Consider the following 116,304-nt stretch of genomic DNA (forward strand, 5'->3'; position numbering starts at 1 on the left):
AAGCTATCTATTTATCTCTACAGCAGAGGCCCTGGGTATTATATACCTAATGAGTTAGACCATTTGAGCAACCTTCTTTCAGGTTAAAAAGGTATTTTAACTTTTTCCTTTACCACATTAACTGTTCAATCCATTTCTGACAGATGAGATCAGCTATATAGAATTTTAATATTGTGAGCTTTTAAAAATGCATCTCGATTTATTTCCTTATGCCCGAGTGGAAGTTTTAAGACTGTGTAAGTCCAAGAATAGGTTGTATCGTATCACTGTTACTGTTTTGGGGTGTTTTTCGGGAACTAATGTCACCTACACACTCTTGTTTGTGGACATAATGCCCACAAAAATATGTAGAAATAAAGACACAATCTTGTTCCTGAAGAATTTACAGCTAACGTCCTGATCTGATAAAAGGGTCATATATTTAACTGTATGTGATATGTGTGACTCCATTGATCTCAATGGGAGTATTCACAGTATTCACAGGGATTAAGCGTGTGTATAAATCTTTGCAAAGTTGGGAGGTAAATTACACTACATTTGTTAGAATTTACTTTGCCTTAATGAACTGATGTTTCTTTTTTTATTCAAAACCATATACAGTATTTTAATTAAGTACCTACATTTCATTAGAAAATGAACAAATTATAACATGACGCTCCACATTAAGTTGTTGTTTCTAAAACCAGGAAGGTAAGATGAAGATCAAAGTTTCAAAATGACTTTGATATTCTTAAAGCTTTAATGTACAAAAGCAACATTCTACCAAAAAAGCAAACACTCTTACCCAATGTGCACTTAAATAAAATAGGAATATTTCAAGTCAGTGTAAATGTTAACTTCACTGGAACACTGGAACAAGGTATACAGCCAAATATGCACAAAACCACAGAGGTTTATTATGCCAATTACATTTTCAGGACCATATTACTTTGGACCAAGCTGTGAACCTCTTCTTTCTATTGGCAAGAAGTTACCTATGCAAATGTCTGTGAAATAAGGTGTTTGTGGAGTGAGGAGTGAGTCTTTATTTACTCTAAAGATGGCAGAATCAAAGCATATGAAAATTATCTTAGCACACAGCAATGTTAAATTTGCATGTCAGAATTGTCTTCAGTGAATTTCAGACTAAACTTGTCAGTGTGATCTGTAAAGACATTATTGGAATTTTATTGTGTGTGCTTACTTTGCTTTTGAGAATGCAAAGTAGAAATAAGTAATTTTAGGAATTATATCTGAAAGTATCTAATTTAAATGTAAATTCTCTGCTTCATTAAACACATACTTTTAAAAAATATCTCCATATTGTTATTTCTGAATCTTAAAAAAGCAAAGGCATTTGGCTCTAGATTTACTCAAATACTATTGCCCTAGTCTCCTTAGCTGTCCATTTTGTTAATATCTTATATATACTTTCATTGTAAATCCAGCACCGAGGACAGTGACTTAAACTGTATATTCTTTTAATTAGAAATACGTATCCAGACTGCAATAAAAACCCCATTTATAATAGAACAATATTAACAAAGTATGAACGAATGCTGACCACAGTGTAAGTGGGAAGGACTCGCTCACCTACAGCTAAGACAGAACGGAAGAGAACTGAACCGAGAGCCGAGCGCCAAGTAACAGCGGAAGAGACCCTGCTTCCGTGGAGCAAATAGGAAGAGTAACTGCAGCTCGGTAAGCTGCAGCTTGCCGTGGAAAGGCACAGTTTTGAAGCTCAGCCTCGGCAGAGCCGAAACGCGCGCGGCACGTGCCGGCGCGCCGTGGGCCATGCCTGCGTTCCCCCTTCCTGCCACCCGATCTCCCGTGGGCAGCGCACGGTAAGGAACTGCGCTTGGTAACAGCGGTCGCAAAGGTTATTTCACGAAGCTTTCTTCGGAATCGGTTAATGTGAATTACAATTCCTCCGGGTGTGGCACTGCCCCAGCGTTCGGGGTCTCAGGCCTCGCAGCCCTCGAAGCTCGGGCTCCTCACAGGGAGGAAACCCTCGTTGCCGGTTCCGGGTGTAACAAGGTTATTTTGTTTGTACGGTTTGTGAACAAACACTCAAAATACACGCACATATGCCCACTTCCCCGACACCTCACGCCGGAACCACTCCCGGACCCCAGCACAGTGCATTAACCGACTCTAAGCTGTCTTTCCCCGCGCCCCGCAGCCTGGACAGCGGCACCGTGCGGCACCTCGGCCCGGGCGCGCCGCAGCGGGCGGCCGGGACCCCCCGGCTTGGCCGGCCGGGACCGCCCGGCTCGGGCGGCCGCAGCAGGCCCCTTCCAGCCTCAGCGCAGGCTCCTGCTGCTGGTTCCGCGCCGGGCCGTACGGCCGGGCCGAAGGGCGCCTCCAGCCTGCCCCGGCCGCGGCGGGGCCCGCCGGGGGCCGAGCCGAGCCGCGCCGCGCCGGGCCGGGGCCTCCAGCCTGCCCCGGCCGCGGCGGGGCCCGCCGGGGGCCGCGCCGAGCCGCGCCGCGCCGCGCCGGGCCGGGCCGGGGGCGGAACGCGTGCGCCGGGCCGCGTTGCGCGGGGAAGGCTGGGCGGAGGCACCGCCGGCGGCCGGCAGGGCGCTGCCGGGGGAGGGGGGAGCGCGGCGCCATGGCCGTCGACATCACGCTGCTGTTCAAGGCCAGCGTGAAGACGGTGAAGACCCGCAACAAGGCGCTGGGGGTGGCGGCCGGCGACAGCGCCAGGGATGAGCTGCTCAAGCGCGGCGCCGCCGCCCGACCCAAGAGCGACTTCTCCAGCCGGGCCCGAGAGGTGGTGAGTGCGGCGGCGGCGGCGCCCTGCGCCTCCCCTCCCCTCCCCTCCCCTTCCCTCCCCGGGGGGACGCGGCGGGCAGCGGCGGCCCCGCGGGCGCTGGGGGGGCCCCGGCAGCGGCCAGGCCCGGCGCGGCCCGGCCCGGCCCGGCGCGGCCCGGCCGGGCACCGCTCACACGGGCAGGTGCCCGGGCGGAGAGCCACGCCGGAGGCCGCTTCCACGAGCAGAAGTAGCCGCTGCCTGCGGGTGTCTCTCCGCGGTGCGCGGTACGGCCGCGCCGGGCCGCGCCCCCGAGGGCAGCGGGCGGGAAGCGCGGCGGAGCCAGGGAGCCGCAGGGTGAGGCTGCCCGCGGGTGCTGACGCCCTGCGTCCGCGGAGGTGCTCGGACAGTGAGCTTGTCGCGGGCTGCTCTGCCCCGCGTCCGCGGAGGCGCTGGCCGCGCCGCGAGCGCGCTCTCCGCGGGGACGCGGCGCGAGGGGCGCGCGCGGGGCGGCCGCGCCGGGAGCGCGCCCGTCAGCGCGGCCCCGCGAGGGCTCGTTTCCGAGGAGAGAGAACGGGGCTCAATTTAGGTCTTAATCGTAGTTTTGCAATTTCTGAGAGAAAGTATCTAAACTAATATGTTTTGTAACACTTAACGTTTCGTTGTAAGTAGTTAAGTGATTGCTTTGAGGGTTAAGCAAGGGTGTCAAGTTGCGTATGTGTTAAATGAATACACAATTATTAACCCCCTATTTAAAGTTGATTTAAGTGACTTGCTTAGTATCGACTGTGAATCCTGTGGTAAAGCTCTATCTGCAGTGATAAGACCAGTCCATCAAACGACATTCAAGGTTTTTTAACGTGAGATTTACATTTCCCCCCCCCCCCCCGATTTAACGGTATTCCAAGTTCTAGCGCCTTACAGTGAACAGACTCCTTCAGTCTTGCACTAGGACAGGACAGGCTTTATAATTTTTGACACAACTTGCGTGTGTGTGAATTCCTAGAAATTTAAAAAAGGATTGAAATCCAATCCCATGCCGTCATATCGGCATTTATCTACGTCATCAACAGGGTTACAACTTTTACATCTACTATTCAGAACTCCAGCACTTGGACTAATGTGGGGAGCAGGTTGTTGTCCTCTAAGGATTTAGCAGTAGATGGTGTCCCGATACTTTGCCAAAGTGTTTCATAGTTACTTGCTGAGGCAGAGGAAGCGAGAAATTTGAGACTTTCAGGTTCCATTCTAGATACTCTTACAGCCACAAACTTCTGTTCATTTCCTCCAAAGCTTTAACTTTCAGCCCCATTGCCTCCAGTACTGGCTTTGGCTGCACTTTGGCTCCTCATTCTCAGTTCTATTAACTTCAGCCCATCTCTGTATTTTTAGGCTTCTGATCACAGAAATAGCCTGTATTCTGAATAATTTATAGCCTCAGACTACACCCACACCCACTTCTTCTTCCCTTCCTACCACCAGTGCTCCCTCGGCCTTGCAGCCTCCCAGTTTTGGTAGTCTTTCTCAAGTTCTGTTCGTCCACAGGCCTGGCGTCACCTTCATCCTCTCCTCGTTGCCTAGCCGTAGTCCTATGCTGTGATGACGTGCTGTATGCTTAAGCTTTTCCTCTTACCTTATTCCTTCTTTTCCCTCTATTTACATCTGTTGGTCCCAGTCTTTCCCTATCTGTGATTCTCATTCTTTCTTAGTTTCCTAGGAGCACTGTCCAGCACTAGAAAGGACAAAGATGTGGCTGAAATCGATTACAACGGTGTTGTATATATAACAGCTTGTTATAACAGCTTGTTAGGGTGAAGTAAACAGTTAATGCCACAGTGGATAAGCTGAACTATCTTTTTTTGAGGGAAAGAGGAAGAATGGGTTTAAGTGATGGTATACACATAAACAGTGACTTGAAGAAAAAGAGAAGGCTAAATATCTGTTGCTGAGCATATTTGGACGTGATGAGTGAGTGAAATAGATTGGGCCTGGTCTCTCTCTGCTCCTGTTTGTGACAGTGAAGCCATCTCTTCCAGACCACAGGAGGATTTATAACAGTTTTCGGGCCTTCTCTAAGGTCTGATTCTAATGGGGAAACAAAGCATACAAACTGCGGTTAAAGGGTAGACTTTGTAGTAAAATTAATGATAATTTTGTTTGCTTCCTTCAGCAAAATACAATTTGACTTGATTATATATATGTGTGAAATTCTCTTTCAAGTATTTTGTTGTAGCCTTGCTGTTAAACGTTTACCTGTTTCTGCCAAGACTAAGCAATTTAACTTGCAAGTGTGGTCTTTGTATACAAATTCTTTCATATGTTTCTATTTTTAAAGCAATCAAAAAAATCCAGCAAATCCTTCTCTGTCTACATACATTTTTTTTTAACCTGAAGAACATATCAAACTGTTATTTTAACTACTGTTGTCTTTAAAACTTCTCTCAAAAGATGATGGTCAGAATCCATACAGAGTAACAAGAGAAACCATGAGTAATTTATACCTGGTCAGAACTTCTACAATGCTACATTTCGTTGAGTAATAATTGAAGATCTCTGACACTCAAATATGGAAATGTTGAAATACTTATGCAAAGTCAGCACACAGACATACTCTTTTTATGTTATATTCTGGGTAGAGTTTTGCATGGCAGAGACACCTGTGCAGCAGTAAGCTGCAAGAACACCAGCCAGCTCTGGTGATGCTACTTCAGCTCTAGCTGGGTAGCTCTAGCTCTAGGTGCACAGCCCTGCTGAAAGCAGCTGCCTGCCTGTAAGGTCAGAACGTTTTATTTAGCCTGTTCCATGAAGGTGTTGTATCTCATTATTAATATACTTGAGCACCTGTCAGAAGTGATGAAGCTATCTTTATCATATATAGCATGTTTTCTTTCTCCATGTTTTTCCCCAAAGAGTATGGGTTTTGGTAGAGCCTGAGGATTGACGGAATGTTTGTTTATTTATTTATTTATTCTTTTTTTTTTTCCTTGACTCAGGCTCTAATTGATGTTTAAGAAGGTAGATCAAAACAGAAGCTGGCAAAGTTGTAGTAGTTTCTTATTTTTTGTGGAATTTTGTTTCTCAGTTTTGCATCTTTCTTAAGATAGCTCTGTGTCTGCCCAGTGGACTTCTGTCTTTATGGTAACATTTCACTGCACCTGGGAAAGTTATAAAGTCCTGTTTTATGTTGTCAGACTTAGTGAGTGTGTGTGTGTGTATATATGTATATAGATGAATTGAACTAAGCATGAAGAATGTGGAACATAAGAGCTTTGACTTGAATGACTATTGTGTAGAAAACGTGTGCAGATGGGAAGGCTACATCTTACATACTTTTGGTATCCTGCGTTACTCACAGTAACCCTGAATTAATTTGCAATTTGAAAGGGTTAATGGTTTTATACTCAGATATACTGCCTTGCTGCAGTTGGGGGCAACTTAACAAAGGTTTATATGTTTGAGACCAACTTGATATCACAAGGATATGAAGTTATCTAGAGACAGTGTAAAAAATGTTAGTTGCGAGACTGCTATTGCTAATGGTGTCATTAAGCTATGACAAAACTGACCAGTTTGCATATGGGTGCTCTTCAAAACCAAAAAAGACTGTGCTATGGCCACCAACTTTTCAAAGTATTTTTCTTTGCGTCTCACATTACCCTGTCACTGCTTTTTTATCCGTTAGCTGAATTCATCAAATATTGATCTGTCTTGTGTATGATGAACAATGAATAAAGCTGTATATGTAATGTAAGTTTTTGGAATCTCTTTTATTTGCCATTTAGATATTGCCTAGGACCATGATAAAAATGCTATGGGATTCCCTACAGGAAAGCTATGATAAATATAATGGAGTTCCCAATACTTGTAATTTATAGAAGGCTCTTAGAATTTGTTATGAATGTGTTAGTATTTGTTGGTTAACTAACATGAAAGCAGCAAATGTCTTTTTGTCACTACTTTTACTGTGGCACAGTTATTTAAAATGCATTATGTGAAGACACTAAAGTTTGTTTCTCATCATACTTTTACATAATAAAATCATCATACTTGATTACCTGGTATGGTATCAGATCTGAGATAAAACTGAGTTACTTGCTAAGTGACTGAAGAGCTGTGAGGGTTAGAGCAAAAGTACTTAAAATGATTGGGCTTGAATTAAATGTTTAGTAACAAATACAGAGAGTTCAGATGGAACAAAGGACTAATTTACGTAACACTTGTTTACTGCTTTACTGTAGTCTTAAACCTGCCATTTTGGATATTTTAAAAGACTGTCAATTTTGAAAATATTTGGGACTTGAACTTGTGTCTTAAGACAATCTTAGGAAATCATATTATTTAAGCCTTTCCTGTTACTTTTTATGGCAAGTATGAGCTGTTAGGAAGATCTGTCAAATACAGTTGAAAATACTAAAAGAACGATAACATTTAATTTTTTTTAATTTAACATGGCTGACTTCTATATGCCTTACAAAAATGGAATATGGGCTGATACAGCCTATTAACATAAGTAAAGACAAATTAATGGTCAAACAGAATTTCATGATAGGCTTGTTTACAACTGTGAATGAAGCTCACTGTTTGGCAAGGGAGATTAAGAAGGTACTTCTTGCTTAAGGTTTTATGAAAAGTTTAAAAAAAAGATGTGCTAGAGCATAAATTCTTCAAAAGTAATACCAGGTATATATGAAAATATGTCTGTGAGAAAGGAAAAAGTGAAAGTTAAATGTTTCTAGGCCTTTAAATGCAAAATTTCAGAATGATCAAATATGTATGTTTGAAGCTGTTGAACACATAAGGATGCCAGATTCATGAGGCTACATCTGCTGTTCATATAACTTCTGTGTATGGATTCTATGGGATGATTAACGGATTAAAAAAGAATTGGTATGATAGAGCAATATTCACATCAAGAATATGTTTGGCTGCTCTGTACAAATATTTAATGAGGAGGGAAAAAAAACATATGGCAGCGAACAGACGCAGCAGTTTGTGCAGCTTTGTCCCAGCTCTGCCTTGAACTTCTGGGGCCCATGTTGGACACTGGTCTGCTGACCCTTGTGGAACGAAGGGACTGGAGAGTGACTCTGCTAACAGGTAAGAGGAGCTGGGCAAGGGCAACTGCAAGAAGCCTTAAGCTCTCCTGGAAGAAGCCCTGGTACTAATCACCCACGGTAGCTGGGTGTAGCTACTGCTAACGAGCAGTCTCCCTTGCCCCTGAATAGAGGGAGTTGGGGCTTTTGACACAGGTAGCCCTTGTTTAGGGTGGATCAAGTACCCTGTGAGTCGGTAGTAGGGAGAGGTCTATTTAAGAGCAAGGCCTGGAGTGCAGCTCCCAGCGAACAGACACAGCAGTTCGCACAGGAGGAGCACAGTTAGGTGCAAGAGGACATCTTTCTTTTTCCAGCACTAGTAGTGCCCACTCTTGCTAACATGGTTGTAACTCACCGTAAAGCGTATTTGCCAGTGGCTGTGGGAATTGCTGCCTCAGCTGTGTCGGAAGCGTCAACCTAGGCAGAGCCTCTTGCAGCAGATGCTGCCCTACAGGTCTCAGGCTGCAGGGAGTGCCTAGAGCCTCTCCAGAAGGTGTGGACTGATGGTCAGCCCTCCTGCAAGAGGTGTTCTGTTGCTGACAATTTGTGTTGTCAAGTCAAAGAGTTGCAGGATGAAGTCAGTAGACTATGAAACACACGAGAAAGTGAGCAGGAGATAGACAAGACTTTCTCAGAGACCGTACTGCTCCTGGAGTCCCAATCCCCTGCAGCAGTGGAGTTGCTTGAGGACTCTATGAAGAGTGAAATAGTTCAGCACAGCACTGTTGAAGAAGGCTGGAAGCTAGTTGCTTCTCGAACAAAAAGAAGAAGGGCCCCTAATCCTCCTGCAGACCTGGAGTTACAGTTGAAGAACAGGTTTAGTGCACTTCAGGATGAGGAGAACCCAGATCTGGCCTCAAGGGAAGGACCTGGGCTGTCTGACCCTGTGCCTTGCATGACCACTTGGAAGAGGTGACGAGTGGTTGTAGTAGGTGATTCCATGGTGAGGGAGACAGAGGTGCCTGTCTGCTGACCTGAGCCCTCCTCCAGAGAGGCTTGCTGCCTGCCGGGGGCAAGGATATGAGATGTGTCTGAAAGGCTACCAAGGCTTGTCCGCTCATCAGACTACTACCCTCTGCTGCTCTCTCATGTGGGTGCTAACAATACAGAGAACAAACTAGAGACAATCAAAGAAGATTTCAAGGCCTTGGACATGACGGTCAAGGGTCTGGGAGCCCAGGCAGTCTTCTCATCGGTCCTGCTGATAAGGGGGAGGCATGGGAGGAGGAGCAGGAAGATTTCCCAAATCAACAACTGGCTACGCTGCTGGTGTTGGCAACAGGGTTTTGGATTCTATGACCATGGAACACGATCTGAAGACCAACAACTGGTGGGGAGAGATGGGATTCACCTCACCAAGCGGGGCACATTTGCCTTTGCAAACAGGTTGGCCAGCCTAGTAAAGAGGGCTAGTTAAGAGACTTTAAAATAGGTAGGAGGGGGGTGTCATAGAGACAGGGTAGACAACAAAACACAAGTTGTGCTGGGAGGCCTCCAACGGCTGCATGCAGCTGGGGATGTGTGTTTGGGACATGGCTATGGGCAACCCCTGTACACCCTTCCTGGGAAACCTGCAGGCATGACCACCTCTTTAAAATGTATGTATACCAACGCACGCAGCATGGGGAACAAACGGGAGGAGCTGGTGATCTGTGTGCGATCACAGGGCCATGATCTCATTGCAGTCACGGAGACATGGTGGGATAGCTCGCATGACTGGAATGCTGTCATGGATGGCTATGTGCTTTGTAGGAGAGACAGCCCAGGAAGGTGAGGTGGTGGAGTTGCTCTTTAGGTGAGAGAGCAACTGGAATGTATCAAGCTCTGCTGGGGGGGGGGGAGGAGGAGGCAGTTGAGAGCTTATGGGTAAAGATCAAAGGGCAGGCTAGCATGGGGGACACTGTTGTGAGTGTCTACTACAAGGGTACCTGACCAGGAAGAGAAAGTTAATGAGGCCTTCTATAGACAGCTGGAGGTAGCCTCACGATCACAGGCCCTGGTTCTCATGGGGGACTTCAACCACCCTGACATCTGCTGGAGGGACAACACAGCAAGGCACAAACAGTCCAGGAGGCTCCAGCAATGCATCAATGATAACCTCTTGTCACAAGCGGTGGAGGAGCCTACGAGGAAGGGTGTCCTGCTGGACCTTGTCCTTACCGACAGAGAGGGACTGGTTAGAGATGTGAAGGTTGGGGGCAGCCTTGGCTGCAGTGACCACGAGATGGTGGAGTTCAGGATCCTGCAGGAAAGAACTAAGGCAACAAGCAGGATTGCAACCCTGGACTTCACGAGAGCGGACTTTGGCCTCTTCAGGGACCTAATTGGCAGAATTGCATGGATTAAGGCCCTAGAAGGAAGGGGGGGTCTGTGAGAGCTGGCTAGTATTCAAACATCACTTCCTCCAAGCTCAAGAGCGGTGCATCCCTGTGAGTAAGAAATGCAGCAAAAGAGGCAGGAGACCTGCATGGGTAAGCAAGGAGCTCTTGGCCAAATTCAGACAGAAGAAGAAAATACATAGACTGTGGAAGAGGGAACAGGCTGCTTGGGAGAATTATAGGAATGCAGTCAGAGTATGCAGCGATGCTGCGAGGAAGGCTAAGGCCCAGCTGGAATTGAGTCTAGCAAGGGATGTCAAGGACAACAGGAAGGGCTTCTTCAAATACATCAGCAGCAAGAGGAGGACTCGGGAAGATGTGGGCCCACTACTGAATGGGGCGGGGGGCCTGGTGACAAGGGATACAGAGAAGGCAGAATTACTGAATGCCGCCTTTGCTTCAATCTTCACTGCTAAGGGCAGCCCCCAGGAATCTCAGAGCCTGGATGTGAGGGAGAAAGTCTGGAGAAGGGAAGACTTTCCTTTGGTTGAGGAGGAAAGGATTAAAGACCTCTGGGCAGGCTAGACATCCACAAATCCATGGGCCCAGATGGGATGCACCCACAGGTACTGAGGGAGCTGGCAGATGTTGTTGCCAGGCCACTCTCCATCATCTTTGAAAGGTCCTGGGGATCTGGAGAGGTGCCTGAGGACTGGAAGAAAGCCAATGTCACTCCAGTCTTCAAGAAGGGCAAGAAGGAGGACCCAGGCAACTATAGGCCGGTCAGCCTCACCTCCATCCCTGGAAAGGTGATGGAACAGCTCATTCTGGATGTCATCTCCAGACATATGGTGGCAAAGAAGGTGATCAGGAGTAGCCAGCATGGATTCAGCAAGGGGAAATCCTGCTTAACCAGTCTGATAGCCTTCTATGATGGAGTGACTGGCTGGGTAGATGAGGGGAGAGCAGTGGACGTTGTGTACCTTGACTTCAGCAAGGCTTTTGACACTGTCTCCCGTAACAGCCTTCTAGATAAGCTCAGGAAATGTGGGTGAGACGAGTGGACAGTGAGGTGGATTGAGAACTGGCTGAAAGGCAGAGCTCAGAGGGTTGTCATCAGTGGCATGGAGTCTAGTTGGAGGCCTGTGGCTAGTGACGTCCCCCAGGGCTCAGTACTGGGTCTCATCCTGTTCAACTTCTTCATCAGTGACCTGGATGAGGGGATGGAGGGCTGTGCTGCCATTCAGAGAGACCTGTACAGGCTGGAGAGCTGGGCAGAGAGGAACCTCCTGAGGTTCAACAAGGGCAAGTGCAGAGTCCTACCCCTTGGGAAAAATAACCCTAGGCACCAGTACAGGCTGGGGGCTGACCTTCTGGAGAGCAGCTCTGCAGAGAAGGACCTGGGAGTGCTGGTGGATGACAAGTTGACCATGAGCCAGCAATGTGCCCTTGTGGCCAGGAAGGCCAATGGTCTCCTGGGGTGCATTGGGCAGAGTGTTGCCAGCAGATCAAGGGAGGTGATCATGCCCCTCTCCTCAGCCCTGGGGAGGCCTCATCTTGAGTACTGTGTCCTGTTCTGGGCTCCCCAGTCCAAGAGAGACATGGAGCTACTGGAGAGAGTCCAGCATAGGGCTACGAAGATGATCAAAGGGCTGGAGCATCTGCCCCATGAGGAACGCTGCGAGAGCTGGGCCTCTCTGAGGGGGGATCTTATCAATGTGTACAAGTGCCTGAAGGAAGGGTGTCAAGGGGATGGGGACAAACTCTTTTCAGTTGCCCCATGTGACAGGACAAGAGGCAATGAGCAGAAATTGAAGCACAGGAAGTTCCGCCTGACCGTGAGGGGGAATTTCTTCCCTGTGAGAGTGGCAGAGCACTGGAACAGGTTGCCCAGAGAGGCTGTGGAGTCTCCTTCTCTGGAGATCATCAAGGCCCACCTGGATGCAACCCTGTCTACCATGCTCTAGGTGACCCTGCTGAGCAGGGGGGTTGGACTAGATGATCTCCAGAGGTCCCTTCCAACCTTACTGATTCTGTGATTCTATATGACTTGCCTCCTAGTTCTTGCAAAAGCCACAACAAATGACATTGAATATGAATTCTGACCACAGATTTTAATTACAAGGCCACCTGTCTTTCACTGTATATTGCTGTGGCTACCGATAGGTTCTGATTGTCCTTTGTAGAGGTGGCTTTTTTTTTTTTCTTTTTTGATTTGCCCTGAGTAAAACAGCCTTTTTGTATCTGCAGAAGTCCAGCTGGCGTCTCATTGTTTGAATTCAGCCCAAAGGATAATTCAAAAGAGCATTGCTATTAGAAGTGTTCCTATTAGATGAGATAGAGCACTGATGGAGCACAGTTCCAAACATGGGTTTTCCCCATGTACGTTTTGCAGTCTAGTATTTTCAGTATCACTGTAGGAGAAGGAGGAGGTAGGTCTGATGTCTTGTATGTGATATTTGCAGTGGCTAAGTATTTACCGTTATTACTGCATTAATACAGGCTAGAAGACTGGGGAATCCCAAAACTGGTCACTGATCCCTCAAACTGGCAATGTTGGACTGCCTTGAATAGCATGATTGAATAGCGTGATAGTTATTGATGTAGCACTACTAAAAGTGAATAGCTTTAAACACAGGTTCTTTCTGATTCCTTTTGGACTATCTTGAATTATTTAAAGAGAAATGATGAACAAAATTTAGACACAGTAATTATGTAGTGTATTTGATCAGAATATATAATCAGCAGCCAGTGTAAGACATAGATACAAAAACAGTCTGCACTTTCACTGGAAAATTTCTAGAGATTTACCAATCAAAAGTTTAGAAAACATTAGCTAATTAAATCTAAATTTCAAACAAAGAATTCCTCATGCTAGTATCATTTTAGTATCATAAGAAAGAGTTGTCTTGCAGATTGGGAAGCCCAATGCTTTTCCACTGCTTAACTTTGGGTATAGCAGCTACAGTGGTAAGCAGGAAGCTTCAGTGTTCCACCTCTGCTACCCAGTCCGTTGATGCAGGTAGTAACACCATCCGTTTCGTATCACAGGATCATGGCGAGGGGCAGTTAGTGCTTGGACACTGTTCTAAAAGATATTTGAAAATACTTATGCTAAGTATTAAACATTTTATTGGAATATGAAATTAATTATTACAACGTCTGTTCTGAGTCCGTTTCAGGTTAGTGGTTGTAGAACGAATCAAATTACATCCAAGTTTTTTAAAAGGCTGAGAAATATCCAAAATACTAAAAACAGAGGAGAAAATCTAGTGTCAGCTAGCTGGAAACAGCAAATAACACACACAAATGTTTGTAGACAGCTGCAGCTATATCAATATTTAATTTCAATTTACGTTTGAGAAGGAGATTGCCAAGTGAAACTCAGAACTACTGTGTTCTCTTGCCAGGGGAACCAAAATCTCAGGATTAGTTACCTGCATGTAATTACTCAGAATTTTTTGATTACATAGGCGTGTTTAATAACACGTTAGTATTTATCAGAAAACATTATCAACTTCCAATTAACTTCTGCAGTGTATTTTTCAGTTAAAAATAAAAATGTTAATAAAGTGAGCTGATTATAGGATGGGACTTACATTTGCCATATCTAGACTAGATCTGAATGGGACCCAATCCTGAAAACTTCCATGTCTGAAAGTAGTAACGCTGGAGTACAAGGCAGAACAAAGCCTGCCGGTCAAAGACTGCAAGGTCGTGCAGTGAATTGCTTCTGTTGTGATTGAATGGGTGATACTGAACAGTGCTGTGAGGGAAATGACCAAAGATGGTTAAAAAAGGGTGCTTCAATTTTTTTTGGTACTCAAGCAGATTAAATAATTCTAAACTAATTTGCTAATGTTAGCTTATATGGTATTTTTAACTCTAATGATTACATAAGAACAACTCTCATAAGACAGTGTTTGGATGCAAGGGAGATATATAGTGCTCTTGGTATAGGCAATCATAGTCTTTATTAGAAATTAACGACTGCCAAATTTTGGACAGGCAGTGACTTTTCAGTTCATTTAACTTTTAATGAAAGGTAAGTTCCAGTAAACTTGGCCCATTACTGAGGTCATTAGACCTAATTCCGATTTCCCCCCTCATACAATTATGAGCAGTCACTTTTTATTCTCAAAGTTTACTGCATTTATGTGCTTCATTTACATGCATACACGTTTCCCCCCGCTCTATTTGTGAGTAGGGTGTATTATTCTGAATTGTGTTTTTTCAAATGGGAAGATATGGTGTAGTGTTTTCTAATATTTCAGGTTTATCTCTTTCCCTTTGCAAATCATGGTTAATGTTAATTTTGTGTTATGAACATTTATTGGTTTTACCTCTCACTTCATTCATCTCAGAGAAGAAATTTAGCTGGAGATATAGAAAAGAAGTAAGTTGATAATTTTAATTAGGAGAGGAGAACAATAAAAAGCAGAGTAAGGAAATTGCAGATTTTTTTTTTTTTTAAGGTTTTTGGAGAGGAATGGAAAGCTAACCTTGTGTAATGCTATAGGATTAAATGCCAAGTCACTAATGTTCACCATGTGATGCTTCTGGTTTTAGCAAAACTTACATCGGTAACAGTGGTGAGGATATAGGTTGGCCTTGGAGAAGGAGTAATGAACCCTCCAAAGCTCTGGGAACTTCTGAAATGTCTGTACAAATTCAGCTCTCCCCTCTAACCCCTCAGTTGTTTGTTTTAAGTAAATTCTTAACTCCATGGGAATTATTTTTGGAATAGATTGAATGACAGGATTGAAAGCCAGCTTGGGAGACAATTTTCCTTAGTTGCACGTTATTTTTGTTATTTTGACTGGCTGGACCTCATGCAGTGCTGAGGAGTCCAAAAGTACTCTGAGGCTGCGGTTTGTGTTTGGAGGGCAAGAGCTCCATTGCCTTCGCCCTCTCCTCGCCCCCTGACGGGGCCTGGGCGGCTGCAGCGGTTCTCCCCTGACATGCCGTTGTTGGAGGAACTGGTACTGCGTGGAGCTGCTATAAACTTTTTCCAGCCTGTAGTTGTCAGTTAGGTTGATGCCTCCTGTGAGCTGCTGATTTCACCTCTTGTCGCAGGTAAGGAGGAGTTCAACAGACATTTGCAGTGCATATGGAAGTAGAAGAAATCTGAAGTTTGTCGTATGTGGCCTCCTCGTTTTCTCAAACATCTGATGCACTTGCATGACATCCGAAGAAGGAAAAGGAGGGATGGGGCAGGGCGGCAAGTTCTTGGGGATCTGAAATGCTGAAACGATACAGCAGAAAGGTGACAAAGACAACAGAAAAGGAGCAGGCTGAGTATGAAGAAAATAGATTGACAAAGAGACAATGTAACACGCGAGGTTATAAATATGAATGCAAAAAGAAGAGTGGAAAAAAAAGGAAAAATATAGAGAATGATAGAATACATCTAAAATAGAGAAAGCAGGAAGGGATATGGAAGAAGGAGGAGCAAGAATGAAACGGTACTCGTAGGTTAGTGAATTTAATTGATGCAGTTACCTTTTTACTGCTTCTCTGAGTTCTTTATCAAAGTTTGTGAGTTTGTGGAACAAAGAGCTTGTTATTTTGACATACACTAATGTTGCTGGAAGTCTCAGGCTCTTTGTTTATTTATTTATTTTTTAAACTATGATCTTGTGTTTGGGACAGAAGTAAATTTAAATTTAAGCAGACCCAAAAGAATACCAGTGCGGTTCCATAGAGAGGTGACTTCAATATTTTTTTCTATATATTAACAATGAGGACACAGCGAGGGCACATTTCCCTGGAAGTTAGTAATTTTAAGGTTCTCATTCCCCTCCTCCTTCTCTTCTTCTAAATGGGACAAATTTAGTGGATAGTAGCACACAGAAGAACTTGCTGTGACTTTTCTTAATATACTGCATTTGTCATTTTTCTGTGTGCACAGTGTATCCTGCTTGTTACATTAAGTAGAGAAGGATGATGGTTTTTATTTAGGATGTCTGAAGAATACAAATTCTGTTTGTATCTGCTAAATCCAGACTTGGATTGGAGTTTTCCCCTCTATGACAGTTAGCTAACATAATTTCTGAGCCACCAGAGGTTAACTTTTTTGAACTCTGTGATGCATTAAAATATTAACAAAATGGGCAGATACTGTAATTTAGGATACTATCTATGGTTTATACTTTTGTCGTCAGCAAAAGAAAGGTGTTTAAGCTTTCTTAATCTTAAGTAGCGAGTGTTTCAAAGCTTAAACCATTTCAGACTGCATGTAAAAATTGGTGACAAGCGTTGCTTTCAACAAGTAGTACTGAGGCTGTTGTATTTTTAGTGCTAATTTGGACTGGTTTTTGGTCATCAAGATGAGTTACTGCTGTAATGCTGAGCTGCTTCCTTGTCATTTTTGATAATGGGTGGATTAATGATTTAGGTATTTCATCATAGCTGAAAGGATGTAAATTTTCAATAAAAGGGTCATGTAATTGTATGTTCTGCCTTAGAAACTTCAGACCATTAATAATTGAAAATATTCTTCAGGCTGGAGAGTATTAAAGCCTGGAATGATAGCTTCAGCAGTTAAAGCAATTAAAGGGTGAAAATTGGGGGTAGGAATTATTGGCAACAATTTGGGGGAAATGTTCTTTAATGTCTAAAATATTACAGTTTAATGTAATTGCATAGAATTCTAAGTTATGGATACTTTATTGAAAACGTAAATTTTCAATAGCTTCAGGGTGGTGTGGCAGAGCTTTCTGTCTGTCAAAAATGACACTTTATAGCTGTCAGATGGCAACTTTGTGGTGTCCATGTTGTCCCTTTTTGTCCTTCTTTCCCCTTGACAGAGGGCAGCGAGAGCAATATAGAAATATGGACATACTGGATCTGCTCAAATTTAAACCTGATCCATTTTTGCAGATACTATCTTGTACCTTTTTTTTTTTTTTAATGGATGCAGTTAAATCTAATTCATCTTCCACCTGCCTTCCCTTTCCTGTTATTAATAGATTACTTGCTTGACATTTTCCACCAAGTATTTCCTTTTTGGTTGACTTTTAAACTGTTTTGAATGTGGACGTAATCTCACTGATTTTCAGTGGAATATTTCATTTCTGTAGTACAGAATGTAGCTGACCATTGCTTCCTGCTTTGCTGGACTGTGCATCAGACAGACAGCTTTCCAGTGAAGGCAGTAGTGGTTCTGTAAGGAAATCCAGAAGGCTGAAGGATATGTTGGTCTGTGATTGAAAATAAGAGAAAGGATCTTGTTTTGTGACTTGCTAAAAATGAAATTCTAATATGATTACCAGAATTCTAATCTAGAGTACTATTCTAATTAGAATTTGAATGTGTCCTCTAACTTCTTTTTATGGCAAAGTCTTTGAAAAATTTTTAAGTCTTCAGATATTTAGTACAGGAGAAATTGAATGATATCCTATTTTAGAAAATAAGAAATAATCTAATGCTGGACTTCTTGTGACTTCTGTGCATGTAATAGTGGGGCTTAGAGCTGAGAAGCCTGTTTTTATGGCAGAGCACCATGCGTGCTGTGAGCGCCCACATATCTGGCTTCGTGGGAGCACGTGGCACGGAGCTGCGAGGAACTGGGAGTCCTTGGACAGTCTCCGGAGGAGAGGAGAGCTGATCAGAGGGACAGGAGCAATGGGAGTTTCTCAGGAACTTGTTAAAAGAAAGGTGTTCTACAAGACGTTGGTATTTTGGTCAGGAAAAACACACTCTTGAAATATTTCTGAGTAGTTCTGGTAGTATTGTATCATCTGCAGTTTTCAGGTAGCACATATAAATTGTAAACAGCTGCATCGTGGATTTAGTATTTTTCTTTTTTTCAGGTGGCATGGGTGGTCTTACAAAGCAGAAACGTTTTTGAAATTCCTGGCTTTTTGATAGTTTTCTTTTTTAAGGAGATTCAAACTTTACCTCAGCCAAAAATTCCAAAAAGAATGTTGTCATTTTTCCCCCAACATTAACTCCTGCTTAGCAATTTTTTTTCATGCCTTTACTCTTGCTCTTTCCTGAAGAAGAAACAAAACAGTGTGAGCTGCTGAGCCTTATGAAACTTTGTTATAACGTAAGGGATGTTATATGTTTTATCTGTCTTTTATGTAACTAATTCACTTATATTAAAAATAAACCGTAATAGCAAGCTGATATGTGAAAGACAAACATGTAATGGTGATGAAAACCATTTAATGATTAGTGGGGAAACAAATATTTATTGAAAATAAAAACCATGTCTAAAGGCTCTAATGCTGACTTTTGCAAACATTACTGTGTTGCGGTATTTGCAATGCCCTATGTCCTGTACAGTAGATACTGTTTAAAATTGCTTGGGAACTGGAGCTTGCAATTGTGAGCTTGGAATGTCCTGCAGATAATTAAGTTGTGGTCAGGCTTTAGAAAAATAAAAAGTTCTCGAACTATGATTTTATAAACATGCTACAATAACATTTCTTTATATTTAACAGTTTCTTATAGAAAGTTGATACTCTCACGAGGCATTGATTAAAGGTAAAACATCAAGAAAGAAAAAATATTAAATTAAAACTTCACTTAGGATGTTGACAGTTGGCTTGTAATATTAAACAGATGTGCGTGTTCTTGAGATAGTCTTCTTTCAGAACTTAGTTGTATACCAGTTTTCAAATAACAGCTACAAATTTTTGATTAATTTAAAACTCTCCTTTCTTCAGTTATCTTTATTATATATATATGTGTGTGCATATATATATATATATATATATATATATATATATATATATTTGTCCAGGTCAATTCAGTTGGATAGTGTGATGCATACTGCATTTTCTGTTCTGTTATTCAAGGGAAAGCATTTCTTTATCTAGATTTAAACTGAAGCACAGCTAATTCAACGATATAAAAAATTTATTATATATATGTGAAGATTCTTGGGCTTCGTATTACTTATGCATGTATGAGAAGGGAATTTATTGGTTCTGGTCATGGGTAGGATGACCAGAACCAATGCCAACCTTTTCCAAAACTCTGATATTTTTTTCAAAGAGCTACAAAAATGATATGAAGTCTGGAAATTCATCTTTGCGGTGAGAACTATAAGCTCATTCTATTTAGTTAGGAGGGATGATCACAAGAGAAAATCTCTGACTGTCTGTGGATTTTTATAGAAAAACAAAAACAAGTCACAGTGCTGAAAAAAGTGTGAATTTGTTGTGGTATGATTTAATTGACCCTTGATTTGGTAGATTCTTCATCGCTTGAAATCTCAAGGTCAAATGCAAATATTCTGAAAGTATTCAATTCTACAAGTAATGCAGGAGTTAATGCTTAGGGATGGCTTAGGAATTCCTTTTCACATGTGGGACACTACTCCGTAGAAAAGCAAAGAGTTGGATACTGGTTTTCCAAATCCTTGACTATTGCTCTGGTGACCTATTACTCTGATCAGTCTGACATTAGACTCTATGAATGTATGAATATTCTCTCTTTATTTTTAATAATAAATGAACTTAGGGGAAACATTGTGTTGAAATATTTCTAAAACAAAATAGCCATATTGAATTTAATAGGGCACTTAACATCTGTAGTAGATAATAATCTTATTATGAAATAAGCAACATCTTTTTGTATGTTTTTTCCTTCTGATTTATTTATTCTTCACAAATTTCAGAGGCTATATGGATGTGTAAATATTATTAAAGGAATTTGTTTTTAAAAGAATCAAGGAAGCATTAACTTATGTGAGGTGTTAAGTGATTAAGTAATCCCCCCTCATTGCTGTACGTCATGTACGAAAAAATTCCAACTATATTGGATATCTGCTTTCCTTGTTCTACATGCTTTCTAATTTGCGTAAAGACCATAATATGCCATAAAGTAAGTGAGACTGGCTTATTGTAAGAATACACTTTATTTCTCTGAATGATATTGTTTCCACTTCCTAAGATTTTTAGCTCACTGTGAAACTCATTAGAGTTTAGATCGGAAGATGATTCTCACCTTAGGAGAACTCAGGTGCTGTATTCTGTGTTTTGAATATAGCCATCATATGTAAAAGAGCATACAGAAAATATAGGAAAGTGCATCTAAGAGAGATTATGGGAAGGGAAGGAAAAAAGAAAAAAGTATGGAGGAGTTAATCAGTTTGACTAAAATTTGGCCTAGCATAAATATCATACTTGCATATTTCTGTGTTATGGTGTACAGAATGCATGGTCAAACTATGACTTTAGCATTGTTTGGCAATTTATTGTCCCTGTCCTAGAAAACTACAGTAGTTTTATGAGTGATTTGTGGATTCACACAATACCCTTGAAATACTTAGTATAATTTTCTTTAGTAGGTAAAATAAAACAAGTAATTTTTAACAGTTTTTTTTTTAAACTTAAAATGAATGAGTGAAACATGGCCCTTTTAATATAGCTCTTAAAATAAGAGACTGTCTTCATATATTAAGTACTATATGTAGAACTATAGTGTACTATAGATAAATTGTAATCCTGAACATTTTCCTAAATATGAAGAAATACATGTAAAAGCCTCCATTACAGACACAGGAAGAATATAATACAAATATTACATGGAATATAACTTTTAAGTATATTTGCCTGCTTGTTTTTGATGCTAACAAGAGTCTACTACTCTTGTTTAAAAAGAGAGTTTACTACAAGGACCAACTTTTGATTTGGCTAGAAGTGATTGTTACTGACATTTTTGTGCTTAAAAAAAGAGCAATTATTACCCCCCAAAATCATTATCATTCTTTTGCAGGCATTTTATGGATTGAATTATTTTGAACAAGTTGATTTGTATCAATTTTTAAAATATAGCAGTAAATTTTCTTTATTCAATGAGGCTTGTAAGTTGTGAGAATTCCATACAGTCTTCTGGTGATAGGCAAAAATCTTCTGTCAGTGCACATATATGAATAACTATGTTTTTACATTATGAAGCATCTTTCTGCGAGAACTTTTATGGTAATTGGCCCTGACTTCAGGACTTGGGCCTTACTGGGAAGACTTTGAAATATAACAAACAAAATGGTAATCATGTGAAATTATATGAGATGAACTGTCACGCTTTTAAGCCGTTTTCATTTGCAAACTTGGAGACAGAGGGGGATTACATTAACATATTTGTTATTATCCTCATTACCAGTGCTTAAATTCTAAATCTGATGGAACAGCTCTATGGGTGTCTAATCCTACAAAGATGGCAGTTTGACTGAGGATGTTCCCAGTGAGGTATTGTCATTGATGAAACACAGATTTATCTTTTCACAAAGATACTCTTGTTCGAATTCAACCTTCTGAATAGCAAGTTGTTTGGAATAATAATAATAATAAAAAATGTGTCCTGTGTCTTTTGAGGCTATGAGCTGAACTGTTATTCTGATTCTGAACCGTCTTCTGATTGAACAGTACGCTTTCTGCTTTAAACTGCTATTCCAGTAGCTCTGAGAGTCTCTAGCTGAGAGCGGAGCTAGGTCATCTTTGCTGAGCACTTAAACTGAGCGAGACATTCAAAGAGGTAGGAGAAGATGTGGGATGAAGTCCTGGTTGCCCTGAAATAGGTTGCAAAGTTATGGTTGATTTGACTGAAGACAAGATTTCACAAAAAATTCTTAGTAGATTAAAAGTTTAATGTTCATTGTTTATTCCACATTTTGTCTTGTGAGCAAGAGTGAGGATAAAGGCTCCAAAAAGATACTACCAGGAGGCTTCTAAAGTTCTTTTTCTAGGTCTTTCTTTTAAGTCAGGTGCTATAAAGTTGAGGCAGGGACACTGCCTGGACCCTGACAAGGACAGATGCACAAACACAAGGCACACTGTGGTCGACTGCCTCTGTGTCTAAGCAGGGGGGTCCCGGGAAGTGTCCCGATCAAGGCAGTAAAGGCATGGGGGAATCCAAGGCACTACTGAGCGTCGGTCCGGGGTGAGGAACGCTGTGGGGAGCACTACAGGAGGTTTTCATGTACTGTACACATGCGCAGTACACATACTGAGTTCAGGGCTAATCTCAATTCAAAGCCCAGGTGTGGTGCGACCCTGGCAGGAGCCCGGCCGGAGGACCATGGCTGTGGGTCAGCATGCCCTGTTGATGCTCCTTTGCTGGCTGCCTTCCATCGCCTATCTCCTCGAAACTCTTCCGCGTTTTCCCATACAGGTGCATGCTTCACTTTTAGATTTGTAAAAAAAAGTGAACTGAAATCATTGGGACTATTCATACATTAATGAATTGAGTCCTAAGAGAGAGTTCTCATACGTTTCTGACAAGTGGGACAGAATTGTGAGTAATTTACTATTATTAAATTAAATAATGCTATAATATTATTAATTATTAACTAATAATATAAATATTACGAATTTGAGTTATTTATTCATACTTTCAAAGATATTCTTCACCTAAAACAAAACAATTCTAAGAATATTTATGTATAATAAACTTGGATAAAACTTGCAGTTTTTCAAAAAAGTGTCTTTTTGAAAATATGTAAGAGTTGTAGCAATTAACCTACATGCACATTTATAATTCTAGAAAATGGACAGCTTATTACATTCAAAGACTGGATCTGATAGACCCAAATTGCTTAAAACATCAGTTATTGAAGATATCCCCCTGGGAATTTGAGAAACCATTTAACAGATGAAAGTACATTTTGAAAAGTTTGACCTTACAGGCAATCATAAAATGAAGCAAAACAGCCCTTTCCTCCCCTGAAATGTACAGAGCCCATCTGTATCTAATCCAGTAATTATAGACCGAGTTCAATTACCTTTTCAAACTTGGAGCAGACTGGAGACTAGGCAGTGAACAAACATAGGGTTTTGTCTAGACCTCAATTGACCACAGTCTAAAACTTGGATTTATATCTAATTTTATTTTTAGTTTATTTTGATAGTTCTTAAAGGATTTATTTTGCTACCTAGTTGCCAGATCATTAAGTTCTTGCTTCTTGACCTAGTGTTTACCGCTACATTTTTAGCTCAGAGAAGTTAATAGATGACACCAAGTCCTAAGAGTTTATTGAATAAAGCATTTTAAATATAACAAAAACTTGGTTAATCAGCTATTTTGATTCTTTAGCTTTAATATCACTTCAATCAAATTATGAAAGAGTCTGAACAAAATTATATAATTTATAGTTTGTGCTCACATCAATATATTTGATGCCTAAGTAAAAAAAAAAAGAAAAAACCGTTGGTGGTGGTTTTTGCTCTTTAGAAAAATGAACCCCAAACCTACCAGGTTGTAATTTTGCCAGTAGTTGACACTGATTAGAAACTGGTGAAAATACATTTTCAGCTAATTTATTTATTTATTTATTTCAATCGAAGCAAAAGAACTATCCGTTCAGTCCCATATGTTTGTCAAAGAATACATACATAGCTATGAGAGGTGTATGTGTGTGTGTATGTGTGTGTATATACACAATCCCCCAAAATATGCAAACATTCTATAATATATGTGTCTTTGAGAAATATGCTCACTTTATTCACTTTAATTATAATTCACTTTATATACAGTAATATTGCCAACATGACCTCCTGATTCCTTACAGGACAGTTTTCATGCAACCTTAACTTGAAAAGCATTCCTTGCAATAGGCTGTATTGTTTGCAGAGAAAATTGTTGAGCTGCACAGAAACCAACCATAGTGAATAAGACTTCTGTTGCTGAAATAGGAAATGTGCTATTTCTTCGGCGGCAGCAGTAGAGGAACAGTGATTAGGGGCAGAATAAATGTTGTATGTTTAACATACAGTTGTGCAGTATGCTTTTGCTGGAATTATGTCTCTTGGCAAATAAACGCTATGATAACTGATGCATCTAATTTAACTTACTGATTCATAATAGTAATCAGTATTGTGTAGCAGTTGCTGCAATTAGTTAAGAATGCAGCTGAGGATGACTTCCAAGTCAAGACATATTTAGCAAATAAGACATACTGTTTGAGTGAATAATAAGCTTGATGTGACAAGCTTTTGATGTTTAATTAGCTTTCCTTGTAATACTTCAGAAAAAAAATGATAGAATGAAATGTTACATAACTGTGAAACTGAGATGCCTAAGAGATTGCATGTGATTATCCTGAATGTATTTTTGTCTCTATATTTTATAAGCATGAGAAGTTCTCTAATACTTTTCTTCTGTGGTATATGGTAGTTTTCTGTGTAAATGACAATATTCTGATAAGATAATAAGAGATATATCACAGTATTAATATTAATAATTGCTATTAAGTAATAAAAAGCTGCATGCCTTTTGTTAAAGTTTTTTTTGTTTTGTTTTGTCAAATGCAAATTCCTTAAATCAGTTTAAGTGTGGGAAGTTAGAGTTAGCAAAACTTCATAGTCAGGATTAGGCTAAGCTGATACAGTGCAGCTACACTATTGAAAAAAGGTGCATGTTATAACTTTCAATATAGACAAGATTTGTTTCAGATTTTCCCCCCTTCTCTGCCTTTACTCTCTCTAATCATTTTTGTCTGTGTTTCTGTTCCATGCTTATTGCTGCTCTAGTCCTGTCAGACAAACACTTGAGTTGCTTATTGCAGAAATAGTGTTTGAATCATTATTAAATGGACTGAAAAACATTCAGGACAAATAAAAAAATGAATGGTATCTTCAAACTGCTTTGGTATCATAGCTTTTTCAATATCCATGCTATCGCTATGCAAGATGCAGCTACGTAGTGCATTCAAATTTGTAATGCTTTTCTATTGGTATAATATTAGAGATGAAGGCATTTGAAATTTGGTGGTTTTATTTCAGTGTGTGTTTCTGGCCTAGGGGAAGGATAAATTTAGGGTGCTTTGATTCTAGTGCTGATCAGCTGGGGAGTAAAACATGCCATTAAAGACTTCAGGTCATGTGAACCTTTTCTCTGCTAGTGTGTATATGTGCACATGTTGAGAGAGAGCGTTATTTGGCTGTTTTTAAAACTTTCACTTACTGATCCTTCTTAAAATATTTTACATCTTAATAAATTCCATTATCAATTTTTGAGTTTCGTTTCTTCCCTTCTATTATTTGATTTTTGCTTTATTGCCCTAAAAGATCTTCTAAGCACATGATACTCTTCGTGTCCTGCATTTGCACTGAAAACATAACTATTTATTTTAGTCAAGATATATCTTGCACTTTTTTGCTTTTTCCTTGCTTCTTTTATCTTGGTCTGTGCCCTTCTGCTGTGTATTTTTAATCTCTCTCCCATTGTCCCTTCAATTCTTCCCCTTTCTTCCCTACCTTCAATTTTCATTATTGCCCCTTTTCACCTCTATGCCACAGTAAACTCACCAACTGTCTTTCCATCTACTCTTATTATTATACCTCTGCAGGCCTTTACCATACCTTATCTTGACCAATCTGCTTATGTTAAGTTCTCCTCCTACTGTTCAGCTCTATTGTTTTTAATTTTGATTCACATTATTTTGGATTTCAATAGCACTTAAATTTTTCATCTTAAATTTGCTATTGAGGTAGATCTGCGATACACAGGTAAATTATATTTGCTTTTCTCTCCAGCTAAATGCATCATACATGTGCATGGGCAGAATGCTGAGATACCAATTAAATGTATGTCAATAATGTACAGTAAAACTATGGAGGAGTGGAGTGATAGCTGTAAATCAGGTGTTTGTAACCAAATTAAAAGCTGGCAAATAATAGCATCACCACTGTCCTTGACACACAAGACTGCCCACAGAATTTGTGTAAAAACTGTAAAACATTGATGTCACAAAATACAATAGCATTTTACACTACCTTTTAGTGAAATTGTATATGAAGCACTATTCATCTTTACAATAGATACTCCCATTTCTACACAGTCATATCTGTTGAGATACAAGTATTTTTCTATCCAGTTGTTCTTGTTACTTTTTTTCCTCCAAAAGCATATGTCAACTGTAACAAAACCTCGACAATCTAGTTGTTGTGACAGAATGATATAGAAAAATATTGATTTCTTTACTACATAGAAGTTGGCAAGTGATGATGAAATTGCTTGATGGCCATTTAATCGTACAAAAATCCTTTCAGTAATCTTATGGCCTCACCTGTAAACTCTTGCACAGTTGGTACATACTCGCTTGTTGGCATGTTATTGTGCTGGTTACTTGATGGTTTCTCCTTGCCCTACACCATGCAACAATGATCATATGTAGATTAGCATAAAGTTGTGGAAAGTAAGGCCTCTATGAAAACTATAACACAGTCTTGAAATACTGGTTGTGCCACAAGCTGTTGTTTAAAAACTCTGATGTTGCTCACAAAGCATATCTTTAAAAATTGGGGGGGGGAGTAATTGCTTTTTCGTTTTTTTCCAGCAGATCTCTAAGTAAATCAAAACACAAATTCATTTTGTAGCACAGTGTTTTAGTAGGTCTTTTCCTCTGAAGGTCTTCTGATTAGTCAGGAATTATCCCTTTCCTCTGGCTGTGGGTTAACATGCCCTTACCTCAGCGTGCGTAGTTAGGTGCTGAATACCTAGAGTGGGCACCCGCTGCAGAGTGCTCATAAACACTTATTTGTCAATATATATGTGTGAGTATGTGTATAGCCATCCTGTTTCCTAAGGTTATTTCACAACAGACTGCATGCTTGTGGGGTTTCTTGTTTGTTTGTATTTATAGTCACTTAGTAATTTCAGAATGAAGATTGTGTTGCTCTTTTAGTAGCCATAAAGATAACTTAGAAGCTTATGTAGCCCTTTCTTCTTGGAAGCGTCTTTGCAATTATTATTGATTAAAACCTTAGACTCAACACCACAGTATAAGGTTGTGGTATGTCTTAGTACAGATGTTGCTTACTTTTATTTCAGCCAACCCCCTTTTTTTCTCCTCGTGTTCCTCTGTGCCAAGTTTTTTGTCTTTGTTTTTTTTTTGGATTTTTTCTGTTTTCTCTCCTTATTTGTACTTTGCATGTGTTTTTTTTTTTTTTTTTTTTTTTCCCTGTGGATTCGTAACATTAAAAAGCTACCTGCTAGTACAAATTATGAGTTCCTATGAGTTTAGAGGCTCTGTAAAGATAGACATGGTGTTTTCCTAGTTGAATACAGTTTTGCAAGTAGTGGCATCTTGTTAAACAGGTGAGTTAGCTTGGAGACAGAAGTGGACTGTTGAATTTTCATATTTTGAGGTGTGTTACTGGTTTGCTCTATGGCCTTAAAATGTTCACTACTTTGAGTCTCTTCATTCCCCTTTGTCTAACATCCAAGCTTTTGTATGTCCATGCAGGGCGTAGGATGAGCTTTGAGTCTGGCCGAGTCTCCCAGATCGTTCCCTTATAGATCGGGGGAAAGGGGGCAGGGGAGAAGCTTTTTATCACCCATATTAACGTTGGTTAGGATAATGCATCCTAACCATAATTCATGTGTTGCATTACACAGTTGCTTAGCTCCCCCCAATTAGATCAGATCAGATCGTCTACTCCTGACTAATAATAATGATTTTGCAAGAGTAAGCATCAACTTGGGCCAGTGTGCTACAGGCCCTAAATGTGTGTAATTCTGACAGGTTTCTGGCATTGCTGCTAAGGAGCGTTGCTAGATAAAGAGAGATTTATGAAAACCTCTGTGAGATGCTGATAAGAGGAGCATGTGATAAGTTACGGGTGGGTTATTGGGTTGTGGGTGCAGCTGGAAGAAGGGGAGGATAAGAAGAATGTGTAATTTTACTTTTTCTGCGGGACAGGAGAAAGTTACTTTGCCAGGAAAAGTCACATGCATTACTGTTCGAGATTTTGGAGGGGGCTCTTGTTAAAATATTGGCAATGTGTCATTGCATTACCTTTTGTTTTCTTGACAGTAAAAGTTAAAACTGCTGTGAGTAATACTTTGGTTTCTGGCTGTGAATTAAGAGCCAGGTTCCAGTTTTGTTTAAATGAGGTGCTACAGGGGATCTGTGGGCAAAAGTATTTGGAGGAAACCAGTAACACTGCAGATTATAGTCTGGCTAGATTGGTAGGTGCATCCAAGAACCAGTCATACATTTGGTTAGAGAACGGCATTATTTTATGTTTTGTTAATAAGATACTACTCTTCAAAATCAAAACTTCTGTAAGTGTTGCCCTTTCACGTTCAGTTATATACTTCCTTCAAAAAGGACCTTGAGGCAAGGAGTAATGCTGTTCCGGAAAACCTTTTCTTTATCGTAGACGATGAAAAAAGTTCTAAAGTTAAAGTTTTTTAAATTATAAGAAATTTATTTTTAAGCAGCAGGTATCGAAACAGCTTGCTTAAAAAAAAAAAAAAAAAAAAACTGGAAAGCTAGAAAGTAGTAGAGCCAGTGTAAAGGGGGTTTCTGATGACTTCAGAATTGTTAACTTTAATTTATGGGCAGTTACTATGCTTTCAGAAATTTCAAGCTTTTAAAAAGCTTAATTGTCTCTCTTTCTATTTTTCATTTATATCTCCATTCATTGTGTAATAGGGAACAGTTGGTTTTAGAATATAGTAAGTTTTCTAGTCACAAATAAGGCAGAAATTATTTTTTTCTCGTATGTTCTGACAATTTCTTAGTAATGAGATTAAGGTAGGCTCAGAAAAAACTAGCATATGCAAGTAATATGCTAGCTAGAAGTGCCACATAGTCGACTATCATAGTGTCTGCAGAAATTAGACACAGAAGTGGTCTATTAAACCTTTTGATGAGGATTGCCTTCTATTGTATATTTTTCACAATTTTATTAGATATGTTGGGCTGTTACTGCTTCCTAGAGGAAATAATTTCAATCTATTGTGATACGAATTTTTTTCTAGGCTTTGGGCTATGGTATTTTTTTCTTCTTTTTTTCAAATTTTATATTTTGAAGTATATCTATATTGCCTCTTGTGAACCTGGTCAGTTGTTTTTCCTACTTATTGGGAGCACAATAGATACTAATGCTCCCTTAGTTCTTATTTAACTGAGCTATAAATATTTAATTATTTTAACTTCAACATCCTTTGTGAGTCTGCAGATTGCTGCAATGTTTCATGCAACCTTGTGAATACTCCTATTCCATAGTGAGTACTCTATTTTGTTTGTTTTTTGTTTTTTTTTTTGACTGTATTGTGATTTCAGAGCTATGCTGAAATAAAAATGTTTTTCACTTTGTGATTATTTCTTCTGTTGTCATTCCTAAGCTCTTGTTATATGAAAACTCATTAAAAAAAAATGTTGGTGCTGTCTCCGTATTGGCCTCACAATGTTGTAGTAGTTTCTCATGATTATTTATATCATTAAAAATGTTTCTTGCATTTAATTTCAGCTTCTTTTAATGACTTTTCTCTTACTGATTGATACATCTTGAGTAAAATTAAAATACACAGGAATATGAATGCTTTGTTCAAATTGGTTAAGTGAGTATGATTAAGCTGAAAGAAGTAGCCCATCAAGTAAACTCTAATGACTGCCTACAAAGCTGTCTGTTGAATTAAAAAAACAGAAACCCAACTTTCATTTGCAATAGCAGTGTTCTGATTTTCATTAAATAAATTATGTTTTACTCTATTTTGTTTAAACTCGAGATTAATTTCTATGGTTACAGGGGATATAAATCTCTAGATTGCTTTTAAAAGGGATTGTTTATTCAGAACGGGGTTGACAGCCTCTCCATAAGAGAAGCTATTACTTATTTTCTGAAGTTTAAATGCTTAAAAATATTTGTAATGATACCCCAAAGGCATCATAAAAATGTAAAATAATTATACTTGAAAATAACTAAAATTACAGGAAATAGATTTAAAAAAAACTTACTGAGACTCATAGCTTAGAGGGAGAAGAAAATAGTGTCTTAATTCACAGCTGAATTCTTGTCAAGAGTTCCTGCTTTCACTGATTAAAAATACACTTTTGAATTGACAGCATTACTCACATGTGAAAGAATAACATTGATTTCCCATTTTAATTATAGCTAGAACTGATCTTACTGCCCCTGAATTTTGAAAGTACTTCCTTGGGAGATATTTCTGCATGACTATCTACTGTAATTTCCTCAAGGAGAAATTGCTGTCACCCCTTCTCCCTCTTCTTCCCCTTGCTTTTTTTTTTCTTTTTTCTTTTTTTTTTTTTAAGGCTGATATCCCTGGTCAGAACTCATTTTTAAAACAAAAAGGAACAAAGTAAGGTGCCTTCGTGCTCAGCGAGGATTTCAAACCACCTTGTGCTCCGATAAGCTTTTGGCCCTTGCTGTAGAGTTAAGAACCTGTCACAATTTGCCTTAATCACTGTTTAAAAGGCACTTCTGCTACCTAAGATGGGGGTGGCTGGAGGGAACAGTAATATCAACAAACTTGATGGTTTCCATCAGACTCTCTCTTACTATCCCTGTTTGGTATGTTTGTATGTTTATTTATGGTTTTGCTGTTGCTGTTTTCCTCACCTCAGTTTAGCCAAAGTTGTCGCCGTTGCAGGGAATGGTGGAAAGGAGTTATTTTCCCCAGGGTTGAAGAAGGGATTTTGTTTGTTTCTTTGTTTTTTTTTCCTTCATTTGATAAGAGACGATGTCATTGCCTGATGTAGAGACTTTGTGTACATTTCCCGAAGATCTGAATAGCCTCTGGAAGTGCTTCTCTCGTTGTCTACTTAAGGAATTGGGGTGACTAGGCAGCCTGGTAGGTTCCTAAGGTTTAGGATAGATTAATCCAGGTCCTGGAATTTCCTGTTGCATTGTGCAGGGGGAATTTTAAAACCTTTTTCTTAACTTTTCTGCTGATACCGTAAAGAACTTGCTAGGATAAAAATCTTTAGACAAAGATCTGTATACAATCTTTTTCATGTACAGAATTACCTCCTTTTCTAGCACATCTGTTTACTCACTGTTGCCCTTGATCTGTGCATGTTTTTTAGGTAAGGCATCATAATCTCTTCATCTCAGACTGCACGTTTTCTTTGTCTAGTCCTTTTTGTGATTTCGTGGAGAAGAAATTGATTATCTGACACAAATGATAAAGCAAAAGCATCAAAAATATTACGTCTGCATAACAAATGGAAGGTATTGAAATGCAATGAAAGGATTTTTGTACTAAGAACAGTATTGTATTGATGATGGAAATCCAGAAAAATACTTGAACATTGACACAAAATGCTGCTGAAACCCCAGAGCTGCGTTTGACAAATTGGTAGGATTTTGAGACAGAGTGAAGTGCTGTGTCAGTTAGGTGCTGTGACACTATGTAGGTGTTTTGCTTTAAATACACTGAAAGTGTAGTACTCAAATGGAGACGGCCTGAAAGAAGTGTGGCACTGAAGAAAGATACTAAGTAATATCACTGGTATCCTATGAACAGCTGCACCACAGGTTAATATTTCTGGAAGAGTGATGCGTAGCATGCAGTAACGTATTTGGTTTGTACCTGGGTTGTTATCGTGTGGTTTTAAAAAGCTAAAATACTTCCATGATTCAGAATGAGGAAGCTAATGGTGAAAATCTTGCAGGACAGTATAAATGAGAGAAATTGCAGTTATAGGTACTTCTGATGTACTTCTGGACAGACTGTTACAGGTAGTGTAACAGTTAAGAGTTTCGGTGGCCCACTGGTCTTTCTGCAGTAGCGTGAAGACTGACCATTTCGAGTTGGTGATGGTGGTGGTTGTTTTCTTTTTTAACATACACTGAGGACTACATTGTAGAAGTCTTATATCCCAGAGATGCCTTACAGTTGGATTTGTTTCGATATAAAATGCCACGGGCTAAAAGCCATTCGCTTAATGCTTTCGTTAATGTTCTTCCTTCGGGTGGTATTGTCGTCTCACGGCCGCGCGCTCCTGTTGGACACCGCGTGTGCGTTCATGCCCCCCCGTAACCACCTGCTCCTACGGTTTGGAGTTACAGCTCTACTTTTACTGAAATTAGCGCTCTAAACGTGCAGCAAATTCCATGGGAACTAATGGCCGCCTCGGTGTTTTCGTAGTGAGGATCTGCCTCTGCCGCGACTCGGGCAGAGGGAGTAAGCCTGCACGGCTGATGCCAAACGCTTAGCTGCTTCTGTGCCCTGTGGTGACTTGTGCCGAAGCTGATTCAATTCGGTGCCTGGGTTAAGCATGTGCACGTGTAAGTCTCTATGAATTGTACTGTAAAAACTTGCATTCTGAATTTCGTAATGATATTCAGGTAGAGTAACCTTTTATTACCGTATGTGTACTAAATGAGACTGGGAACATTTTTATATTGTAAAACGTACTTGAGTCAAGAATACTTAACACTAAATGGGTTTAGATTGTGAGATCAAGTGATGAGAAAAAATTTCAGAAAGACACTAGCAAAGTTGAAGGCAGCTACTGAAATGTAACTGGAATGTTTTGAACAGCAATAGTAAAGGCCAATTGTTACAAATATGCATTTTGACCAGTTTACTTTTATCTCTCAACCAAAACATTCCTCACAATTGTTGTGGGGTTTATATTTTAGTCAATGAGGTTTTGGATGACTGTGTGAAAATATAAACGTTAAGGAAAGTTATGATTAGAGTTGGACAATAAACAAGAAAAAGGGAAATGGTAAGTTTTATTAAGATCAGATGTTGCTTTTTTATTGAAAGTGTTTGTTGCCATAGGGAGAATAAATGAAGACTAGCTAAATAAAAACATGTAGCATGATTTTACCGTTTAGAAAATCTACTTTTATTTTTTTTTTCTATAGGTCATCTTTTGTTCCTTTTGATCCTTTACAGATCTCTTTCAGAATATTTACATTCACTTCTACAGAGGCAGATATCAAACCAGTGTATTCCTGCAAGGCTTAAGAAAACAATAACAAAATTAATATAGCCCTCTTTATCTGAAATTACACATGTATTGCAGTTTTGTGATTCAGAGTAGAAACTTTAATGGTTCTAAGTACTTATCCTATTAAATGTCTATGAAATTATACACTGTGATAATTCCAATCTTTAAAAAATTCAGTAGCTTCAAAATAGTTTTCTGTACAGTTGGAGTTTGCTGTAAATAATACACACATTTTAAAAAAATGCAGCAATCCCACCTCCAAATAACACCCCAATAAAACCAAAATCTAGTGATAATACTGAGTGATTTCAGTGTTTATTATGGTCAGTGGGGAACTGGAGCTTTCCAGCTGTTAGGTTTTAGTTTTGCTTTACGCTTATTAAAAAGTTTTAAAATCTTTGGCATAGAAATGGTATGTGATTGTGCCAGAAAATTCCAGAAATAGTCTTTTCATCATGTACTGGGCCAAATCTTACCCATGCATCAATAAGCTATCCTTAAGAAATATATAGCCAGATAAAATTTGAAACTTTGGTCTGATAGTGAGTTGTTTATCACCATTTTTTTCAGTTTATATAATAAACAATGAATAAAAATCAAAATGGTCAAGTCCACATTGGAAATGTTCTTTAAAGGTTGAGTATTTAAAATGTGAACTGAGAGAAGTAAAAACCAAGATGAGTTAGAATTTTCAAACTGCAGGCAGTACGTATAAATAAATGCATAGTAAAACAGGAATTAAAGTATGAAAAATGTTTCCAGTAAAACTAAGCCTTTTTTTTTCTTGCTGTGCAAGACTGCTTTTTTAATCATTCATTTTTGCCAGTTTGATATTAAACAAAATGCAGCATTTTCTACTGTTGATCAGACATTAGGAAATGGAGTTTGCTGCTTAATGCAGCTGAGAAATACTGTATTTCTTAATGGTGGCTGAATGCTGTTTGTGAAATTCTGCAAATAGGTGCTGTCTTCTACTATCTGACGGTGGCTAATGCAAATTTGGTAGTGATTGCCTTAAATCTTATTTGTCTTACCCAAGCAGAAAATAATGTATTATTTTAAATTAGAAAAACATTTCAATATTAAACACCTGAAAAATATTTCTAATCTTTTCAAAGTTATGTACCATCTCTACCTTCGAAGAGTCAAAATGCCTTGAGCTTTGTTTTCATGACTTTCAGAAAAATTCATTTGATTCTGAACATCTCTACACCTACATACCATGCACTTACTAATTTAATGCATGCCTTGGTTATTGTAATTGCTTTGCTTTGAAAGCAAGGTAACTAATAAAATGCAACTTAAACTTTTCCCTGCACATTGCTGCTGCTGTAACTTATGTGCAGAGGTAAAGCAGCAGCTGGACTAAGTAGCAGTTTTCCGGAGAGGCGAGGTAGCCAGGCTGGCTGTCTCTGGCCCTCCGCTCGCCCGGCTGAGGGCCCGGCCACCCCCGTGCCGTTGTTTAGATATTATTTGCGCTTTTGGGTTTCAGATTGCAGGAGCAATTGATCTGCGTGACCTGTTCTAGTGGCTGTAACAGTCACAGTGGAAACTTAACCCAAATGTATACCCTCCAGAGACAGATCATCTGAGAACTGGCCAGTTGTCATTTGGAGGCTATGTAATACTCCTCTGCAAGTAAATCCAAATAGGACAGCACCACCTAACGGACTAGAAATAAGTAACCGTCAAAAACTTCCTGTTTTCACACTACTAAGGAAATTTGGAGCTGAAGCTGAACATTTGAGTTTAATCTTTGTTGCATGTCGTTGTAGCGGGGAATTATATCGTTTAGTCTTTTGACGGTTCTAATTTCTGAAATGTGTATGTAGAAGTCCAGCTAATAGTACGGACAAAGTTTTGTTTGCGCTTAGGCACCAATCCTGCAGAAACCTATGTGAATTCGTTAGGCCTGTAGTGCTCAAAATAAAACACAAATGGAAGCTGTGTGGAATCTGGGCTTTCATATGTAAATTTTTTTAAAAGTTCATAATTCCTATTAAATCCGAGGTAGTTCTTAGTGAGAAAGTTCTCCATGTGAGTCACTTCCATATCAAACCCTTCCAAATTAGTCTGTCTTGACTCTAATAATCTAGGTAAGAGCCCACATTTATTTTAAAATATATTTGATATAAACTGGTTTTGTATTTATAGTATCCTGTTCACTAGATTTCATTGCAGATTTCAAGAAACACTTGCCTTTGTTGCATGCACTAACCGTGGAAAAGTTCAGCTAGAAAATGAGAATTTTTATGCTAGATGCTTAGAAACAGGCTTTTTGCAATTAAAAAAAATAGTTTTTTATTATGTCAGTTGCCACATCTCCTAGTACTACTGAGACTAAGGGGTTTTTAAGTTTGAAACGTACAGTCCCTGTACATCTGGTAATTTCATCTGAAATATGCAGTGGGTATGTTAAGATGCACTGTGCATATAGGATTTAAAAACAGTGATAACTACATTGATATTAATATTACAAGAACAACAATCTTAAATTTTCTGTTCTTTTGAAAAGTATTTGTAAAATATTGAGACATTTTCATGAATCTATAAAAGGGATTTATTCAGACAAGATCTTTGAGGATCAGGCTTTTTTACGCATATTAAAAATTCAAACATAAAACATTATTTTTTACTTTGTTTTTTATTTTTTTTAGTCAATAAGACACTTCCATCAGTAGTCTGTGCCAATACTGCTGAATCAACAAATGCAATGTCTCTTACAGCTTTTACAAAAGTCTATCTATTATGTTTTGCTTTTAAGTGTTTTAAAGTTTTCTTCAACAAAGTACACTTTTGAAAAATTCAAAATTAAAATATAGTACAAAGTGTACCATTCGGACTATAGCAGTAAATAGTTTTGTGTTGCTCTAATAGAAGAGTGAACTCGATAAAACGCTGTGTTTGTTCAGTGAAAACGACCATTCAGCGCTGGAGAATTCTTCCTACAATATGTCACGGGAACCTACCCCAATCATTTTAATCGTAAACAATGCTGCTGCTGCTTGCGGTGGTTAAACGTATGCAAATTGGAACCTACTGTTTCATGAGTGATCAATTCTTTGTTGTGAGTGGAAAGAAATGTATATATTGCTAAGATACTGAAAGAAACATCATTGGGGTCTTTGTTCTAGAGCGTATGCTGTTGCTCCTTTGTAGGGAATGCTTTCCTGTTTCTTTTTTTATTTAAAAATATATCCTGCTCTAAGTCGTAAGAAAAATCTCCAAACACAAGAACATCCAGCATTTCTGGTGAAGGCCCCAAGTATAAGTAGAGCCGTGCGTGCCACCTGCGGTAGCAGATGGCAACCATTCACAGCTTCTTTTTGTGTTGAATTTGCATTAGATGCAATATTTGCTTTTACGTTTTAATAAGAGTTGCTTAAAAACCTGTAATGTCAACAAAACAGATATATGCATTAAAGATCTTGTCAACAATGAAGATAAATTTTTAGAAGTGCACACTGACACCTAAAGTAACTTTGAGAAGTTACCTTACAGAGTTTAATGTGAATGTACAGAGAGTATTTTTTTACTTGCATAAATGCTGACATTTTTGTTGCCACCGAGTGGATAATTGCTACTTCTTCACTCCAAATCAGGTTTTCACTATCAGTACTGCGCTTGGGAGTTTGTAAGTATCACCAAGATCTATGCACTTGATTTTATGATTCTTTAGAATTCAGTTTGTTGAAGAATCATATTTGAAAGTTGCTGTAATGCTCTAGAATTACTATTTTTCCTTTTTCTAGAATTACTATTTTCCCTTATTTTTAATTTAACTTTTTTGTAATCCTACAGCAAATAGCTTAGCAAAAGGTAAAACAAATTCACTACAAAGTTTGATTGGTTGCAAAGATTTATTGTCCCAATAAGGACAGGCTTCTAACTGCTTTTGGTTGAAATTGTTGGTCTTGATCTTGTGGTGCACTTCTTATATGAGATGATTATAACATGCTGCAACAACAGAAGCAAGTTACTTTGATGCATACTACTTCAGATGTACAAAAACTCCCTTTTTTTCCTGGGTTATTCTTTTCTAAAGGTAGTAGGCTGAATATGCTCATAGATGGTTCTAACAAGTACCAGAGTTTATGCAGGGTAATTAGGCAGGAGCATGTGATTGGGAGTGAGGGGCAGCAAGCTGGATGGTAGAAGAAATTGAAAGCCTTCTGCTTTGTGGAGGAAGAAGTTCCTGCAGTGGTTCACCTTATCTTGTAGATCCACAGCTTGGACTCTAGATCTTCATTTTTCTAGATGGGTATTCTCGTCTTTAAGCTAGAGTTGTGCTCTTCACTGCTAATTCTTGATGAAATAATTTATTCTGTATTCCCTTTTGCAAACTGATGAAATGGGAAAATGTTCTCAAAACACAACACCTCATTCTGATGAGGACAGTTCCTGGAGATGAAAGATACGGCTTTAAAACTTTTCAGGCTGTGGGTTGCAAAGAAGAGTGATCTTACTGCTGCTTTTGGTGCTGGTACCACTGGTAGAATGACTGTGGCTTTGGCTGTTGGCAGAAAGGAGATGCTTATGCATTGTAGAGTCTGATATTGGCAGCTGTGGCCAAGATGTCAGGCTTTATAACTTTCTCTGTTTCCTGTTGACCAGTTTATACTGCCACATGCTTAAGTTTTAGCTTTATGAACACCATAATGATCACTGCTGTCATGTATGATTTCTACAAAAAATTAGGCCTTTAGTTCCTAATTCAACTTTTCTCAAAGTGTAGTACCTCCTGTAAGAAACCGCAGTCCAAATACTGTTTACAGCTGGAGCTGCTGAAGCCTCTAACTTTTGTATCTGAGCTTTAAGTTATCATTTTAAATTTCTTGAGTTATAATTAAATATACCTTCTTTGATGCCAGACTTATCTTAGGAAGTGCCCTACTGGTGCTATCCAACTGGTTCTGTCCATTGGGTTGATACAGGTATTTGGGGGGCTGAATGAAAAAACAGATCATTTATATTAGTTAGCTTTACATAACCATTATTACCCACCTTTCCTAAAGATTAATTTAATTTAAATATTTGTAGTGTTGTGGTTTATGGAGCTCATACTCAAGGCAGTGCCAAACAGCAGAGTGTGGGCAGGGGTGAGGAAAAGTCTGAGATATTGCAAGTAATCTTCATTGTCAAAAGGAGTGTAGCCTTTAGTATCCTGGTAGTAAGTACAAGCTTGAAAACATGTTCTTAGTATAAAAGATGTTGACAGTATTGGAAGAAAATGTAGTTCATTCCCATGTTTTTCATAAAGCTGTCAGTTATGTTCAGAAGTTCCTACTGATAAAACTTTATGTATTGAAAGAGTGCTGCAACTATGAAGGGCATCTGTTTAAGCCCTCCTATCCCTTCAGAGGAGAAAGGGGAATGTTTCTTTATTTGAAGGTTGGAAGAGAGGCTCATTTCTCTGCTCCAGGCTTTCAGAGAGGAAGAAAGCTGATTTCCAGAGACAGAGGATTGAAACCATGACAAGAAGCCACTACACGGATGTGTGCTTAGTCTTCAAATTGCCTTCATCCATTCTCGTGAAGGTTGTGTAGACTGGTGGCAAAATCATTTTGAAAATGACATTTACAACAAATGGGAAGTTGCAGTTGTGATGGATGTGTGAATGGAGTGAAAAATGGTTAGGCTGAAATGCAAGTGAGATTTAAGATTGCTCCAGGTCGACTTGAAAGAGTAATTAGAGAAGATATAAAAAATTAGCACAAAAAGGCTACAGGGAGAAAAAAGGAGGGGGGGGAGAGAGAGAGAGAGAGAGAGGCTGATCAATCAAGAAAACTGTTGCAGAAGGGAAGGCTTTGTATGGATAAAGTCAGGTTTGCGACATTTCACGATAAGTTAACTAATACTGATGAAAAAAACAAACCTTAAAATATTCTCTAGCTATGTAAATAAAAGGAGAAATAGCAAAAAAGTAGTTTTGTCATGCAGATGGAGTGCAGAGTAAGGATAGTATGGTCTCCAAACTAACTTAATACTTTCTCTGTTTTCAGTAAGGAATGAGCCATGGCCCAGCAGGGTAAAGGTGAGATATGTACTAGGAACCAGAGTGTGGAAGTGGAAATTCATACAAATAAGATGGAGGCTAAATCCGAGACTTTTAATGCAGGCAAATCATGGTTATTAAATAATTTCTAGGCAGAGTTCAGAAAAAGTGAGTTTGAGAAATCACAAATCTGAAGGTAGTTGTTTTTAACAAAAATTCAGTTTGAATTGAGTAGGTATGATCTGATAAGAGGACAGCAAATTTAATGGCTTTATTTGTCAGCAGAGGAGAACTAATTACGGCATCAGCAGACCTTTTAGTCTGACACACAAATATTCAAGACTTCAGAAAAGATTTTAAGGGGGAAAAATAGGTAAATATTATGATTATAATGCAGTATGACTTACTATCTCCCTAAAGATAGAATGTGTCCTACTGTCTTGATACTTTAAGAAAATCTACATTGATCTAGTAAAACTTCCTGGTGAGGGAATGCTGAGAGGGAGGAGAGAGGTGCAAGATACGTTGCCGGAAGCGCTGAGTGACTCTGAGATCTGGAGTTTTGAGGGAGAAAATAGAAATTGAACAGTAGAATATACAGTTAGGGACCAAAACCAAGAATACAATAGAGAGTAATAAATGAAAATGATGGAAGAAAAGATATTTCCATCTCATGCAAAGTATGAACACCAGTGTATGCACCTCTCATCATTTACCTTGGAAAAGGTTCGATGCGAACTAGAGCAAATGCAAAGAAAAGTTATGAGAATGATTAGGGAGTTTCAGAAGTATCTTATGAGTAGAAACCTTTTTTGTTCTTTTGGGGCTTACAAAGGTTATGGGGAGGTAGGATTAGGGTCTGTAAATGCAAAAGCACACATGGAAGGATGAAGAGTTCTTAACTGAAAGAACTGTTTTGAGACAAGAACAGATGGATGGAAGTTAGTAATTAGTAAACCTGCAAATTTAAAGGTTCTTATTCATAATAATGGGCAGTAAGAGTCTAATACAGCCATTCAGTTGGAACAGGAATATACTTTATTATCTTTAGAATGAAGCATGATAACTTCATGAAGAATATATAGTGTGCTTGTGATAATCCGGAGTAAATACAGATTGATGAGCCTGGAGGTTTCTTCACAATTTTTGTTTGTATCTTCATGGATATTTGAGTCTGTAGAAGATGAAGCACTGTACCCAAAACATTGGCTAGCTGTTTGATAAAAACAGCATTCTATTTATTTAACCTAGCGAGACCTTACTTCTCATGAAATTACTTAATTATTTTCATATGGTAAAGAGAAATTTAAGTCAAAACTATGCCAGTAGCTCATGGTAAGAAAAGGCAGAAGAGATACAGCATCAGCACAAGATCACAGAAGTTGCTGTTAAGGTTTGAGGGAAAGTAGAACAAGAAGTTTCACTTCTGATGCAAATCTTGGGAACTAAGAGCTTGATGCAAGTATGGGCATAATAGTGTCATTCTAAATTCATGAAAATAGCTTTACAAATGAAGGAGAGGCAAAGTGGGGTCAGTGCAATTCAAACACACGATGACAATTTTAGCCTAAATAGAATGCTCTTTGTGACTAGATGAATTAATTACTGTAAGACAGTGTTCTTGCTTGTCATTCTGATTCTTTCTGCTTGTTAATCACTCCTAAATTGTAGCTATTGCAATATTAAGATTTATTACTTATATGTTTTTGCTAATTTATGTTTGAACTTAATGTTTGTTTGCATATTAATGTAAATATTTTAAGTGTCTCTTATTTTACATTTCTACTCTTTGTATTCTTTTGTACTTTTTTTTCTGCCTATTAAGTGTTATTGTTCCATTGAAACACTGTATGACTGTTTTGAAATGTTTTGCTTTTGGAGTCAAGCTTAATATACGTCTTAAGCAAATATCACAGCATGCCAAGTCTGAGCTGAGGAAGAGATTGGGTATGTGAAAAATAAGCTCCAATGGCAATGAGAGGGGACATCTGTAGAATGGTTTAATTGACTCTTTGTGCCGCAATGATTTTGAGCAGTGATTTAAGTATTGCTCTTCTTACTGCTTATGGCAGTGGTAAAAAATGTGCAGAAAACTTCGAATCTACTGAAGATGCTAACAAAAGTGTTTGATACGAATGGGAGGGCATTTCACCCTCTGTTAATCATATGAAAGACTTTAAACATGAAACCTGGGAAAATTCTGCTCTGACACCGTGAGTTGTAATAAAAAGGAAATGGAGCAAAAGATAATAGTGAAATGTATGCACATATATTTGCAAAAAGGAAACACTTTTTATTGTACAAATCATTGAGGTCTTACTAAGTATGTTTTTCCTCTTATTTTTTTCAAAGAGCTGCTGATCTTTTGAAAAAATAATTGGGGAAATTAATCTTCTATTTATCCAAACTATTCTGTAGTCTTTCTCTGTGGCTTTTTGTTTGTTTAATTACAAGGAACATTTGCATGAAAATAGGATTTTAAGACTTGAGCAGCCTCTGATGTTTTTTCCCAGATACGTGCAGTAAACTACATTTATTGTTTTTGTAAACCAAAACAGCTATTATGTAAAATTCCTTGCATGCTTTTTTCTTTTTTACACTGAACTATTAATAAATATTAGAGAATATGCTGTAGGAAAGTTCCCCCTTGCCCTTGAAATAAGGTACCAATAATATATGTTATTTTCCCCCCTCTTGTGTGTCTCTCTTTCAAGACTTGCTAAAGAAGTCATATTGGTAGACATCTCATTCTGGGGCTAATTCAAATTAGACTTCTGTAGTTTCATCCATTTTCTAAGATAAATAGCATCCTATGCTACGTCAGATCTTTTACATTAAAGTTTGCAAAATTTTTTTGAGATTTTTAGGAGTTTTTCATCTTTCCATTTAAAAGGGTCTTTGGAGCAGCTTTTGTTAAGGGAAGCAAATACATTTACAGGAAAATGTATCTGTAATGAAGTGCAAATCCAGAATCTATTATATATGGATATTTCCTCCAGGAATGATTATCAGATGACAGAGAAACTGCTTGAGGTCAGGCACAAACTGTTCACTGTCTTGCTGCAAAAATAGAAAAGAGGGGCACAGCGTGTTGCTCTATAAAGTCTAAACTTGATTTTTTTTTTAACCTCATTAATAGAATATTTTAAAATTTTGTATGATCTCTTAAAAATAATTTATTTTCTGAAATATACATTAGGCTCTGGATTAGCAATGTGGATGCTTAGTGACCAAATACATGCTTTTTGGCACAAGAGATGTATTTTTGCTACTTCTCTCCAAGTTCTGCTTTCACACAACAGATCGTCTTTAGATTATTTTTATGTGTTGCCTACTTGCAAAATGTGAAGACTTATAGTATAAAAGAGAAGAGATTTTATGACTATTTGAATTACAGAATAAGTAAATAGATTTAAATAGTTCATATTTGATGTGTGAAATTACTGAACTTTAAAATAATAATTTCTCTGACTGAGAAGTTTAACATTTCTGATCTCTGTTTATTTAGATTTCTAATATTGGGAAGCTGAAAGATTTTCTTCTGCAACACAGAAAAGATTACATTAACGCTTACAGGTAAGTGTATATTTAAATGAGTTTTCTATTATTGTGTTCAGATATATAAAATGGACTGCCTAAAAATCCGTAGGCACAGTGACTAAAAACAGGCTGTAGTTTGCTGGTTAATTGGCTTACTACAAACTAAGAGAATAATGCTGTTGCAGGAAGAAAATGGTCCTAAATAAAATGAGGCTCAGAATTTGAATTTGATTTCTGGCTGTTAGGAATAAGTTTTAAAACAAAACAGCCTTGCAGTTCAAGACTAGATTTAGTGGTCCAGATTATCCTTTTAAGTCTGTGATACTAGACCTGTCTGTTACCACTAAGTATATAGTTAGTAGCATTAATGGATACTGGAGGTGCATTATGTGAATGCCTGAGATTCTGAAACATGAATTCTGAATGAAGGACATCATTGAGAATGTGGGGTCAGAGACACTAGCATAGAATTCATTTGTTTTTCTGTGACAAAAAAAGTCAGGCTTCAATTCTGGTAGTTATTTGTATGGAGAAAGTTTTAATTCTCTTCAGCCATTACGAAACGTTCAGAATTGCTGAATCTGGTTACTTACTGATAGCTTTAGTAGAAGGATTTTTTAGAAAATTTAAGCAGAAGTTTATTTACAAGTTGTTTCTAGCAAGAGAAGAGAAAAGTATCTTATGGTCTGCTGATACAGTGTTCTTAATGAATTAGTAAATCAACTTACCCTGAGATCTAAAAGTTTAATATTACTGCAACTTGTATTTGGAAGAGCTGGTTAGAAATAGTTAAATCTTTGAGACAGAAAACTTGTTTTCTAATGCAACTTTTGTTACATGCAAAGTTTAATCATACTATAGATTGCACAATATTGCATTCCAGAAATGCACCATACATCATAGGTATCTCCACTTCATGAACTCTACTATTGTAAATAGCAGTTTAAAGGTTTCTTGAACTAATAACCAATTTATTTTATTTCCTATTATAGAAATGGGTTTGTGCCACACTTTATGACTGTTATAAATAATTATTTGAAATAAGTGGATAGACTCTTTATGTCATCGTAGCGAAGACCCCACAAAATTAACTAATTTTCGCTCTAGCTCTTCTTTGCCCTTCTCAGTCTATAGTTACGGTGTGGAGGAGAGAGCTGTGCAGCTTAACCTGTAGTGAATGCTCTTTTTGTGGGAAATGCATGTGGAAAAATCCTCATCAAAACTGCCGTGATTTCATCATACTGTCATTTAAATCAGGATGAGCTGCCGACCCTACTTATGTATAGGGAAAGAGGTAGTCTCCCCAGTTCTTGGATTCTAGTTCATTTTGAGATTCATGGTTCAAAAACAGTGCTTTAAAATTTCCAACCTGACTGGGATGCATTGAAGAAAGGGGTTGCAACCTTTAATGAGGAAGCAATTAAATTTTCTATCAAGTGGCTTTCCCAGATTGTATGGATGCAGGCATTTATTTTAAAGAGATTGTCAAGGTATTCTTGAGGTGACTGAGGTGGATCATTGTTGCAATGCCCTTCTCAAAAAATCACTTTAAAGAACTACCCATCTTTGTTTCACTGTCAGCTAAGAAAAGACCTATGCAGGATTTTTTTGTTGTATATCTTAAGTGAAACAGCATAGGTAAATGTTTTCCCTTTGAAGAAGCTGCTATGAATTCTGTGGTTTCCTGTGACATGTTTCTCCAGTCCATCAGCATAACTGCAGTATCGCACAAATTGAATCATCCCTGTCTACATTTGAGTTTTGCCACAACCCTGAGTAAACTAAACTGCTGCTGCAGTCAGAGTAGAGAAAATAGAGCTTAAAGTTACCCAAATGTTGAAAATTTTGAGTCTTAAATTAGTTCAATGCTTTTCTCTGAAGGTCTTCACAGGTACAAAACAGGAATGTTATCCGATACAGGTATTTTAAACCCCACATAAGAAGACAAAGAAAACAGATGAGCCACTTGCTGTTCCTTCAGCTCTGTCCGTATGGGAGGAACAGTCTTAGAAAAAACTAATAAGCCAAAAGGGTCTGTCATAGCAGTAGCAGTACTGTATCATCAGTGGCATCAAATGTGTGCTGACTAAGTTGCCAGAAGATTTCTGGCACCTTCCCCCACACCCACCCCAAGATTTTGAAAACAGCATTTTGTTATTGCAGGAATGAAACCAAAAAATGAAGATTTTGGCGTATTTTATATTTGTAAGACAGTGAGAACTGTTCATAATTGATACCCGTGAAAATGAAGCTTGGTTCTTTCACACACTCTTACTTTCTGCGTGTACATACATATAGCTCAGTTCTCTGTGAAGTGTATGAGGAACTGCTTTTCCAAGCAGCAAGCAAAAGTAGCATACAGCTAGGTGATACTCTGTTTCTGCATTCTTGTTTGACATAGTTGAACAACACTAGGTGGAGCTACCAATTTAATACTGAAATAACTGTTTTTATTGTGTGAAAGCTTAACATGAATACCTAAACTGATAAACTGCAGATAATTACAGTAAGGACAAGCCATCTGTAATAGTTAGCTTTTGGGTTCTACATGTGTTTTATTGGCAGTAACATGTATAAAAGTGATAGTGAGAGCTATTTTGGCTTCTAAAAGTTGTTAATTTTTTAAAATAAATTCCCTTTCAACTAGTTATCATGGTAATTTTCAGTGATTTTCTTTTTTTCCTCAGGCATTAGCTAAAGAGGGGAAAAGAAAGAGGAGTGCTTTTCATTCTTAAACCATAAAAAGCCCTTCAGATCTCATCTCTGATTCCAATTGATCCTGTCCTTAAAGGTCAAACTTAAAATAGGTAATAGTGTCAAACTCTATTGTAGATTACTTATGCAATTCTGCTTTGTGGATAAAAGAGAACCATAGCCTCCAGCCTCTCCAGTTTTAACAAATACCTTAGTCATTTAAAACAGCAATTTTAATAACTTTTCAATAATTATGGGGAAAATTTTAAAATAATTTAATTCTACTAGTCTAACCTGGAAATTTTATAGGTGGTTTAATTTTGTTAACGACATTTGACTACTTTTTATTTTGTTAATTCCACTATTTGTTTTTCAACTGTAACACAATGCGTTGGTGAAGTTTGGCTTTCAGGTTACTTAATTGGATTGTTCAACTTTATAAAACTTCTTCATAATGCATTAGATCTAGGTGTTTGCTTCTGTGATCTTACTTTTGCAGGCTATAAATTATTTGCTTAGAGCATCTTTTAATTTTGGCATACATAAAATGTCCTGCAGCAAAGGGGAGATCTTTAATTAATTTTTAGAGAAAAAATTTTAGCAATGGCAAAAGACAGATGTAAGAAGAGTTCATTGAAACTTAGGCCTAGACCCATTTTATCAAATTTAAATACTTAACTGAAATGGCTAAACTGAGTGCAAAAAACTTAAGAATTAGTAATTGCTAATTTGCCTCCTTAATTGTGGTCATTCTTGTGGTGATTTTTATCACTAAAATATGTGCATGGGAAAGCATCTTAAATTAGTGCTATGGTGATGTAAACTTGCTAAGTAAAATTATGGTGTTGCCTCTTTATCTTCTCCTGCTTATAAGGATTTATTTGCTGTCTCTTATACTTAGCTTTTCAGCTTTCTGTGTTAAGGAATTTTGCTATCTTGTCATCTTTCCTGTTGTATTCTGTCTACTGTGGTTCTGATCTCTGGCTAGAACCTACAAGAGCTTTACTAATGCAAGCAATGAATCATCTTTCACTGACAACACAAGTTATGATGAAAGACATACTCTGTAAACGGGCCTGCTAAAAGACTCTGATTTACAGAGGAGTACATGCAGCAACTCCTCCTTCAAACTTAACTCCAAATATATGGTTATTTCTTATAATCTGGCTTAAAAATTGTGGGTTGTTTTTATTCTCTAAAGCTGTGGCAATAACAGTGGGAACTTGGGCTTTAAATATAGTGAGCATTTTAAAGAAATTTTGTATATATATTTTATATGTATATATTTAAATATAGTGAAAGCACTGAGTAAGTAGCAAAAGGTGAGTGATTCATGTTGTTATCAGTTGTATCTACTAAAGGAAGGACCCAATACAAATAATGTTGTATTTAACATTAGAGACTTGCCTTTAAAGAAAACTAACTTTTTTTAAAAAAGAACATACTTTATAGGAGATCTTTTAAAAGACTTTCTTTTTGGCTTAATTACTTATCTTAATATTTACATATTTCAAAGCTAATCTAAAATTTCTCACTGTCTTTTGGGTGTCATACTCATGATCAATGAATATATTCGTTAAGCTGGATATTTTTGTAGGAAGCATGTAGCTAATTCATGTGACATTGCATCACTGTTCCTACTAATAGTAGCGATCACTGAGCTTTCCTTTTGATGTTTTCTTAACTGCAGTAACTCTCCAAGTGTCTGTGGAAGGAAGTACAATTCATCAGTTAGTAATGCTTTAAGGCACCTCAGGGATTATTTGAAAATTAATCAGTTTCTAGTTGGATAATATATACTTTGAAAATACTTGGAAACAACAATAATAAAAAATATTTGGGTGTTCCTTAATATCTGGTGTATGTCAAGGTCACCAGCTTTTTTGAATAAGTTTATTAAGCTTCATATTGGTATTTGGAAAGCACATATGAGGTACAGATATTTGAGGCACATAAAATATTTTAAAGAAGAATAACCAAGAATTTTTCCTTAAAACAGAACTGATTAATTGTTTAAGTTTACTTGGTGATTAAAAAAAAATCATTTGCAATTGATTCATAAATATGCATAATATAAGAAGTTTAAGTATTAGAAAATTATCCCAGCTAAATTGTGATCTTTGACTTTCCTAGCAACATGTAATTTGGGTAATGCATATCTAATGAGTATTTGAGTGTTAGTCATAAACAATAACAAAAAAAGAAACCAAAACATCTTTCCTAAATCTGTGATGAGAAACAGATTCATACATGATATGCTGGTGAACTGTTGGTTTTAATGCAATAATTTCTCATTTATGTTGTTGGCATAGCTGAAAAAGAAAGGACCCTCTGTTTTTCAGTTTTATAGAGAACTAGATTTAAAGCAAGAGGGTTATTTCTTCCTTCTCCATTTAGTTATGCCCTGATTCCAGCAGAGCAGATTGATCATCCTTCCTGGAAAGGAGAAGGCAGGGATTCTTGATTCCAGTGGTGGTGTTTTTCATTTGGGGCTATTAACCAAACTGCGATCATGCCTTTCAAATGTAGGTTGCCACTTATCTTCCCATTTTCGGTGTATTATTGCTGTATGTTCTATATATTCTTCCTCTCAGTCGGTTTACTGTAATCCATGTATCATCTCTTTCTTGCATTGCTTTCTTTGCTTTGCTGTGTGAGAGCCTTTATTCAGTCTTCGAGAGAGTTGTCTGACGTTTCATCTGAGAAGAGCTCGGGCCTTTGCTTTTGAACAGTGATTCCTCTGTGGTTTTGACCACTGATCTATCAAGGCAGTTCTGTGTTCCTCTGTAATACTGTGCTGGGAACTGGTTGTGGTGCATTGATCATGACCTATAAATTTGAAATGGTCCTCTGGGATTCCTCCACGGTCTCTTGAAAGGATCTTTCAAGCTTGAGATGTTTTAAAGACCACTAGTTATTCTAAATGCTTTAATCAGACATTTAGAATTACTTGAGAGACTTCTAACTTGTTGACCAGAGAACACCTCATACTTGAAGGGGAAGGAACCTTTCACTTGAGAGGAGAACTTTGGGATTGTTGGACAGCTAATTTATTTTCTTTAATAAGTTAAAATATCTCATTTTAGAAATTGCAGTTCTTAGTAGCAGCATTCTAGAATGTCTCAATAATATTTTATAAAACTGAAAATACTAATTCAGGTATGTCCATACTGGCCGTACTTGTAGCTGAAGTGGTTCAGTAAGCTTCCCCAGAGACTTGGAAAAGAAATTCTAAAATATGTTGTTGTGGAATGTTTTGTTGCTTGAGCTTTATGCTGGACAGTATTTGGATGGAAATGGGAAGTAAATTAAAATGCACAAAACATAAATAATTTTTAAACATAGTAATTAAATAAAATAATTTAAAGCATACCAGATGTCTAAAGGGACATCTTGTTTTTAAAATATCTGTTGTGTTTACAACTATAGTCATACATAAATGCACACAAATATGTGTGTGTGTGTGTCTATATATGTATTTGTAAAGGAGTATTTGCAGGTGTTACATTGAGCATATTTCTGTTATAAACAGTAAGTATCGGTATTCTAGAACCAGTTAATTTCAACTTTTTGCTTCAAACTCTTGCTCGTGCTCACTTTCACTCCTAATCTCTCACTTTTGTAATACATTCTTAGAAGAAATCAATCTTTTCTGCTTCAGTTGAAGTTTATTGAATCACTAAGCTGAAAATATTTTCATGCACCAGCAGAAAGAGTTACTAATTCTACTAAAGCCGGTGTCACACCTCAGTAAGTTCTGGTTCATTGTCCTTTGCCAGCAAAATAGAGGCACAGAAATGATGAGCTGAAAAAAGGACATAGTTGATAGATACAGAAGGGAAACAGTCTGGATTGTTGCTAACACTGACTTGCTTACTTGTAAACATTTTTTCCAGTGGAGATCCGTATCTTCCCTCTGACATTCTTTTTGCTATTTCCTTCTGCATGCTATTAAAAAAAAAATTGTCTTTGTTCTAGCTACTTTGATCTTGCCTCAGCCTCTTCTGGAATCAACAATTATGGTATATTCATATATTCAGTTTTTTGTGCATGTTTTCTTTGATCATACTCCTTTTGCGCTTTTGGATGCTCTCCCAGTTGGTGATGCAAATGAAACAATACTCCAGCTGAGACCTTGCGAAACACTAAGGATAGCAAGAAGATTACCTCTTATGTTTAGTGAATTTTACTGTTTATGCTTCCCATTATGATGATCACCTTTTATGTAATAGTGTGACGTTGTTTACTTATGTTCAGTTTATGGTCGTAGACGACTTTCTGAAGAACAGTTGTTCCCCATTCTCCAAGCGTTCAGGCAATTGTTCCTGCAGCAACAAAGAGCTTTTGACAATTCCTTATTCATAATCTTTGTGTCATTTCTCTACATTGGTGGTATTGTTTTGAACTGAAATCTTGTTCTCCTGACATACTTTTAATCCCCTTAGCTTATGCCTCTGCAAATTTAATAAATTTATTCTTACGGATGTGTTCACCTTGGGCTTTTTTCGTAGTCAGTCAGTTCTCCTTAAGAGCATGCCTTTGGTACACAGATAGGATGGATATACCACTTCATCAAGTTTACCTTCAGCATTATCCCAGCAGGCCTTGCACCTTCAGACAGACTTATGCCATGACTTGAAGCACACATTACACTCTTCTCTCTATCTTCCGTGCACGTGCTCTCGTGCTTTCTCACACATGCTCGCTCTTCCATACGCTCTTTTTCTCATACCCACATGCCCATTTACTCGCTCACATAATAGCATTATGTTATTAAAATACCATCTGCCACTTATTGTTTCTGATGAAAACCTCAACAAATTTATATATATACATGTGTGTGCGTGTGTGCATATATAAAAGTTTTGAACAGCAAAGGTACTAAATTGGGCCCAGATAATCTGGAAGCAGTAAGTTGAAGGAAATATAGCTTTCACTTGGTCTTACTGGTGAAAGTTAATGCAAAAAAAAAAAAAAAAAAAAAAAAAAAAAAAAAGACATCTTGGTTTTCTTCATACCCTGTGGAAAGCTTTAATTCTCTACTGAATAACAAGCCAACACATTCTTTGGTCTTTCTCTTATTAGTATTTGCAGACTAATACTGTGTTATCTTTGTCATCTTTTGCTTGTTATATTTCCTCCAGGACTAGACCTTTTCTGATTGTGTGCCTACATATTGTGCTTGGTTAGACTTATCGTTAGCAATCAGACTGTCCACTTGCTCTATGCCACTTCATCGTGTTTGAGCTTAATGAAGAGCTAATGAAATAGCCAAATTGATCTCCTACTGCATTGCCAATGCTTCTCTCTCATCAAGGGCATAATTGCAAATTAGCCTAGTATCATTTCTTTAAGATAACAGCTAGTTCATCTGTACTCTTTTTCTGTTCCTTTTTAGGTTTTCCTTTTCTATACAATTTTACTGAATAATTTTCTTAGACAATTGAAGCTTGCCTACTTGATGAACAATGTCTTTATCTTACTCTTCGCTCTCCCTGCTAAGAATCACAAAACAACTCAAGTTGTCTTCCAGCCCAAGTTTCTCATAAAGCTTCCTCCTATTTATTAGGGGAAAAAAACCTAGAAGAATTTCATTTTTAGCTGTTTTTTTTCCTGCCTTCTTTATCTACAATAGCAGTAGCCAAAGCGTGTGTTTTATGCTCTGGCTGTGCTGTTATTACTTCTGATTAAGTATTTTTATCTTTGATGTGCAGGGCACAGCTTTACCCCTTCTTAGTTTGTTCTTTCTAACCAATTATTTCTTTTCACAGTAAGGTTAGAAAATGATGATTGGATGGGTTTTCAGTATAATCTACTTGTGCAGTTTTACTAAGGAGTGTAATTGGGACTTTGGTACCCTCTTAGTACCAATGGATGCCATGTGTGCTTTGACATAACGCGAAGTGATTGTATCTGTATGATTCCGTTCTTGCCCTCCAGAGGAGACTGGGGTTTCAGGTATCCTTGACTCTGAGTAGCTTGACCAAATCTTGTTCAAAAATGCTCACACTGGATACTATGTAAGCTATAAGCAATTATAAAGAAAAGGTTATTTTTTTTCTTTTTTGGGGGGGAGGTTAAGCTGCATTTTGCTGCCTTTGAAGCTAGTGCTCCTGCTTAAAAATTGAGTCTGCTATATTTTTATACTAGCGACTAGAAAAGTAGCTAAACAACTTGTTTTCCAGAGCTAGGACTGCTATAGTTATCCTCAGTGTATAACTAGATTATTAATACTTACCCTATCATTAAAAATAAAGCATGCCTGAAGCAGTTTTCTTGTATGTATTTTAAAGTCTAATTTAAAAGAAAATTACGGTCTGGATTTTGTAATCTTTATTTTACTCCGTCATGTTAAAAAAATGCATGGAAAACAACTATTCAAATACCACAAAGTTGGGCAGGGTACAAGAACTTAGACATATAAATATAAGAACTCTGTACTGTATTTAGTAGCAGAGCAGTCAAAACTGATTATTGTGCCCTGAAACAGAATAGTGGAGATTTTTTGCTTAATTGAGCCATCATGAAGCTGTTTATTCCACCCTTGAATTTGAGTGCCCAGCATGCTCAAGTAACTCTCGAGCTGGGGATTGCTGCAAAATGCTGTACATTATCCCGTACCAGATGGGTCCAATCCCTTGCTATCTGGGCTTGCATGGAGATGGGTATACGAAAGGATTTTGCTGACTTTACAGATGCTGAGAACTTGCTTTATGCCTCAGAATAGTAAGCAAAAGAACAATATATGAGTAAGGTAAGAGGTCTAATGTATTTAATAGCCTGTGTTGTCTTACATTCAATATGTAACTATCAATATGCCATCTTCATTGAGCTGTGAAAAAGCTTTCCACCAGGTATCTCTAAAATTTGACAATTTAAAATCAATTCGTTTGAGCAATTCAACTAGTAAAATATAAATGAGAAGATCCTATGTGACTGCTTTTATGTAAGTTACAAGTTACAAAAAAAAAAAAAATCTAGAGTAGTTTTAATCGGAGGGTGAAAAAGCCCTCACAGTTACATGCAAATGTATGAATGTATAGAAAACAAACATGAATAAAATATAGATTACTTTTAATCAGTTTGCTTTTCTGTTTGCTAGCTAATTTGTACTTGGATACTAGCTAACCAGTCAACCATTGCCAATTTTCAAACCAGATGCAGAACGTGCTGCTTTTTTCTCGTATGCCACGAGGCACATGACGGAGGTCAGAATATTTTGACATAATGCTCAGGAGCACTGGAGTAAGCATGAAACTATGTGGAGGAAATCAGAGAGTATCATGCTGACTGCGCATTGAAGATGTAGGAGGGAATTGGCTTCGTCAATGCCAATGCCGTCGTGATGCGGGGTGACAGAGGAGAGGCTATGAATGGTTGTAGGTACTCCTGTGGCAGCGATTGCAGTGGATATAGAGGGGATTTGGGATTGTTGCGGTGAAGCGTGTAAGAGGCATCTCTAGGACATCAGGCTCTACTGGCTTTGCAAACTGAAGATTCGCTGTTTTTACTTGTGTGTGTATATATATATTTTGTATTGTACATACTTTGAACAAGTGGAAGACTTTTCTCATATAAACAAAAATCTACATTAAAATGAAGATATGGATTAAGGTAATATTCCCCGATTTTAATGGAAAACGTAATGTGCCATATGATCAGGAAACCTGTGATAAACATTGGATAAGACACTAAAGCAAAGTTTTATTATCCTGACATCTACAGCATGGAATCACTAATAAATGCGTTCAGATAGTATGTTTTTCTAATGGATATCTACTATATATTAATACTTTACTAAAAGAAAGAGAACAAAAAAATTCTTAAGTGTTCTGAAGTGAACCATTATTTTATTGGACTTAGAAAATATTAAATGGAAAGCCTTGCCTAAAACTCACCATTATTATTTGGCCTTTTGTAGCTGGTGTCTATTTTCATTAAATTGTTAACAAAAAGATATATTAATCCTATTAGAAACTATTAAATATGTAATGTTTCATTTTAAATTAGAAGTAAACAGCCAGAAGAGGTTTTAATAAATCTTAGAGTCTACTTCATATTAAAAATACATTATTTTCCTATATTCCTCTTTACTACTGTTTGAATGCACAGATAGCATAGCACACCTACTTTAAAAATGAAGTTCAGCATTTTGAGTAAAAAAACATGCACTTAAGTAAAATTAATTCCAATATTTTGTTCTTCCTTCCAGTGTTTGAACTGTTCTCTATTCTGTTTGTTTTCTTGTTTTTAGAAGTGAAATATGCCTAACTGGTATAAGTACTGAGTTTCTGGTTGTATTTTCTCCATATCTATTCACTGTTGGATTATATAGGAGATGATGGGATAGGTAGTTCTTCCCAAATCTTCTGCCAGTCTAAAAATGTTTTAAAAAACTCGCAGCCTTATAAAAACGGCATTTGTGAAGAGTGATGAGTTATACTTTTACTCTAAGCATGATTTGTATCTTCTTTTTCTGTGAAAATCAGTATTGAAAAAAAGCCTCTGTAGAGATAATTAGTGGGAGGAAGGCCTAAATGTTGAGGGTTTTTTAAAGTGACAGTTCATATTGTTTTTCAGCCATATTATGTCTGAATACGTGAGGATGACGGATACAGAGCGTGATCAGATTGATCAAGATGCTCAGATATTTATGAGGACATGTGCAGATGCCATTCATCAGCTGAGAACAGAAGGTGAACTGAGGAACTTCTACATATGTTTTCTTTGTTATTGATAAAAATTAATATAATGCTGAATATTGGATGATGTTTTAGAATCTGAAGTGTTTTTAGAAAAAAACAGAAAAAATGTTATTTCTTTTTTGTTTGCACCTGTGTGATCCCATTGACTGGTTAATGCTATACTTGATTTATTTTAGAGTTAGTGAAAGGAGAAGCCAGCATGTAGAGTCTTAAATATTTAGTATTTAAATAGTAACTCAGCACTGTGGCACAGAGGCCTGAACCAAAGCTCACAAAAATCAATAGTTATCTCTTTCTAGCTTGTCTACCTGTGAAGTATTAAAAATACAGACTCTTTCCATATTTGAGATAATCAAATCGCTGAATGCAAAGGAATAAATTCTATATGATAATATATTATAACTCTGTAAAGATTTTAACCAAATATGAACCTTTTTATTGAGTTGATAAGTACAGCTCTTAAAAATTTGAGCTCTAGCAAAAAACAGAACTCAGTGGTCATTTAGAGTATTGTGGCAGTAAATATTCTGTTTTCCCCTGCCCCTCTCCCCTTTCCTTTTAACAAGTAATTTACCAATACATCAAGAGGCATCAGTTTTATTATGAAAAGTGCTAATGACATTGCTTTTTTTGATTTGTTCACTGTTGAACATAGTTCCAGTAAAGTAACAGGACATTTTGACAACTTGAGGATGAGATGAAACCTTTACAGAACTCTCTTAAGAGAGTTCAAGAGCTAACTTCTGTTTTGCCATGTCCAACTGCGTTGCTTTATTTGTGTGTTTTATCAATATTTGAAGATGAATTTTGAATTAGAAGAGAAGAAAAAATACTTGAACTGGTAATTCATTATCATCCAAATGAAGGCACTTTATTGGGAGATGAAACTAGAACATAAAGCATATTCATCGTTTTTGTAAAGTTCAGTTTACTCTCGTGTTATCTGGAAACACAGGATACCTTTCCTAGAAAAAAAGCCTTGTGTTGGTGTGGCAGTGTGGACTAAGTATGCTAAAGATTTCATCAACTTTGAAATGCCATCTAAACATATTGGCTGTATGATTCAGAACCATTGGAAGAAATTTATGCATAGGAACTTTGTAATATCAAAATAAGAAACTTTAATGTTTATGAATTAAAAGGATGCTTGACACAATAAGAACCAAAGCTTTGTTTATAGTCTAAACTTAAGGAGACTTAAAGAGAACTTAAAATCTTATAACTTCATCTTAAGCAAGCCGATCTGTTTTTCTATGCTTTGGGTGATGACATGTACTCTTACTTAGAAATTTAATAAACTTGGTATGACTTAGTAGAACATATAAACAATAGGCCTTCACGAATCAATAAAATAAAGATCATAGGGCAGTAAGTGGTTTGGGGTTTTGCTATGTTGTAATAATTTTCTGTTTTACAGATCTATATGTAAAGTATAGCTATGTTAAAAGTTTGTATCTTTCTTTTGCATTTCAGCACACAAAGGTGTCCAGTCTACTCAGGTGAAGGAGCACAGAACGGCTGTCTTGGACTTTGTTGAAGATTATTTAAAAAGTACTTAGTGTTTTTTCTGCAGTATTGAATAGTTAAAAATGAATGGTTGATTGCTCTTTCCAAGAAACAAAATCATGCTGTTCTGACCTCAAATTTTGTTTCATGGTGCTTTGAACAGGAGTGTGTAAGCTGTACTCTGAACAAAGAGCCATCCGAGTTAAGCAAGTAATAGACAAGAAGAGACTGTGAGTAGTGTGCTCTCGTTGTTGTTTTTTTTTGTTTGTTTGTTTGTTTGCTTTTAAAAAAAGTTTTAACTGTACCCTTAGTTTGTAGGACATTCAAGAGAACAATTATTCACATTTAGAATCTAATGAGAATCTTTTCGATTGAGAGCCATGGTTGGAGACGCTATTTCAACTATCGGCAGATGCATTCCAAAGCTCTTTTAAGTTTCTAGCACGTGAGAAGTTAAGTCTGTAAATGTCAGGATGACAACATTTATTGTTGTATTTTCTCATATATGTAAATGGTTAAACCACCAGATCAGTAAAATATGGGTTAATAAACCCATCAGAGTTCTTCAAAGACATCAAAACATTTTCATGTGTGCCATTAATAATAATCAGTGTTAAATAATCCTGTGTGGAATCCTACACATTTATAATATGTCTCAAAGATGCAATTCAGCATACCAAGATACCATCGTTTAGGTACAAAGGACGTTCACTTTTTTCTTATCTCTTTAAATGATTAGATCACAAATAAATGTTGCTTGAGGTGGTGGGGTCTCATGCCATGTAGAAACCTGATAAAAATCAAAACTTTTTAATTAAAAGAAAACAATTTCTGCTTCCTACCGTCATGGTTTACATTCAAACTGCTAACTTAGAGGCGAAAAAGTCTGGGAGAAATTGAAGATATGTGCTGGCTTTTTTGTCTGTTTTTTCGAGCCAAGTATGAAAACCAGAGCATTTCATGAGTTTCTTTTACTCCACACTGTCAAGTGTGAGAGTGACAGTGAGAATGCACAAGTTTGCAAGTTTGTAATTTCTTTAATACCTTCAGAAGATCTCACTTGTCTTCTCAATCTGTAGTATTTAAATTCTAGCCTTAAGTTCCCTTATGAGCATTCTCATATACAAATATGGAATTTTATAACATACACATCAACAGATAAATTCTTGAGTATTTTTCCAGGAATTTATGCTGCTTTATCAGTTTCGTGTTTGACTAGATCAACTATTCACATCAAAACTAGAGAGATGTATTCAATAATCCAGAAGGGAAATACATTTTATTTGGAGTGATTCACCATGATTAAACATAATTGAATTAACTCAGATTTATCCTTCTGGGACATGAATAGTAGGACAAGCCAAAAACAAATGAATGAAATGCACTAAATCAGCCCTGGAATTTGGTAAGAAGTAAAGTTATTATGAGAGAAAGTAAGATAAACCCTTTGTAACCCCTATAACTTTTCTGAAAATAATATAGAAGCAAACCATGTGATGTTTTAGCGTGCAAGAATATGTAACCTTAGCAATATTCTTTATGCTAAAGATCTTCAAAGAAAGATAGCACAACTCCTACAGTTGTTTAATTAGAGAACAAATATCAGCTACTCTGTTTACTGACTCTTATGCTACTGTTTCCGTATGAAATCCCAGTTTCACGTTTTCTCAGAGGGCTAAACAGAGGGGAGAAAAGTCAATCTGATGTATACTAAACAGAGAGAAATAAAAAAGAGCTTATGGCAGAAGTTAAAATATCACTTAATTAGGTAGAAATTAGTCTTAAATAATACAACTTGCGTTTATGTATTAACTCACATTTTGTGGTAAAAAAAAAAACTTCTGCCAGTTGCATTGGATTGATTCCCGAGAATGAAATCTTGAGAATGCAAACACAACCAGCTTTTTTTTGTAAAGATACCTTGTTGCAATGTCAAGTTTTTATGCTAGTGGGTAATTCAAAGTTACATTTCATTTCAAATTTTGAACTTCTTTTTCCATTAGAATTTCTGCTGAGTGATGTATACAATTCTTAAAAAGAGAGCATAGCTTTTATTCAAATAAAGCTGATTTTCATTATCTGGGGAATTGGCATTTTATTAGTATGAGAACTATTATTTGAACTGCATGGGCATCCAGATAAGTCTATTTTTTTTCTCAGTATTAGTCAAATTTGGGACTTGAGGAGGTGGGGGGATACGTAGGAGGTTCTTTTGTGAATTTTCCCAAATCCTAGCACTTGCAGATAGTTTTTGTAACTAAAAAGGATTCCCTTTCATCTTGTTTAAATACAGTAGTTACTCAGTGATGACTAATACATTATATTCTGTTTTCCCCTCAACATTTTAGAATTTAGACACAATATAAAGAAGGAAAGGAGCACAAAATGTAACACCTTCTGTTAAGCAGCAGGGGAAGATTGCAGATCATAATGAGATTAACTGTTCATTATATTTGGAAGGGGGGGAAGTGATGAAGGTGGCACAGCAGGTGATTCAGCTTGTTACTGTTTCTCAGTCGTTTGTGTTCTTGAGCTGCAAATTTTCACCAACCTTCAGAAGTCTTAGTATGTTTCTTAGCTTCTCTAATAGCATAGCTGTTAGACATCTAAATATCTACTATGTAGTTGTTACAGAATTAGTTGTAGACAAAAGTAAATCTCAGTAGTCTACTGAATAAAATATATTGCTATTAATTTTAAACTCTTCTGGTGCTACAGCGAAACAAACTTGACAAATATTTATCATATAATCACTGAATATGCTTCCTATATTTTGTATTGGCTTCTTATTTAAAATTATGTGGCAGGGATTTAGATGTAGTATATATCTGTCTATTACATACAGTTTTTCTTCTAAATGGTCTAAACGTCTCTTGTCAGGTAAGGTAAGGATCACTTTCATCCTAGTTAAACTATTATTTTTAGCTAGTTAACTAAAAATACTTGTTTCAGAAATAGTTGATTTTGTTGTATTTTCTTACTTTTCAAAATTAATTGGCAATATAAAGTAAAATTGTAAATGTTACTTGGAAAAAAAGAGTTGTCTATTGCTACTAAATTTTTCAATATGTCTGAACTGTGTTAGGAAAAGAGAATATCAAATCTTATGCTTTTTAATGCACTAGGTTTTTGAAAGGAAATTTAATAAAGTGCCTGTGTCTTTATGTTGTAATCTTCAGAATTCTCAACTCTGAGCATATAATGTGTTTTATTCAGAAAGAACATGCTTTCTTCACTTTTGTAATAAAATTTGGTGAAAGTTGTTAAGTACTTTTTATATCTTGATTAGGAAATTTTTAATGAGAATTTTGCAAGGCCAGGTTAACGTTTGTTAAATTTTTTAGTAATTGCTGGTTGCTCTCATTTTTGAGAAATCCAGTTGTATGAAGTCATTTGAATTATAGATGCTTATGCTTCTAGGTCCAGACTTGAACCTGAGCAGAGCAGCATTTCCAAATCACCTCTTTCCCCTGAAAAACTTCCACAGAATTCTTTAGATGATTCTGATGAAAAGCTGTCTGCTGAGGAAAGCAAAGGTAAGAATAAAATTAAGTTAGATTTTACTTGTGGTAAGCACTGTCCATTCAATAGTACTTTTTTCATTTTGCAAGGGCTACTATAAGGCTTCTTCCCGTGACTTGCAGTTTTTAATTTCCTTTTTCCCTGGGTTGATCAGACTTTTGTGAAGCATGGTGGCGTACTGAGGAAGCACAGTCTTAAACTTCCACATGTTTCAGGTGCACTTTCCAACCAGCTAAAAAAGACTTCTACTGTTTTGCTGGCTTCCCTCTTCCTCACAGTAAGCTCTATGCAAACTTTTTTTTTTTTTTTAATATCCGTGTAATTATATGGGTCTGAGAGCTATCCATATTCTTTTCACTGATAGAAAGAAATTAGAAACTAGCTCAGCTACTCTCTAGGAACACTTTCTAGTTTTTAGACTTGGAGATTTTGAATTGGGCACCACTGCAACAGAATTTGGAACACACAGGTAGAATGTGCTCGTAGAGGGGAGGTTACCAGATGGCCAGGTTCAGTAATTTAGGGGATATTTTTCTCTGGAGCATTAAATCTCCATCTTGGAAAAATTACATCTAGGGAGTGCAACTAGGCAGGAAATACCCGGAAGTCTAAAGAAGTATCTCTGATCGCAGTTCATTTTTAGCTATTGCTGTTCTTGACAGAAGTTGTGAATGTTGGTTGTAATTCCCTAATGGCCTGCTACTGAGGCTGTGGGATTCAAGCCTCTTCTGTCACCTATTTTGCAGAATGGCCCCTTAGTTTGTCAGTGTACACATCCCAAAACAGACCTTCTTGCCCGCTGCCTTTCTGAGAAATAAGTGTGCAGACAATTTCAGGTTTCATGCCTAAAGAGAACTCTTGTTTCTGGAATTTCTGTGTTGCTTTCCCTGGCTTGAATTCTGCTATCTGGTTGTCTAGAGGAATATGAAATATGGTGTGATTACAGTGTAAAATTTATTTTTGGATAGAAACAGAAACTGTATTAAATGTGACATTACATGAGGATACTGCTTTGTCAAGGTAGAGGAAATGCATTGAGTGGCAGTGTTGTTTTGATAATCAGGTATTGTTTCTTGCCTCATTTTTGTTGAAAGTTTCCTTTAGATATTGACTACAGGATCATACAGAGGGTGGATTTATATGAAGTGGGTCCTCCATTTCTGGATGGAGACTCTAATACTGAATTACTTCACAGTGTGCAAACCATTTCATTTTCTGATACGGTTTTGCTTATCTGTCTAACCAGGTCATAATTCTGCAGCCCTATCAGTATGCTTTTTTTTTTTTCCCTTAGATAAACTTTACTGTAAATGGTAAAGGTTTTGTGTATGTCATTTCTAGTGCACACTACATTTTTATTGTATGTCTAAGAGATGCATCACACACACAGAGAGATGAGTTTCACCTTAACACGTTATCAGTATTTCACAGCTGTGAGTTTGTGCCAGCAAAGAAGCAGCAATCCTGAGCCATCCTTATGGTTTTGTGCTGTTTCCTTGTTCCTGAATGTCTCTGCAATCTGTGAAAGCATGCACTGCCACCACACAAAAGTGTCATTACAGCTTTTAGCTCAGAAATCTAAGCCACACCGTGGAAAACAGTGTTCTTTGGTCGCCTTGGACACAGTAAACCACTACAGTAAACAGAAAGGAAATATTATTTATCACATGTCCAGATCCATAAGTGATGCTGATGCAGTGCTCATAAGGGGATGCTGACTAACCTGTGAGAAAACTATGAATCTGATGTATCAAAATAAATCTACTTGAAACAGTTTGTAAGCGAATACAATATATGTGATTCTTTCTTATGTATGAGTTGGTTGCTGCTGTTCATAGAAATCAGCCTTGTGACTTCACTGATCCTTGCTGAAGAGATGGTAATAACATGAGGAGTGGAAAGCAGAAAGCTCAGTTTAAACGTTATAATTCTTGGTGAGGGGGGTGTTTTGTTTTGTTTTTTACAAGTAACTTTCTAATTTTTAAGAAATTGGAAAAATGATCATGTGTAGAAGTAAATTATTTCATCTTTAGGTTATCAGTGTTTTAGAGAGTGGTGATTATTTATGGAGTATCTGTCTCCAGACTGCCTGGGTCCCTTGCGTAAATATCTCAGCTGCAAAGATAATTCTTCTGAGAGTAGCTTGGGGTCCTGTCTTTAGTTTGAGCATTATGATGAGTGTTTGACTCAGAGTGCTGAAACAGAGCTTGGGTATTTTTGTTTGTTTCTTTGGGCTTTTTTTTTTTTTTTTTTGGGGGGGGGGGACACAAAACCAAAGCAAAATGTGATTGCTTTGAGACAAAATGTTTGTTTACATTAGAATTATACTGAACACACCTCATTGCAGGAAAATACTCTCCCTGGAGATTAGTTTTACGTGCTATCAGTATCTATTTTCATGTTAAAAATTCACCATTTAATTTATGGAAATAAATGTAAATAGTGAGTAGCTTTTGAACCAGTCACTAGCTTAGCAGTTGTCTCGTTTCAGCGCAGAGAAGAGTTTGGGTTTTGATTGTTATTTTACATCTTCATTATGCGTTAACTACTTTTATTTCTGTAAAGGAACTGGAGCTAACTGGTGTTCCTCTGCCTGGCTTTCGCTTGGTGAATTGTAGCAAAGCTTTACTGTCGGCTCCGGGAAAGCTGCAGATGCACTTTCCCGGTAGCTGGGAGCTACCACAGTGATGCGAGTAGCTCTGGGGAGAGGCGTGTGTTTCACTTGCCTCTTAACCACAAGTGCGTTGGCTCATTAGCAGTCACATCGGATACAGGTGCTGTTTCTTAACAGTGCTGACAGTGCCTGAAAGTAATTGGTTCCCTTGGGATAAGGAAGGACTATATAGTCCTTCTTTGCTCTGTAAACTAATTATCGTCTTTTCTTTGAATCAAGTAAATACTTTGTTATAATTTTGGTGTAGCATAAATACATTGATTACCTGAACAAAGCAGTTTTGTGTCTCTGTGAAGTAGATTTGAAATGATGATGATGGCCCATGGAAAACGAGTTGAAAATTTTTCTAAACAGTCTTTAAAAATAAGCTTGTTTTTATGCCTGATTATTTGTAAGAAATAAAAGATCTATTTTTTTAACACTTATTCCTTATTCTTCATTTCTTATGCTTCATTTGTAACATTGTCATTTCTTCTACATCCTGGTTTAGTTGTTGGAATGCAAAATATACAATTCTAAGGAGAAATACGTAACAATACTCCTTCATGATACATATTTTTCAGGAGCTTTCACTAATATTATAATGATTATTAAGGGGGAAATTTCTCCCTTTTGTACTTTTCATATAAACAGGAGTGGTTTTAGTGGTGTCTCAAGAAGTCAGTAGCTGAATGATGATTCATCACTGCTACTTATATAATTGAAAGAATTTAGGTTTAAAAGGTTGCAACAAAGCAAATAGAAACACATGAAATCTATGCCTGAAAAAATGGCTGTGGTAAATAGCAAGTTTGAAATCTATGGAAAAGTAAAAGCTGAATCTTTTTCTATTTTAATTTCTGACTTCTATCTGATAATTCAAAGCAGGTACAGCTTTGAATCTGTTGCAGGATTCTGGATTTTGTAAAAATGCTACAGCCAGTGGGGAAGAGAGGCTCTCCCAAGATTACAGTCGTATCTCTAGGATTTTAAAGGCTGATGCTAAAATAGCTTCAGAAACAGTAGGTTGCTGTAGGATAGCTTCTTTTCTTTCCCATTTTAACTTTTTCTCTTGATATCAGAAATATATAATTAATCCTAAAAATAAATCTTCCAGAGGGAATATCCTAGAAATAGCCTTTCAAGATGTTTTCCGCCCCACTCCTGGTAAGATTTATGCAGATAATTAGCTTTAATCAGAGGAGAAGTGCTACTGCAATCAATGAAGCAGCTATGATGTGCAAGTGTTAGGTTGTGGGATCAGATCTCACTCTTATTATATGCAGGGTGACCCCTTGCACAGTGAGCTGTAGAATTTGCACTGTAATAGGCCATTTGGACAACATGAGGAAGTAGAAATTGTCCTAGAAACTTTCCTCAAAATTTCTCTGAGAATTCAGTTTTCATGTTGAGGAATGAGGAGCTGGTGGTTCTGTCAGATCTCATTGGAAGGTAGTAGTTTTGTACGTAGACAATTGTTTTTGAAAATTGTGTGTTGTCCTCTATTAAAATTCAAGCATTACAGTGTTTTTTGCCCCAACAGGTCTTAGAACATCATGAATTATTTCACGTTTCATTATTACTATTACAGTGCAACTCATCATAGTTCACAAAATTAAATACATGCATAGACCTCTGTCCTCGTCTAGGAGTTTAGAGTTATTGATGTATTGTATGCTGTAAATATAGACTGAATCTCAATTAATGAGAAAGGTTGTCCAATAATTCCATTAGGGTTATGAAATGAATAATAAAAAAAATGCTTTACGCTTCACTGTTCATTGTGCTGCATTGTGTGAAGTTTTTGGTGGTTCTTTTACAGACCAGAATTTGCCTGATGCCCATACTAACCTTGGATTATGGGGCGATGGCAAAGGTGAAGATGAGCTGTCACCTGAAGAAATACAAATGGTAAATACACTTTTTTGTCTGTTGTCCGTTTTTTGTCTTCTACTCTATCTGTGTGTGGTAAGGAGAGGTAAATTCACCCACATTCTTCTTCAACTTTAATTCTGTGCAGAGTGACTCAATAACAAGGTATGCCTTTTGCACATGGCTTTCTCATTCTTCTGGTAGCAGCTAGTATTGAAAATTGCTACAGAGTACTTAAAAACAGATTTATGTGTAGCCATGATATAGTACTAGCTATTTTCAGCCATTAGAACTGCCCTTTGAAATTAAAATTGCTTTTCAAATTGTAATTGTGATTGGTTTTTTAGTCAATGCATAATGGAAGCCAAAGCAACATCAGAAAAGCATCAAGCTTTTGAAGAAGAAAGATTTTTGTGACTGGTAATCTTTGACTTTGACTATTCCTAGAACACAGGTTAAATAGTTATATTTCATTTTATTCTCTCTCTCTCTTTTTTTAAAAGGTATTACAAGGAATAGCTGCAAACTCCTTTATACAAGTATCGATGTTACCTTTTCCTTTTCTGTATATTCCCAGCTATCACCACTGTTTTGTGTATTGTTCGATCTAGTTCTGCTTATAACTGAACTGGCATACTAGATTTCTGAAATACAGTGATTGCTGACATCCTGTCTATTAGGTATATTTTGCGAATATCAAAAACTCTTTTGTAAGTGCTCCCAGATTCTTAGAAAACCTCTCTGCATTAACACCTATTCCATTATTTTAAAATTACTTTTAAAAATAAAAACTGATCTGTAAGGAGACAGTAGATGTACAAAGGCAAGCAGCTGCCACAGGGTGAATATTTTAGTCTTCCTTAGCAATGATTAGTGGTATTAATAAACAGAATATGTGTCACTCATCCAGTCAGATGTGAGCGAGCTGTACATAATTATGGTATAGTTTGTGAAACAGAAAAGATACTTCAGAGGCTGCTCTAGATGCCATCATTTGTTTCTGAATGTCAATCTGAATCAAAAGACTTTCTTATTCCTACTTTTTAAACTTTCAAAATTATTTTTTCTCTTCGTTTTTTAAGCACAGTATTATTAACCTCTTTACTGTAGGCTTCTGGAGGATCCAGAGGAATATCAGTGGTGATAGGTCTGTAAGGCTTTACTGATCATTGACTGTGGAACTAGATAGGTTGCGTTCTGTAAGCCTCCCTCATACTGTGGTAGGTTTTAAATCCGTTAAGTCCCTCGCCTTGGTACTTTGGAACTGCATACATTGCTTTATCATGGAACCCTTTTATACTTTTTAGACTAAATTTCCAGATAGCTCACAATTTAACTGAATTGTCTTAGTCTGTGAGTTTTGCTCTGATTTTGTTTTCAAGGGTGAAGGAAGATAAACATCTGCAGTTGGTGATTTTACCCACATAAGATTTGAATTTTTCGCTGGATTAAGTTCTCTCTATTGACTGCTTGTGAGGTAGAGTGATTCTGTCCTAAGAAACAGGAAAAACTAGATTCATAGCTTGCTACTTAAGAGTACTAGATTCCTAAAACTCCAGTCCTAAACTACTTACTGTCTGGCACTCTGCCAGTTGTTCCTAAGGGAGAACCATTAGACATTTTTAGAAAATCCATTATTGTTCTTTACCCTTGCAAAGTTATTCTGTGCCTTTTTTTTTTTTTTTTTTTTTTTTGTACTAGTTGTTTTGCACTGACTCACTCCTGTTGTGCTTTCAGGAGTTACACTTCCTGAGAAAGTGGTGTAAAAGTAACACTGATGCTCTTAAAACTGATGTTTTAAGAACACTGATGTTCTTAAAACAAGAAGTATAAGACTATTGTATGTTTTTATTCCTAGCTTACATGGTTCTGCCTACAGTTTGCAAGAAAATTTATTGTATATGACACTGGTGTCACTGCTGTGCTTAAGTCTGGAGGAATGATTTGTGCTTTAAACTTTAACCCTCAGCTTTAAACTTACCTGTCTGTTCAGTGGGAAAACAAATAGAAAAGGAGCAGATGAAAATGTTACTGGAAAAAAACCCCATACTTTGCAGTCCATATATATTAACACATTGAAATACTATTACTGGTTTTGTGGAATATTTTTATTCTTTAAGTTCACAGATGAAAGGTATTCTGGTTATGTACTCCTTAGTACTTCTGTTTTAGTAGTGAGACTGGGAAACTAGAACTGAAAAAAAGCTGCTACCTGAACTGCCTCCTTGCAGAAAGTTGGTCCTGCGCTGGGATTTCCCTTTGATGTGGGGGGCTGAATCACCTCTTGAATCTTCCCGTGGTTCTGATCTTATCCAGAGCTCTTCTCTCCTGTTTTACCCCACTGTAGGTTGACCACCAATATATATGACCACCAGTAATCAGAGCTGTCTGCATCTCAGCTGCTTCTCACACCGAGTGTGAGTCTATGCTTCTGGCTCTGTTGTGAAGAAATACAGGCTTTCTTTCTACCTCTACTAAATATTGACAAGCATCAGTTACTTCCACAATACACCTTGCAAGGAGAGTACCTTTATTATACCTTAAAGAAGTGAGTCAGTATTCATGGCAGTATGAATATAGATGTTTTTTCTCTCCCCCCTACGTAGCTGTCAAGTAGAAAATGAGCTGATTGTTTCTAGTTGATGTTCCCTGATGGAGGCAATTTTGGGGGGGTAATTTTTTTTAGAATTGAATTGGATTGCTTGTATTGGAGTTGCCAAATTGTAAACAAAGAGATGCAGATTTCTCGAATATGTATGTGTGCAACAGGTTATTTGCTCTAATGTTACAGTTTTACATTTCAGATCTTTGCCACCTAATGCATTGATGTTTACAGTTTAGCAAACCATTCTGTTCTGTGGATCTGAAGTGACTTTTTTTCAGTTCAGTTTATGAACACCATAATTAGATAATACCCAAAGTCTTAAGGATATGTGTGGTGACTCTTCCCCAGTGAAACTGCTCTCTTTCAGTGCATTGGCCTTTATCGGCAAAAATTGGATACTCTGTAATTTCCACTCCTAACAGACTGTAAAGAGAAATGACAAGTCACTGGATCTGTTATTCTAATTTTTATGTAAATGTGGGTCCAAGGTGTAAATAGGTGTAAATGGGGAAAATTCAAGTAGGTGCACTGCTTTTTTCATTGCCCTGGGATACTATCAGATTAAATCCTGAGTATTAACCTTGCAACACTTCATTGCTTTTATTGTGCTTTTAGTGCAGAAATCAAAGCGTTCTTTTTCCAACACTTAGGAACTCTCACAGTTCTAGATAACTGAGTCACTTAAAGGACAGTTACTTATTTCTCATCTGCATTATGTTTGCCATTGCATACAACTTAGTTTCTACCTTTTATATGTTTGATTTGTGAAGAGTGGGCTAACTGCATTAATTTACTCAAAAAAAAAAAAAAAAAAAAAAAATCCAGCAATGCTCAGAAGGAAGCATATAGGTTATAGCATAGAAATTGCTGTATTGGTTTTAAATTGAAATGTGTTGTGGCAAATTGTGCTTACAATTCTCAGTGATGGTTTCATGGTCCTTCCTGTGGGTAAAATAATGAATTAAAGCCCAATCATACGGCTACAACGGCAATTTAATTCGTTATTTCACCCACAGGAGAGATCGTTACATGGTTCAAAATGGTTGCAGGCTATTGTATGATTTGCACAATAAATTTCAGTTTATAACCCTTAGTACAGGTATATTAATGTTTTTATAGTTATTGTGAGCAGATGTGTTGTGGTCAGATTGAGCAGAAAAAAAAAGTTTCTGCTGTTTGAGTTGTGAAAATGTCTGATTTTTTCTGACTCTTTTCTTCTTATTTCTTCTCTTAACTATAATCAGGTATAGTATATTTAATGATTCATCTCGTGGGATAATGAAAAATACTCTGATTATTTCTGCTTGTCGTTAGATTCTGGGAAAAGTCTATGCAATCTGTCACTTTGTGCCATGCTTTAGTAACAGAATATTCTACTTTCATAAAAAGCAGTTACTTTAATAAGCCATAAATTGTTGAGATTGCTGTAGTCTGTTTTATGTTCCTATCATGTAAATTCTTTTGTGACATATTGATATATGATGTATTCTGTGCTCTGCCCTTTTGTTCAGTTCACTGTTCTATCATATCTTACTGCTGTCAAAGACCAATAATTCTTCAGCCATGATTTCAAATTGCAGAGTTTATCTAGCAGTGTTTAAAAAGAAATCCATGCCAACAGAGGGTTTTAATATCAAAGGGACTTTATAAATAATACTTCTCAAGTGGATTTGTGCTATTTGTAAGGGATTGAAAGCATTCACTGTTTCTTTATTGAAAATGTGTCTTCTAAATTGGTTATCATCTTGGGTTTTACTATGACTGCTTAAAATATAGAATTTTTAGTGCTGAATATTTGTGCAGAATAGTTATTCTTACAGTAGTCAGGAAAATGATTGCAGCTCGATTGTCCCACTTAGTTAATGACCATTGAGTTGCCTCGGTGCCGAACCTCATGGATGTTTCATTGCTCTTCCTTAGCTTTTCACTGATGCAACTCCACTAAAATCAGAGCCTAACAGCGGTGAAGCCAAAAGAGTGCAATGATGAAACACCTTTAACTCTCTGCTGTTGTGAAGTTAATGTCACCACATTCGATGATTAAGTTTTAACAAATGCTCTGCTCTATAGAAAGAAACAGTACAGACAGTGTGATAATGCCATTTGAATGTTTCACATGCAAATATTTGATAATGCAGAAGTTTAAATTGGAACATTTTGGAACACCATTTCAAGAAATGGCAGAAATCAACATCTGAAATGATGCGCACAAGCAGTTGCACGAACTATAAAAGAATTTGAAAGAAAAGAATTGGGATAAAGATGTTGCTGGAATGATGGGGGAGAGGGTCGCTCTGAGCCAAAAGAGCACGACCAAACTTAGCAGCACAGTGACGTTAGCTTGGCATTCTCCTGTAGACTGGCACTGTGGAATAAGCTGAGAGCCTGATGAGCTGCATGTTGTATTACAGCCACTAATTCTCATGTTGTATCTTGATGATGAACTGCATTGTTCAAACCACTTTGAAACGCTAAGTTGTTTTTCAGTACTACTGCTTTGAAAGAAGTTGTCCCTCTGCCTCTCAGCAATGTAACGCGACCCCCTTTGTAGTATTAATTCTCAGAGATTCAGACCTTTCCCCCTTCCTCTTTTGTTTTTGCACAAGATGATAGCTGTTTTCAAATACTTAACTGTTATCCTCTCTGAGAAACACCTTATTTTCTTGTAACTTTTAAGTGTTTGGATGCTTGCTCAGATTGTGCTCATTTCCTATCAGGCAGATTGAAAATCAAGTCTGGTCTGGGAGCAGTGCTGCTCTATTGACATTTTTGTCTTTGACAACATAGTACTCTGTCCTAAAAAGGATAATGAGACCTTGTGAGGTGACTGAGAGGAGCACTGCATTTTTACTGCTAATGAAATTGTAACTTGAGTGAATTTAAGCTAAACTCCCAAAGTGTCATGCAGGCTAGTTCAAGATAAATAGATTAACAGAACTAGAATAGGGCTTGCTGCCTTTTACAGCTCCAGCGTCAAGTGCTGTGGATTCTGTATCCTGTTTTCTGTATTCATCTATATTCATACTGCTGCTCAGGACTTAGAAGTGAAGGTTGTCAGAGAGGCATCATAAGTAGTACTTGCAGTAGAAATATATCCTGGTATAACCAAGGAGGCCAGAACTTTCCCTAACTTTGTGAGTATTCTTCAAAAGTGTCATCAGTTGTTTCTGTACCTCAAATGCCCAGCTGTTACTGAGGCTTTGGTCCCACAGACCTGGCAGAATGTCTGGGATAAGCCTCTCCTCCCGCCCCGCAAAGTGGGGCCGTGACCCTTCCAGCAGGACGGCTCCTGCGGGCAGGACCCTCTCGGCTGGGGCCGGCCACGGCCATCTGCGGGGGGGGCCGAACGTGCCGGGGGGCCGAACCTGCGCGCCCCTGCGAGCCAGCGCCGGGGTTGTAACCAACCCCAGCCAGCAGACTGTAGCATCTAACTCATCTAGACGCTCTGAAAATCCCAGCTCCGCATTCGTAACTTTTCTTCTTTGAAACAGTCTTTATGCTACTGTTCCCAGCTAACTCCGTTATCATTTGTGATACCTCTCGCGGCTGTAGTTTGGCTGGGCAGGTTCTGTTTCAGAAAACTGTGCCATCACACTTGTCACACAGTAACTTGTTCTATGAGTTCCAAGCGATCTGACACTGAAGGGCATCTAGAAAATCAAAGCTTATTTTCATTTACATTTATGCTTGTTTGTCTTCTACTTATGTTTGTTTATTTGAAGAATGCAGTGCTAGCAGTGTATTTAAATGTTTCATTGATTACCCACAATTTTTAAATGAAAGAGGCCAGCTAGAAAAATTAAAATAATGCCAGTGCATTTGTAGGGTATGAAGTACGAGATGTTAAATATTTCATGTTGTAGCAAAATCTTAGTGCTCTTAACTTCGTGCCACCTGCAGTGCACCAATAATGCAAATGACAGTATAAAGATCATCCAACGAGAGTTTGCATGCTATGACAGCTTTCCCCACTGAAATTACTAAAATTAAAAAAGGGGGTAGGGGGCACAAATTTCATCCAGTATATTTTCCTTTAGTACAAAGGAACTTGAATAGAAGTTATTATTTGGAGACTTGGTTTGTTAACTGGAGAATGCCAACTGTTACAATGATTGGTTACAAATAAGCAGATTCATATCATTCTTTTAGTCTAATATTAGTAATTCTTGAAGATCTTTTCAGCTGTGACATGCTGTAAATCGATTGTAATGAAAGGTGACAGAGCCGGTGATCAGGGGGAGCCGGGAAGGGGGATGTTGAAGAAACTTTGCTGAGCGCCAGCGTGTGAACTGTGACCACGTGCGGGATTTCTTTCTTTCCTCTCTTCCAGTTTGAACAGGAGAACCAGAGGCTTGTGGGGGAAATGAATAACCTGTTTGATGAAGTCAGGTACAACCTCCTCTCATTTGACAGACTGCTGTTCCGTAAGCAGCGCTCCTTGTTCGCTGCAGGACGCCTTGGTGCATGAACTGTAACGCTGTGGTGAGGGCAGGGGTGAGGTGGGAGCGTCCGCGTCCCGAGTGGACTCGGGAGAGGGGCGGCGCGAATTCACGCGCTGCGCTCTCCCAGAGTGCGGAAGCTGCCTCCTAGCAGTGCGCGCACTATTGGGTAAATCTGAAATAAAGGCTTACATTCTCACCTACGTTTTAAAAAAAGCTTAAGTTTTTCTGCTCACAGCAAGTTGTCTATTCCATACACAGAAACGAGTAGGAGAGGAACTGTTAGTGACCCCCCTGGGGATACTTGCCTTTCTCACAGGCTGGTGGTGCCTTTTGCTCTCTGCCTGCTAAACCAAGTATCTAGCTCAAACTAGATACCTTTTCAAACCTTTTCAGATTATTAGTATTGGGCAAGATGATTCCACACTTCATAGTAATATACAAAAAGGAGATGTCAAAATTAGCTACTTATGGGCCACTGGGTTTTTTCATATTATGCAAAAAATAGAAGATTTTATGGTCATAGCTGTCGTAGAAAAGGCTATCGTAGAGTTTGTGTGTGGTGCAGAGCACCGCTGTGGGCTGGTGTTCTTCCAGCAGTGAATTTCCAGAACAGTAATTGCACATTATTGCTACAGGATAAATTGTTAACAAAATAACCATGCCTTTTTAATAGCCTGATTTAGGGGGGTTGAGAATGTGAATCTGTAGTAGCAGAAAATGTTTGTACTAGTTTCTGATAAATATTTCTGTTCTTTATGAAGACAAATTGAAGGAAAAGTGGTAGAAATCTCCAGATTGCAAGAGATATTCACTGAAAAAGTCTTGCAACAGGTTAGTATAATGTTACAGCAGCAAATATAGCTTGAAGAATTTTCTTTGGGGTATTTTGGTCATAAGACTAATGAATCTCTAATGCAAGAATGAACGGGAAAAGGGATTTTTTTTTGTTTACAAAAGCAAAATCACAATGGTATTTACTATTTTTATTTATTCCTATTAGTATATATTCCTAGTGGGAATGAAAAATGCAATTTGTGAGTGAGTCATAATGATCCCTCTGTCTCAAAGTTAGTGTGCTGTTAACTTCATCGTTTAAATTCCAATAGCATCTTTTCTGTAAACTGGGGCAGCTGTCCCAAAAGAGCTGGCAAAAATTGGACAGTTAAATTTGATTCTAGATAAATGGGAGATTCCTGTTGATCTTGGTGGCCTTAGTTCAACCTCATAAAAGCATGGGTAAGGAAATTACAACTTAGTTACCTCTATACTTTTGAGTCATTGAAAACTGCAAAAATTAAACTAATAATAATACACAGATTTTATTCTGTGCTTGAGATCTGCTTTGTCAACTTTTTTTTTTCTTAACAGGAAACTGAGATTGACAATATCCATCAATTAGTTGTGGGTGCAACCGAGAATATCAAAGAAGGCAATGAAGACATAAGAGAGGTAATGTTTCTAGGTTGCGTCACTTCCTTCTCCTAACTTATTTCTGTCCAAGTGTTGCTTTAAAGAGCACATGTGAGTTAACCCACAAGCTACAGCTGCAGAGTGCGTTGGGGTGCACTGCTTGTCTCACTCATCATGATCTAAATAGCAGTATAGATCTGCAGAAGTCTCCTTAGCCTAATTTTTTTAACATGAAGGTCACCTGCCCTGCATTTAAGCACCTGTGAAGAACAAAAAATAGTGCTGAAATTATTGGAACTGAAGGTAAATGTTAAGCATTATCAAAAGACTTTTCACAGTGCAGCATGCATCGCATGCTTCTAGTAAACAAATCTATCCAAATTGTTTTATTAGAATGAGATAATTTCGGTTCCTGAAAGAAAATATTTCCGTAACAACAAAGTTCTTAATTTAGGATTCTAAATGGCTCAGTTCTACCCTTTTTTTTAGTCTCTCCTGAAAGCATGTAAAATATACAATTCAAGGGCAAGTTGTCTACTGCTTGGCCTTCTGCAAATTGGGCCCTTTTTAAGTGCATAAACTTACATTAGCAAGCATAACATGTATTTAGAATGTAATTTCTGTTTGCGAATGTATTTCCACTCTTTTTAGAGTAAAGTAGAAAGACTTGTGGGGGAGGGTGTCAGTAGCTCCAAGGCATGGTGTCATGGCACATGGTGGGGATTTTTTAAAAAAATTCAAAGCAGAGTTTTACTACTTAGCATAGAGTTAGTTACTGTGCTTTTAAAGCATGGTTCTTAAGCAGTTTACATAGGACACTTTGAAGGCATAGACAAAAATAGTTGTCAGGTTTTCTTAGGTGGAAGATGTTTAGAGGGATGGAAGACTGACTTCTGATAACAGAATTTCCATTTTGGAACTTTAAAACTTACTTAGTTTTAAACAAACGTGTACATTTTTGACATAGTTCTCCATGTTTTAGATATAGTTACATTGTCTGGGATCTGGACAATGTCATTTTTGCCTTTTTATTCTGAGTAATTTTGAGAGAAATTAATGAAATTTAATGGTAAGTTTTGTCTCTTCTCTTGTGATAGGGAAGGCAGAAATCACTAACCATCTTCTAGGGTTGTCATTGTTCAAACTGGACCTTTACTGGAAATGGTAATAGAGATTTTTTTTTTTTTCCTCATAGGCAATCAAAAACAATGCTGGATTTAGAGTATGGATCCTCTTCTTTCTTGTGATGTGTTCCTTTTCCTTGCTTTTCCTGGACTGGTATGATAACTAATTAAAAACACATAATATTATCTACATGCTCTATTTTTAAAACTTCTGACATTTTTTTTTTATGGAGTGGGATAGGCCTATCTGCATATTTTATGCCTTTTTTTCCATACTGCTATGATGGAAGCATTTCCAACAAATAAGTGTGCATATATATCCATTAGTGCAGAGGGAGCTGATAGCATTTCTTTTAAGTCCCCTTATCAAATGTAAACCAAACTTAATCCTGCAAAGAACTAGAAACCTTTGATTCAGCGAGTAAGAAAGCTGTGAGCTGTAGTGTAGCCAACAGGAGAAAAAAAGATCACTGTCAGTTATCCTCACTTCTGTGATATTTAAAGTCCACCTCCCAGGGTGCAGACCAGATCAAGAGAGAAGTGTTACTGTGCAAAAGCACCTACCCTGTCTCAGACTTTTAGTCCTACCACATCATGATCATTTTGCGTATGTATGGCCTCTACTTCTAATCTTTGAAAACTACTTTAGTCAGAGATCAAAAAAAGCTGTTGATTTCAAAACAGAACAAAACAGAACCACCCACTAAAACACTTTACTTCTAGGTGCAAAGAGGATAATACAAAAAGATTGTGTAAATGAAACAGAAGTTCTGAGATGTTGGAACAAAGAGACAATATTAAAGCCAAACTCTTCAAAGTACTAAAACTGGGAGCAATTTGTTAAATGCAAAAAAAAGCTCAAAACCACCTGTAGATAAAGAATCTGCTTCCAGTGCTGCCAGTGGAAGTTGGAGGAGAAACTGCTTCTGACCCCCCAAATGGGAAGCAGTGAGTTATCTCTCACTGCATATTAAAGCTTTACTGTTTTTCATGTTATAATGAGAGAAACAATTTGTCTGATTGTTTCTCAAATGTATTAACTTGAATTACTTTATTACATAAAGTTGTTTTTATTGCCTTAAGTTTAAGAGGAGGAGATATATCATGAATTGCTTCTGTATAGGATCTTCTCATGTAAAATCTGAATGGCCTCTGTAAATATGTTCATATGAACCTTTTGTTTTGCTCTCTCTTCTGGAATGTATGTACCATATATTATATGCCACAAGCAGTATCATCCTTATTCTTTATTCTGTATAGAGTGAAAATGTCAAAAGTTACATGTGAATTACATTCAATAAAGTATTTGCCTACTAGAAAATGCAAACATGGTATGTTTGGAACATTTTTTAAGATAAGTTTGAAATTTTAAATGCAGAGAAACAATTTGGCACATAATTTATTGCTTTTTATGCATTCCACTTAACATAATGACATAATAAAAAGCCTTTTACAGATATTACTGTATAATGCACATTTTATATCAAACCTAGAGAATTAAGGAATAATGGTTATTTTTACTGTACTGGTAATAAAGGTTGTTAATAATACAACTCTGCTGGAGAAAAGTAAAAGTGGAACTGTGACCATGTTTGTTTTACTACATATTTTGAGAAAGAACCTATATTGATGGGTTTTCCTTCATTTTTGTATAGTCTGTACAAAAACAATGGAACTTTTGACATATCCACCAGAAATATCACATTCAGCTAACATTAACAAAAAAAAGAAAAGTGACCTGGTTACCTAAAAAGTTTCACACAAGTTAACTTACTTATAAATTAATAAGATGATTTTTTTTGTAATATATATATTTAAGATTTATAATAAAAATGAAAACATGTTTTCATACTTAAGAATAGATGAGAAGTTTGTTATTACAATGGAACTTTAACGTGAATCCACAATACTACGCCCTTCTATATCTTTTGCCCTCCCAAGCCATACACAGACAGTTACACTTCTTCACTCAGTTTTCACATGTAGCTTTAAAACAGCAAGCTGTGTTACCTAGTATGCTACTGTTTCACTTGTGAGGCTGTGTTTTTAAAAGTAGCAAACTGCAAACTATACATATAACTCAAATATATTCATAGTATATAAAAGGGAAAATGTTAATGTAATAGAAAAGCAAATTTAGACATTACTCCATCTGTCATATCCAACAAATTACATAGTGGACTACATCTATTGTGAATAGGCTTTCTGCCTCTTAATATGATTAAAACATGTCATTTCTCATTAGAACATCCTTAACTTAATGGGTTTTTTACACTATCCTCAATATCCATCACTAAAAATGCTTGTGTTTCTCCATAGTGTCTTATCTAGTTCACGTTTCAGTGCACATCCTTACCAAGATGCTAAAGCCACAGTGGAAATGCAGTTAAGTTCTGTTGACAGCAATAATAAAACATTGAGCATGCTGTGTTGCAGAGAACTCCATTATCACTTACAAATCAACAACAGTAAAGAAATGTAAGAAAATTCTACCTGACATATCTTTTCTTTCTCCATACCAGTCATTATATTATGCCCTTGATATCAGTGCTGATTATCATTCTTGCTGGAGCAAAAAATCAAATATAAATATAGCTCTTAGCTAAACAAGAGATCACTCTAGTTATGGCTGTGGTGTTTCAGTTTGCAAAATGACTAACAATAAAAAAATTAATAAATAGTGCCAGTTCAGACAACAGAACATATCATTTATCTAAGTTTCAAGCCCTGAAAAATCCCATGAAGAAATCTGTCAGCATCCGATAAATTGCAAGACCATATATAACATTGGATTTCTGTAACATTGAAAATGGTGTCATAGCTCTAAAGCAATGCTGATATGCACCTTGGTTTATACCCATGAATGGTCTGCAGCAAGTTTTTTGTTTGGTTGTTTTTTGCAAAGCAGTATCAGCAAACAGAAGCAATTGCACCATAAACATGAGTAACCTCTAAATTATCCATAATTGTAATTAATGAAAAGTTCCTTAAAGTCCCTTAGTTACCTTCAAATGACATATTGTTAATAATTAGCTTATCATAACTAAGCTGATTTCTCAGCAGCTTCAGTCTCCTGTTCAGACAGTTTCTCTTCTGACAGTACTGTCATCCACGGAGACACTGAGCGCGTGATGGTTTGTTTGGCCAGATTGTAGTGGTTTATGACTGTGTAAAATTTCCCTCGAGCACTGGAGTCTTGTTCAGAGTAGTAGTTTTCCAATCCAGCTGGAATGCACTGATTATTCTGAAAAGAAAAAAATCCATCACTTAGATTACAGATATGTTTCCAAACAAACTGGATGTAGCTTGATTTTTTTTTCCTATTAGTCTAAGCTAGCATTCACTTTGAGTCAAGATGCAACATACAGCAATTACTACAGCGTAGGTCTACAGTGTTCAAAATGCTCTTCTCTCTCTGCAGTACTTCATGCATTTGCCAGGGACACCACTCTGGGCCAGTATTCCAGAAAAACAGCATACTAGAAATATGCATGCCCAAAATTAATTTTAGAAGTATTAATTCTCTACTTCCAGTCATATTTTGTTGCTTTCTCCTCCTTTTCCCACTCCACTCACCATAGACAGACAGTTCCAGCTGTTTGATGTACAGTTACAAATGCCTGATTTCTATCAATAGATTAACTTCAGGCACTTTAACTGGTTGTTTTCAGTCTGTGTAGTAGAAATTAATACCAATATATTGATAGCATGGTATGAACAGTTTTACAGCATAGTAAGCAAGGCAAAGTGAAACCATCATCATAGCCCAGCTTATGTGCAAGTGTGTACATACTTGGCTCCTTATTTTCAGAAAGAAATAATTAACAACAAGCTTTTAAAATCCATCTTTAAATGTGACTATATTACTTAATTTCCCAGAAGTTTAAGAGTACTACATAGGAACTGCTGGGTGCTCCAAGCTTTTGAAAAATCAAATACCTGATTTAGATGGTTAAATATACTAAGTAGCATTGTAACTTTACTGCCCATTTGAAAAAAAAAAAAAACAAAGTGAACGTGTGCATGTGATGCCTTAGCCTGAAAGTAGCTTTTAGAAAGCATTCTAGTGCTGATGCAGTAAAAGCCTATGAAGCAACTGCTTGCAATGAAGGAAAAAAATGATTTAGCTGCGTCCTGCCAATCCTCTAGGGTTTGCTCCACTAGGGCTCAGGTCCTTCATCATATCTGCCAGTCACAGCAGTCTTGCCACGCACCTCAGAGCGCTGGGGCAGTCATTTAGGCAACGGAACTGACCTTCTCAAATCCAAGCTGTGAGCATCTGCAGCACTCAGATTAGCTCAAGAAAAGAATAAATTTAATCCCATCTAACCTAAATAAAACTGTTTTAAAAGAAATAGGCTGTTAGATCTTCCTATTTCCAGCATTAGACTACCACCTTTGCAATTAGTAAGATTACAACACAAAGCAACTTTAACAGTTACTGTTTTCATACAGTTTGGCAAACAAAACTTTGCATTGGAAATTTCTGAGCACAAAAGTACATTCAAGAATTTCATGGTTTTAATGATCAGATACTACTTCAAATGTGTCCACATTTAGTTCAGAGTTGAACCTTGCCTTAATCAAGAAAAAAAAAAGTGGCATAAATTAGCATCAGTAACAACTGCTTCAAACAGTTTAAATCATAAAATGCAAAACAAAATGGTTGGGAGGAAGGTCTACCACATGATCTTGTCCTAAAATAAATTCTGCATCCTAAAAATTTTAGGGTGAAGAAGGCATCAAATAGTTTGAAAGAAAAAGGCAAGAAATACCAAAACAATAGGCCTATAGGTAGTTTTGTGAACCTGCCTCATGAATAATATTTTATGGGGGATTTGACTGTTACAGGAAGAATCACTGTCACAGCACTAACAATCCTCCCACTGAGTTAACAACTCATCACTTCTAACCTGCTTGTGTGATAGAAGCTTAGAATTGTGTCAGATTCCTGATAGGGTTCAAAATTACCACATCCAACAAGATTCAGCTTATTTGTGTTATCACTGGCCCTTGCTACTATACTTTAGTAGCTAGGGCAAATTTTGCCTCAAAGTTTTTTATGAACTAAAAGACAAGATTTCAGTCCACCTAAGCAGACCGATGCCCCTTCAGCACTGTATGTTACAGAGGTCTCCCCACAGACATGAATGTATGTCAGCCACACACATGCAGCACCTAAATTAAAAAACATCGGATGGACAACTCACGATTACAGCTACTTCGTTATGTGTGTTCACATATATCAACCATGTCACTGTGCTGGGATAACTGGCACTATCTATCTCAGACATGATAAACTGACTTAAATACAGACATCTTTATAGTGATCATTTCACCCAATCATAGGATGCAGTCATGACTCTGAATGTTTAAAATGGGGGAAGGAATGCAATCTATTGATCTAATTAAATCCACCAGGGAAATTCAAGCAAATGGAATATAATTATCAGTGTTGAAGACAAGCCAAGATTACTGCCAGTACAAAAAAAAAAAAAAAAAAAAAAAAAAACCTCACAGATATTCTTTAATTTTAATTGATAATAGAGGCACTTTGCTCTGTCACAGGCAAAATGACCCAGGAATGTTATTTTGTTATAGTCACAGAAGGGCCTAAGAAACACATATTACAGATGCCATCTTGACTGTATTTCTGCACTCAGGATTTTGTGTTTCTAGCAAAGAGAGGCGAAACTACCCTTTTACCAGTAGTTCTTTGCACGCTGCCCAAGGACCTCACCCCTTCGCTTAGCTGCACGTCAGAGCGAGCAGAGTAGCACTGTGCAGTTACACAGCTGTGGGAACTGGTGCTGTGCCTCACTCGGTGTCTTGCCCACGACTGTCAGCTTATGCAGAACACTTCTCTCTATCCTTTTGATTTGTTTTCATGGTTCCCAGAACCACTAGAGAAGAAATAAGGAATGGCAGGAAGAGAAAATGGATGCTACAGAGGAGCAGTCCTGTTTCTTTCACAGCCCTTCTATTTCAGAAATTAGTTACAAGTTAAGGTCTTTAATGCCTGATAAAATCCTGATTGCCAGTCTGTATTTGGCTGTATTACGATGGCTACTTTAGTTCCCTTGATAAGAAGAACCCAGCGGTATCAATGTTTCACTTAATAATAATACCTTCTGTTTTATTAACTTTGCTGGGTCAGTAATTCCAAATTTAATAGATGACTGTTGCCTTTAATGAACTGAAATTGTTTTGCTGATTACAAGTTTGCAGAAGGCAGATGCCTTGTCCACATAAGGTCAAGAGTCACAGATACAGTATGGAGCATGCTAAAGCCCTGGAGAAATTTCTCAGGGATGCGAGCAGGCTCAGGTCTTCAGAGATAAACTCCAGCAACTCTCCCCAGTAGCCAGTAAAGAGTGCATCAGAGGAGGGGTATACACAACAGCAAACGAAAAGGCAGCGTTCGCTCATCAGAACAGCAGTATTACATCTGTATCACAAAGCTTCAGCAAGCAGAAATTAGTGTGGACTGCAATTTAAAGCACCAGCAGTTTTAGGATTCCTATACAAAGAAAAATGAGCACCTAATTTTAAGCAGACTTTAAAACCTTGGATGCACAGGACAGCAGAAAGGTTGAAAACAGTGAAACCTCTGGAACCGCTCTGCATATTGAGAGCATCAAAGCAGGGAGGAGTGTTTGTGTCATGGACATGGTATCTCAGGCTTTTTGCAGAGATTTTCACGGTACCACACTTCCTGAGGCAGGACACTGTTCCCCTTAGCAGGCAGATCACATCAGTGTCCGAAGTCTGGGGACATCCAGGCCAAAGTATGTTACTGAGTTCACCTGCAGCACAAAGTCTGTCCACAGAGGCATCAGTCACAAAATCATCACAACTGATACTAATTTCTCTTTAAGTTCTCTCAAGATGCCTGTGCTGAGCTATGCCATGACATAGTAAAGACTCTCCCCAGAACAGGCACATGCACAAGACAAACTCATGTCAGCACTGCTAGTTTCAGGACTTGTGGCTTGCTAACATGCTTATCCTGTAACACTCGTAGATTTAAGTGACTAAAGACACTGCTAATCCTAGCATTATGACACCGAACACCTAGGAAACTGCCTCCACAAAACCTGTCACTGGAAGAGCAACACTCAGCACAGTACTAAGTATGTATGTGCTGCGCCTTAAAAATGAAGAATAAGCTACAGGACATCTTGCCTGACTTCTGTTTGAAGCACAGGATCCCACAAAGAGAAACCCAGTCAGATTCTGCCAACAGTGCAACTGAAATACAACTAAGGAACAGTCCTCCCCTTAAATGTTTGTGATGCCAGAAGGAAAAGGCCAAAGAAAACAGGAGGCTGCAATTCAAAGAAGGAGATGACATGATACGAAAGGACACAGAAGCAGCAGACTGTTACTGCAATTACGACAGGAGCACTTAACTGGCTGTTCTTATCAAGTCAGGATCACATCAAGATACGCGCTGTAGGAACATACAGCCCATGTTCCAAAGTGCTGGAAGCCAAGAGAGAGCTTAGAGAAAAGCTATCATCCCTGGAGACATGAGCACAGAGCGGTTTCACAGCTTGTCCGAGACGAAACAAGAAATAACAGCAGAATCAAAAGCTGAATCTCCTGAGTTCCAACCAATGTTTTAACCATGGTATTTTTTTCCCCTCTTGAACCAAGGGAAAGCAGTAACCTAAAAATGCTTGGAGCTAAATTAATACAATACAGCATCACTGATTATAACTTTGACAAGATTCTTTTAAAGTATGCACGTGCCCAAAGCAACAGGCGCAAAAGGTTCTGCACAGCTTTTTTAGGAGTGCTGAGGCACCCATTCCAGCAGAAAACATTCTGAAAAAATCACACAAGGTACCCATTTCATTAGATGGTCTTAAAAGAATATATAGACAAGAAGAATGTCATCATCAACAGTACTTTTCTTATCTAATTACATCCAAATTCAACCCTGTTGAATTTACAACTGAGAGAAATCAATGTTTCCTTTCTGACTTTCAGCCCAGGTCATAGCTGAAGAGCCAGCACTACCATCTTGTAAGAATTACGCGAGCCCCTGCTTCCCTTTCAGTTAAGGAAAGTTTGTTTTTTTCCAAATAAATGTACATTTTTCCTTTTTGGCATAATTTTTGGCCTGTGACAGTAAGACTTGGAGGTCAGAGTTCTAGAACAAGAAGTTCTTTCTACAGCCCTTATTTAGCTCTGCTGTTCTTAATGGAATGATTACTTTACTGTTTCTGTGACATATATTCCAGAGTCAATTTATTTTTTCCAGGTTTTAGATTTATCATTCTGTTCTTTCTTACAATGTATGAATTTGGAGGAACATACAACATGCAAATGTATAAGCCAATAAATAAGGCCTTTGCTCAAACAGCTGCAGATGAAGTTGGTTTGAAGGACGCTGGTATTGGGACTGCTGCTATACTTCCTGTGTTTAGTGCATTAACAGAAATAATGGCAAATATTATTGGCAAATAGCGTGATAGTCACAACCCCCTTTACAAAATAAGCAGAAAAACACAGCAGGAATCACATCAACCTATGGAACAACCACAAATTTGTATGCAATGCAGCATGACTTAGTCAAGGTTATACAGAGAACACCAAACAGAATATTACATACTTTTCTATTTTTCTAGAAGCATGCAATTTACCTTGAAAACAAATCCTTCTGGACAGGTATGATCATACTTGTAAACCTTGTAGACTACCAGAAATACAACACATGTTAAGAATGCAAGAGCAAAAAGGACCAGCACAGTTACCTGTAAAGACAAACAAAACACGCTCAAGTTAGGAAAGCACTGTGTACGGTACTGCTGTTTGTTATTGCAGGTGGCAGACATCAGTTACGAACACGCTTTACAGTAAAATCAAGCAAAGAATAAAAATGGCTACTTAGTTATTGAGAGAGATGAGAGAAGTGGCACATAAGTGGTTCTGCCTCCCCCCTTCTCAGAGGAGACAGCAGATCATCTGGGCAGTGGCCCATTGCCACCACCCCGCAAGGCTTTTTCGGTTGCTTTTCTGTTCAGTGCACACATGAGGCCACAAGGACACAGCGAGGTGGTTTGGGTCTGCTGCTTTTCCAGTACTTGAATGATGTAAATGCAAGTCTAGTTTATGTCAGGTGCCATTGGATAAACATGTTTACCCCATGCCTGGCCAAGAATTGAGTCAGATGATAATAAATTAACACAGGTGTCATCTAAATAATAAAAGTGACCAGCAGGGCAAGGAGAAAGTAGTGTCTGCCCCCTCTTGTTAGGGGAAGTGTTTGTTACACCCGTTACCTATGGATAGTTGTACCAGTAAGCTGTATGCTTGAAAGCCCAGTGTTCCTGAATTTATAGGTCAAACCAGGACTTCTCCACCATGCGGAGACTGCACAGGAGTAACCCAGATCCATAAGGGAATGCATCAAGGCATTCAGCATAGGGCACTGAAAAGTGCTGGTACAACTGCCCCTACAGTGCTCCCAGAGAAGCCTTCAAATCTCAGCCTTACAGACTGCGCTTCACAGGCTGCACTGCATGGCACTGACTCTCCCCGTGTCCTTCAGGACCTCACTGGTCCTGAATTCATGTTCGAACAGAGTCAGAGACACACCATTAAGTTCAAACTGAAATTAGCTTCAGTATCATGGTAACTTTCCCAGGATTAAACTCGGAGCAGCTGGAGACTGGACAACCTTTTAAGTAATGTAAGAAATAAAATTACCTCTAGTATTCCCTTTCCCATTAGCCAGAAAAAGTGCAAGTTTTTGTCCTAGCAGTTACACTGCAAAGCTCCCTAATCAGATCTCTTTTATTGAGGAAGGTGTGAGCTGAGCAAATGGCATTCATTATCTGAGAGAATGTCCCAGATGTGCATTTTTATTGTTCAAAAACTTCTACTGAAACACAAATGAGTAGTTCCCAGAGAATAGAAGACTTCAGAGTAAGAGTAGTTGAGCTTTTTTTTTTTTTTTTTTTTTTTTTTTGGCAAATTAGAAAGAAGCCAGCATCTGTTCCAGCATAAAAAACAGTAACAAACAGAAACAAACATAATTATGTTATTAACAAATTAAAACAAAGTACAATATGATCTATATTTTAAATAAATAGGGGAAAGTCAGGTAAATACACCTTCTAAAAGAAAAAAAAAGAGAGAATTTCAACATATCAGGATCAATTATGCCAAGAAAAATAATCTGGTATTTTAGGAAGCAAGAAAAAAAAAATTAGAGCTTTGCCTCTTGCGGAAAAAAATACCTCACACTATCATTATGATAACTCCCAGAACTAACAGGATTTGTAACACTACAAACTACATCTAGCAGTGGGACTAGTACTGATACTGAAAGACTGAGATGAGCTTCCACAGACTTCTCATGCTGGGAAGCTAACTTCACCCAGGACAGGTAACAGTAAGTGCTAAGCTTCCTGGGAGAAACCAGGTTAGGGAGTACAGTGTGCTGCTGAAGCCAACGATATTACAAGGATTTTTGATTGACAGAAAATAAGCAAAAAATGAAGGGCCAGAAGAGAAGGCAAGAACCACCACAGATCAGAAAGTAATTCAGCAAAAGAAATGTAAATATTAATGTAACTATGCTGATCTAAGTGTGACACAGAGCAAAGGACCTTTCTGGTTAATAGCAACGTCTTCAGTTTCCCAGAACAATCATTGGATTAAAAAAAAAAAAAAAAAAAAAAAAAAAAAAAAACACTCCACATTTTCAAAATCACACTGAAAACCTTGCACTGACATCAGTTTTCAAATCCAATTAGTCTTTCCCCAAATCTATTACTCATTTGCATAGACGAAGGTTAACGTGGATAGATTACTCCGTCTTGCCAGCTTCGTATCTTCAGTTCATCCCATGTCTCAGTATGTCATCCAAGAGATCAGGTATGTTTTCCTTCCTGGTCATTTCCTCACTGCTGCCCCAGTCACCTCTGAGCCCTTCTCATGTATTTTGAGCAGGTGTATCCTTTTTTTCCTTCTGTTTTCGTTCGGGCTTTCTTCCCATCTTTCCTCAGCCATCCCCCTGACATACAGATATATGGGCCCTTGGCTTGGCTCAAACCTTGCGTCTCGTTTGCAAGCATCTTCCCCTCTCCACAAATGGGGCAAGCTTTATTCTCTGCTCTCCACCAAAATTTTTCCCTGTATTCCAGGCTCTAGCAAAACAGACTGTTCTTCCCTAATACTGCAGCTGCTACCTTGGACTCCTTGTCCCATTTCCTTTAAAACCTTGCTGGTCCTACACACTGCCAGCATCCGCAGCCAAGCCAAGGGGCCCGAAACATGCCTCTGCTTCGAACAGAACTGCAGCCTGCCTGTGGGGCCATGGGCACAAGGCTTCTGCCCCTGTTAAGCTGGGCAACACGAGGCGATGAGGGACCAGGGAGAAAGAGAAAGCAGTCCTCACCCAGCCAGGCAGCTCCACAACACACATACTCCACTCCAAGTTGCAACCTTTGGGTCATTCACTTCCCACCCCTGCAATCCACTGGCTCAAAGTATGTGTTATCCTCGTCTGTCCACTCTGGCAATCATCTCTCTTCCCATAAGAAAAGGGATAGAGAAGAAAGAAGGGATAGAGAAGAAAGAAGAAAACAGAGAGAAGAAAGATGACAACCTGGTGAGATTATTACCGAGGCTTCCTGTGCCCTCCAAGACGTATTCCACAGAGCCTTGAAGAAAGTGGCTTTCTCTCAGAGAACTGCTCTATGATGTTGGACATTCGCACCAAGCAGAACAACAGATTGGTTCAGTTCACATTTGTCTCCTCCATGGATGGGGTAAATGGTCTATATATTGTGCACATTGCTGGAGTTTGGCATGCTGCAGAGTCACGGCCTCAGGGCTGATTTGCTGACGCACAGAACATTTACCTGTATCAGTGACCTATTTGGAATTGTGAGTTCTCAATGCTCTTACAAGTCACATCTAACATGGTCCTTCCATTGCCACACAGTAAGCCAGAGAAAAGCTCTCAGGGCTCCTGGCTTTTAATTCTCAGATAATCATTCTCTCTCACTTACTTACTGAATTACCTAATCTTATTAATTTTGGTATTAACATATAAAATTTTACTCTTACTATCTCCAGTATTTGTAATCACACTCCATTTGCAAATCCCTAATCAAGCAAGCTCTCATCTCCTTTCTTACAGAACAGAAGTGCAGTTCTCTTACCATCCTGCAGGATACAAGCAACTTCTGCGCAAGGAATGAAGAGCTGTGCATACAAATGACACAGATGAAAAGAAATCCAGCAACAGAATCCAAGATGATCCCGTTATTAATCCAATTCACTTCTCCCCTGTAAGCTGAAAATCCTTCTCTTCCTTATCACAGTTTTTCCCTTCACTTTCACAGAACCCCACCACTGATGGTCCACAACAGTCTGATCCCAGGTTCACTTCTGAACCGAGCCAGTCAGCATCTCTGCACTGCCAGTTACACAGCAGATCCCCTCCTCTCTGCCTTGCCTTTGACTTCTCCCCTGTGAACTGCCCTTCACAGATCAAAGCACAATAAGAAGAAAGCTGCTTCTTTGGTCCACAAGCCCTACCAAAGCTGACATTTTACTGCTTCCTTTCACAGCAACTTTGTATGCTCTGTACAAGCTAAGGGAAAGTCATTTTCTACTTCCTGCAGGGGTTGTGGGAACAACTTTTTCTTGTCCTGTGTTCAGGGTAGGGAGACTGCAATTCATGTGCAAGCACTACTCCTCTACCCCACAAGGAAACCTTCAGTTTCTTCTCCTTGTGGCAGCCAGCTGGCCGAGTGCAGGACCACACAGTGGGAGCAGAACTCTTCTGTAATGCACTGCCACTGCACATCACACAACACCAAGGTGTCTGTCACACCACATGAGTGACTGTCTTTTAAAATACATTTTATGAAATAACTACAGGATAGCACTATCAAGCCTTTCCTTTAACTAGGGACCTACAGTGCGGTTTTGTTTTTATCTTCAGGGCATCCTTTAAAGTTAGTTTTAAGGAGATCTGGCAGCAGAACTAAGTGAGCAGAAGAGATGACAAGATATGCATGTGGCAGATTTTTGAATAGATTCTAAGTGAAGAGCAGAAGGACAGCGTCTAGCCAGAAGCCATTACAGTAATCGAAATAAGAGATGACTAATGAATGAACTAAGTGTACCTACGGCAAAAAAAAATCCCCATCTTCAGACTCTGTAAGCATTTAGCCAAACAAATTAAACTCCCCGGATCTGACAACTACACTAAAACGTGAATGACTGTGATAAGGCCTTACCATCAAGATTTGCTACGAGATCTTCCTGATCAGTCCATCCTGCTGCTGCAGCTGCAAAGCACTGCAAGCTGTATTCTCTTCTCTTGGCTTGGCTACTGCAGTCTCCTCCTTCCTCACTTTGTTAACATTTATCTTGCTCCCATTTTAATCAAGCGAGATGCCACAGCAAAATTCATTAATTGCACCAATTATGCCTGTTTCTCTGCAGATCCCTTCCTGGCTTCTGTCCCTTTCTGAACAAATTATAGGCCTTGTTTCAAGGCCATGCATAATTCTGCTTCTTATGCTCCTCTTAGCCACATCTTTTTCACTTTGCCTTTATTTCACGGTCCCACTGAAGCCTTGCTGCCACCTGTTTTTTCCAGTGCCATCACCTCCACACTTCTCATGCCTTCTCTTTTTGTCTGAAATTCTTTCCTTAACCCTCTCTGTGCTTTTTTGCACTGCTTTCCTTCAAGTTTTTCTTCCCATCATGCACTTTTCAGCAAATCTACCCAGGAACGTTCATACTGCTATGAGAAGTGGAACTAAGGTGGAACTAACAAGACGTGTATTAATCTTCACTGCTCAATCACTGGCACTTTGTCACATCCATCTCTATTTTACATCCATGCATTATCTATTTCAATGGTAGCCTCTCAGGAACACAACTTTTGGTTCTGTTTTGTCTGTAAAGTACTAACACACACTTGGTGCTAAATAAAAAGAGAGAAGACATACATTTATAGAGCACCTTTCATCTGAAACGATTTACAACCAATTTATGCTTTGCTCGCCAGTGAAATGCAAAGCTCCCTGGGATGAAATACAGCAACCCTGCACAATCATTTAGGACAGGAAATTAAGATTATTGCTATCCAATTTAAACTACAGAATTTTAGGCAGCCAGACTGTAATTACAATAGATTGAGTCTGGCTACATCCCACAGACTTAAAATTCGTGAAGCATCATGTTGACTTCCCTGCAAATGGCCGTGACCTCAATTCGACCTCTCTCCACTGAAATCCTGCATCTCCAGCTGCACAATGCCCTCTGCCAGCATGTTACAGAACAGTAAAATCAGGTGTCCACTTCCCCTAACATTTACGTTTTTCCAAAGTAATTTTCTTGTTTGCTCTTATATGGGCCTGTCTGTAAAAGATTACAGGCAAGATGAGCCTGAACCAATACAGGTAAGGGATAATAGAGAAGATTCAGCTTGATGCTCACATGTCCATGCACAAGATTTGACCCAGATTCATTTACACAGCAATCCCAATTATACAGACTAAGTTGGTTTAAACCACTATGGGAATATACAAAATATTACCGGTGGCTCAGAAGACAATTAGGTGCCTTCTTTCAGGAGGACATTTCTAATATCACATATCACATTTAGTTACTTGCATCTAACTACCAAACTCATTTTCTCTGCCAGAACATCTGCACCAGGATAAGACTCTTGGGGTAGACCGTACCCCCCCCCCCCAAAAAAAAAAAAAAAAAAAAGAGAGAGAGAGAGAGAGAAATCAAAAGACTATCCTTCTCAAACAGAGATTACAAAAAGAAAGATAGCACTGGCTTGGGAACTTATCTGGAGATGACAGAGTAATAGCAAAAAAGGTAGATTCAAGAAGGACAGTAACTAAAAATGAGCAGAAGCTACAGACCAAGTTCTTCCTAAAAGTGACAGTGTAAGGTAACAAGAGCCTGCCTGCAAGGGAGTTGATTAATGAAACCTGAGGGAGATATTGCCAGAAGGCAGGTAACAAGGCAGTGGCCTTGAGAGACTAGTTTCAGGGTTTGACATAACTAGTCGTGGCACACAGTGTCCCCATCACGTCCTTCTATCATGTTGCACCATATAATAGTGTTACAACTACAGAGGTCAGAGAAAGGAGCCCAAGAAACCTTATGGCCCTGATTGAACCTTGTTACTTTCCCACACAAACTCTAGAAAGGATTAGTAAAGCCACGAGAGAGGCTTGATAAGTTACTGCATCTGAGGAATGCCCGTGTAAAGCTGTTTACACTTGAGAGACCCAAAGCATCTTCTGTGTCACTGCAGTCTGTGGCCTTGCTGCGAGAAAAGGATTTCTAATTAATACAAAGGCACAGGACACCTGACTGAGACCAGGAAAGTTGCTGTTATGCCCCCATTTTACTTAAATCTTCCAACTCTGACTGTAAACAAACTCCTTTTAGTCAGGAATTTAACATGAAATTGTCAGTTTTAGCTAGAAATTCGATTTAAAAAACAATTAAAAAAATCTATTTTTTTAAAAGAACTGAAGAAGGAAAATGATTAAAAAGAGCAATAAAGACAGTTGCCCAGCAGTGCCTTTATTTTCATCTACGGTTTTTAAAATAACAACTACAATAAAGAATTGTTATTTAATTTTCCTTTATTTTTCTTGCTTAAGTAACACAGGAAAGATTCAAAACCTAACACCTGCCAGACACACTTGTAAGCAACTTTAATCCTGTGAGAAGTTCTGCTGAAGAAAACAGAACTACTCATGACAGTAAGTGCCTGCCATTCTTCCAGCACTAAGTGAAAGACATGGTATTACCTAAGGAAGTGCTATCCTGTACAGGAGTGGGCTGACTTACCTCGTGCATTTAACAGACTTAAATTGGAAGCAAAGTGTTATCCAAAGTAATCACACAGAAACTAACAGAGAGATGTTTTCTTCTTCTCCAGTTATTTTTTCAGCAATAATAATATTATTTAGTATTACTAAGTAATAGCAATACTAAGAAAAACAGGTAAATATGTTTTAAAGGATGTCCCTTTAAGACTGAGCAATAATGGAACATTTAAATACACGTTATATACATACATTTTCCCACCTTTTAAAATAACTGAATAAAATTTTAGAAGAAGGTCTCTAGTCCTCTTCCATAACTTCATGCATACGTTCAGGCGACTGCTTGCTACTTGATAGTACATACGACCTTATGGCACAAGAAAGCTTCAGGCTTTGGCTCTGCACTTAGTACGTGTATAGATGTCAAGGATAAAGTCTGAGGAATGGATTTGCCTTTGTACAGAACCACAGGGCTTAAGGTAGACCACAATTTCAGTTTATTCAAACCTTTTCACCTGCTTGAAATTTACTGGGAAACAGGAGTATTTACTTTCAAAATACTGCTCAATGTTCTTTACTCAGGTTTTCCCAAAGATAAAAACAGCTTTCTGCTTTATAACAGAAACAGATTTTTTTCTGAAATTGGTGTGATTGTGTGCAACTGACTGTTGCAGACCAATTCTATAGGAGCCAGAACAGACATCCTACCACAAAATCCAACCGGAGTTTACAAAAACGCTGTTCTGTCAATGGAGCTGACCAATCAAGTTTGGCCTTGGCTTACTGATACCATCAATTTTCTCCAGCAATAACTTTCTCCTATCACCTGATTTATAAGTCTCTTTTGAAATGACATTTCCAGCCTGGCTGTGCTATTCTGTATAGTGGATGATTTAGAGGAGAGCAAAGTCTGCCTCAGTGAAAATTGCCTACCAGATGTGAAGGACCATCTCCCCACATTAGCCTACACTGTCCAAAGAACAAGAACGAGACTTCTAGTTCTCAATGAAAAAAATATGAAAGACACATCTTTGGTATGATTAGTGCCAGAAAACTAAACTAAGGGTTCACAGAATCAGGAAGTCTTCACATTCTGACCTGCTGGGATACTTGAAACAGATTCTAATTTGAAGTCAGAACGTGGTTTAATACACAAAATCATACTCATATTTTTCTTTGCAAACATTCTCAGCTCTGTTGTTATAACTGTCGTAATGTAGACTGAATGCAGAGAACACATTTTATAATTTCTTACTCAGTTGCTAAAATACCAAATGATCTACATGACATATGCACGTGCTTGAGTTGCTTCATTTGTTAAATACATGATTTCTCAAGAAGCACAGCTTTAGATGATCTGCACTGCTGAATCCCAAAAATGCTATCATCTGCTTTGTCCTTATTTAAAACTACATCTTAGAATACACATGTGAATTACTAGTAAATATGACTGACTTTTTATTCTTAGTGCAATATCTGATTTTGAATCTTGTGGCAAGCTTATGCATCAGTGATATAGAATATTAAAGTTATTAAAACAGCTTCTGAAGCTTATTTCAAGCATGCAAGCCAAAGTCAATATCCCACCAGTTAAATAATGCATTTTATAATGACAGCAAATATTTAATTTTCAAACAAATATCCTTTTGCTCTCTCAGAACCAACAGCAGCAGTTAACATGATAGTTCACAATTAATAAGGACCCAGGAGAAAACCTCACACAATCAGTACTTTTCATCTACATATTTATGAAATGTCATCAATTATTCATGAAATACTTACTACTGGGAGTGGTGAATATGACAATCATGCCTGCTTTTTAAAATGTTACAAACAGCATAACTTAATTCAAAAACTGTTGTATAGAAATTGAGGGACATTTTTAGGACCTGATTGTTCTGCATAAAACTATTGTTTTCAATTAACTGAACCACAGTTTTCTAATTGATCAGCCCCTACACCCTCCTTTCGAAGCCTAGACTTACAGCCACAGTGTGAATCATCATGCAATTCCCAAGAGAAACCAAATCTTACTGAAACCTCTCTCTGATGCAGCAGTTACCTAGCAGCAAAACCTAGCAACCCTGTAGTATGCGATTCAGCCCAGAGTGATCATCATAAAATAATACCTAAAAGACATTTTGTTTTAAGTATGCCATCCAAAGATATATAAAAATGCAACATCAAAATGTTCTGGCATCTAACTGTTCAGTCACACAAATTAGAAATAACTACACAACAGCATGACAAGACATTTATTTGTTGTTCTTTGCTCAGCTCTCCCAAAGACAGAACGAATCCATTATCAACAAGATGTATATTCTTAAGTAAAACATGTAAAAGATGCAGCTGAGATACTCAAAAATCTTTTCTCACCTACAATTTAATCTTACAGTGATGAAGTCCCTTATTCTCTATATTTCTGCTAGTGGGTAAGTGCAAAACACCCAACTACAGATTCTGCTTGGTTGCTTGGAACCTAAATCCTAGCAGGATATTCAGACTAAACAATTTCTCATCTTTCTCTCCTGCAACGCAATAAGCATTTTCAGAGCTCCTTCCAGAGGCCTTTCAAGTCCAGGACTTGCACAAAAGATAGCCAAACAGAAGTCATGCTTGTCCTGAGCTGTCTGTCTGCATCTTACCCTTAAACATAGTAGGTAAAAGCCTCACCTAAGGGGGGGGGGTGTTACTCTCAAGGACCAGAACTGTGGCTTCAGGAGGAGAAAGAAAACAAGAGTCAGAATTCCCAGAAGGATTTTCTGTGAGGGATGGGATGTCCTTGCTCCAAATTAGATGAAGGAAAAAATGGAACTAGGTCTCATTTCCTCAGTAAATCCCTGTCACACTCTGTAACATCTTCTATTAGCCAGTTTGAGGTTGTTCCCTGTACAGCTTACAGAGAACAGATCTCATAAGGCTGAAGGCTCTACTGGCTGATCCACACTTAAACATCTGGCATGGCAACACTCCACAAAGTCCCTTTGCAAACATAGACTAAACTCTTCCTTGAGCCTTCACCTCGTTCTGTTGTTTTGTTGGTTTTGCCTGCTTGATCCCAGGTAGAGCTGTGCATACATTTCTGAAGGTAAGCTTGGGTCTAGAGAGCTTTTAGGCCAGGCACAATTGCTGTGTTTTATTCTCCACGTTACAGAATTAAGATCCTTGCGTGCAGCCTAGAATTACCATCACACAAACAGATGTTACATACCTGCTATGTAATGAGAATACACATTTTTATTGCAACTGTACATTTCTCCTCAGACTAAACATTACACTTTCCAAATTCATTTGTACCTGTGCACTGAATAGCACAGTTATCTACTGTTTAAAAATGCCTTGGCATCCTTGGGTAGGATGCCTAATTAGAGAAAATGATAGTCTTCATTTATTGAGACAATAGGTATGAAAACATGATCAGGAGGAAAGGTGGTTCAATCCTTGCATCAGTTAAGCTCCCAGCTTTCCTTTGGGACTACTCAAGTGGAAAAAAAAGGTGTGGACACTAAGGAATAAACCTGAGTCACTGATTCTTGCTGAACTGCCAGCCTCCAGCAACAGTCATCGCCAAGCTGTAAGGTGCATCGGGACCACGGAAATTGATGGCAAAGAGCTCTGGTGTATATTCCTAAGCTGCCAAGTCATACATTTAACTATAAAAATTACATAATGGAATATGACAGTGCTTTTATGAGAATGGTTTGGCTACAGTAAAGAATAATAAGCCAAAAAGAAAACAAATACTCTTGTGGTTCTTGCCCTTCAACACTAACAGGAGCTTTACCCATGTAATGAGAGTTAACTGTGTGTAGCCCACATAGACACCTGCCACTGACAGAAATGCCTTCTGTATTGATCTGCCAGTGAGGGATTAAAACCAGTAATGCTGCAGGATTTGCTTTTGCTTTGCATTGCTTAGTACTGAACTATTTTAACATTGATTTTTTTTCATTTGTTTTCAGCCATACCTACAAAAAACATTGTGTTAGTTATAGCCAGTTTTGACTACAATCAGCCATTGATCGTAAGCACTTTCAGGAGTACGACTGAGTTATTACCATCTACAGATGGCACTGCTTACCTTAAATCTTTCTGAAACCCCTTCAGTGATGCTGATTGTGAATTCAGCTATTTTAGGAGTACGGAACTTTCCCTTCTTGCGGTCAGGCTCATATTCTGTTTTTGTTTTGACCACAACCTGAGAAAAGAAAAAAAAAAAAAAAATATATATATATATATATATATATATCAGTACCTTACTAGCACTTCCTCAGGTGCATTGGCCTGAAACTTGTCGTCATCTTATTTACTCACGAATTAACTAATTTATTCAGGAAACAATTTCCCTACACAATTAAAAGCATACCAATGCTTTTCTTTTCCCTGCCTACGAGGGCATCTAGCATCATACTGGTCCTTTTCCCACTGTATGTAATTCCTCTAAGGAAGCTGTAAGTTGTTAGTTATTTTTCCTGTCTACTTTTTCACAGAAACCATCAGTAAATTTTCTCTCAAAGTACTTTTGATGGACCTAAAGGAAGAGTCATTACACAACACTGTTTCTTTAATGTTCAGGTTTTTCCAACTGTTCTGTTCCTGTGCTGCTATACTACACAGGCATGCATTTAGTTCAAATCTAACATCAATTTCTTCCCACCATGTTTGTATAGTTTGAGAACAGTCATCTCCATTTGCTTCAGGAGATTCTATTAATGTGATTTCAAATCAGAGATCAATAGGATCAGAAAGTTACTTAAGATGTTCCTCAGAAATTACCATCAGTAGCAATATTCTTTGATGGCACCATTTTGAGTTTGAAAGAAGTGAAATGACCCATCTATTTGCTATTCCATATGTGCTAAAATATAGCTCTTTACACTGTATTCTTGAAGTCTCAGATAACTTTTGGATTAGTTGCTGTAAGCAGCAAGATGCACAGAAACCCTTGTGAATTAAGAACAGTTTATTTCCTGCTATGAGCTATTGGCTCAAGCCACAAAATTCAGCGTTTTACCTGTATCCCTAAAACATCCATTACCTCATATTTCTAGTCTTCTCCTAGGTACTCTAGTTGTACAAAATTTCACATAACTAGCCTACTTGCCTCACTTCTGTCTTCTACAGTTTTTAGGACCTTTTCAAAGTATCACTCTCAAAATAGTGAGCTATTTATTGTACTGACAGTGCTGTTTATATTTATTTTTTTTCCTGATGTTCCAAAGAATAAATATGCCATTCCTTTTAAACTGTCATAATCAGTTATTATTGTGCCATTGTTACCAGTGGCAATTACGTTATTGTGAAATTAGGACTGACACACCTACAGGTAGCCAGGTACTGAAATTAAAGCTTTTGGTTCTCCTCTCCTCCCCCCTCACTTCCCTGAAATGATATTTTGAACACTTAGTTGTACCTAGACCCAGTACCACAAGGCTTATTAGATACTTTCAAAATATCACATTGATATATGCAGGACATAGGGAAAGTAGTTTTAAACCCATTTTCAGCTATAAGATAATAATTATAATTATACAACTTTATGATTAATCCCATGATGCTGTTGGGCAAATTGAAGATTTTTTGAATGTTTTTAACATTTTACTTCCCTTCCTCCCCCTTATGTTGCATAATCTCAGGCAACTCACATCACATTCAGTTGCTACTGAACTGAACATACAGTTCTATCTGCTTAGTTATGTAATGTCTTCTTTTGTTTAACATACCTAAAAATGAACTTAAATCAATTCATCCACTTAATTTAGAAGCTGTCAAAATCATCAAAATCGTAGTGCTACAATCACTACTATTCTTGAAGTTATGCTTCACTGCTGTACTGGAGTCTTGTCTGTGAATAATAAGCATATATATATATATATATGTATATATATACACACACGTGTGGGTGTATACGTATTTATGGAGTATGTACTCCTATTTATTATACAAGTGTCCTTGTACCTCAGAATTTGATTTTTGTGTCAATTCTGACTTACTATGTTTGCTATTTTCACATGATCAATTGCCCTACTGCCTTTTAATCCATAGCAACCAACAAACACTTACATGACTAACCAGACAGTCACAGAACAAAGCCAGTATATATTTTTATTTTTCCTCAATGTTTGCAAAGGAAAGGAAAGTTAACACACACATAGTAGGAAAAGTAGAAAAGCCAATCAAACACTTTTTCAGGTTTTAAGTCTAGGTGTATGTTTACTTTTGTTCAAGGCAAATCTTGTGAAGGTGGGAAGAGTTCTAGTCTTCCAATTCTAGTCTTTATCAACCAAAGAACTGTAGAAGCAATCAAAGCAGCACAGAGCCTCATGGCTTTGCAACAGGAGCAACACTTAAGTTAAATCTTTGACCACACTTTGAGACCTGCATGACAGTGGAGTAACACAACAAATGCCTCTGGACGTCAGTCCTCAGTGGCTGACATCATGGCCATGCCCAGTCACCATTTGGTAGGCATATTGGACACATAAGACAAAGCTGTTCTAAAGCCTTCGGGTGCAATTTTGTCCTCAGTTATGTGATTTACACCCAAGTAACTGATGGTGGAAAACAGGCCTTAAGGCTCTGGAGCAGCCGTTATGGCCTACTGTATTTATGCCTGCCAACTGGTCATTAAGTACAAAACAGAATGATGTTGACAGGCATTCAAATGGAGGTCACAAATGCCTTTGTACTGCACACACGCAACATGGTATACAGCAAATTTAGAAATCTGAAACTCTGTATTCCTTATATAAGAATATGTGATTTTTTTAAGCTGTGAGGGACCTATCACAGCATCTAGAAGTAGAATTGACAGAAGACATGAAGCCAAAAATAAAAATAATTACAAAAATCATTTAAAAGATATCACTGACCATTCCCAAGTCAAATTTTGTATTTTCCAAAGATCATACAGCTTTTTTGCCAGATGTATATCTGAAAAGTGAGTATCTGAAAAAGTATCCTAGTGCTGGACATAGTAGGATGTTACTCACGATAACATTTAGTAAATTCTTTATTGTGAGGGGAAGAAGCAGATTGACAGGCTACTATATCATTTTCCTACGTTAAATCCGCGTAACAAGGCAAGTGGAACACATGCTGTAAGCAGCACTTTGGCTAGCTGAGGACCATCCGAATAACCTGCTTGGAGGTTTGGGGGCAAATAATCTGTAAAGAGAAGCCCAGCAGGCTGTTCACATCCAGTCATTTCAGCTTGTCTGGGGCTAGCAGGGAGGCCCACTGAGACATAAGGAATATGGAAGTCTGTGGGTAGTCTGCTTACATACATACGTACATCTTGCAGAGAGATAAAGCAGCGCTTTCCCGGTAGGAGAGGTTTTTGAGGACAGAGAAAATTCAGGTAATTTATAGGGCATATACAGTACCTTCCAGATACTGTAACGAAAGGTACTGAATAAGGGGTATGACAGTACCACAGCGAGATGCTTGCATTTGTATGGTTATGCATTGCAGACAGCAGCACTGAAATCTAAACACGCTTACTGCTAACATTTTCCACTACTTTTTTTTCATGGTAAGTGAAGTAATTTTAATGCAGATCACTACTACTGGATTTTCGTTAGCTTAACTGCCAGTATTTCCCCCCAGATGGATTTGCCACTCCTTAAAACACCCTGCGCTTCTTGCGATTTCCGAGCTGCTCGCTACACGTAACCGGCTCTTTTGTTGTTCGCCGAGATTTGGGTGTGATTCTCCGCGGTGGAAACCGGCGCCCCGCGTACCTTATCGGGAGGCGGGAACTGGAGCTGATTGACATCCAGGGGTGTGATCAGGGGGATGGTGTCGAATCCATCCTCCAAGAGCGGCTGCTTTGTGCTCTTCTCGCTGAAATTACTCCCCAGTTTCACCATCCTTCCAGGAGAGCAGGATTTCCCTGCGCACACGCACAGAGGCAGAAACGCGGAGCGGAGCGTGTCAGCGCCCCGGGACGCACCAGCCCCTGCCCGAGCCCGCAACGCCTCGCGGCGGAAAATATTATAAAAACAAGCGTTGCCCTCGGCGGCTCGGAGGGCGCCCGCGGTTTGGGGAGCAAGAGCGACCGCCAGCGCTCCTACCGCTCGCCTCAGCGGCGACAGTAGCGCCCGCGGCCGCGCGAACCGCTGTCGCGGCGGAGCGGCGCCCGCCCGGCCCCGGCCCCGGCCCCGGCCCCGGCCCCTCGGCCGCAGCGGCCTCCCCGCGCCCGCCGCCGCCGCGCCGCCCCGGGCTCCCCTCCGCAGCGGCGGCGCCACTCACCCACCCCGCGGCTGCCGGCCCGTCCTCAGGGGCGGCGAGGCGTCGCTCCGCCGCGGCCGGCGCAGAAATGGCGGAGGCGGCGGGTGGCGAGGCGAGGGGCGACCGTGGGCGGCCGCAGCGCCTGGGCCGTGACGCACCGCCGCGCGGCTCCGGGCAGCTCTGGAGCAGCACAAAGGGCCCCGCGGGAGGGGGCGGGCGGCGGCGGCGGCTCCCCTCGGCCGGCTACTGGCGCAGCGGCAGCAGGTGGAGGCGGCGGCGCGGCGGGGGGCGGCGCGGCCCGCCCCGCTCCGCCCCGCTCCGCCCCGCTCCGCCCCGCCGCCGCTCGCTGCTCGCCGCGGCCGGGCCGCGGGCGCCCGCGCTGGGCCGCCGCTGCGGTGGCCTTGGCCGCGGCGCGTCCCCTGCCCCTGTCGCCGCAGGGACGGGCCGGACGCGCTCTCCCGAGCGACCGGTGCCAGGGAGCAGAGCAGAGGGGAAGAGGAGAAACAAAATACATACAAATACTAGCGCTGGAGGCGACGGTGGTGTCGCCTCCAGGCGGGGCGGGTTGCCGGGCCCAAGCGGTCGGCCCGGGCGAAGGGATGCCGCCCGGGATCGAAGCGAAGGGAAGGCTCGCGCTGGGATGCCGCCGGCGCGGTCTAGCAGCGTATCATAACCGCAGCAGTCGGGTCAAGCGCCGCCGACGGAGCCCGGCCGGGGAACCCATCGGTCACCAGCACGGCTTTCCCGGCCCTCGCGTAGGAGCCGTCGTCAGTGGGTGAATGGGGCTAGCTCTAACGCGGCAGCGTGGGCACCGTGTACACCTCATTTCCCTTACTTAAATTTACCAGTCCTCCGTAGCAGTTGCCACCAGAGCCAAGCGACAGCAGTTTGGAGCTGGGACTAGTAAAACACGCCAGCCCCAGCCCACTCCCCCGCTTCTGCAACCTGTAGAGCCCTCCGGGACCGCGGGGCAGGATTCTTCTAAAGGGACGGCGCCTCCCGTCGAAAACTGGTCGTGCGTCGGTTGGGAGGGTGCCGGGAACGGAAACCACCTGCGTGTCGTGCGACCCTGTAATTCTGCGCATGCTCTCGAAGAAGCTCATGTTTTTTGCTGCCTAGAGTTTTCCCGGCAGATAGGCAGCAACAGGTCTGTGCCCAGCAGGAATGGAAGATCTCTAGGCCCCATCCCAGTGAAAGTTCATGAGGTATCTGCAGAGATCTGAGGAAGCAGATGTGGAAGAGAAAACCAGAGGTATCTCAGGAGTGAGATGCCTTTCTGTGTAGAAGTCAGAATTTCATGCCTTTAATGGAAGTTCAGGCTTTTCTATGCAGAGCAAACAAAACTAAACTAGTTTTGTTTTGTTTTTCAAATCTCAGAAAGCCCTTAATTTTTATGACTATTGCTTTCAGTTTAGGAACTTAAAATCACATTGGACACTTTTTTTGGCTGTCACACGAGCTATTCAATGGGTGTTGAAAGTACAAGTGAAACTTGAGTTCCATTGCAGTCATTCGAGAAAGTCCTATTGACTTCACTGAAGCCATGATTTCATACATTTAAGATAGGAAGATCTCAGTGAATCTGATGTAGAATTAATACAGAAAGGTACTAAAGACTGTATACCATCCTATTGCCATCAAAAGAAATCTCTCAGATTAAAATGATACTATTAACTTTTTTCCTCAATTCTTTTAAAAAAAGGAAGCTATTCCCGTTCCTATCGTCTCTTTTCCTTTTTTTTTCTGCTTAGCAAATAATTGATTTTTTTTCTCCTCTCTTTTTTTTCCAGAGGACACAAAGCAAATGGATTTTCTTTCATTGGCTTTGTTTTTTTGTCATAAACATCACTGCTAAAGTTAGTGTTGTCAGCGCAGTTCTGGGAATTACAGCTTAATCAGTTAACCTGCTAGCTGAGTAACTACCTTTGCAGCAGAAAAATAAGCATACTTGAAGATGAGAATGAACAGTGGACTATTACTTATTTTTAAAACATTCTCAATAGAGTAGCATACTTCAAATATAGAACAGAATACTCCCAAACCAACATAAAACATTTTCAAGGTAAAAATTGATTGTTGTGCCTCTCTCAATACTGAGCAAGCAGTTCTGATCATTTTGTAGAAGAGCATACCAAACAGAGAAGAGGAGGACTCTGAAGTAATGAATTCACCTCTGAGCATTGTAAGGGCAGCAGTATTCAAATACTGCCCCAATGCTGTATTTTTGCAGCCTTGTATAGTCAGAGCATCTTGATCCATGTGTGTGTCAGATGAGGTCAGCATTCGATCATTAGCTCTCAATACATAGTGATTTATTTTTTGTGGTTTGTTCCAGTTGTTCAATCCAAAATGCATTCCATCTCTTTTCTTTCGAGGTCGATGGTCTGTGATGCAAGAGGCCCAGATTCTGTTCCTAGCTGTGCAATAAAGCAGCCCGTGTCTCTGACTATGGATCATCTTGCCTGTCTCATTTATTTCTCCCATCAGTGTTCTGTTCTGAGTAAATAAAGTGTAAAATAAGTTTGCCTTACTTGAGTAACATTTCATAAATCATACTTGGCTGTGTTAAGTTGAAGAAAATTTCACTCATTTTATACAGAAATTTGCACCTGTAAGTGGAAATGAAGGGGTTTCTCAAAAACAACCACTTTGATTATTTAATTTTGGCAATACCCTTGTCATACAAATAAATGTTCTTGAACAGATGAATAAGCTACGGATGGATGAGTGTAATCCATTCATTTGTGCGTGAAGCCAAAGTTGTTCAGAATGCAAATGACATAAAAAATCCAAGTGATGATTATTATAAGTACATTTGACAGTATGTTAGAGGGAGCAGAGATAACATGGCAAGTGGTTTAATGAATTGACTGACTAGGACCTTTTATCTCCAACTTCTGTAATTTTATTTTGGGGCCCTTCTGTTGGCGGAAGATATCAGAGGAAGTTAGTGTTTCAGTACCAGATTAAGAAGTATGGAGATAAATTCCCCATTTTACTGATGAGGCATTTTATTTCAGTTATTTGAGTATATTCACAGGGAAATCTGTTTTAATGTCCCTTTTAGAGAAAAGGAGAAATTTGGATAGCTTGACCGTGATATAAGTTATTCTTTTCTTTGGCACTGTGCATTTCTTTAATGGTAAATCAGCCTTTTATGAGCTGCTAACTAGATGCAGTCTTATTCAGTTCTATAGTTAAACAGAAAAATCCCTACATAGTGTTTTTGATAGGCAGCTACTCTGCTGTTGCCACTTGGTACTATTCCAGATAGCTTGCCATATTTCATTTTAAGTGCAGTTCATTCCAGATACTATGATATGACAGATAAAAAGATGCGTGTGTCTATATGTATGTATGTACACATACACACAAAAATACCTGTGACAAAGCCATTACCTTCATTTGTAAGGTATGTGAAATAAGCAGTCAAAGGATTTCATTTCTAGTGTCAAATAACCAATGATGGATTGCTCCTGATGATCTTAGAAAACACAACGAGATAAGTTATTGAGGAAACAGCCGTGCTCCCTAGTCAGAAGCTGCTCCCTTAAGGATGCAAAAAGCTAAATATTAACATAAATACTATATAGAAAAAATATATCTTCAGAACAAAGACACTTCTTTTCTGCAGGGCTCCTACTGTAGGTCATTTTACTGTGGTTGTTCAGTGGATTGTAAATTCTGGGAAAGACCTGTCCTCATATCTGTATCTTCTACAGGGTAACTCAGCAAGTTCCGGGTGCTTAATGATTAATGCACATCCTTGCCGAGGCACTTAAGAGTCACAGACAGCGTGATCGTTAGTGATCTCTGAGGAAATGTGATAGCTCCTTGTGGATTTTCACTGGTGTGCAGGCAACAGAAAAAGCAGCCCATGCTGCTGAATTAATGACCTGGTGGCTAGGCTCATTAAGTCAAATTGTACCCTGATTTACTTACTCTGAAACCTTAACAGCCTCAGTGAGGTTCAAATTTACTCTGTGTGTACCATCAGCCCTACTAAGAAAGGAGAAAATCTGGACCATCATCAAGCAGGTGTAGTCCTTCCTAATGTGGAAAAATAGGCAGCAATCCTAAGTTTGTTCCTGCTGGCAATTTGTCCAAGAAACGATACTGAAGTCTTCCTTAAATAACAGTAGGCTTATGTCGCACAAAAACTGGAGAAAGAACAAGTGCACAAGAGAGCCTACGTTTTAACCTAAACTGAGAACATATGCCAAGCCTTCATTTTGTAGCAGAAGTATGAGGATTGGAGTTATGCATTCTCTACACATGGAAATGATAAAAATAATATAGATTGAGAAGTGTGATGAGGCTGGACTTCTGATTAAACAGTGGCAAAAGCTCTAGTAAATACACAGTTGTTTTTCTGAAAAATATTTCTTCTGAAAAAAGAGAAAAAAATTGTGACCATTAACACACCAGGATTTGACGATGCTTTATTCAGATTGGCCATGCATCTTTTTCTTTGTGGTTTGTAGTTTATTGACACAATCAAGTGAAATGGCTCTTTTGGAGCCATTACAATTTGTTGTGTTAGCGCAGCTGAAAACACTTTAACATACCATGTGTCACGCTTTGTCAAGTTATCAGTTGATGTTTCCAAATCAGGATTAGGAACAGTGCTGATGCAGTGCAATGCAGCAATTGCTTGTGCAACATAAGCACTCATGAAAAGGGACAATCTCTGCTGAAGTAAAGAAGTACCACCTATTGTCATTTGTCAGGTGTCTCGGCAGTTTATCTAACCTGAAATAGGTGCATCCTGTCAGTATTGAGGTTACTTGCAAATACCAAAGGAAGAATAGCTTTCTCAGATAAATGCTCACAAACCATTAGTCCATTTTAATAACCCAATAATCTTCAAGAAAGCACATTTTATATGCTCGTTCCATCTGCAGGTCTGAAAACATGTTCAAAACGATTAGAGAGTTAAGCTTCACACTATCCTTGTAGCTTAATATTGAACTCCATTACTCAGCAATAGGAAAAAACAGAGATTAAGTGATGTAAGGAGATTCAAGAAATGCATGGCAAAGTCAGACAGATACAGCTAGCTCTGTGGCTACTGCACTAAGGTGTATATAGCCCCTTTAGTCTTTCTGTATATCCAGTAAATCCATGCCTGGACAGCACTTAAGCTAAAACTTGACTTCTTACAAGATTAAATCCATCCTTCCTCTTTAGCATTTTATTCTCTCATTTCTGTATGTGATAAGCTTATATGCAAACCACTGCAGAATTGCTAAATCCATGCAGAAATGGATAAGCAGACATTTGTGTGAAAACAAGAGCTGTGAACCTGTGCATGAACAAACATGACTTGAAACTGAGTCAGAGACAGTTTCAGATGAGGATATCCTACGGATAACAGAGGATAACAGAAAATGATAATTTGCAAAAATATGTCATTTTCAGTTAGATACTTAAATAACATTTTTCAGAAGGCAAATTGTCCACACTGGAACAATACTGAAATGGAGGAAGTTATAAGCTCTTAGATTCTCAGGAGCAGCATTTCTCAAATCATGAAGCAAAAAGCAGTGATGCATTGATACAAAATGTAAAGCAGCAAAAAACCAGAAGCATTGCTGGGAGAGTCAGTACTCCGTGCTGGCAGATCCTGCAGGAGGGAGAAGTGCTGCAAGGTAGATTATGCACCAGGCACCCTCACACCATCTGTAGAGCTGCAGCCTTGTCTCGTAGTGAGGATAAGGCGCAGAAATGCAGCAGCAGAGCTGAGCGCTCTGGATCTGAAGGAGAGAGGGAGAGCGGTCCTGACAGACAGACTGCGCTCCAAGCCTCCTGCCGTTCCTACCACCAGACCTGCAGCCTTGCTGAGCTGGGGCACAAAGGTGACAGTCCTGACGATGAGGCAGTGGAGCTCAGGCAGGAAGATTTGGGGAGAGAGCAGTGATGGGGCTTACTTAAAGGCAGGGAATGACTGCTTTAGGGGTAAAGTGAGGTTGGTCACTGATCTCCTCCCAGGTTAATCCAGTTTATGATTTAAACCTTCATTTAAATGGCTAAAGTTATCTGATTTAGAAAAGCACAGTAATGTTTTGGCTACCATACAAATGGATTTTAAACAGCATCTGAGTTGCCCAAGGTCATGCAGATATCCAAATAATCCTTCTGTTAGAGTAATACATTCATTTTGAGGATCAGATCAATTTCAACAAAAGACTGAGTTAACTGCTGAATCATTTATTTAAAACAAACCAAGAAGTGCATAAACAGACCTTTCACCAGGGATTCTAGGAGGAGATCCTAGACTTCTCTTTGGCCTTGAACCACTTGAAATTAATTGGTCTGGAGCCAAAGAAGGTGCATAATATAACATCACAGTTTATATTTAGGAAAAGTCATTAGAAATGAAAAAGTTATGTAACTCCTCAGAGAAAGCAAAAGAAATATAGGACAAATTATACTCAAACACTGCAGCTAAATCATTTTAACAGCAGCGTATCTTTAAAAAAACTGTTAGGACAAAATCTTATATAGCTCTGAAAAAAAAAGCTTTTATATCTTACTGTAATTAGAAACTCATCAGGTTAATGGGATAATTTTTGAAAAGCTGCCATTAAGTTTTTGCCCATAGTTTTGATCTCACTATATTTCAGTGGACAAATAGAACATGTCCAAGCAAATATAGCAATCTGACATTTTCTAATTTGTACATGAAAATTCAAACCTCTACATTGTGTCAATGCTTTTTAGTTCAATTTGTACATGTGCTATAATTTGAAGAGAATTTCATTTTCACTTCAATATCCACTGACTGAAATTTCCAAAAGAAGCAAATGATTTTAGAGTATCTCAATCATTAGAGGAGAAACTGAAAGACTTTCAGAAAGCAAAGGGGAGAGCTCCACCTAGTCAGGATCCACTCTTAATTTGAGCACCCACAATCTGAGGCACGAGAAACTACTGATCACTTTCAGTAATTTAGGTCAGCACTTACAAAAGCTTTGACTTCAGTATTTAAACATCTCATGAGAAGAAATGATGAAATGAATGGAAAATAATTGGCAAAGTTTTCAAAAGCATTTAAACGAGACAGGAGCCTAAACCTATAAACATTTAGATAATTGTCTAAGACCATTTTTATCTGTGTTGTTCTGCTGTGGAAATCAGGTGTGGAAATTTGTTGTGGACAAGTGAGGTCCTGTATACTTTTGAAAGCCTCTTTGTCTGTTTTGGGGCTCCTAAATACGTTCATTATTTAAAAAGATATTTAAATGTCTAAAGATAGTTAGACGTACAAAAGCATCTACTTACTACCAACATCTAAATAACAAATGAAATTATGAGGAGAAATAAGAGGGAGCCTGTAAAACAAGTCACAAATGAGCCAGCTTCCTTTATTAAAAATGATGAACTGCTCCTTTTATAGAGTAATGGTTTATTAGAATTAGGTGCAAAGGCTGCAGCAGCTATCCATTGCAAGTTAACTTTTAAAATAAAGCTTTAAATACAGCTTTAAGCTTTTAAAATAAAGCTTTAAAGCTTTTTAAAAAATTAATACTGAAAAACAGAGAACTGCAAACAGAGATGTTACTAAACAGCAAGGTGCTGTGTTGGAAAATCACTGTCAGGGTGGAATGAAAGAATTGAAGTGAATGAGAAACTCAAGGAATGAAGTGCACCTGTGTAACTTTTCTAATTATTTAGTATCAGAAGGGTACTCTTGTCTTAAAATGTACTGCTATTAACATATAGTACCATTAGTTTTATATCCTGGATGCAAAGGGTTTTATATGGGTAAGTCTTGCTTGCTGCAAAAGCAAAACCTCATCACGTGCACTGCATATCTTTTTCATATTTGTAAGATTAGAGTTTTATCATTTGTTTAAAACAGCAGAGTTTTTCCTATCCTGGTAACCCATTTTGGGTTCCTTTAAACTGACAATTTGTGCAAGAAAAGATCCTTTGAAAAAACATGACAAAAAATGATGGCAAGCAATGACAGCAGTTACTTCAGAAAAATAGTATTAACCCTGCAGGATCTGGTTACCACAGGAATAATTCCCGCTCAATTAGATGATAAAAGGAAAACCATGACCAGCTACATCCAGACAGCATAGATGTCTATTAGCACAGGATTACTGATACTTCACAGCAAGAGATCTAAGGACTTGAAAAAAAAAATCTACTTATATTCTGTAAAATATCCATCATTATTATCACTGTATTTGAATTACTTACTTTATGTTACTTCAGAAAACTGCAGTTGAAGACATCAAGCACCCTAGACACTAAGAAATCTAAAACATGGACCAGTACTTATGAATTTAAACCAATCAAATGTCTACAAGTGGTGCAGATTTGAAAAGGAACTAGTCAAAATGAAAAGATAGTGAAAAATAAGAAATGAAAATGACAAGCAAGGAATGATTCGAGAAAGATAGGGTTCACACTGAGAATTAAAGTATAGCAACAGAGGAACTCTGCCAAGCACATTCAGGACTTTCCACATATGGGGCCTCGAATCAGTGTCCTCCGCCAGAACTGGCAGGAAGGACATCCAATTGCCTTGCGGGAACATACGGGGAGCAAGAGCGTCTTGAATCCTAGGCTCAGGGCAGACCGCGGAGAGCAAATGTTAGATTCCTTTGCCTGAGGAAAATATGAACAATTGTTTCAAGCGGCTTCCAGAAACACATTACATCTTAAAGAACTGATGAACGAACAATTCCCTGCCCCATTTCCAGCACAGACAAAGCTGAATTCTGAAAGCAAAGCAAATCAGTCATGAGGCTTGAGACAGAGAGAAAAAGATAATTTCTAGAGAGTGTTGGGATGGCCAAGCTAATCAACAGTAGTAGGTTAGTGACAATCTCCAGGTTATAACCCCCATAGAGAAGTCTTAAGTGGTGTATTTTAGTACCTTCCCAACTGCCTAGAAGCATTTTGCTCAGCTGAACTTGAGCTAATGGTCTCTTAGCAAATAAATAAATAATAAATTTGCAAAAGATCATGAGATCAGAAAGGAGCAGCTCACTGGGCAATGGAAGGAGCAGATGGATAATTTTGTAGTTTCCCTCTACTCTGTTTTTGTTTTCATTTATTTCCAATTATTGTACATGTCAATATTGTACAGAAAGTCAAATAGGAATACTTCACAAAAAAAACTTGACAAAGATAAGCAAGTATCTGTCACTTCTATTAAAGAAGGACCCGAGCCATTAAAGACGTATCCTGCCCATTCTGCCAATCTAGCATTACTGTGCAGCTATTGATACTATAAAACATTACAGAAGTAGCAGCAGAAGGGACTGGTTGCTCTCTCCTATTGCTCAGGGATAACTCTTAATCTATATAGACATTTTATTCTCAAATTAGATCATACTGAGTTTCAGTAAATCTCTACTATTTTGCTTTGGGGAAAAATCATATTAATCTGTAGAGGCTTTTAATTATTTTCTTATCAATACAACTTTGTAAAGGATCAGAATTAACTGCTGGAATTTCAGAGAAAATTTAGGCCTGTTCTAAACTCTATTTTCATTTAGGCTATAATTACAGCAGTTCAGGACATTTTTTTTAAACCCATATCATTCCACCCACAGAACTGCACGCTGCTATGGCAGTTCCATTTGTATAAAGACATCTCATCCTGATTAAACTTATTCTCCCTCACTTGAGAATGATTAAACTTATGTCAAGCATCACTATAGACATGATATCGACAGTGAGGACTATAAAAGTATAGCTACTATGATTTGTCTGTTCCTACAAGAGTCTTACCAAGTCAACATATATTGTATACACATAAACACTGAAGAACTTAAATGTCCAAGTTTGCTAAAAACTGAAGTCCAACTTTTTATATACCTAAAAATGTAGATAGGTACCTACATGATGTTGTATTTTTTAAGGCACCTAAGTGCTTTTAGAAATCTAACAAAGAGCCTGCCTATCCTTAAGAGTCTTGACCAATGTATATAACTCATTTAGGTTATTTAAAGGAAACTCAGTTACCAAGTACCTGCCAGTACAAAAATATTTAAAATATATGGAGAATAATTGTTTTCTACAAAACATTTGATTCAAATGTGTTTTGGAACGTTCTGGGGAAGAGCATTGTTAACCAACCTCTACTATACAAATGTGTTTTAGTAAAGCGACTGACAGTCAGTTGTGGTAGATCCAAGTACTTCAAATACTTACGATAAAAAAGTGTAGGACTTGTTATTGGCCATTGTGTACTGGGAGCATATAGAAAGCAATATGCTTTCAAAGAACTAACACATGTAACAAACATTTATTTAAGATTCATTTGGAAAAAAACTACTGAATTTTTAGCATTGAAAACTATACTGCTATGGCAGTAAAATACCTGTTGAAGCAAGAGAGGTGTATATCCTATTTCAGCTTAGGAAAACTGTTGTTTTCTGGCAGTGATACAGGTAGTAACAACACGGTAATACCTATTATAGTGACAACAGCACTTAGCAGTAGTGGTAAATTAATGCCTTGCAAAGCTAAAGTACTAACAAAGTTGTACTGTTTGACTCATAACACTTTATTGATATTTTTATTGCTAGTGGTGCTGTAAATAGCTTTAAAACCAATCACAGTGGTATGATCTGCATCCCTTACTAACCTGTACAGCCAAGGTTTTAAACCAAATATTATAAGTTTGTATCAAAACAGTACTGAAAATTACATTTAAGGACCAAAATTCTTACTTTGCACTTTAATATTAGATTTTAGTCTTCAAATTATATGTTTTTTGCATTTTTTTTCAAAAGAATATTTGCTAACTCTTAAAGGAACCACTTTCAGTACTTATTTCTTGCTTTTTGACCTATTTTCCTCCCTCCCATTTTGGAGGCAGTACAGCTAGGTAACTTCAATTTTGTAATTCCAAATGCTCATACTCTAATTATTTTGAACAGAGGCAACTTCTCACTTGAGCTGTTCCGTGATTCCTGTCCTTTAAATCTGAATACACTTTCGGTAGGTGCAGCTGTGCAGCACTTTGAAATCTTTTAAAACTTAGGAGCCAGGAGATTAGTTCTGCAGGCAGAATTACTGGGGATAACTTGCTAAGTTAGCAGGTTGGCAGGTGGGCATCGTCCAGGGGAAGGGTGGCAGCAGGCAGTGACCAGCAAGTTCTTGATAGCACAGTGTTAAAACTATGTGATGTGCTAAGCATCCTTCTCTCAGGTTAAGAGAAAAAAGTAATAGAAAGGTTTTATAGAAAATGGTGTCTGGAAGCAGTCAGAGGTCCTTGGCTACAGAGCTCTGCCATGTGGTCAGAGCAATTCCCACGGGATCACTACATGGGTGCCAGTGAACTGGCTTATTTTGTGTGACACAATCTGCAGCAAGACGAAGACTTGTAAAGCTTCGAGGATATGTTAAGAACATGCACTCCAAAAAAATAAAAAAAAAAAAAAGAAAAAAAAAAGAAAAAAAGAAAAGAAAGAAAAAAAACAAGAGGTGAGAAAGCACATTATGAATCTAATGATATTTACAGCACACTTCACAATAGCCACAAGACTGAAGCCTAGACATACTGCGGCTGCTGCTGGAAGCACCATCTCCAGCTGGGCTCCGAAGGTACGCATTAAGGATTATTTCCATGCAGTCTGCTAAAGCTGTAGAGAGCAAACCAGTTCACTGCATGACCGCTTCCTTGCACGAAGAAGGGAGCAGCAGCCTGGCTGCCCGCGTGTGGGAAGGGGAAGGCGGCCTGGAGCGGCAGCAGCGAAGGCTGCCGCTGCCACCGCGTGGACGCGCCCGCTCCCGCCACCGAGCTGGGCCGCGGCTGCCGCCCGCCCCCGGGCTCGGAAATCCGGCCCAGTGAACTGCAGGAGAACATGCATTTCTTTATCTAAATTCTTGGAGGAAGGTGGGGGAGATGAAGGAAGCTACTACCTTATACCATATCATCAAAACACATATCTAAAAATCACTTGAGTACATGCTCATGCTAATGCAGCATGAATCTGACTTACAAATAATGGCTACAAATATTTTGAAATGCTTTCTGTCTTCTGAGTTCTAGGCTCTTACAATACGTCAGGCTTTTCTTGCCATACCCCTTCCCTCCATCATAGCTTACCTAATCACAGCTCCAGAAAGCAAGCTCTGGGGAAAAGACACACAGACAAGTCTCATCATTAAGTCGCTCAGCGGTGGCAATATTAACATTGGTTGACAAGGCTTCCTTGTTTAAGACAAAACTTTTGGAAGTGATAACTCTTTGATGATTCCAGAACAACGAGTTATTACCAAGGACAATATAATACGTGCAGGACAGTCATACCTTGAACACACTCATCTATATTGCAGTTCACATCATAGCATTACTTACATGAAGTACATTAAAAAAGATCATTTTACATCCTAGACTTGGACACTTAATATTTTATCACAGTAGAGTTTTAAGCACTAAGAAAAAATAGATGTTCCAGATGACAGCACAAAGTGGAAACATGGGGCTCATAAATACAGTTTGTATTAGGACTTGCATTAGGAATTGAGTCAAAAGCATCTTTTACAGTTCCTGACTGTAGTGCCTGGTAAAATCAAAATTAACTTGGTCTTAAAAGTCACGCTTTATTTGGAAGAAGAAAGTTTTCTCTAGGTGTGAGCTGTCGGGATTCCTGCTTTCCTTATGTTTACTAACTAGAAATACGTGCCATGTAATTCTTCCAAGTCAGAGCTTAACACTTTATGTTCCTCAGAAGTATCAGAATTCTCAACAGTCACCTACTTGCCTGTGGATCATTCCTAAAACCTTCCAGGGACATTGTGAATATCCTTGGTGCTCTAGGGCCTTAGTGGGAATCCTACTTCCAAGAAAGACATCAGGAAAAGATAAAAGGAGCTTTTTAAGATGAGAGTTTTCATCAATGTCTTTTTTTTGAGAACTCAAAAATTTATGATTACAATAGAAATATTTTGTCAGGCTCCATAATTAGGTTCTCCATTTGAGGCTGTAAAATAACTGCTCTAAAGCAAACATGGCATAATTTAATCTATTTTACCGTAACAGCAGCTGAACTAAGCTTTGACGGTGATTTCCTTTTTGTATGTTCAATTCCTAAACTCAAAGCGAAGGTTGAGCTTGAGAGCGTGCAGACTACAATGAGTGAAACCAAAGGCAACATTCATATGAATCTTAATGAAGTGAAATTCTCAAGCTTCAGGCAACTTCAAGTCTTCCGCAAGTCAGACAGATCATCTGCATTACACGTGAACTTGATGTAACGTTATGATACTCTCACAAATACAAAAGGTTGTATTTTCCAGTACTTGATTCCCCTGTGCCCCAGCTTCTAAAATTATGATTAAAAAGGGTTTGGGGAACTAAAGAAAGCATATGAAAAAACAGTGCAGATTGTTTGCTTAACAGCATTTGCTTTTAGAGCACGTTCAAAAGTGTTAAAAATATGCTTCAGATGACAGGAGTGATTCATGACTAGACAGCTGCTGAGAGAGACATCACTGACAGGAGAGAGGAAGAGGGGGGAAAAGGGGGAAAGGGGGAGAAAGAGAGAGAGAGAGAAAAAAAACGAGAGATATATTTGAAATGCAAATTACTTGGAGTAAAAGCAACGAAATGCCTTTTCTTCTGGACTCCAGAATTTAGGAATGATTTTAATGACTTTTGAATTGAAAATAAGTTGTTGCATCTCATGAAGCTGTCAGAAATTCAACACCCTCTCAGTCCTGTTTCAAAGGCTTCTCTTGTAAGCAGAGGTGATGACTGTCTACACTCGCTTTTTGGGTAGGAAAAGGAAATACTTTGTCCATTTGCTGCTTTGCAGTATTAAAGATTGAATGCTCAGCTCCTTGTCATGGTCTAACTTCATAAATAATGAAACTCTTACATAGATGTCAATCTTCAGTCAAGACATTTAATAAAGATGGGTGGAAATAAGTCCCAGCTCAAAAAGCAAAAGGGATACTTTCCCCATCCTGGATCAATAGAACAAGTTCTGAAAGTGATTACAATCTAAATCTCAAATAGCTAAACAATTAACATTTATGAGCTTGAATTTTGAGGCTCCAGTGATGTCCATCCTACTACTGTCACTTCCCACCTAAAAAATATTGCAGTAGAAATGCTAGTGTCTACTCTATACCTACAATCCTACTGCCTTTTTATATCCATTTAGTATGGATCTGGTAGCATAGCGTTCAGAGTGCGGGCACAGAACTCTACTGTAATAGCCTAACAGCAATCTTTATGGATTTAGCATAACAGCCTAAACAGTAATTTTTGTGGATTTTGTGGACTTGATACTGCTAATTTCAAATACACTTGCTGTGATTTAAGCCCAAGCTTAAATTTCAGTTTTTGTTGGAACTAGTTAGCCTTAATCTTGGCCTTTTCATGACTCCACATACACGTATCTCCTGCTTGATTCAGTTTTTCCTTGAAATATTGCACATTGATTTTAAGTGTGGCAAGTGAGAATGCAGAGGACCTTTATTCTGAAGTGGAAGTAAAATGCAGTAAAATCAGCTAAATCTCTCTGTACCTAAATTTACAAATTCTCAGCCACTTCTAAAATAAGCATGTCACCCATTCATATATTTGCACTGAAACAGCTAAGCTGATTTTAGAAAACTAATATGATTAAATCATAGGCAAATTTGTGTGGACCACCCCCTTTTTAAGAAGGCGAGAGCTTTCTTTCTTTCTTTCTTTTTTTTTTTTTAAGCTTTCTTTGTTTCACTAGAATACAGATTATCTATTTGAAATACATGAATTGAATGGACTTTCCATTGAGGTTAGTGTATTCTAGCATTGTAATAAAGGTTATGAAAAGATGTCTGAGCACCAGCTGGCCTTCCTTTGATCCTCTCCATTCTTGTGATGATACATTTTCACACTTAAGATGATTCCCTTCTACCTCAAAGGCTGAGAGCTGCTTTGGTCCTTACAAATATTAACTGCAATCACAATGACCTATCTTTCTGGTTCCAGTCATCTGTTTAATATAGAGTGGAAGGTCAGAACTACATTAAAAGGGCCTGAAAGGCATTATTTCACTATACTGCCCCCTGCAGAGCTTAACAAAAAGCTGGCAGACTTGTAGTTCATGCATGCACGCTCCTCAGCTCTGCATTGTGTAGTTGTATTAATGGGCTTTTGTAACCTTCCAGGAAAAATTCCCTCACCAAGAGAACAAAACTGTTGTCAGATCTGAACACACATGTGAATATCAAATAAAAAAACCAAAAAAAAACCAAAAAAACAAAAAACAAAAACAAAAAACCAAAAAAACCCTCTATATAGTAAGTGTACTATCTTTAGAAAAAAGAACATCTGAGTCAGTAGTTTGTGTCTTCACTAGGTTGTGTTTTAAAGGTAATTTTTATCTATTTTCTAACATGGAGATTTAATAACAGAGATGGAAACCAACTGTTTAGAGAAAGCAAATTCAATAATACATGTCAGCAAGGATTAATGAATAAGGCTATGGACCGGAAAGCACAAGTCCATGTGTACCAATACAAAGCAATCTATTTGCAGCACAGTGGAACACAGGTCACTTTGAAGTTATTAGCATACCGAATTACAAAATCGCTGTATCGAAGGCCCTTCAGACATCATTAGAATTCATTTCCCAAGCTATCACATTTTCCTCGTCAGACCCACTTATAAAGCTCACTTTTGTGTGCTTTCCATACTAATCTTCTGTACAAGCAAGCCATCTATATCTCTTGTCATGCATGCCCTTTGTGCTAGGTATCACTTCTCAAACAAGTTCTTGAAAGTCCGTTAGCAAGAAAGCTAACTATCCAAAATCCAAGCACACACTCCGAAAAATGGAGAATGGAGATTTTCATGGTATTTTATAACTACAGGAGACTCAGTTTATCTATATGCCTCTGCTTTTTTCCTCTCTGAGCTTGAATGTGTTAACCTCTGCTCTGGATTATGAGGAGTGCGTAAGTGGCATGAAGTGAGCAGCGAGAATTGAATGCAGCTGTCCACATATGAATGGAGCTACCCAGAGTGGGGAAGACAATGAAAGGGAAGAAAAAAGTGGATTCCAGAAGCAAATGGCCTATGAGGCCAGTTCCACTCGCTTCACACTGATTTTGTCTTAAATTTGGCTTGCTCTTGTATATGTCACTTAGATGTTTTGGGAAGTCTTCACGTGTAGCAATTACTTTCCTATAAAATTATCAACAGGAACTTAAGCCTGCTCAGACTTCATGAAGCAGCCATGGAAACAAAGCGTAAGAGCTCTGTTCTAAAGGCCAATTTCTGAATTGAAGAAACTGAGTCTTGCATCTCTAAAAATGCTAATAGTTTTAAGATTTAAAAGGGAATGCAGATAAAGTCTCAGATCATAAACACAAGTATGCTTGGTCAATGGCAACAGATAATAAACAAATGATGACTCCTTCTTGGTGAAGTTCTCATTCCTTCATAAAATTTTTTACTTTTAATTCTAACTAAACTGGATCATAAATTTTGAAAAAAGCAGTAGAAGTTATTTGGGGTGGGGGAGTTATTTGAACCTACACCTAATTATATAATGTATGATCTTCCTGTGCACATATAGAAAACATACACACAAATGACAAACTAAATTTTATATAGGTTTGATGCACTTAAATTGTCCAAAGAACATAGAAACGCCTTTCAAAGTTTAAACACTACTATTATTTACCTTTTTTATCTTGTGAAAGTGTCAAATGACAGAACTCTGCATTGAACAAATCCAAACTAATCTCTGAACAATTACCTGCAACAAAAGTGATTCAAGTTCACAAGATGAACTGAATGGCAGCTCTGAACTGCAGGATAGCTCTTCTAATAAATAACAATTAGCAGTCCTTCAATTATACCACATCATGTTTGTTAACAACCTCTGGCCAAAAATATATATTTTTAAATAGCATGCCATTTACATTGATTATAATAGCAGATCAGCATTGCCTGCTACTAGCCAGTTGACTGATGCTTATTCATACCTCTCAGCATGCTGGCTATGGATATTTATGAGCAACAGATACGGTTGGGAGTCTGCTGTTTGTGAAATACTATTGACTCAATAACTGTGCCATGATTTCCACCTGTTCTTCAAAGTCACTGGGTAGCTGCTGTCTTCCAACTGTGCCAGCTTTATTCTCCTCAGCATTAAGACCATCAGAACACATTTACTATTCCTACTCGAATAGCCTCTTCATTCTACAGTTTGGAATAGGAAATTTCTAGGATACAGAAAAAGACCTCTTTCAAGGTACTCTTTTACAGAGACCTTGAGAGAAAAGCACCAGACAATACTAATTTTGCCTAGCATACTCCATTTGATTTTCAAAATGCAAAAGCATTTTACTGCAAGTCAGGCAGTGATATTTTCACTGAAAAGCGGCTGCAGGGACAGAGCTTCTTAATCCAAAACTTCTGACTCCATACATAAAAATTTCTCCTCTTCCATCTGAATCCATCTGTCCTGTCTACTCATCATCTTTGAATTTTATCTCTTGCTCAGCTTTCCCTTCAAGTCAACCAGAAATACCAGTTTCTCAGTGCTCCTGCAATACCTCCTGCCTGCCACTGCAACTCTTGCTACTGCAGGCCCCACCTGTGCAAATTCAGACTAGATACTTTCTCCTATCAGTATTTTCTCTGCTTATTTCTCAAATGATGCCACATTGCAACATGGTGGATTATCAGACTCACCAAACTGCAAACAGGATTCACAATCCAGTAGCAAGTTTGAGAACCTCCACATTTTTGGCCTGGAACAGTCTTACGTAAGAGTGAACCCTGCCAAGCAAGAGGAAAGATCCTTCGTGCAACAGGACTCTTCTCAGTAGAAAGCATGCGACATCTAGCAAATCCAATCTACGTGCTTACAACAGTGCTTAAGATGCTGTTTCCACTTTAAAAATCTAGAGATATTCAGCAATAAGACACTCCAAAACAAAGGGTACAGCCCTGCCATTGCACATTGAAAGAGCACAGAGGTTTCAACAATCTATCATTCTGCACTGTCCTCACTAAAATACAACAGAGAAAGCAAAATCACTGCAGAACAAGAGCCAACTAAAAGGTTGAGGGGATTCCAGATTTGTCCTTTCCAAGCAATAAAATCCATGCAGTAAGGGAATCCTGTGTGAGAGAGAGCAAGCGAGAGCAAGCACGCACATGGTCTGAGACAGATTCGTAATACAAGGACTGTTGAACTACGTATTTCCAGAGAAGACCTGGAGTGTTGACTAGCAAATAATGTAAAAGAAAATGAATGAGAAGTGTTAAATGTTCAAAATATTCAAAATAGACCACTGCTTAATCCTAAGTGGGACTGTGATCTAACCAAGCTGCCATTTTTAAAATCACATATCACAAAAGTTTTTTTGTTTCAGCTGCACTATCTGGAAAAAGGTATGTATTTGAGAGTATCTTAGTCTGTATGCACACCCAGAAGAGAAAGGTGAGCAAAATTCCTTATTTTCTCTCCAATGCTTCTGAGTGTTTTTTAATAACAGTTTGTTAATGATCTGTTAAGGTAGTGAAAAAAGCCTTTCGTAACCCAAAATGAAGATTGTTCTAAGCAGTGCAAACTCTGGCCAGCGATATTATCCTATTCATTACAGTTTGAAAGCATGGTTGCTAGCTCCTGTGCTAACAAAACTAATTATTTTTCTACCATGAATTAGCCATTTCTAATAGCTTTGAAGCTTTGTGCTTTACTAGGAGACAACTGTCTCTTCTAATACCAGGAAAATGTGACATTATGTACTAATTACTAGAAAGTATTAGCTATTAGTTGTACACACATCCCCATTTTTTAAGCACAGGAATCACAGTCCTATCATTTCAATGACACTAGATCTTGTTTGCTGTTACAAAGCACTGAAATCTACTTAGCCTACAAACTGCTGCTTTTTGCAATCAACGTTTTCATACAATCAGCTGTTTGGGTGGGGGTTATTTGATTTTGTAGACAGAAATAAATATTGGACTATTTTCCATGCAAGTTCAATTCCAGTCTTGCAGTATTATCAGATACTACTACAGATATCAGTACTCACAGCTGTCTTCCTAGTGGTGAACAAGGACTCCTTATAGCAAATGTGAAGTATGTACTTCAAACTCAGACTTTGCAGCCTAGGGATGAACTTCAGAGAAAAGATGGTTAGTACAGGGAAATTTTCATTTCAGAAACTACACTGTTTACAGAATATTTTAGCATAAAGCTTGGGAATACATTGCTAAAACTTTTTGATTGTTTGTTAAAAAGTTAGGCCGGTGTAGTAACCGGCCTGAAAGGCAGAAACAAATACATATTGAAATGAATACTACCATTCCAAGAACCAAAGCAGGAAAAGGCCTGTAGCAAAGTGTCTTTCCAGAAAC

General features: G+C 38.3%; 2 protein-coding genes across 4 annotated transcripts; one reads left to right on the forward strand and one right to left on the reverse strand.

Annotated features, from left to right (window-relative positions):
- Window positions 1–2,543: 2,543 nt before the first annotated feature.
- On the forward strand, window positions 2,544–74,741 carry STX18 (syntaxin 18). The gene is made up of 11 exons (XM_062575329.1): window positions 2,544–2,755; window positions 42,318–42,385; window positions 53,624–53,739; window positions 55,222–55,299; window positions 55,418–55,484; window positions 58,675–58,790; window positions 63,252–63,340; window positions 70,237–70,295; window positions 71,110–71,179; window positions 71,717–71,797; window positions 72,954–74,741. The coding sequence occupies exons 1-11, from the start codon at window positions 2,591–2,593 to the stop codon at window positions 73,047–73,049; spliced, it is 1,005 nt and encodes a 334-aa protein (XP_062431313.1). The 5' UTR covers window positions 2,544–2,590; the 3' UTR covers window positions 73,050–74,741.
- Window positions 73,579–97,183, reverse strand: NSG1 (neuronal vesicle trafficking associated 1). 3 transcript variants are annotated; one of them, XM_062575331.1, is made up of 5 exons: window positions 96,979–97,183; window positions 96,464–96,615; window positions 92,803–92,919; window positions 81,534–81,644; window positions 73,579–76,126 (listed from the first exon to the last, which is right to left on the reverse strand). In XM_062575331.1, exons 2-5 carry the CDS (start codon window positions 96,590–96,592, stop codon window positions 75,926–75,928), a joined length of 558 nt encoding a protein of 185 aa, XP_062431315.1. In that variant the 5' UTR covers window positions 96,593–96,615; window positions 96,979–97,183; the 3' UTR covers window positions 73,579–75,925. The 3 variants fall into 3 exon arrangements, with proteins under 3 accessions (XP_062431315.1, XP_062431314.1, XP_062431316.1); XM_062575330.1 differs by having other exon boundaries at window positions 96,975–97,183; XM_062575332.1 differs by lacking the exon at window positions 81,534–81,644 and having other exon boundaries at window positions 96,975–97,183.
- Between the last annotated feature and the right edge of the window lie 19,121 nt (window positions 97,184–116,304).

The sequence above is a fragment of the Rhea pennata genome, chromosome 4 (assembly GCF_028389875.1).
Source record: "Rhea pennata isolate bPtePen1 chromosome 4, bPtePen1.pri, whole genome shotgun sequence".
In the NCBI taxonomy this organism is placed as follows: Eukaryota; Metazoa; Chordata; class Aves; order Rheiformes; family Rheidae; genus Rhea; species Rhea pennata.

Coding starts and splice junctions, on each gene's coding strand:
- NSG1 (XM_062575331.1), bottom strand. CDS start 96,592: ATGGTGAAACTGGGGAGTAATTTCAGCGAGAAGAGCACAAAGCAGCCG. Junction 81,645..92,802: donor GGGTTTCAGAAAGATTTAAG/GTAAGCAGTGCC, acceptor TTGTCTTTACAG/GTAACTGTGCTGGTCCTTTT. Junction 76,127..81,533: donor CAGAAGGATTTGTTTTCAAG/GTAAATTGCATG, acceptor TTTTCTTTTCAG/AATAATCAGTGCATTCCAGC.
- STX18 (XM_062575329.1), top strand. CDS start 2,591: ATGGCCGTCGACATCACGCTGCTGTTCAAGGCCAGCGTGAAGACGGTG. Junction 2,756..42,317: donor CCAGCCGGGCCCGAGAGGTG/GTGAGTGCGGCG, acceptor CTGTTTATTTAG/ATTTCTAATATTGGGAAGCT. Junction 55,300..55,417: donor TGTTGAAGATTATTTAAAAA/GTACTTAGTGTT, acceptor TGCTTTGAACAG/GAGTGTGTAAGCTGTACTCT.